This window comes from Tursiops truncatus, chromosome X (genome assembly GCF_011762595.2).
Source record: "Tursiops truncatus isolate mTurTru1 chromosome X, mTurTru1.mat.Y, whole genome shotgun sequence".
Lineage (NCBI taxonomy): Eukaryota > Metazoa > Chordata > Mammalia > Artiodactyla > Delphinidae > Tursiops > Tursiops truncatus.
Window position 1 is genome coordinate 28,395,243 of NC_047055.1, and position 142,361 is coordinate 28,537,603.

General features: G+C 46.9%; 3 protein-coding genes and 2 long non-coding RNA genes across 23 annotated transcripts; 2 read left to right on the forward strand and 3 right to left on the reverse strand.

Annotated features, from left to right (window-relative positions):
* Nucleotides 1–880: 880 nt before the first annotated feature.
* SOWAHD (sosondowah ankyrin repeat domain family member D) lies at nucleotides 881–2,954 on the reverse strand. Its single transcript, XM_019949425.3, has one exon. The coding sequence runs from the start codon at nucleotides 2,702–2,704 to the stop codon at nucleotides 1,541–1,543; it is 1,164 nt and encodes a 387-aa protein (XP_019804984.1). The 5' UTR covers nucleotides 2,705–2,954; the 3' UTR covers nucleotides 881–1,540.
* An 11,282-nt stretch (nucleotides 2,955–14,236) lies between these two features.
* LOC141277601 (uncharacterized) lies at nucleotides 14,237–27,319 on the reverse strand. Its single transcript, XR_012329234.1, has 2 exons — nucleotides 27,019–27,319; nucleotides 14,237–15,680 (listed from the first exon to the last, which is right to left on the reverse strand). It is a non-coding gene; the product is annotated as an uncharacterized lncRNA (long non-coding RNA).
* Nucleotides 27,320–40,437: 13,118 nt separating this feature from the next.
* On the reverse strand, nucleotides 40,438–50,310 carry LOC109552467 (uncharacterized). Its single transcript, XR_002179279.3, has 5 exons — nucleotides 50,069–50,310; nucleotides 49,183–49,247; nucleotides 47,572–47,844; nucleotides 44,611–44,835; nucleotides 40,438–41,296 (listed from the first exon to the last, which is right to left on the reverse strand). It is a non-coding gene; the product is annotated as an uncharacterized lncRNA (long non-coding RNA).
* A 3,482-nt stretch (nucleotides 50,311–53,792) lies between these two features.
* On the forward strand, nucleotides 53,793–119,379 carry SEPTIN6 (septin 6). 19 transcript variants are annotated; one of them, XR_012329277.1, is made up of 12 exons: nucleotides 54,408–54,785; nucleotides 60,251–60,331; nucleotides 68,321–68,435; nucleotides 75,774–75,969; nucleotides 93,727–93,913; nucleotides 96,855–97,016; nucleotides 102,901–102,997; nucleotides 105,708–105,876; nucleotides 106,744–106,876; nucleotides 107,863–108,118; nucleotides 109,098–109,182; nucleotides 109,371–109,507. XR_012329277.1 is itself a non-coding variant. In XM_033849113.2 (12 exons), the coding sequence occupies exons 2-11, from the start codon at nucleotides 60,272–60,274 to the stop codon at nucleotides 111,627–111,629; spliced, it is 1,314 nt and encodes a 437-aa protein (XP_033705004.1). In that variant the 5' UTR covers nucleotides 54,417–54,785; nucleotides 60,251–60,271; the 3' UTR covers nucleotides 111,630–111,670; nucleotides 115,078–119,379. The 19 variants fall into 19 exon arrangements, 15 of the variants coding, with proteins under 15 accessions (XP_073655368.1, XP_073655370.1, XP_073655372.1 ...); XR_012329275.1 differs by having other exon boundaries at nucleotides 107,876–108,118; XM_033849113.2 differs by lacking the exons at nucleotides 107,863–108,118; nucleotides 109,098–109,182 and adding exons at nucleotides 111,626–111,670; nucleotides 115,078–119,379 and having other exon boundaries at nucleotides 54,417–54,785; nucleotides 109,371–109,561.
* Nucleotides 119,380–126,409: 7,030 nt separating this feature from the next.
* NKRF (NFKB repressing factor) lies at nucleotides 126,410–140,322 on the forward strand. Its single transcript, XM_004320307.4, has 3 exons — nucleotides 126,410–127,108; nucleotides 136,142–136,272; nucleotides 137,323–140,322. Exons 1-3 carry the CDS (start codon nucleotides 126,843–126,845, stop codon nucleotides 139,278–139,280), a joined length of 2,355 nt encoding a protein of 784 aa, XP_004320355.2. The 5' UTR covers nucleotides 126,410–126,842; the 3' UTR covers nucleotides 139,281–140,322.
* Nucleotides 140,323–142,361: the final 2,039 nt, after the last annotated feature.

Genomic DNA, 142,361 nt, shown 5'->3' on the forward strand with positions numbered 1-142,361 from the left:
TTCATTTAGAAGAAGAAAAAGGAAATGCTACATTACACTGTAAATATGTTTAAGGTATAGTTCCTAGAGACACGGGACAGGCTGAGAATCAATAGGAAAGATTTGGATCATTTCATGGATGGGAAGAATCTAATGCGTTATTAAGGGCAGGTGGGAACGTTTTGAGCACAGAAGGGGCAAACAGGCCCGCCAGGCAGAGATGGAAACCTGGACAGACGGGCTCAGGGTGGTGTCTCTGGGCTGTGTTTTATTGTGACTCAGTTCCTCCCTGGCCTTAGAGGACTGGGATGGGAGGGCTGGGGACACAGCAGTCCATTGCAAGGGCTACCCAACCCTCCAGGGATACAGTGCTATTTTGAAAATATGCTGTTCTCGAAAGCAGCACGGATTTCCAGCCACCAACTGCTTCTCCCTCCTTTCAGCTCAAATCAACCCACCTGTAAATGTAACTAAAAGAAACCCACAATGCTGATGATTAAAGCCCTATCTTGGAAAAAATGCCAGGGGGTGTGTCTCATTGGAGGGCAGAAGTCAAGGTAAATTACATGACTCACCAGGAAATATTAGAAATACATATTTGGAGGCTTTTTCCTTTTACCTCCCCTCTGCTCCCTGCAGACAACTCCTCTGGGATGAGACTTGTGCAAGAGGCCAGACCTAGATGCTAAAGAGCCCAGGAGACAGGTAAACTGTGTGTCTCTACTCAGAGCCAAGGGGAAAGTAGCTCCTTTGGTGCACACCTTGGCCACTTGCTGTGCAAATGAGATCCAGAGACTGTTCCGGATCACTAGCTCGCAGCCGTGGGTTGGTGACCTCTTCCCTGCAAACACAGGGAAGAGGTGGTTGATGGAAAAAAAAAAAAAGTCATTCAAAGGACAGCTTTGTAATGTGAAAGGAAAACATATGCCACTTTAATATGCTTAAGAAGTCATTCATGATACATTAGAAACCAAACCGTATGGGTAAGGCCTGGTTGTCTCAGGAGCAGGTTGACAGGGGCTGAGCCTGCCCTCACAAAGTGACCCGTTAACAGCCGAGTCAGACCCGTTAACTGCAGTTAGGCGCTTCCTCTGCGTCAGTGGTTTACAATCTTAACTCATTCTTCTAGCAAATGTTTCCTAATAAACCCAGAGCTTCCACCTGCCCAGAAATGTCTACTGGAAGCTAACTTTCCCTCTCCCAAGCAGGACCACGCTTCTGCTCCTAACTCAATCCTGTAGTTTGGGGATTCGGCGCCAGGAAGGCTTGGTCCTTGGTCTCCCTCGGTTAGGCGTGCCCTGGTCCCCGCGTCTCCTGGCCGGTGACTGTACTCCTGAGACAGGTGCCTGAGACGGACCCCGAGGTGATCTGCTCCCTGCAGGACCAGCGCCCACGGCTGCGGCCCGAGCTGCGTCCGAGGCGCCGCCCCTTCGGTGGGATCCGGGACCGCCAGGGACCACCCGGGACCACCCGGGACCGCCAGGGACCGCCAGGGACCACCCGGGACCACGGCCCCGCCGCAGCGTCTTGGTCCCTCCACGCTCTCCAGTCTCCGTCTCCTTCAACGGTCCTGGAAGAAGGGGAACATATGGCGGAGAAGGCCTTGAATTTGCGCCACCCGTCTGCCCACGGAGTCCTTCCCCTTGGCGGGCGCCGCCGCCGCTGTCTCCACGACCGACGCGCCCACTGCGCTGGAGGCGCGTCTCGGCGTACACGCGGCGCCGCCGCCGCTGCTGTTGTTGTTGGCGTTGTTACGCTCGCTGCTGCCCGCCGTCTCCCAGTCCTCGGCCCCCGACAGCTCCCGCAGGCTCCAGGGCGCGTCGGGCCGCAGGTAGTGACAGGCCCGGTGGCCGCTGTGGTCGCGGCGCGTGGGGTCTGCCCCCAAGGCGCCCACCAGCACCTTGACGACCATATCGTGGCCCTGCAGGGCCGCCAGGTGGAGGGGCGTGAGGCCGCCGCTACCCGGGGCGCTCACGTCGAGCCGCAGCCCCCTGCGCTGGGCGAAGTCGTGCACCAGGATGAGTTCCTCGTGGCGCCCGTGCTTGGCCAGCCAGTGCAGCACCGTGTAGCCCGTGATCGGGTCGCCCCGCAGGAGCAGCCCCGGCTCGACCTCCAGCAGCTCCTGCAGCGCCTCAAAGCGGCCCTCAGCGGCCGCCAGTATCCACGCGTGCTCCCGGGGCTCCAGGCATAGCCCGCTACCGCTCGGTGCGTTCGGCCCGCCCGGGGACTGCTCCTCGGGGCGCTCCTCCGACAGCCACCCGGCGGGAGCCGCCCCCTGCAGCCCCAACAGCTCCCGCAGCGCTCCCCGCCGGCGCCCCGAGACTGTTCCCGAGGGCATCACCGAGCGGTGGAAGGCGGTGGTGGCGTTGCCCCGGTACCTGCCCAGGCTGACGGTGTCCACTCTCGAGGGGCGGGGCTGCGGGGCGCTCCGCAGGCTGAGCTCGGTCGGTGCGAAGGAGGCCTTGGGTGCCGGCTTCGCGGCCCCTCGGGGCTCGGCCATGGTCCTGCCGCCGCGGCTGTTCCAGTGTCTAGCGTTTGCTGCCCTTCCCGGGCCCCACCAAGAGAGGAACTGGCGCTGGCGTTGGGGAAGGAAGCGGCTTGAGCAATTGGGCTCGGAGGGAGGGAGCGAAGGAGGGGAGGAGAGGGAGGGAGAGCGCGAGCGAGCCGAGGGAGGGCCCCCGGCACGGGCGGTGGGGGGGCCTGGAGGGGTGGGAGCTCCGGCCATGCCCCCGGGTAGAGCCCCTTTCCTGCACCCCGGGTACCGCCGCCACCTACACTTCCCCGGGTCGCGGGCGGCCCCGCCCCAAACGGCCAGGTGAGCTGGGCGGCCCCGCCTCCCGCACGGCGTGGGCAACTGTGGGGCGGACGCGGGGGCGGGCTGCGCGCTAGCCCCGAGCGCCAACGGGAGCAGCCCAGCTGCCCCAGCAGCCGGGTTCTCAGCATCCCCGCAGTTGCTGGGTGAAGAGGCTCTAGGGAGCCCCCTCCGCGGTGGGCTGAGTTCGGCTTCCAGCCAAGGCCTCCGGCAGCGCGGTCCTTACAGCTCCGGGGCGGTCGCTCTCCGCCCCTTCCTTCGCCCTTCCCTCTTATCTCCTCAGGAGTCTCCCTGCACTTTGTCCCCGAGCCGTCTTTGTCCCGCGCCTCGCATTCACGGAGGCGGCTTGGCTGCCCCATGTGACTCGGGTTCGCTTGCACTGCCCTTTGTGTGGCCTTGACCCTTCCCGCAGCGCCGGAGCTGCCCGGGATTCCTACAGAGAAATTCGAGAAAGTGTCCAGGCGTAAAAGCCCTTCCAGGGAACTGAGAAGGGCTACCCCCTGCTTCCCCGAGGCTCCCTACTCCTCTCTCCGCCCTCTTCTCTTTAACCTTTCCCAGCTTGGCTTGAAGAAGCAGGTACTGGTGAATCTGAGCCATCGGCCACGAACGCCTTACCCTCTTCAGAGATGCATCCCGCTCTCTCCCTGAGGGACCTGCTGATTTCCGCGAATTCCGAGTTTCAAGGCTTTTAAAAGAGGAGGGTATTTTACCTTTTTAGTCCTAACATTAGCATCCTCTTGGCTCTTCTCTCAATAAATGGTAGTTCTTGCCTCCCCCCCCCCCCCGCCCCATGTTAGGGAGTTCAGTCATGAGCAGTGGGGAGCCATAGAAGGTTCTTGAGCCAGAGAGGAATACAGCCATGATTAAGGTGGTCTTTAGGAAGATGATTATGGGAGAGGCAGAGGCAGAAAGCCAGGAGACTATTCCAACAGTCTAGGCCAGAGGGAATGGGGACTCAGGCCAAGCCAGCCCACTCTACTGGGTCCCACAGTGATGGAAGGTATCAGAGGCTTTTCCACCTTTGCCCTCAGATATTTGGGGTCAGCCCTAAAGAGCTGGAGCTTTCCTTCATGACAGCCTATGCATTTGTAATCCATTTTTTAAAATACTTTTTATGTGCCACTTTGCTAAATGCTTTATATATGTTCATTCTATCACCCGCCCAAGGATCTCAAGAGCTAAGTATTGTTACTGTCCTCGCTTTGCAAAGAGATTAGGCCATTTGCCCAAGGTCACACCGAAGGAAGTGGCAGAGCAAGTCTGTGTGACACCGCGGCCTTTGTTCTGGCGCAGAGGATCTGGCCTTCAAACCAAGCTTATCAACAGCAAACCATTCACACAAATCCCAAATTCCAGCCAAACGGATGGACTTGTTCTAACCTGAGCATATCTTGAACTTGCCCTCCTCTACCGAGAATGTCCTCCCTCATAGCTTCTATTTGGTGAAGTTCTCCCCCCTGTCCTTCAAGGTTGGCCTCAGTTGCCACCTTCTCCAGTAAGCCTCCTCCGATTACCCCAGCCCAGAGTGATCCCTCGCTCCCCCAACCATCTGTTTGTATTACTCCTCCGGCACCCAGAACAGACAGCCTTGTGTTGTATTTCTCTCCCTTTACTCTGACATAGGCCAATTAAACTAAACTCTTTGATGACTAGTCATACTACCCTTGTGTACCTAGTAGTGTGTGAGAAATAGGTTACCTCGTTCTGGTCTGGCAGCCTGGGGAAATGTAATCGTGTGTGTACGTGTTGGGGGAGGTGTCTTCGGCCAGAACCTCGATGCCCACTCCCACATCCCTGCCTCAGACTGAATCTGCAGGACACCAAAAGCAGCTCATAGACTTGGTCAATTCGTAAAAGAAAAAGGCAAAAGGTGATCAAGTGGTTGCTTCACTGAGCTGACTAACCAAAGGCAACTCCTGGCTTTTGCCGGCTCCTCGGAGACCAGGCCCAGGCCCAGAGTGGGCCCCAAGCTTTCAGGCTTTCATTTTCAAAATGAACCCTGACTGACAAGCAGCTACTTCCGTTGCTCTGGAAACTCCCCTCCACAACCCCAAATCTGTAAACACTAAACCGCACACATGCACACACACTTCTAGAATATGCAAACAGCTGCAGCAGTATTTCTTTTAATCAAAATGCCAGCATGGAGAATGCAGGATGGGAGAACGCTTGGACTATTAATTTTCCTCGCCACTAAGCAGGCAGTTCCCTTCGCTATCAGCACTAATAATATCTCTGGTTCCGGTTCAAAGACTGCAAGGGCAGTCGCCTGACCAGCATCACAGACCCAGGGCACACGTGCCCTTGCTTAACTGTTGCCAGAGACCAGAGCCAAGGTGCTTCCCTAGCAACTCTTTACTTATTACCAAGTGCTTTGTCTAGGTCACCAATTGCATACATGGTTCCCCGGGACCACAGCACCCATCTCTATTTCGGGAGAGAGGGTCTGTAGACAAAGAGTATCACCTGCCATTCCAGTAAACAAAGAATGCTGCCTGCTAGTCTAGTGAACAATGAAAGTCAACTACCATCAAGCCAGGAGCCCCTGCAGCCACCGTCCCCCACGGCCCCACGGCGTGCCCTGAGGGGAACTCAGGATGGAGAAAAACAGGATACTGGCCCTAGATAGTTAAGATGCTTATCTAAGGAATAATTTCCATGAGCCCAGACTCTTGCATCTTGCCATACAGAGAAAAGGGCTAGGGAATTCCCTGGTGGTCCATTGGTTAGGACTCTATGCTCTCACTGCTGAGGGCTCTGGGTTCAATCCCTGGCCGGGGAACTAAGATCCCACAAGCTGCACGGCATGGCCAAAAAAAAGGGGGGGAGGCTAAAATCACTACTTTGAGATGTCTGTTTTCTGTGATTAGCTGTAGTCTTTGATGTTTGAACACATGTTTTTATTTTTTCTTGCAAAAACTCCCGTATATCGTGGCTCCTCCTTTACTTCTTTGCCACAGTTCCTTAGAGCTCTCGGAGAGGCTGCCTCCCAGGCTAGAGTCCTCAGTAAGTCCGCTGAATAAAACATAACCTGCAACTTTTGGGTTGTGTGTTTTTCTTCAGTCAACAGGTCTCTGGAATCTGACACCTGGGAGTGGGGTGAAGAGAACAGAAAGCAGAAGGGTAGTAAAGATCCTCCTAAACTGAAAATGCCCATCCCCCGAGGCAGCTGCTGCCCCCCAAGAGAGTGGGGCAAAACCCCTCAAGCCCTTGGAAATAACCTCTCCAAAAGCTGGATGTAGGGTGAGGGTTTGCAGTTTGAATGGTGGTACCTGGTGTCTTTTCCAAATGGCAGCCTCTCTAGTGTATTTTTTATAGGTCCTGGACTATTCGAGAATTCTTAATGTTTCCTCGGTCAGGTTCTTCATTTTCCAGATGAGGTTTAACTGTCAGAGAGGATGGCAAGAGGCAGAGAAACTTCAAGCTGAAGTGTTGAAAATCAATCTTGAGGAGGAGAGAGCGCAGCTCAAAAGTCTCATTGGAAGCCGGTGGGGAATCATAACTGACCTGCAAAAATTTAATTTGCCCGCAACTTTTCAGGAACATGCTCCTGGGGTGAAGCCAAAAGCACATGTATCTTTGGCTCGCAGTGGAGTTTGCCAATGGGGCTCATGGATTCAGAAAAATCCATGGCTGCAGAGCAGGCATGAGGGGAATGTGTGGAATATGGGAAGTAAAGTCCCTCAGGCTTTCATAGCGGTACCTGATGGAGGGAGCAGGGAACTTTTTTTTTTTTTTTTTTTTTGCCACGCCGCGTGGCATGTGGGATCTTACTTCCCCGACCAGGGACTGAACCCACGCCCCCTGCCATGGAAGTGTGCAGTCTTAACCACTGGACCACCAGGGAAGTCCCTGCAGGGAACATTCTTGAGGTTCCAGATATAAAATATAAGTTTTCTTTCCTCCAAAGACCTGAGCTGATATCATCACATGATTCTCAGTGAGAGAGAAAGCCACGAGAGAGAAAGCTCCCTGAGCAGAAGAGCGTGTGAGAGTGTGTAAGCATGTGTTCGTGTGCGCGCGCACGCAAGCACGCACTGCCAGACATCACTGTCTCTGATCATCATTTACCCCTTCCCAAGTGTCAGGGCTTTCCATGAGGAGACCCCTGTGAAAGGTTTAACATTCTCGATACCTTTTCCTTAGACTATAGAACAAATCATATATATATATAGTTTTACTATATATAGTAAATATATATATATTTATATATATATATAATATATATATATAGTTTTATATATATAGTAAACACTTAAAACACACTTTTCTATTATTTTGGATTTACTTTCTTCCCTTTTTAGAAAAACATATGATCTTACTTTGGGAGCTGGATAAGCTTGGAATAATAGAAGGTGGTAAGACCAAGTTGACATCTGTGAACGGTGAGACCAGGGTTTTTCAAAATGACTGAGGAGAAAGGTGTGGGCAGGGAGCAGGAAGAAATCTTTAGGCCTGAGCGCAAGCAGGAAACCTGCCTAAGACTCGGGCTGCAATGGCTTAACTGGAGTCCAAGTGTCAAGCATGGGCCATGAAGTGTGACGAGAAAAAAATTTCCATTACACCTTTTACTGAGGCTGCGATGAAAAAGTCACCTCTCAGGAAAGACCTCAGGTATTACCACGTGGAGACACACGAGGGCGCTCTAACCAGCTAGCTATTGAGAAAACCGGAAAGGTCGCACAGATTTCTACCTGGAAATAGAGACATGGCAGGCTTTTTCTTGATGTGAATTCAGGTTTTTACCCAGGATCAGGCTGCTCACCCTTGGCCCTTAAGTAGATGCAAGGAAGGAGGTACTAGCATCAGGGGCTGTGGTGAGAAGGCCAGGGTGTCATGTTGAAGAGAATGTGAACAAGCTGGAGAGAGAGGGAGAATGGTGAGCGGAACAAAGTGCTTCCTTACTCTATTCGAGAGCCGTTAGTTTCTGTAATATGTAAGGTTTGGAATAATAATGCTTTATGGTTTTCAAAGTGCTTTCATTTTTTTTTTTTTTTTTTGCGGTAGCGGGCCTCTCACTGTTGTGGCCTCTCCCGTTGCGGAGCACAGGCTCCGGACGCGCAGGCTCAGCGGCCATGGCTCACGGGCCCAGCCGCTCCGCGGCATGTGGGATCTTCCCGAACCGGGGCACGAACCCGCGTCCCCTGCATCGGCAGGCGGACTCTCAACCACTGCGCCACCAGGGAAGCCCCATATTTTTAACTTAACTCTTTGACCCAGGCAGCAAGCCTGTGAGCTATGTAGACAAGACTAATTATGTCCAACTTACACACAAGGTTGAGAGAGGTTAAGTGACTTGCCCGGCATCACACAGCTCAAAAGTGGTGGAGTGGGTCTGTGCTCATGCCTCTGTGTCACACTGCCTTACTTATTTGGGTGAGGTGGGCAGGGACAGCTCTCGGTGACACTGTGCAGTAAATGAATGCTGTCCTTGGTGACTTTCACCTACCCTTTTTGACATCCAGGCACTCTGGGTCCCAAATCTCCCAATGATAGCACTCCCTAATGATAAGGAGAGCAACCACCTACTGGTATTGAGCACTTAGGTGCCTGGCAGGCCCTGTGCTGAGCATTAAACATGCCTTATCATGCACGAGTATTCATAGCCGCACTATTCACAATAGCCAAAAGGTAGAAACAGCCCCAGTGTCCATCAGCTGATGAGGGGATAAACAAAATGTGGTATATCCATGCAATGGAATATTATCCAGTAATAAAAAGGAATTAAGTAATGATGCTTGCTACATATAACATGGAGGAACCCTGAAAGCACTGTGCTATGTGAAAGAAGCCAGACACAAAAGACCACATATAGTCTGATACCATTTATATGAAATGTCCAGAAGAGGCAAGTCCACAGAGACAGAAAGTAAGTTAGTGGTTGCCTAGGCTAGGTGGGGGGAGTAGGGGAGGGGAAGGGAGCATGGAGAGCGACTGCTAATGGGCACAGGTTTCTTTTTGGGGTAATGAAAGTGTTCTGGATTAGATATTGGCAGTGGTTGTGCAACCTTGTGAACATACTAAAACCCACTGAATGGTACACTTTAAAATGGTGACATTTATGGTATGTGAATTATATTTCAATGAAGCTGTTACCAAAAGAGTGCATTATCTCTCTTAATCTTTATAACAACTCTAAGAGATGGGGACTAATGAGAAATTGAGGCCCAGCGAAGTTTGTTTGTTTTTCTTTTAAAGGAAGTGGGAAGGAGAAAGGATTTTTAAATTAATTAATTTATTTATTTATTTTTGGCTGCATTGGGTCTTCGTTGCTGCACGTGGGCTTTCTCTGGTTGCGGTGCGTGTGTGTCTCATTTTGGTGGCTTCTCTTTTTGCGGAGCACCGGCTCTAGGCGTGCGGGCTTCAGTAGTTGTGGCACGTGGGCTCAGTAGTTGTGGCTCGTGGGTTCTAGAGCACAGGCTTAGTAGTTGTGACGCACGGGCTTAGTTGCTTCAAGGCATGTGGGATCTTCGTGGACCAGGGCACAAACCCGTGTCCCCTGCATTGGCAGGCAGATTCGTAACCACCGCGCTACCAGGGAAATCCTGCGAAGTTCATTGGTCACATTCTCTCAGTTAGTAAGTGGCAGGGGAACGCATCCAACTTTGCCTGACTGCAAGGCTCTTGCTTTTCACCATCATTTCACACTGCCTCTAATGCATCACTCGTATAGAGGATATCATAAGAGCCAAAGAGCCAATACTCACTGAGGACTTAATATGTGCCGAGCACATTGCATTCATGACCTCGTTAATGCCCTAAAACAAGGTAGACACTATTCAAGCAGTGGTCTCCCAACTTTTTTTTAAATTTATTTTTGGCTGAGTTGGGTCTTCGTTGCTGCATGCAGGCTTTCTCTACTTGCAGCGAGCGGGGTCTACTCATCGTTGCAGTGCCCGGGCTTCTCATTGCCGTGGCTTCTCTTGTTGCAGAGCACGGGCTCTAGGTGTGCAGGCTTCAGTAGTTGTGGCATGTGGGCTCAGTAGTTGTGGCTCGCAGCCTCAGGAGTTGTGGCTCGCGAGCTCTAGAACACAGGCTCAGTAGTTGTGGTGCACGGGCTTAGTTGCTCTGCAGCATGTGGGATCTTACCGGACCAGGGATCGAACCCGTGTCCCCTGCATTGGCAGGCGGATTCTTAACCACTGCGCCACCAGGGAAGTCCTCCCAACTTTTTCGATTGCACACCCCTCTACTAAAAATATTTTGAGAAGTATTCTCAATGCTTGAGTGTTTTATAAAATCATGTGCATGTGTTACTCTACTAATACATTATGTATGTTCTAAAGCATACACAAAAAGGACATTTTAAAAGGATGAGACAAGGATGAAATAAACAGTATTTTCAAACAGTTTAAACTTTTTATAATATTTGTAGTACAGAAAACTATTTTGACTCTCACTAAAATGTTATGAGGGCTTCCCTGGTGGCGCAATGGTTAAGAGTCCGCCTGCCAATGCAGGGGACATGGGTTCGAGCCCTGTTCCGGGAGGATCCCGCAGGCTGTGGAGCAGCTAAGCCCCTGAACCACAGCTGCTGAGCCTGCACTCTGGAGCCCGTGAGTCACAACTGCTGAAGCCCGCGCGCCTACAGCCTGAACTCCACAACAGGAGAAGCCGCCGCAATGAGAAGTCTGTGCACTGCAATCAAGAGCAGTTCCCGCTCGCCGCAACTAGGCCCGCGCGCAGCAACGAAGACCCAATGCAGGGCTTCCCTGGTGGTGATGTGGTTGGGAGTCCGCCTGCCGATGCAGGGGGCACGGGTTCGTGCCCCGGTCCGGGAAGATCCCACATGCCGCGGAGCGGCTGGGCCCGTGAGCCATGGCCGCTGAGCCTGCGCGTCCGGAGCCTGTGCTCCGCAACGGGAGAGGCCACAACAGTGAGAGGCCCACGTACCGCAAAAAAAAAAAAGACCCAATGCAAGCCAAAAATAAATAAATAAATAAAATGTTATGAATACATTTTTTTCCTACAGAGAATGTGATCGCATATGCTTCATTAAAAAAATATCTTGGGTTAATATAGTAATACAGTAATACAGCTATAATTATACGCTATAATACAGCTGTGTGAAGGTGTGGTTCTAAGTTTAATTTATTTCAGCACTTGGTTTCAGCAGCTGCCATAGATGAGGAAGATGTCTGAAAAAGATGCACAGCTCTCAATGGAAGACAAATTCCATGGGCTGAGTTTACCACATCGTCATGATTCTCCTTTTCCTATTCCACCCACCAATTATGAAACAGCTTTTGATGAAATTCAGCTGGTAAACCATCACCTTTCCTGATGCCAATCATTTGTTCTTGCCAACCAATCAGCACTTGCTGCACTTTTGTGTTTTATGTTTTTTTTTTTTTTTTCGGCACGCGGGCCTCTCAATGTTGTGGCCTCCTCCCATTGCGGAGCACAGGCTCCGGACGCATAGGCTCAGCGGCCATGGCTCACGGGCCCAGCCGCTCCGCGGCATGTGGGATCTTCCCGGACCGGGGCACGAACCCGTGTCCCCTGCATCGGCAGGCGGACTCTTAACCACTGCACCACCAGGGAAGCCCCGCTTTTGTGCTTTTAACAAATGTGTTCAAAATCCATCAAAACTCTACATTTGAAAGACATTTTCAGGGTAGATATTTTCAGTCCCAGGTTTTAAGTGTGTAGATATGAGAGGTTTTCTAGGTATGCAACTTAATCATTTTTGGCAATAAAATTACATAACAATGAAAACACAAATATCTGTTCTCCAAATGCTCTCTCCATGAACTGAGTTTCCATCCAAAGCAGTAATTTTCTCACTCAGTGTTAAAATATCAACTTAACCTTGAAGAGCTATATTGAGTGTGTTTATTATAATGGTTTTTAAAAAATAGCCACTGGGACTTCCCTGGTGGCGCAGTGGTTGAGAGTCCGCCTGCCGATGCAGGGGACACGGGTTCGTGCCCCGGTCTGGGAAGATCCCACATGCAGCGGAGCGGCTGGGCCCGTGAGCCATGGCCGCTGAGCCTGCGCGTCCAGAGCCTGTGCTCCGCAACGGGAGAGGCCACAACAGTGAGAGGCCCGCGTACAGCAAAAAAAAAAAAAAAAAAAAAATAGCCACTGACTGTTAAAGGACACCACAGAAAAGGTCAGTATATTTGAAACACGTACCTTTGTGTGAAAGGAAGCTATCTTTTAGTTTGAAAACTCTTTTAAGGAGTTTGCCACAAAATAACCAGCTAACCTCTGTGTGGTGGGGAAGTGACAAAGGGAGTGTCACTCCCTACCTTGTTACAAAATAGAGTACTATGAACATATCAAAAGTCTAGTTTCTGTAGGATATTCGTGAATCCTATAGCAGTTTGTACATTCCAGGCTTCAATATCTTTGCTGTGAAAGGTTGCCAACTTTTTCAGTAAACTTACCTTGAAATTCATCCCCACCTTTTGAAAAATATTCCTGTCAAAACAGCACTTCATTAGAGTAAAAAACTGCATTTCCTCTTTTTCTGTAAGGCGTTTAAAAAAGATTAAACCATCTCAGTACTCTGTAATGACCTATACGGAAATAGAATTTAAAAAAGAGTGGATATATGTTTATGTATAACTGATTCACTTTGCTGTACACCTGAAACTAACACAACATTGTAAATCAACTATACTCCAATAAAAATTTAAACAATTAAACCAATCATTTTTTGTACATACTATATCTTGTTCTTTATATCTTTCCTTTAGTAGCCCACAAAAAAGTAGTTCTTTGTGGATTTCATTACTGAGACAGAATCTAGCAAATAGAAAGCTGAAAATGTTAGAAAGATTTTACCCAGCTATACAGCAAACCTCCCAAACTCCATCATTTATTCTAATACTGTTTGTTCAAATCTTCAGCAGTGTTTTCTAGATGCCTTCCAACAGTATTTGCTGACAAAAGACTGGAGTTGAGTTTGTCATCATGTTGTTTCACATGGTTTTATTTTGCCCATTTTTACCATGATGGGAAAAACAAGTGGTTCCCTAAAGGGATCTGTGAACTTTCGTTTTTCTTTATTTAGTATGAAACTTCAAACAAAGCTTCTAAGCATGTATCTTTACGTTTAGTGAGATCTAATAAAGTACTATATTGAAAATCACTTGATGTTAAACATTGATAAAAAAATAGTAGAGGGGCTTCCCTGGTGGCGCAGTGGTTGAGAGTCCGCCTGCCGATGCAGGGGACGCGGGTTCGTGCCCCGGTCCGGGAAGATCCCACATGCCGCGGAGCGGTTGGGCCCGTGGGCCATGGCCACTAAGCCTGCACGTCCGGAGCCTGTGCTCTGCAATGGGAGAGGCCACAGCAGTGAGGGGCCTGCGTGCAGCAAAAAAAAAAAAAAAAAAAAAAAAAAAAAAGTAGAAATTTATTTTTATGTCCTGGATGCCCAGTTTTTTCATGTAAACTTAAAGAAACTATGACATACATATAGAAAAGTGCACAGATCACAAGTGTACAGCTTGACAAATTTTTACAAACTGAACACACTTGTATAACCAGCAGCCAGGTCAAGAAATAGAATATCGGGAATTCCCGGGCGGTTCAGTGGTTAAGACTTGGTCTTTTCACTGCCATGGCCCAGGTTCAATCTCTGGTCGGGGAACTAAGATCCTGCAAGCCCGGCGGCGCAGCCAAAAAAAAAAAAAAAAAAGAATATCATAGCACCCAGGAGTCTCCTTTGTGCCCCCTCCCTTTCATTACCCCTTTAGTTCTTATTGCTGTGTAATGAATCACCCCAAAATGTAGTGAAAATGACCATTTTTTTATGCTCATGGATTCTGTGGGTCAAGAATTCAGACAGGGCACGTGGGGATGGCCTCTGGGGATTTTCTGGGAAGACACGATGGCTGGGGGTGACTGGACACCTGGCGGCTGAAATCTGGAGATGTCTTTCCTCATGTCCATCATTTTATGATGGCTGTTGGCTGGAACTTCAGCTGGAGCTGCTGGCCAGAACACCTATAGATGGCCTCTCTATGTGGTCTACGATCTAGCATCACTTCCACCATACTATGTTGGTCACTCAGATTCAAGTGAAGGAAACACAGACTCCTCCCCTCAAAAGGAGAACTTCCAGACATGTTTCAAAACTGCCACAAAAAGTAATCACCATCTTAATGTCTACCGCCATTGATCAGTTAAATAGATGCTTAGATTTTAAAGATCTTGCTAATCATTATAGCTTCATATCATTATTAGCTAATACATCAAGGCAAAGTACACACTTAAAGTGAGTTTATTAACAAAGTGGACGTGAACCATACTTTAATTAGCTTTCTTTTTTTTCAAGTTGAACTTCTCTTTTTCTTTTCATTCCTTTTTTTTTTTTTTTGGCTGTGCTGCACAGCTTGCAGGATCTCAGTTCCCCGACCAGGGATTGAACCCGGGCCCCAGCAGTGAGAGCGCAGAGTCCTGACCCCTGGACCGCCAGGGACTTCCCTAAGTAGCTTTCTTGATGTTTTCTTTTTCTTTCTTTCTTTCTTTCTTTTTTTTTTTGGCTGATTTCTTATCAGAACCAATTTGTTCATTGTTGTTTTTATTTTGGAATGGGGCTGATGGAAAACTTATACTAGGAATGGGAGATGAATCAGTTCTGCCACTTTCCTGTTGCCCACTTGTCCTTGTATTCTTCATAGTATCTTCATTCAGGCTGTGGTTTATTTGTCGGAATCTTTTCAAGCCAGTTTTCCATTTGGGGAGGACTGGTTTAGTTAAAACCAGATGATATAATCTTCAAATTCACAACCCAACACAGACATTGCAGAACTTTGCAATAGGCTAAAAATAAAACGAAAGAGGGTGGACGCCACCATCAAACCCTTCTGTGTTGTGAAATTCCCATTCCTCCTTCAGGATACCCATCAGCAGCCGTGTTACAAATAGACCAAATGAGGGTGCCAGTGTCACCGCATGTCTTGGGTACATTACAGTTTAATTTCTTTTATCCTTTTGTTACAAAATAACTTTAAATAAAAGTTGTAATATTTTCTTCCCACACCTCAATGAATCACCTTGTACTCCTCACTTTAGAGACAACTGGTTTATTGCGTTTGTCCCATTTTACAAATGAGACAACCGAGATCCCAACAGGTGAAGAAACGAATTCGAGGATACACAGCTAGTACGTGATGGAGCCAGTATTCAAACAGGTCTGTTTGGTTCCAGTGCCCACGCCCCCTCTATTACAACCAAAAGATTCTGGCTGGTTCAGTGACACAAAGTTTCTGGTTTCAGACATCAGAGGGAGGGAAGACTAATGATCTTACTCTTCCAGCTAGGGGCACGTTTCCCTCTGCGTGGTCTATGGCAGAGTAGGGGTCAGGCTTAGAAGGAGGATACTGGCAAAACTGGGATCTAACCACCAGTCATCGGGCACTTACTATGGGCAAGACCCAGAGCCGAGCACTGAATCCTCCTCACGGCCCTGTGAGAGAGCTCCAAGTGGTGCGTCCATTTTTCAGATGACAAAATGGAGTAGGTGGCCCTGCTGGCACTCCAAGCCGAAAATGGAATGACTCCCAAACCTGGGCTCTTAACCAATACACAGTGTAGCCTCTAGTAGACAGTGCCAGGCACTGTGCCAACTGCTTTTCATGTATTATATCTCATTTAACTCTCACAACAGCCTCATGAGAAAGGTACTGTTAGACATTATCTTCATTTTACAGGTGCAGAAACTGAGGCTCAGAGAGGTTAGGTAACTTGTCCAAGGTCACTGGGGGCTGCTAGCAAGTGGCAGATCTTCTAGCAGTCTGGCCTCCCTTCCGTCGTTGCTTTGGTCAGGGAATGGGCAGAATCTCCCAGAGCCAGCCTTTCTTGGGGAGTCCACATCCATCTGCCAGCATCTCCTCATTGAGCACATGGAGTCCAGAGAGGCCGAGAATGGTGTGGTCTGTGGACAGATGCCAGTCCAACGAGATAAGAAAGGACATTGAGAGCTTGGCAACATTTACACAACCTTGATACTGCTGCAGCATCCGAGTGCATGATTCATTTTTTAAAAACTTTTACAATAGTATCTGTTCATGACAGATTGGAAATTTAAAAACCAAATAACCTATCTTTCACCACAGATAGTTTGAGAAGCACAGGTATAGACAAATCCTGTCCACTATCCATGCCCATGATCTGTCCCTGTGAGAGCAAGAGTGGTCAGTTCCGAGCCAGGGGAGGGGGTGAGTTGCCTGCAAATGGTTCCCAAAGGATTGTGGGAAAGACTTGGTTCACCCCAAGTTGAACCTGATGCTGAGGGTTTGTGAAAGACAGTAAAGGCCTGATCTTGTTCCTTTTGGGAAGCCTCCAAGAAGAATGAGGCTGTCGGCTTTAAATGATGATGATGCTGGCTTGGAAGATCCAGACTCATTTTTATTTCAAGGGGTCCCTCAGGAGTTCTCCAATGACTAACCATCAACAAAGGGCATCAGGGGCTTCCCCGGTGGTGCAGTGGTTAAGAGCCCGCCTGCCAATGCAGGGGACACGGGTTCAAGCCCTGGTCCGGGAAGATCCCACATGCCGTGGAGCAACTAAGCCCGTGCGCCACAACTACTGAGCCTGTGCTCTAGAGCCCACGAGCCACAATTACTGAGTGCATGTGCCACAACTACTGAAGCCCGCACGCCCTAGAGCCTGTGCTCCACAACAAGAGAAGCCACCGCAATGAGAAGCCCGCTCACCACAACTAGAGAAAGCCCACACGCAGCAGCGAAGACCCAACACAGCCAAAAATAAATAAATACATTAAAATAATAATAATAAATAAATATGAATTTAAAACAAAAAACAAAGGGCATCACTGTGACATCCTCCGATCCAGAGATGCCACTGCTGTCCTCAGTTTCGGTAGGCATTGCCATCTCTCCAGATATAGGACATGACCCAGTTAAATGCTGTGGGACAGGACAGGCAGTGAGGCACTGGGAACCAGAACAAGATTGTAAAGTGAGCTTTAGGGGCCTAAGCTAAAGGTCTAGGCAGGTGACCAGACTCGTTTTTCCCTTCCACCTTCTGCCAGCACAGATGCTACCTATCACAGCTCTGCTTCCTCCAGGCAGCTCTAATCCTAATCACTTCCCTCTTCACAGCATCCTTGTTGCCTGTCACACCCAACGTTTCATCGTATAGTATCCTGAGTGGTTCTCATATGACTTACATCTCAATTTCTCATCTAGGTTAAAGGTCCCCAAAGCAATCACAGGGGAAAAGGCAAGGATTTAGCAACCAGAACTGAGGCATGATGGGATGTGGGGCTGGGCTTCAGGAGTAAGGGGGCTGCCCAGTTGTCAGAACTGAGGTCTGAAGTCAGGGCTGGTCCAGTAGTAAGGATGACCCCAGGCAGAATCCGAGAATGCTGGGCTGGAACTGCTGACATCCTTCTGAGCTAGAGCCTGGGGCTGGGCTGAGTCTGTAGCTAGAGGGTTGGTTGATCCTCAGAAAGTGGCTCCAGTCATGGAGGGGGAGGAGGAGAGTCTGGGAACCAGGCAGGACCTGAGCCTGCATTGTTCCTTGGCCTCCCATTCAAAGCCCTTTACAATGTGACCCCATCATAATGATAACAGTTAACATCTGGTGAGCACTTCCTATGTGCCAGCCGCTGCTCCAAGTTTACGTGTATTAGCTCATTGAATCCTCAGACTAACCTTGTGAGCAGGTTCCATTATTACCCCCATTTTACAGATGAGGAAACTAAGGCACAGAGAAGTTAAGAGGTTAAGTGACTTGCCCAAGTTTGCACAGCTAGCATGTGGTGGAGCTGGGATTCAAACCCAGGCAGTCTGGCTCAAGGGGCAGATGTTCACCCAAAAGCCTATGCTGAAATATTTGCCTTGTGACAGGGGCTTCAATGCCTTAGCCTGAAGGATTGCTCGAATGGTGGAGATCTCAGACGCGCGGGAGCCTGATAGGGGAGGAAACTCTGATCTTGGAGACTTTAAGTTAGAGGCACACTCAACTCTGCCCTGAACCCTAAGTTTCATGGAGGCTCCTCTGTGAGACCATATCTGATTCTTACATGAGATAGATGAGGAAGAGAATCCCCTGCTTGGGTTTGTGGTATCTTTCTTTTCTTTTCTTTTTATTTTTTTGGCCACGCCACGCTGCGTGCGCGATCGTAGTTTCCCAACCAGGGATCAAACCCGTGCCCCCTGCAGTGGAAACGCGGAGTCCTAACCACTGGGCTGTCAGGGAAGTCCCTGTGGCATCTTTCTAAATGACCCAAGGCCTCCAAGCCATGGCCTTAATGTTTCAATGGCCCTTGTTCGGGCTGAGACTGAGTTCGCCTGAATATTGTTTCCGCTCAGATGGGCAGAGCCTGGTGAGATCTCAACTTGAAGCATTTCTGGTAGTATTTTGTATCGTGCCTCTTTGTCATTCATTCTGTTTCTGGAGTTCAAGAAATAGGGCCTGTGCCTTTACTGGCACCGAGTCTATCATCATCTGTGTATTCTGTGGCTTTGGGGAGACCATACTCTGTTTTCTTTCTTTTATTTATTTTTTATTTTATTTTATTTTTTTGCGATACGTGGGCCTCTCACTGTTGTGGCCTCTCCTGTTGCGGAGCACAGGCTCCGGACGCGCAGGCTCAGCAGCTGTGGCGCACGGGCCTAGCCGCTCCGCGGCATGTGGGATCTTCCTGGACCGGGAAACGAACCCGTGTCCCCTGCATCGGCAGGCGGACTCTCAACCACTGCGCCACCAGGGAAGCCCTCTTTCTTTCTTTCTTTTTTTTTTAATTGAGGTATAGTTGATGTATACTATACCTCAACATGAGTTTCAGGTTTACAACCTAGTGATTCACAGCTTTTAAAGGTTATACTCCAAAGATAGTTACTATAAAAGATATTGGCTATATTCCCTGTGCTGTACAATATATCCTTGTAGCTTAGTTATTTTATACACAGTAGTTTGTACCTATTAATCCACTGCCCCTATCTTGTCCCTCTCCCCTCTCTCTCCTCACTGGTAACCACTAGTTTGTTCTCTATATCTGTGAGTCTGTTTCTTTTTGTTATATTCACTAGTCTGTTGTATTTTTTAGATTCCACATATAAGTGAGATCATACAGTATCTGTCTTTCTCTGTCTGACTTATTTCACTAAGCATGATACCCTCTCTGTCTACTTTCACCTATTGTTAGGGCAGGTATGGGCAGTCCCTCACGACTGGTCTGCTAAGAGCATGATCCCTTTGTTCGGTGTGCTGGGGGTTTGGTCCAGGTTTGTAGAGGGGCAAGGAGGACCTCAAGCTGGGCACGGGCTTTCATGAGAAGACACTGTCCCTGGGTCAGCTCTTCCAGTGGGTGGCTAGGGAAAGGGAGAAGGAGAGAGCATCGCGGCTGGTCGCAGTGCCATTGCTAAAGGATTTGCGTGCCATCTTTGGCAAGCATGTCACAGGTTGCCAATCCCTGGAAGAAAGACAACCCTGCCTGGCCCTGCCAGGACAGTTGAGGGATCAAGGTCAACTGCCTGCTGGGTGCACTAAGACCCTGGAGGCGCCAGTTCAGTAATCCCTATCCCGGGGTGGTTCCCATTCTTTTGGAAGTTTAGCTGCTCCCTGAGGGCACAAGGAAGAACCCGCCCCAGTTTGGCCACCCTTTCTAGTTGGCCAGCTGGCATCATCAGGAGTTCTGTTCCTAGGGTCCCCTGGCAGCCAGTTTGGCAAGAGCGGGCTGGGAAGAATAGTCAGTTGATTTGTTTCCTGTCTGCCAGAAGCTCAGAGCTGCTGGAAATCCAGGCGGATGCAATAACCCGACAGGGTTTCATTCATCAAGATCTAGAGGGAGGACACACTCCTTCCGAAGACAGATCGGGCGCACATGCCTAATCTAGCAAGTCGGGTAGGGTTCACATTTCTCCACGCATTTCAAATTATAATTAAATGTCAGGGCTGCCTCATGCACCTCCTTCTGTGCTCATAGAACACTTGTTTCTCAGGGGTCCTGGGGACAGAAGATTTTGTAAAGGAACAAAAGAGACCAAAAACACATATACAAGTTATTCATATTTATGAGTGAAAAACGAGTAAGACAACAGATCGGTGAGGCTTCTTTGCCAAGGCAGGAATTGGATTCCAGGCTGCGGGAGTGGCAGGACAGCGCCCAGAGCAAAGCGGGTGGGGACACAAGAAGAATATTGTGCTCAGTTTTTGGGACCCATCTACAGGGGTGACCAGCAGTGAAGGGACTTCAGGTGAGAAGTGATTGAAAGTTGGGAATGTTTAGCTGGAAGAGGAGAAGGCTCACAGGGAACATGACAGCTGCCTTTAAAAAACCAGACGGCTGGGCTTCCCTGGTGGCGCAGTGGTTGAGAGTCCGCCTGCCGATGCAGGGGACGTGGGTTCGTGCCCTGGTCTGGGAGGATCCCACATGCCGCGGAGCGGCTGGGCCCGTGAGCCATGGCCGCTGAGCCTGCGCGTCCGGAGCCTGTGCTCCGCAACGGGAGAGGCCACAACAGTGAGAGGCCCGCGTACCGCAAAAAAACAAAAAACAAAACCAGACAGGCTGGCCTGTGGGAGAGAGGAGGGGACTTAAGGCAGAGTGGAGGAATGGAAAGTGTGGGCTATGGGTTCAGGAACCCTCAGTTGAAGTCATTGCTCTGCAATTTACTAGGCCTGCTCTCTTTGGTCATTTAATCTCCTTGAGCCTCAGTTTTTCCATCGGTGCAGTGGTTTGGAAGATAATACCTTCCTCCCTGTGCTGTAAGGATCCAGTGAGAGGGGGTCTACAAAAGAGTGCTTGAAATCTGCAAAATGCTTAGCAATTGATATTACTATCAGTCTCTGTGGTCCTGGAGCACAGAGCCTGGTCCAGTGGGTGAAACTGACAGAGAGGCAGACTGTGGTGCAGTACAGTTATGAAGAGGTACCTAACCACTATAGGGGTCATAAATGAAAATAACTGCTTTGGGTAGTAGTCAGTTCATCATCACTGGAGATGTTCAGGCAAAGGCTGGACCAGCATTTTCTGGGAGGCTGTGTGGGGGAATTACTGCATATGGAAGAAAGTTGGAGTAATCACCTCTAAGGTCTTTTCCATCCCTTAGGGTTGAAGATTCTATACTGAGTTTCTGCCAAGACCCGTTGGCACTCGATGCCATTCCCTCTCACTTACCTCAGGACCTTGCTCCAGCAGTTGCCCTCTCTCTCCTGTGTCATTTTTTCCCTCTCTACTGGATCTTTTCTATCACCACACAAATATGCTGTTTAAGCTCCAATCGAAGAAAAAGAAAAATGGTTTCCTCTAGCTATTGCCCCATCTCTCTCCTTCCCCTTTTCTAACACTTGCAGAATCATGGTCTGCATTTGCTTCCCCCCACTCAGTCTATGTCCTCCAACTCTCTCTTTCACATACTCTCGAAACTGGCTTTTGTCCCCTCCACTCCACCAAAGTTGTTCTTGTTAAGATCACTGTGAGATAATAGAGAATATATATATTGCTCTCTGTCCTGGTTCCTGGCACAGAGCTCCTAAAAACCTCACAATTTCCTAAGTGATAAGAATACTCGGAGCATCTCTTGTTCTAACATCTGTCTTCGACCCCATCCCTGACACAGGGCTCTTAAAACCGTTATAAATTCCTAAGTGACAAGAGCAATGAGGAACATCTTTTGTTCTACTGAGGTGGTTCTGGGTGGGCTCTTGGATGGGGGCTGGTCACCAGAGAGACCAAGCCATGATTAAAATCTTGGGATTTTCAGCTCCTCCCACATTCTCCAGAGAGAGGAGAGGGCCTGGAAATGGAGTTAATCATGGATCATGCCCATAAAATTTATGAAAGCCTTCATAAAATCCCAGTTCAGGGGGTTCAGGGAACTTCCAGATTGGTGAACACATCCATACCGGGAGGATGACACATCCCAGCTCCACAGGGACAGAAGCTCGTGCACTTGGGATCCTCCCAGACCTCAGCCTCTGTATCTCTTCATCTGGCTGTTCTGTAGCCTTTATCATATCCTTTGATAAACTGGTAAATGTGTTTCCCTGAGCTCTGTGACCTGCTCTAGAAAATTAATCAAACCAAAGAAGGGGGGCATTGGAACCTCTGATCTATAGCTGGTTGGTCAGAAGCACAGGTGATAACCTTGGCTTGCGACTGGCATCTGAAGTTGGGTGTGTGTGGCAGTCTTGTGGAACTGAGCCCTTAACCTGTGGAATCTAATGCTATCTCCGGGTAAATAGGGTCAGAATTGAGTTGAATTGGACACCCCACTGGTGTCCGAGAATTGCTTGTTGGTGTGGGGAACACCCCCCGACACACACACATTTGGTGACCAGAAGTGTCAGAAGTGAAATGTTCTCTCTGTAGGTAAAGGAGACGTACAGGGAAGAAACACACAATGGGGAAGAACTGGGTTTTTCCCTACATGTGAAGGAAAAAGACTGAGGTTTTCCCTATATGATCATCAACAACTTACATGCTGTCAAATCCAAGGGTCAGTTTTCTCCACCTTCCTGTGACTGGTCCCATCTGCATAACTGACAAAGTTGACCTTTTCTTCTTCCTCCTCCGGGACACCACACTCTCTGGCTTTTCTCCTACCTCCCCGGTTCTCAGACTCCTTGGCAATTTCCTCCTCATCCCCTGACTTGTAAATCGTGGAGTGGCCCAGGGCTGTGTCTTCAGATCTCTGTTCTTTCCTAGTGTTTCCTAGTGGTCTTATCTAGACCATGGCTTTAAATATGTACTGGATATGGTTCTTGCATCTGTATACTGGACAACTCCCACAGTCATAGTTCCACCAGGGACCTCTATCTTTTTTTTAAAATTATTTTATTGAAGTATAGTTGATTTACAATGTTGTGTTAATTTCTGCTGTACTTCAAAGAGATTCAGTTATACATATATATACATTGTTTTCATATTCTTTTCCATTATGGTTTATCACAGGATATTGAATATAGTTCCCTGTGCTATACAGTAGGGTCTTTTAAAAAAATTATTTTATTTTTATTTATTTTTGGCTGTGTTGGGTCTTCGTTGCTGCACGCAGGCTTCCTCTAGTTGTGGCGAGCGGCGGCTACTCTTCATCGCGCTGTGCGGGCTTCTCATTGTGGTGGCTTCTCTTGTTGCGGAGCACGGGCTCTAGGCACACAGGCTTCAGTAGTTGTGGCACACGGGCTTAGTTGCTCCGCGGCATGTGGGATCTTCCCGGACCAGGGATCAAACCCGTGTCCCCCGTATTGGCAGGCGGATTCTTAACCACTGTGCCACCAGGGAAGCCCTACAGTAGGACCTTGTTGTTTATCCATTCCATATGTAATAGTTTGCTAATCCCGAGCTCCCGATCCATCTCTGTCCCACACTCCTCTCCCTTGGCAACTACAAGTCTGATCTTTATGTCTGCGAGTCTGTTTCTGTTTCGTAGTTAAGTTCATTTGTGAGGGACCTCTGTCTTGAACTCCACACCTGTATAACCAGAGGCCTCCTTGGCATCACCACCCGGATGTCTTGTTGCCGCATCACACTTAGCAGGGTCAGCACCAAATCCTCGATGCCTTCCCCCTAGACCTGCTCCTCCCACAATCCTCTTCATTTCCAAAATGGAGACTCCATGCTTTCAATCACTCAGACCCAAAACCTTGGGGTCATGACGGGGTTCAGGGCAGGCCACCCCCAAATATACCACTTTGGTATATTAATTATTTTGATTTAAAGTTATCTGAGAAACAGCCAGTGCAGAAAGGACCCTATGACCCTCCTCTCTGTCCCCCTGAAAACAGGAAATACACCTCCCAAGGGAAAGGTCCTCTCCCTGCACCAGGAGGTAGAGAGACATCCTTATTGCCAGAGATAGGGAGGTTTCTTCAGTTCTTAGAACAGTGCCTGGCACAGGGTAACAAACTCTGCTTAGTTTTTTCACCGATTAGTACCCAAGTCTAAGTTTCTTTGTCTTGTCAGTTCTTCACACATTTATTGTTTCTTTGTCTAAAAGGTATAAAATCTGCCTGCTTTGGTCATTTCTTTGAGTCTCATATTTCTATGAATTTCTGTAAGTACCAAATTAAAATTTGATTTTCTCCTGTTAATCTGTCGCACTTCAATTTAATGACTAGATCAGCCAGAAGAACCTAGAAGGGTAGAGGAAAGTTTTTTCCTCCCCAACAGTCATTACGCATCCCACAGACAATTCCTCAGCAAATCCCGTCAGCTCTATCTACAACGGGTATCCAGAGCCCGGCCACTTCTCACTTCTCGGTAAAACATAAATGCGATCAGATAACTTCTCTGCTCAGAGCTGCCCAATGGCTACATCTTACTCCAAAGCCAAAGCCAAAGCCAAAGTCCTCATCTCCAACTATTCTCCCCATCACTCACCCTGCTCTGGGAATCAGTTGACCTTTTTGTTATTCATTTAACATGCCAGCCAAGCTCCTGGCCTGGAATGCTCTTTCCCCAGATGTCTGGTTGACCTGCTCACTCACCTCCTGCACATCTTCTCGGTGAGGCCTTTCCTGACCATTCTATTTACAATTGCAGCCCCTCCTGCCATCCCCTCTCTTTTACTTTCCCTTCTCTGCTTCCCTGCTTTACTTTTCTCCTTAGGACTCATCATCACCTAGCATACTATATGTTTTACTCACTTATTTTATTCCCCCCCTTAGAATGTAAGCTCCGTGAGGGCAGGAATTTTTGTGTTGTACACTGAAGTCTCTCCAGCTCTTAGAACAGTGCCTGGCACAGGATAAGTGCTCAATAGATGTTTGTTAATCTCCCAGACGGACTGGTAAGTGACAAACGCAAGTTGCAGAACAAGAAGAATCAGTGTGATCTAATTTATGTAAAAGAATACCCACAAAGCACCACTCTGTACCTGTATATATTCATGCATATGGATGTCAATGCACGGAATAGGCCCTGGAAGGAGCACACCAAAGCACTAACACTGGTTATAACTAGGGCTCTTCTCAATGGGCCCAGGAGTGGGAGAGGGGTGTCCAAGGAGATTTTAGTCATATCTGTAATGTTTTCTCTTTTTTTCCAAGGAAAATGTATCCCTGTATTACTTCTGTGGGATTCAAAAGAAATAAAAATGAGTCAATTAAAAGTTATAATTAAAAGTTATATTTTGCAGTAGTTTCTGGAAAGTGAACAGAAGAGTTTAAAGGACTCAGTAGTGCTAAAAGCCATTCTCAGGGCTGGGGCATCTAGGAGGCACCCCTCCTCCACTCTCTTCCTACCCCCCCACCCCATAAGACACATGATTTTTGTTTGCTTGTTTGTTTCTTTTGGCCACACCGTGCAGCTTGTGGGATCTTAGTTCCCCTACCAGGGATTGAACCCGGGCCTTCACAGAGTCCTAACCACTGGACCACCAGGGAATTCCTTCTTTTAAAAAATTTATTTATATTTTAGTTATTTTATTTTGGCTGTGTTGGATCTTCTTTGCTGCGCGCAGTCTTTCTCTAGCTGCTGCGAGCGGGGGCTACTCTTCGTTGCGGTGCGCAGGCTTCTCATTGCGGTGGCTTCTCTTGTTGCAGAGCACAGGCTCTAGGCGCGCCGGCTTCAGTAGTTGTGGCACGTGGGCTTCAGTAGTTGTGGCTCGCGGGCTCTACAGCGCAGGCTCAGTAGTTGTGGCGCACAGGCTTACTTGCTCCATGGCATGTGGGATCTTCCCGAACCTGCCAATGCAGGGGACACGGGTTCGATCCCCGGTCCGGGGAGATCCCACATGCCATGGAGCAACTAAGCCCGTGCGCCACAATTACTAAGCCCTCTTGCTGCAACTACTGAAGCCCATGCGCCTAGAGCCCGTGCTCCACAGCAAGAGAAGCCACTGCAATGAGAAGCCTGTGCACCACAATGAAGAGTAGTCCCTGCTTGCCACAACTAGAGAAAGCCCGAGTACAGCAACGAAGACCCAACACAGCCAAAAATAAATAAATAAAATAAATAAATTTATATATAGAAAATATATGTATATACCACCCCAGAATACACCTCTTTGGCATATTGATTATCTTTACCTGGTTATTTTTTATTTTATTTTTTTGTGGTATGTGGGCCTCTCACTGTTGTGGCCTCTCCCGTTGCGGAGCACAGGCTCCGGACGCGCAGGCTCAGCGGCCATGGCTCACGGGCCCAGCCGCTCCGCGGCATGTGGGATCTTCCCAGACCGGGGCACGAACCCGTGTCCCCTGCATCGGCAGGCGGACTCTCAACCACTGCGCCACCAGGGAAGCCCTACCTGGTTATTTTTAAGAAACAGCAGACACAGGTGAAGCTCTGAAAACTGAGTGGAAGTTACCCTTTTGTAAGAGACTTTTACATTTGTAGGGGACGTCTCCAAATGTAAGGATGTCTCCCCCTCTGTACACGCTTCTCTAAGCGTGACTCTAAATCTCTCGAAACTTATCAATGCAGAAGGCAATGACTTGAATCTGCATAACACCCTTAATCTGGTTTACTGTTTACTGTGCTTCTCCTGCTAACCTCCCCAAACTGTTTCCCACACCCCCATCTCCCCAATATATTTTGTCTTTAGCTGGAGATGGTATTTAAGATGGCAGCTTGGGCCATTTCAGGGAGTTACTCAGTTTTCCTGGTTATCTCTCACGTGTACAGGAAGCATATATATTATTAAACTTCTGTTTGTTTTTCTCCTGATAATCTCTTTTATTACAGCCTGTCTCAGCCAAGCACCTAGAAGGGTAAAGGGAAAATAATTCTTCCTCCCCTACAGTCTGTAGGGGAAAACCCAGTTCTTCCCCACTGCACGTTTCTTCCCTGTGGGTCTCCTTTACTACTCGTGCCAAACACTTCACTTCTGGTCACAAAATGTGTGGATTGTTTTTTCCTTTTTTATAAATTTATTTATTTATAGTAGTGGCACATGGGCTTAGTTGCTCCGCAGCAACTAAGGGATCTTCCTGGACCAGGGATCGAACCCGTGTCCCCTGCATTGGCAGGCAGATTCTTAACCACTATGCCACCAGGGGAGTCCCAAATGTGTGGGTTTTTTCCCCACATCAAACAATTCTCTGTGACACCAGCTAGGTGTTCTACAATTTAATTCAGTTCTGATATTGTGTACCAGTGATAGCCTCAGACCCCACAGGTTAAGGGCTCAGTCTCACAAGACTGCCCCCCACCACTTCAGCTGACAGTGGCGAGCCCAGGGTATCACTTCCGCTGCTAGCCAACAGGCTAAAGGGCTATAGGTCTGGGAGGTTCCAATGATCCCCTCCTTTGGTTCAATTAATTTGCCAGAGTGGCTCACAAAACTCAGGGAAACACTTACCTCCGTTTACCGGTTTATCAAAGGATACGATAAAGGATACAGATGAACAGCCAGATGAAGAGATAGGCTGAGGTCTGGGAGGGTCCTGAGTGCAGGTGCTTCTGTCTCTGTGGAGCTGGGATGTGTCATCATCCCGGTGTGGATGTGTTCACCGACCGGGAAGCTCCCTGAACCCCCTACTATCGGGATCTTATGGAGGCCTCCTCATGCGGACATGATCCATGATTAACTCCATTTCCAGCCCCTCTCCACTCTCTGCAGGATGGGGGGTGAGGTTAAAAATGCCAAGCTTCTCATCATGACTTGGTCTTTCTGGTGACTGGGCCCCCATCCAGGAGCCCTTGGGCAATTTGCAAAAACTGGGCCCTCTTCCTCATTCTACACAAAGGAGTTTCCGGTTTGTAGAAGGAAGGTGGTAACGACGATAATACCTACTTCTGAGGTTGTGGTGGCAATTAAATGAGTTTTGTACTGCGTGTAAAAGCTCTTAGAACAACGTCTGGCATATAGTAGGTGCTCAGTACAAGGAGGCAGTTATTTTTACTTTGATTGAAATCACCTTTTATTTAATTTACTGGTTATAGGGATTTCCCTGGTGGTCCAGTGGTTAGGACTCCACATTCCCACTGCAGGGGGCGTGTGTTCGATCCCTGGTCGGGGAACTAAGATCCTGAAAACGGCCCCCCCCCAAAAAATTTACTGGTTATACAGCCCTGCAGGAAAGAATGAACAGAGTGGGCTTTGAAGTCAGACAGACCTGGTTTGAATCCCAGCTTGGGGACTTAACTAGGTGACCTTTGTAAGGCACTGCACGGTTCTGTGCCTCGGCCTCCTCCGCTAGATAGGTCATAATAATTACGTCTGCCTTCTAGCAGTGTCCTAAAACTTGAAGTTGCTCCTCCAAAGACAGCAAATGATGCTGGCGTGTGGCAAGCCTTAGTTAATGGGAGCGGGGTTTGGTTTTGGTTTACAATCTCCATTTGGCTGTGAGCTTCCTGTCTGGCCTTGGGCTCGCCGTCCTCTCCCTGGAGCTTGTCTGCTTCAACTGTCATTCAGAGAGTAGTGTCTGGCTCTCCCCTCCTGCAAACCGAGCCACTCAGCCTCGGCACGCCCCTTGGCTCCTGCCTGATGGGCTGTGACGGGCCCTGCAGGAGAGTTGCTGGCCCTGCCCACCCTCTGGCCCCCTTTCCAGCATCTGGGTCACTCAGCTCCTCCGAGGAGGGGACTTCAGCGCTCCTGGTCTTGACTTTGGTGACTAGACATTGAGTGCTAAGTCTATTTGTCACCGAGATGTCGAGATGGCACAAGTGCGGCCACCTGCAGCCCCAGCTCCTAGCTTAGGAGGAGGCGGAAGCAGGGATCACTGTTGTGCCCCCCGCCATTCCCAGGCCTGCAAGTGACATCTCTCTGCTCAGTTCACTGTCACACAGGAGGGTTCATGTGCGGTTTTCTCCAGAGCCTAGACTGCCCTCCCACCCACTCCCGCCACTCAGCTCAGCTTGTCACTTCCATCCCTCAAGCAGCGCCTCACACTGCCATCCCGATACAGCCTCAACGCGACAGCCACTGTCCTGGGCTCACTTCATGTGCCCCTTTGCCCGCGCCTGCTCAGCAGCCGCATAGAGGAGGAGACTTCTCCGGGGCAGAAGCACACAGCCTGAGCTGGTTGGACCCCGGGTCCCTGCAGTGTCCTTCACAGGGCTGTCGGCTCCAAGTGGGTCCTCTTCATGAGCCCCGCTGGCTGCCAACTGGCCCACTCCAGGGAGGCAGTCCTGCCAAGGGCTGCCGCGATCGTTGTTGTGAGAGAAGCAGCTTGTCCCCCATAGACACATTGGCTTCCATACTCACGGATGTGGACATGCCTCAGGAATTTGCTTCCTCCACTCCTCGAGTTTTGAAAACTGGCTAAAATGGGCAGCCGAGGAGAGAGGGAAAGACCTTACTGTGATTGGAGCCCTAGGTCTGGCGGTGACCAGCTGTGTGATCTTGGGCCATCACTTAACCTCTCCGAGCCTCTATTTTTCCATCTGAAAAATGGACATGAAAGGAATGACTTTATTACCTCCCAGGCCTTTTGTGAGACTCGAACGAGATCATGGATGTGAATGCTCTTGGCCAGATTACAGGTGATGAGGGCTGCTGCTGTGTGTGTGGTGTGGGTGCAGCATTTCCACTATGACGCAAAATGCTGATTTTGTGTGTGTGTGTGTGTGTGTGTGTGTATGTGAGAACAAGTAAAATTTGCCATTGATTCTCCTCTGAAGTACTCAAAGACTTTGCTCAAGCAAGTGTCCCCTCCTGTTCTTACATCATCAACTCCCCCCAATGGAGCATTGCCATCCATATTCAAGCATACTGTGCTGTTCCCTCTCTTTAAGAGAACCACAACCTTCTTGAGCCAATATCCCTGTCTACCCACCACTCCATTTCTTTTTTTTTTGAAGTACAGTTGATTTACAGTGTAGTGTTAGTTTCTGCTGTACAGCAAAGTGATTCAGTTTATATATGTACTTTCCCATATTCTCTTCCATTATGGTTTATCACAGGATATTGAATATAGTTCCCTGTGCTATACAGTAGGACCTCATTGTTTATCCATTCTACATATACTAGTTTGCATCTGCTAACCCCAAACTCCCACTCCATCCCTCCCCCACTCCCCTCCCCCTTGGCAACTACAAGTCTGTTCTCTATGTCTGTGAGTCTCTTTCTGTTTTATAGATATGTTCATTTGTATCAGATTTTAGTTTTAGTTTTTCGTTTGTTTGTTTCTTTTGGCCAAGACTTGAGGCTTGTGGGATCCTAGTTCCCTGACCAGGGATTGAACCCAGGCCCCGGCAGTGAAAGCGCCAAGTCCTAACCGCTGGACTGCCAGGGAATTCCCATTTGTGTCGTATTTTAGGTTCGACATATAAGTGATATCATATATTTATCTTTCTCTGTCCAACTTACTTCACTTAGTATGATCATCTCTAGGTCCATCCATGTTGCTGCAAATGACATTATTTCATTCTTTTTTTATGGCTAATATTCCATTGTGTGTGTGTATATATATGTTTGCATATAGTCTTGGCTATTGTAAGTAGTGCTGTTATGAACATAGTGCTGTTATGAACATGTATCTTTTTGAATTAGAGTTTTGTCTGGATATATGTCCATGAGCCCACCACTCCATTTCTGTGCCCTCTTTTGCAGCAGGACTGCCTGGAATTCAAATTGTCTTCTCTGGCAGTCTCTACTTCTTTACCTCCCGTTGTCTCTTGAACACATTCCAATAACGTTCCTACCCTACCAAGCCTCAGAATCCGCACTTGCCGAGGCAGGACCGGCTACACCATTAGCAGGGCCCAAGGCAAAGTGAATACCTGGGGCTCTCTGTTCAAAAGTGTATTTTTTCCCTACAGTTATCATAACAAATTACCACATGCCGTGTGGCTTAAAAGAACAGAAATTGATTCTCTCACAGTTCTGGAAGCCGGGAGTCCAAAATCAAGGTGTCAGCAGGGTAGGTTCCTTCTGGAGGTTCTGAAAGAGAATCCATTCCTTGTGTCTCTTCTAGCTCCCAATGGCCACAGACAGCGCTTGGCGTTCCTTGGCTTATAGATTCATCACTCCAATATCGGCCTCTATCTTCACCTTCTCTGTGTGTCTTTCCCCACTCTCCTCCCATTAGGACATCTGTTGCTAGGTTTAGGGCCCACCCTAATCCAATCTGATCTCACCTCAAGATCTTTACCTTAAGTACATCTGCAAAAACCCTTTCTCCTAATAAGGTCATATCCGGGTGGACATACCTTTTGGGAGAGGGGTCATCATCCAACCCACTGGAAAAAGTTGCTTAAGAGTTTCCAGATGGCGACAGAAGAGCATTAGACTAGCGCAAGACCCTGCTGAGAGCGGACTGTCCAACTGCACAGGTTGCGTGCCCGTGAGGCAGGAGCGTGCCAAGGTCATCCACGGCTTCCCTGCCTGCTGTCAAGTCCAATGGTGAGTTCTGAGTCCTCATCTTACTGGAGCTCTCCGGGCATTTGATGCAGTCCATCATTCTGTCCTCTCTTCGACCCTTGCTTCCCTTGGCTTCTGGGACAGCAAGCTCTCCTGCTTTTCCTTTGATCTCACTAGCCAGTCAGTGAATCCTCAATGCCTTCTGCTGGCTCCTCCTCTCAGCATCCTCTAGCGTCTGGAGATTGCAGAGCCACAGGGCTCTGGCTTTGGACTGCTTCTCTCTGTGCATTCCCTCCTTTGAGGGTCTCATCTGGTGTCAGGTTTTTAAATGTCCCCCCTGCTGCTCTGAACCCTCCTCTGGGTGCTAGACAGACAGATCCAGTTGCCTGCTCGACAGCTCCCCTTCGAGGTCTAATAGGCCTCCCAAACTCAGCGCGTCTAAACTGGAGTCCTCCCCAGCTTTCCCCGAGTCTCCTCCGCGTCACTTAATGGCATCTCCAGCCTTCCAGTTGCTTGGGTGAAGACCTTCGCATCACTGTAATGCCGCACTTTCCTCTCATAACCCAACAAGTAGTCTCAGCAACAGCTCGCCATCCCACTCAGAGGGAGGTCTCCACTTCTTGCTGTGCGTGGCTCACAAGGCCCTCTGTGATCGGGTCTTCCTCTACCTCACCCACCCCATCTCCTGCTAACTTCACCCCGACCTTCACTCCCTCATGCTCTTCTAGCCCTCCCCCACCCCACCTGCTTGTTCCTTGATTATGCCAAGCACACTCCCACCTCAGGGCCTTTGCACCTGCAGTTCCCTCTGCCTGGCGTGATCTTTCTCCATTCATTCAAGATCCTTTTGCTCCCTCACTTCATCCAGTCCTGTTCAAATGTCCCCTGACCACCGTGTCTAAAATGGCACCCTCTGGTCTCTCTCTCGTCCCGTCCCCTGCTTTATTTTTATCCCTTTTGCTCTGTGTCAATCTTTCCAACTAGAATGTGAGCTCCATAGGTTTAGGGACTTGTTTTTTTTCACTGCCATCACCCCCACTACTAGCGCAGTGTGTGACACACACACACACACACACACACACATATTTGGCCACGCTGCACGACATGCAGGATCTTAGCTTCCCAACCAGGGATCGAACCAGTGTCCCCTGCAGTGGAAGCGCAGAGTCCTAACCACTGGACCTCCAGAGCTATTCCCGTGGCACACGTATATTGAGTCAAAGAGTGACTCAATCTGACCATGTTGCCCTCCCAGCTTAAAATCCAACAATGTTCCTTCACACCTAGGTGCCTCTGCGCATGTTGCACTCTTCTCGGAAGGTGCTTCCTGCTCCTAGTCTGCCTGGAAAACTTTTATTCATCCCTTAAGACCCAACCCAGCTGTCACCAGCTTCGTGAAGCTCCCATGTCTCCAGGCAGTTAGCCAGTCGTTCCTCGTGACCCTGCGGCACCCCGCACAGGCCTCAGTTAATGTCTGAGTCTCATGCGATTGGTCTGTCTGTCCTCTCCAGAGCTTCCTGAGGGCAGGCGCTGGGTCTTCTCATCCCTGTATCCCCAGAGTCTAGTCCGGTGCCTGCACAGCTATCAGTAAGTATTTGGAGAAGGTTTGCTGTCTGAATGAATAAATGAACCAACAGATGAGGGAAAAAGGGAATAGAAAGGAGGGAAAGGGGAACTATTTCTATCTCAGTAGGTGCTCTCAGGGTTCCTGGGAGCCCTGTTCTCCAGACTAATCCTGACACGCTCCCCTCATCCAAAGTTTCTAGAAACAGGTGCTAACCTCTCTGCCACAGTGATTTAATTTCCACCACCCCAAATTAGGACCCACGATCTGACAAGTTTAAGCATGGGTTTTAGAGACAGTAAGACTGAATTCTTGAAATCTGTCACCTGCAGGACCTATGGCTATTCAGGTTTATTTTCTGGTGAATGTGACCAAGAATCAGGGCTTGTGGATCTAATATATATTTGCTAGAGATTATTTGAAAATACAGGTACATGCAGGGAAAACCCATCCACAATCCTACATCCTAGATGCTAAACATTGTTACTATTTTGACATAACTTCCTCTGGCATGTATGTAGGCATCAACATATGTGCATGTGTGTATATGAAACATAATATATACCTGTAAGTGCATATGTGAAATACATGAATGGAATCTCCCTGCACCTTCCATTTCATACCAATGGATCATATTGTAGCAGATGCCTGCCCACTCTCTTCATTCCATGAGTAGCTGACAGTTGGGTGTCCACACCAGACACCCCAGGAGACCTGGCTCTGCCTAGACTCCCCATGCTGCCCCCACCTACAAGCAGGACCTCTAGATGTGCCAATGTGCCCAGAGGGCCAGGGCCAGCTGTGGGTAAATAGAGCAACGGGGGGCAGAACCAGGAGTTGGGGTGACCCTCCCACCTATTCCTCAGATCCTTCCTGTGAGGTCCAGGAGCTGAGGCAGGGGATGGAAGGAGAAGACATTTCCACAGAGATGGAAACTGGGACCCTGCTTGGAGAAATCCAGCAGTGGGGGGCTCTGCAGCCTGAACTGTCAGAATGCTGTGTTGCCGTGTTGCTTTTTTCCAGACATTTCTGGCGTATCATGCTGGATGGTGTAAGAGACACTCAGATTTTCTCCTCTATGTTAAAAAACAGGCAAAAAACCAGTAACAACAGTCTCCCTCAATCACTCTTTTTCCTTGCCTCTCCCAAGGTAACACCTTTCCTAGAGGGAAATTATGGGAATAAAAAAGATGGTTAAAGAAGATGTGATACAGGGACTTCCCTGGTGGTGCAGTGGTTGAGAATCCACCTGCCAATGCAGGGGACATGGGTTCAATCCCTGGTACGGGAAGATGCCACATGCCACAGAGCAACTAAGCCTGTGAAGCCACCACAATGAGAAGCCTGGGCACCGCAACAAAGGGTAGCCCCCGCTCTCTGCAGCTAGAGAAAGCCTGCACACAGCAACGAAGACTCAAAGCAGCCAAAAATAAGTAAACAAACAAATTAATTAAAATATGCTGTACATATATACAATTGAATATTTCTCAGCCATGAAAAGGAACGAAATTGGGTCATTTGTAGAGGCATGGATGGACCTAGAGAGTGTCATACAGAGTGAAGTAAGTCAGAAAGAGAAAAACAAATATCGTATATTAACACATATATGTGGAATCTAGAAAAAAGGTACAGATGATCTTATTTGCAAAGCAGAAATAGAGACACAGACGTAGAGAACAAATGTATGGATACCAAGGGGGGAAGAGGGGATAGGAGGAATTGGGAGATTGGGATTGACACATATACACTATTGATACTATGCATAAAATAGACAACTAATAAGAACATACAAAAAAAAAAGAACATACTGTATAGCACAGGGGACTCTACTTAAGACACTGTGGTGACCTAAATGGGAAGGAAATCCAAAAAAGAGGGGATATATGTATATGTATAGATGATTTATTTTGCTGTACAGTAGAAACTAACACAACATTGTTAAGCAACTATACTCCAATAAAAATTAATAATAATAAAAAAAAGATGATTGTTTTTTTTAATAAAGTGGAACCTGGGGGTAAGAACTTGGCTGGACACTAGGGGGCAGCAAAGTGCGCCTATTCTTGGAGGAAGACAAGAAAGCCTTTCACATCCAGCCGGTAAGGGGAATCAATCTTTAGCCATATAGCAATAATGGCTCAGGCACTGAATTTACAAATGACTGGCCATCACCCACTCCAGCGTCAATATTTGGAAAAGAAATAAGAGTTTAAATCTCAGCTGAGCCACTTAGGATATGCCCTTGGGCCAGTCGCAATCTATTTCAAGTTACTCATTCTTTTATTTATTTATTTATTTTTGGCTGCGTTGGGTCTTCGTTGCTGCGCGCGTTGCTGCGCGCGTTAGTTGCGGTGAGCAGGGGCTACTCTTCGTTGTGGTGCACGGACTTCTCATTGCGGTGGCTTCTCGTTGCAGAGCACGGGCTCTAGGCGCGCAGGCTTCAGTAGTTGTGGCGCACAGGCTCAGTAGTTGTGGTGCACGAGCTTAGTTGCTAAGTGGCATGTGGGATCTTCCCGGACCTGGGCTCCAACCCGTGTCCCCTGCATTGGCAGGCGGATTCTTAACCACTGCGTCACCAGGGAAGTCCCAAATTACTCATTCTTAAACTAGGGATACCTGCTTCCCAATATCACACCTTCTTCATATAGTTTTCTTGATAATTAAGTGGATTAACTAAGGTAATAGATAAAATGCTTGGCATAAAGCAAGTGTCCATATGTTAAATATTATTATTACCATATAAAGAACCAAGGGAATAGTTATTTGAATACCTATTATGTGTGAAGCACTTTGAATCCTTAGAGCAATCAAGTGAGGAATGATGACAAATTAAATGAGAGAGTGAATGACAGATTAGAGGTTAAAGAATATGGCCAAGGCCAAGTAGCTAGCAACAGTAATAGCAGCTAATGCGAAGCAGGCACTAATTATGCGCCAGGCACTCACTGTTCTAAGTTGCATGAATTATCTCACTTCTTACAGAAGTCCTCTGGAGTGGGTACTATGATTATGCCCATTTGTCAGAAAGGGAAACTGAGGCACGACAAGTAACTGACCCAAAGTCACTGCTTTCCCTAAGGTTGGCTCTGTCTTCTTGATCTCCAATTCCCAAGTAAACCCTTATAAAATAATCATCAACGGGTATTTATTTTATGCCAACTATTTACAAGACATCATGTTGAGCACAGTGAAGACTTGCACTGTTACTGAGGAACATAAAGGAAGACCTGAATGTTTGGAGGGATGCACCATGTTCAGGAATGGAAAGACTCAATATCATAAAGATGTCAGTTCTGGCATACAGAATTCATAGTTATGAGATAATAAAAAATATAAGTATTGGGCTTTGACCCAGTTGCTGGCACAGAGCTTCTGAAACCCTGTAGTTTCCTAAGTGACGAGAGCAGTAGGAGCATCTTTTGTTCCAATATTTGGTTTTTAACCCTGGTTTCTGACACAGGGCTCCTGAAACCCTTGTAATTACCTGGGTGGTAGGAGTGTCTTTTGTTTTCATGAGGCGACTCTGGGTGGGCTCCTGGATGGCTCCTAGATGGGGGCTGGTCACCAGAAAGACCAAGCCATGATTAGAAGCTTGGGATTTTCAGCCCTTGTCCCCCGTTCTCTTGAAGAGGGAGAAAGGCTGAAAATGGAATTAATGTTCAATCCTGACTATGTGATAGAGCCTCCACGAAATCCCAATAGTATGGGCTTCAGAGAGCAACCACATTGGTGAAGAGCTGGAGATGCCGGGAGAGTAGTGCACCTGAAGAGGGCATGGAAGCTCCACCCCCTTCCCACAGAACTCGCCCTGTGCATCTCTTGCATCTGGGTGTTCATCTGTATCCATATCGTATCCTTTAATAAAACTGGCAAACGTAAGGAAGTGTTTCTCTGAGTTGTATGATGAGCTGTTCTAGCAGATTAATTGAACCTGAGGAGGGGGTCATGGGAACCTCTGATTTATAGCCGATTGGTCAGAAGCATAGGTGACCTGAACTTGCAATTAGCATCTGAAGTCGGGGTGGGGGGCATCTTTTGATACTGAACCCTTAACCTGTGGGATCTGACACGATCAAATTGTATCAGAACTGATGTGAGGGAGTTCCCTGGTGGCCTAGTGGTTAGAATTATCTGGGCTTTCACTGCCATAGCCTGGTCTGGGAACTGAGATCCCACAAGCCACCTGGCACGGCCAAAAAAAAAAAAAAATTGATTTGAATTCTCAGTCACCCTGCTGGTGTCCAAGAATTGCTTGTTGGTGTGGGGAAGCACCACCCCCCACACACATTGGATTTGTGTCCAGAACTGAAATAATAGCTAATGAGGGTTTAAAAAAATGTTGTGCCAGACTGTAAATACTGTTTTGCAATATTTTTTCGTTTAACATTATATCTGAGTTCACTCCCTTTCAGTGCACATATAGATACACATACAGAGTCAGCGCTTTAGAAGGATGTATGTCAAACACTGGTAACCTCTAGGGATGAGATTAGGTTTGGAGATGACTGATGAAAGGGAACTTTTACTTTATTCTTTTGTTTTTGTTTTCTTTTTAAAATAAGAGTGGAGGGGCTTCCCTGGTGGCGCAGTGGTTGAGTCCGCCTGCCGATGCAGGGGACACAGGTTCGTGCCCCGGTCCGGGAAAATCCCACATGCCACGGAGCAACTAAGCCCATGTGCCACAACTACTGAGCCTGCGCTCTAGAGCCCGCAAGCCACAACTACTGAAGCCCGCATGCCTAGAGCCTGTGCTCCGCAACAAGAAAAGCCACCATGATGAGAAGCCTGTGCACCACAACAAAGACCCAGAGCAGCCAAAAAAATAAAAATAAATAGAAGACATTTAAAAAAAAAAAGAATGGATTCATGTAGGATGGACCTAGAGATTATCATACTGAGTGAAGTAAATCAGACAAAGACAAATATCATATGATATCACTTATATGTGGAATCTTTAAAAAAGGCTACAAATGAACCTGTCTACAAAACAGAAACAGAGTCACAGATGTAGAAAGCACACTTATGGTTACCAAGGGGGAAGGGGGAGGAGGGATAAATAGGGAGATTGGGATTGACATATACACACTACTATATATAAAATAGATCACTAATAAGGACCTACTGTATAGCACAGGGAAATCTACTCAATACTCTGTAATGACCTATATGGGAAAAGAATCTAAAAGAGAGTGGATATATGTATATGTATAACTGATTCACTTTGCTGTACAGCAGAAACTAACACAACAGTGTAAATCAACTGTACTCCAATAAAAATTAATTTAAAAGAAAAAAAGAATGGATTCATGTGTTACTTGTGCCATTAATAATAAATTTACATTTATAATATAACGATACAAACTTAGTGAATGGGAATTGGAATCAAAAGGGTTTGCTGTCCTTCTTAGAATGTTCTAAAATGTCAAGGCAGTTGCTTGTGTTTAACTGTGAACAAATAAAAATTTATTGTTTTGTACTAAAAAAAAAAAAGGATGACTCCTATGATTCTGATCTGTGTGACAGGCTAAATGGTGGTACCATGCTCTGAGAGGTGGGACACTGATGAAAATCAGGTTGAGGGTCAAGAGCAGGGAGGAGATGATGTATTTGTTCTTGAATTTGTTGAGTCTGTTTCTTTTGAAATATCTAAGTGGCAATGCCAGACGGGCACCTGCATACATGAGGCTGGAGCTGGACAGTTTGGGCTGGAGGTGCAAATATGTACTATATTGGATACTGTCCTTAACAATATTTTTTAATAGTCAGCAAAAAAGCATTTTACATGACTCTTTATTGTAATGATCAAAAGTGGAAGGTATATGGCCTTCCCTGGTGGCGCAGTTGTTGAGAGTCCGCCTGCCGATGCAGGGGACACGGGTTCGTGCCCCGGTCTGGGAAGATCCCACATGCCATGGAGCGGCTGGGCCCGTGAGCCATGGCCGCTGAGCCTGTGCATCCGGAGCCTGTGCTCCGCAACGGGAGAGGCCACAACAGTGAGAGGCCCGCGTACCGCAAAAAAAAAAAAAACAAAAAAAAGTGGAAGGTATAGCATTAGAAGTAAAACTCAGGGAAAGTGATCCTGCAAAGGTGACCAAATACACAGGTTTCAAGTGCTCTAATTTGACTGAAGAAGAGGACTTAGAGTACCCAGGAGAGTGAATGGACATCCAAGGTGTCTGACACGAAGCTTGCAGACCCAAACATGGCCTGGGAAAGGGGGAGTTGTTGTTTGTGCCTGCCTGAGATTTTTAGCTAAATTAACTAATCTAATTTACTTAATAACTAATACTTAACGGCTTTTATTATATGTCAGTACTGTTCTAAGCATTTTATAAATTTTAACATATTTCATCCTCATAATAACCCCCTAACATAGGTAATCTTATTATCATCACCTGAATTTTACAGGGAAAGAAGAAATTGGGGCACAGAGAGGTTAAGCATTTTGCCTAAGACATATAGCTAGCAAGAGACATACTGAGATTTAAACCTAAAGGGTCTGGCCCCAAGGTCCACGCTTTTTTAAAATTTATTTATTTTGGCTGTGTTGGGTCTTCGTTGCAGCATGCGGACTTCTTAGTTGCAGCACGTGGTATCTAATTCCCCGACCAGGAGTCGAACCCATGCTCCCACTGGACTGGGAGGGAAGTCCCCATGCTTTGTTTTTAAGGCCAACGCACATGAATTAGGAGGTCGCAACCAGCTTTTTTTTTTTTTTTAAGTATTAACTTTTTTTTTTAAATTTTTATTTATTTATTTATTTATGGCTGTGTTGGGTCTTCGTTTCTGTGCGAGGGCTTTCTCTAGTTGCGGCAAGCGGGGGCCACTCTTCATCGCGGTGCGTGGGCCTCTCACTATCGCGGCCTCTCTTGTTGCGGAGCACAGGCTCCAGACACGCAGGCTCAGCAGTTGTGGCTCACGGGCCTAGTTGCTCTGCAGCATGTGGGATCCTCCGAGACCAGGGCTCGAACCCGTGTCCCCTGCATTGGCAGGCAGATTCTCAACCACTGCGCCACCAGGGAAGCCCCTAACCAGCTTTTTTAAAGGACTTTAAAAAGTTCTAAACATGGAAAAATTCACTTGTTATACATGGAGCGCCTGCTTTGAAAGGCAAATAAGATTTAAACAATGTATTCAAGCCAAGAGAAATTTGGGGGCCCAGCTGTCATTGCCTCATACCTCATGCCATGAATTTTGCAAGTCCAGTTTACCACATGGTGGGATGGAGAGAGCAATGAAGATTATGAATTTCCTCTGTGCTCACGCCTTTAATCATGAGCAGTTTAGGAGCTATTTAGAAGAGATTGATCCCAAGTATGGAGATTTACCGAGCTGCCATCTCCAATCAAGGACTTTTTGGAATGAGTCCCCAAGTCCAATTTGTTAGACTTCCAGTGATTCACAAGCTTATATTTTCTTATGGATGTGACAAGACATCTGAGCACATTGAACTTGAAACTGCAGGGGACAAACAAAAGCTCTGTTGATTTGTTCAAGGAAATGCAGACTCCAACTGGACATGTGGATTGGGCAGATGGTGACTGGAAATCCCTCATTTTCCATCGCTGAGCCTTCTTGAGTTCAAGGCATTCATAGATTTTGAAGAGTTCTGCACTATATTGGTGGAAAATAAGTCACCATTGTGCGAAGATCCCTTCCCTGGGTGCAAGGGGAGGGGTGCAGAGGAGAGTTTAGACCACAGGATCCTGAGAACCCAGGACTGGAGGAAGGAGCCTCTTACCTTAGTCCAGATACGCAGAGTCAGGCATCTGTAAGCCAAAACAGCAAGAGCAATAACAGCAGGGTCAGAGGCAGCTTCCAGGCCTGGGCCATGCTTGGCCGGTGCCAGGAATTATTGATTGTCCTGTATTTCGCGTAGCCCGGTAGGATGCAGAGGGCCCAGGGGAGTTTAAGGCACAGTGGTGAGGTGGTCAGAAGAGGCTGATAGGTTTTATTTTTCTCTAGTATAATAGGTTTTTTTCCTGGCCAATGCCACGCAGCATGAGGAATCCCAGTTCCCTGATCAGGGATCAAACCCGTGCCCCCTACAGTGGAAGCACGGAGTCTTAACCACTGGACTGCCAGGGAAGTCCCTCTAGTATAATAGTTTTTGTTTTTTGGTTTTTTTTTTTTTTTTTTTTTGTGGTACGCGGGCCTCTCACTGTTGTGGCCTCTCCCGTTGCGGAGCACAGGCTCCGGACGCGCAGGCTCAGCGGCCATGGCTCACGGGCCCAGCCGTTCCGCGGCATGCGGGATCTTCCCGGACCAGGGCATGAACTCGTGTCCCCTGCATCGGCAGGCGGACTGTCAACCACTGCGCCACCAGGGAAGCCCTAGTGTAATAATTTTAATGAGATATAATTCACACACCACACAATCCATCAGGTTCATAGGTTTTGGTGAGCACACACAATCCTTTAATTTCATAAACAAACAAAATATACTTTATTTTTTACAATTTTATGTATTTATTTATTTATGGCTGCGTTGGGTCTTCGTTGCTGTGCGCGGGCTTTCTCTAGTTGTGGCGAGCGGGGGCTACTCTTTGTTGCGGTGCGCAGGCTTCTCATTGCAGTGGCTTCTCTTGTTGCAGAGCACGGGGTCTAGGCGCACGAGCTTCAGTAGTTGTGGCGCACGGGCTCTAAAGTACAGGCTCAGTAGTTGTGGCGCACGGGCTTAGTTGCTTCGCAGCATGTGGGATCTTCCTTGACCAGGGCTCAAACCCGTGTCCCCTGCATTGGCAGTTGGATTCTTAACCACTGCGCCACCCTGGAAGCCCCAAAATATACTTTAAAAGACAATTTTATGACTGTCTTGGGAGTACAGGCAGTATTAGGTTGTCATTTATTCATTTATACTTTGCTTACAACTAAATTTTCAAACCCACTACTAGTGTGTGTCAACGTTCAGCTCAGTGAACTGGATTCACCCAGAATTTTGCAGGTGAACATTATCCCAACGTCTTAGGTTGGATGGCCAAGCTCTAGACAAGGTTAAGTAAGGTCCTCCTGATGCAGCTTAGAGTGTGTTCTCTTTCTTAAAACTGCCAAAATTGAAGCCCGCATCAGGAGTCTGTCTCTGAAGTCAGCATAAGACAGCCCCAGACTGAATTAGGTCTCACTGTTCCAGGTCATTTTGTTAAGTGTCAGTGTTCTACTCTTATTATTGAATCAATCAAAACTGACCAACGACCAACAGACTTACAAATGTGCGCTTTTGAATGAATACAGTCGGTTAAACTTTTGGGGGATGCTTTTGTATTACTGTCTCTACAGTCCATATAGTTGACCAGCCAACAAGCCATATTTCACTATTACTATCAATGTATGCAGCCTGTACATATCTCCATCTTTTATCATGTGACCTACAATGGAAAAAATGTGGATGCCACAACCCAAGCAAACTTTCCTAAAATTTCAGTTCTCTTATCTAGATTTGTGATCAGAACTACATGGCAGGGGACTTCCCTGGCGGGCCAGTGGTTAAGAATCCACCTTCCAATGCAGAGGATCTGGGTTTGATCCCTGGTTGGGGAACTAAGATCCCACATGCCGAGGGGCAACTAAGCCAGCAAGCCACAACTAGTGAGCCTGCGTGCCACAATGAAGAGCCCATGCATGGCAGCTAAGACCCGACACAGCTAAATAAATAATTAATTAATTAATTTTAAAAGAAGAACTGCATGGCAGGCCATTTAAACCTGTCATCTCTGATAATGGCTTAGCTAGTATTTTCTCTCTGTTGTTTATGGAGGACTGATCCATTTATTTTGGAAACCTATAGAGGAGGTGGTTGGTAGATATTCTGTTACGAAAATTGAGAAGCTCGACCTCTGGTCTCACCTAAATGGAAGGTCATATGCCTTCTGGAGGTGGGCCATGAAGCTACTTATAGTGAAGCCCAGATCTTCCTCAGGAAGCTACTTTGACTATTTGCCAACAGGTCAAAAAACACTGCGTTCTGTCCCTGAGTTCTACAATATGGAGCATGACATTAATCAATAACCTGCCATAATCCTAGCAGAACCTCTGTACTATTCCAGCTCAGCAAAGGTCACATATGTTCCCTCCAAGGAGTGGGAATGGGGCATTCCATATAAAAGCAAGCTTCCAGAAAGGGTGTTTGTCCTTTCTGCTAAGATCTTACCTGCACTTGAGGCATGCTTATTTTTGCCTTGCTTACTTTTTTTTCAAATTTTATTGAAGTATAGCTGATTTACAATGTTGTGTTAATTTCTTCTGTACAGCAGTGACTCAGTTATACATATACATATTCTTTTTCATATTCTTTTCCATTATGGTTTGTCACAGGATACTGAATATAGTTCCCTGTGCTATACAGTAGGACCTTGTTGTTTGCTTACTTTAAAAAGTACTTGCTGGGACTTCCCTGGTGGCACAGTGGTTAAGACTCCGAGCTCCCAATACAGGGGACCTGGGTTTGATCCCTGGTCATTGAACTAGATCCCACATGCATGCCGCAGCTAAAGAGCCCGCGTGCCGCAACTAAGACCCAGTGCAACCAAATAAACAACTAAATTTTTTTTTTTTTTTTTTTGCTGTACGCGGGCCTCTCACTGTTGTGGCCTCTCCCGTTGCGGAGCACAGGCTCCAGACGCGCAGGCTCAGCGGCCATGGCTCACGGGCCTAGCCGCTCCGCGGCACGTGGGATCTTCCCGGACCGGGGCACGAACCCGTGTCCCCTGCATCGGCAGGCGGACTCTCAACCACTGTGCCACCAGGGAAGCCCTAAATATTTTTTTTTAAAGTACTTGCTCTTCAAAGTCCCCACGCCCCATGTCTCTGCAGGAGAATGAAAGGTTCTTAATTCTGGAACCTACTCCCCCACCTGCAATATACACATCCATGCTCACCCTTGTTTTTTTTTTTTAATTAATTAATTTAATTTATTTAGTTTTGGCTGCATTGGGTCTTTGTTGCTGCGTGCGGGCTTTCTCTACTTGTGGTGAGCAGGGGCTACTATTCGTTGTGGTGCGCGGGCTTCTCATTGCAGCGGCTTCCCTTGTTGCGGAGCATGGGCTCTAGGCGTGCAGGCTTCAGTAGTTGTGGCGCACGGGCTTAGTTGCTCCGCGGCATGTGGGATCCTCCCAGACCAGGGCTCAAACCCGTGTCCCCTGCATTGGCAGGCAGATTCTTAACGACTGTACCACCAGGGAAGCCCCACCCTTGGTTTTTGACTCTAGCTCAAGATAATGGACTCACACCACTGGAACCCACCTCTGAACCTTTGCTGACCATCTGGCATTTCTCCACCCATTTCTGGTTACTAGTGTTTTCTTCTTAGACCTCAGCTTGATGAGATGATCATTGCCTTTGTCTTGTTCGCCCAACTCCTACTGCCATTCAGGCCTCAACTTAGTTATCACTACCTCTGGAAAGCCTTACTTAATTACCAGAATTAGGTCCCCATCCCCTGAGGGCCCCGTAGCATCCAGTGGTTCTCTTTATCACGTTGTGTTATAATAGCCTGTATGTCTTTCCCTCCACGCCCACCTAGACTGTAAGTTCCATAATAGCACTTGTTCACTGCTGTATCCCCAGCGTTATGTACAGTGCTCTGTAAACCTTTATTGAATAAACAAATAAGTGAATTCATTCCACTGGCTTCCCAACCCTGGAAACCCTGGCCGTATCCATTTTTTTTTCTTTTCTTGCGGTACGCGGGCCTCTCACTGTTGTGGCCTCTCCCGTTGCGGAGCACAGGCTCCGGACACGCAGGCCCAGCAGCCATGGCTCACGGGCCCAGCCACTCCGCGGAACGTGGGATCTTCCCGGACCGGGGCACGAACCCGTGTCCCCTGCATCGGCAGGCGGACTCTCAACCACTGCACCACCAGGGAAGCCCTGGCCGTATCCTTGACTTGATCCTGCAGCTGGTGATTGACACTATGGGATGTCTGATTTTAAGTAACATGAATTACCCATGAGCGGGCTTGGTTGAATTAGCTGCAAGTCAATATGGCCTGAGGTGAATGAATCTACTTTATCAAGTTATTTAATATTGACCAGTTGAGTATGGAAAATATGTGCTAAAGTCAATGGTTACAATTTTACTTTACTTACTTCTATTAGGAGCAAAATACTAGGTCTGATTATCTCTTGAGGTCCTTCTCGGCAGGTGATGATAGAATCATGTCACTAGCTTACTAAAAGTCCCTGAATGTCTTATTTGCCGTGGTAGGGAGAATATCTGTGCAGGTGATTGAAACGCAGATTCAAATTATTGGAGTAGAAATTTTAAAAGAGAGGGCAGGCTCTTGGCAAGTGCCTTCTGTCTTAGTATGATATCTGAAATAAGGAATTGAAAAGATGAGGTTAGAGGTGTTACCTGGCCACCAGAAGAACTCACAAGATGGTTAGTACCTTGGTGGATTCACTAAGAGCCACAGTCTGTTCATCACCTTTGAGATTTAAAACACCTCAGCCTCAGGAAAGCTAGTTCATGAGAGCCAATTTCACATAAATCAAAGCAGAGGGCCAATTTACTAATTCACAAAGAAGGGCAGAACACCAAGGGAAAAAATCATAAAGGGAAATACTGATAGATTTTGACTGTACAAATATTTTAAACTTCTTTCCACAAAAGTCTGCTATAAATAAATGACAGTGTTAATATCCATATATATAAAGAGCTCATATGAATTAACAAGGAAAAAAGTGTTCCAGTATAAAAGCAGGCAAAGGACACGTACAAGAAATTGACAAAAGAAAAAGGTAACTGATAAATATTTCAATGCTTTCTGCCGTTGGTGGTGTGCTGGAGCCTACTTGCAGGGCTTGAGAACGCACTCACATTGAGAGCTTGAAATCAGTTGTGGTGAGAATATTTACACCACGGAAATAAGCAAATGCTGCATATCAGGGTTGCTTTTTTCTTTTTTTTCCTTCTCAGAGAACCAGCTGTCAAACATTTAGCAGCACATTACTGCACATCTTCTATCACTCTCTCACCTGGATCCTTTCCAACAACATTCAAACCTTCGCAGGTCTTTTCTGCCATCTTTAAAGAAACTCCAACCTCCCACATCCTTCTCTAGCTACCATCTCTGTTTTCCTTCACAGCCAAACTTCCCCAAATAACTGACTATATTTCCTGAATCCATTTAGTCATTTCCCAATCGTTCTTCCACACGCTCAAGCCATTTTTTGCCACCATGTCTCCCCTGAAACAGCTCTTGTTGAGCTCAATGACCTCCATGGACCCTAAAGTCTGTGAACAGTTTTCCCTTACTTCCTTTGACCTCTTGGCAGTATTCAATTCTGTTGACGACCTTCTTGAAATCCTCTTGTCCTTGGGCTTCGGCAGCCCATGATCCTGGTTTACCTCCAACCTCTCTAGTTTCTCCTTTGCAGTTCCCTTCTCAGGTTCTTCTTCTCGAAATGCTGGTGTTTTTCAGGGATCAGTCTTGGGTCCTTTCTTTACTTTCTCCCTAGGTCATTTCATTTATTCCCATGGCTTTACACACTACCTATACACCAATGACTTCTAGATTTATAGCTCTGGTCCTGGCCCCTCTTCTGGGAGCTCCAGTTGCCTACTCGACATCTTCCCCTTCAATGTCTCAAAAGCATCTCAAACTCAAGCTAATCCCAAACTGGAGCCAAAGACTTTCTCTCTCTTCCTCGAACCTGAGGTTCTCCAGTGTTCCCCATTTCAACGAATTGCAGGACCATATAAGTCAGAAACTTAAGAGTCAACTTCGGCATATCTGTCTTCCTCGTCTCCCACATCACCAAATCTGGGTTGTCTTTACCTTCTAAATAGCTCCCCAATAAGTTCTCTTCTCTCCATCTCTACTTCTACTGCCCTAGTACAAGCCTCCATGATCTTTCAGCTGGAAGACTAAAAGAGCCTCCTAACGGTTTTTTCTTTTTTTCTTTCTTTCTTTTTTTGGCCGTGCCGTGCAGCATGTGGGATCTTAATTCCCAGACCAGGGATCGAACCTGTGCCCCTGCAGTGGAAGCTCCGAGTCCTAACCAGGACTGCCAAGGAATTCCCCTAACTGGTTTTCTGCCTCCATTTTCTTCTCTTCAATATGCTCTGCATACTGAAGCCAAGGAACTTTTCAAAACACGAGTCTGATCATGCCACACTCCTGTCACAAACTCCTCAGTGGCTCCCATTGCTTAGGGTAAAAAAGTCCAAACAGCTCTGTACAATGGCCAAGGGCCCTGATTATCTGGCTCTGTGCCTATGTCTGCAGCCTCATTTCATTCCCCTCCAGTCTGTCTGTACTCCAGGAACACCAGCTTCCTTTCCGCTTCTTTTTTTTTTTTTCCTTTCCGCTTCTTGAACAGAGCCTTCGAACATGCTCTTTCCTTTGCCTGGAATGCCCTTCCCACTCCCGTCCTCCCTTCACCTAGCTGACTCTTATTTAATCCGCAGATCTCGATTTAAACATCACTTCCTCCACGAAGCCTCCTACACTGACAAGCTAGACTAAGTCAAATCTGCACCGCCCCCCCAATAAGTATGTCCTTAATTGCTCTTACTGCAGTTTTATTTCTTCATTTTATGTGATTATTTGATGTTTGTCTGTCCTCCCTACTAGATCATAAGCTCCATGAAGGCCAGGACCAAGTTTGTTTTTACTCACCAATGATCTCCAGCACCTAGTCTAAGACTTGGCACACAGTGGGTTATCTATTAATATTTGTGAGATTAATGAATCAGGGATCCCTGTGTACAGAAAATACGTAAAACTAAGCCAGCTAGTATTTCTCCTTTTGTTATATCTTCCAAGAAGCTAAGAATCCTATTTAAAGCTTAATCATGGCAATTATATCAACCCACTAGATTCAGCATATCTGAATTCTCCTTTTTGATACCGATGTTCTATTCCCAGTTTATTGATCCATAAAATCTGTTTTGGAATAAGACGCTGTGCGTGTGTGTGTGTGTGTGTGTGTGTGTGTGTGCACATGTACGCGAGCACACGCCTCCATGTGCACATGTATATGAATGCAAAGCTAAATCAATACCTAAATGCAAAGCATTGACAGATTGATAAAAAAAGACTTCACCTTAACCGATGACTAATGGTGGTGATGGTGAGGCCAGTATCTCACTGAGTGTCGTTACCATCTTGATTCCATCTATGTGGCTCATTTCAATCCTTTCACAGTGCTGGTGGCTCATCTGTGGAAGACTGCAGGGTCACTGGGTAGAGACCTTCTTTCTCTAGATTCTGTACCATGTCTAGGGGCTGTGGGTGAATGTCATTCAACTCACAGAACTTATTGTCTTTTTAAACCTTCTTTTATCTCGTGAAATGTAACACATATCCCAAAGAGTTCCTAAAGCAGAAAGATAAAGCAAAAATCAATATTTATAAAGCAAACACCCATGTGATCACCACTAGGTTAAGAGCTAGAGCCCTGGGGGAATTCCCTGGCAGTCCAGTGGTTAGGACTCGGCGCTTTCACTGTCGTGGCCCAGGTTCGATCCCTGGTCGGGGAACTGAGATCCTGCAAGCCGCACGGCGCAGCAAAAAACAAAACAAAAGAAAAAGAAAACAGAAATAGAGCATTGTATTTATTGTCTATGCTTCATATTGGATACTGCCTTAAGACACATTTGTTATTTACTATTTGACTTTTAGTGCATATATATCTCGTCTCCCCAGTTAGACAGGAACTTCCTTCAGAACAGAAGCCATACCTCATATTTCTCTCTACCTCTCCCCGTGCCTAGTGCAGTGCCCTGGTAGGTACACAACGCATCTGACATGATTACACATCTTAGACTAACTCTGTGATTCTGGGAAGACCACTGAGGACTAATTGTGGTGAACAAGAATTGTTTGAGGGGGACTTCCCTGGTGGTCCAGTGGCTAAGACCTGGCACAGCCAAAAAGAAAAAAAAAGAATTGTTTGAGGAAACACAAGATTGTATCATTTGTCTAAGTCTATGTGTACAAATCAGGGTCTAAGGACAATTAGTATCCCTGATATGGGCAGTGTGCCCAGCCTTCTCTTGAGTTCTGGCTCTTGCCCAACACAGAAAGCCAGCCTAGGACTATGGCAGTAGCCTCCTAACTGGTCTCCCTGTCTTTGGTCTTGCCCTCATTCAATGAGTTCTTCTGTGGTGACTCAAGTGTGCTGTGTAAACATAGATCTCACTGCCATGTCACTGCTCAATAACCTTTACATGGTGGTTCTCCAGCTGCGATGCACCTCACAACCACCTGGAAATCTTCTTACACACCCATACTTCTACCAAACAAAGATTCTGTCTCGGCAGGTCTGCGGTGGGGTCTAGGCCTTGGCCTCTATAAGAAGCAGTAAGGGTGATTCTGATGCAGCTCGGGTACCGTCCACCAAGAAACACTGCTGCAAAGGCTCTTTATTCCCTACAGGGTGAAACCTCAGCATCCTTAGCAGGGCACACAAGGCCCTTAATGGGTGGCCCATTTTAAAGCAGACTCTGTTCCCTCCATGCTACTCCAGTCCCATGTCACTGTCACCATCATTTCTTGCCTGAACTGCTACAACAGTGTTCTGGTTCCTGAGTCCTAATCGCTTCAATTGCTCTCTGCTCCAATCTTCTCCCCAACCTGGAGCCAGAGTGACCTTTCAAAATTGCAAATGTATTCATATCGCCCCCCTGCTCAAAACCCTTCGGTGGTTCCTCACCATCTAATGGACAGTTTCTCCAACTGGTTCAGGTGGCACGGCAGCTGGAAGTCATGATGGTCTTTCTAGAATGCCAGGAAATAATTGATATAGGATATCGCATCAGATGAAATAGAACACTTTTCAAAAGAACACTTCTGCTAGCAGAAAATACGTCTACATTATGTGTGTGCAACACAAAATCATAGCCACAAGCACAGATGTCCATGAAAAAGAAATAACCTGTTGAATTAAGCATAATCAGTCCTGGGATTGTCTTTAATATTCTTTTGCTACATGTTCACTCATTTTGTTGCTTGCTAGCAGATAAGAAGGAGCATCTGTCAAAGACTGAGCAAAACTTTATGGTTAAAAAAATTAAAATAGAGAAGTTTCTACCCATTAACTGATTTGTTTTTCACTGTGAGCATCCGTCTCATTTGCACCGGGCCTGGTTCCAGAACGAGCAGGCGTTGTCCCTGGAGAGCACAGCTCGAGAATCCCTACTCTTGAGCATGAAGGCTAAGCTCTTTGGCATATGACCAACGTGCCCCTTCCAGCTCTGACCCCACCTTCTCTTCCAGCCGCATTTACAACCGCTCTCCTCTCCTCCACCACTCCCTCTGGCCAAGAGTTGGAATTCCTTAAATGTTCTGTCCTTTTCTTCTGTGGTTTTACATATAGTGTTCTTCTACTGTTCCCCCCACCCCTTGATGGCCAGATAAGCTACTACTCTTTCTTCAAGATTCAATCCAAATGGGTCTTTTTTTTTTTTGGCCACACCGCACGGGCATGTGGGCGCTTAGTTCCCCGACCAGGGATCGAACCCACGCCCCGGAAGCGTGGAGCCCCAACCACTGGACCACCACGGAAGTCCCCAAATGGGCCTTGAGGTGCCTTCCCTCACCTCTCTGGGTCTCCACCTCTCCAAGGTCTTGCTCCTGACTGATTATATCACTTATCACGTTACTGGTTGTTTGTGGAACCATCATCTGGCACCTGGCCTGGGCGCTCCCTCAGGTCATGGCAAAGGTGCTTGGCACCCATTTTTCTTGAGTCCTCTGGCACTGAGCACAGTGGCTGATATGCAGCTCATATTTGTGGAATGAAGAGTAAAATTTCAAAGGAAGCAAAGTTTATCTTTAGAAACTTCCAGCTCCCTACAGGGGTCCCCTCTCCATCTTTCTGGTACCTCTTCTCCAACCCTAGGCACTCTGTACTCTCATGCTGCCCACTGGTAGAAATCCACCAGGATCTGCCATTATCGCTACAGCCCAGGCTTCAGAATTTTCCCTCAATATCCTGCCAAACTTTACCCAGTCCTGTGTCCCATCCCTCCATGGCTAGATTTCAGATAAACCAGTGGTTCTCAAACCTTAGCATAAATTAGAATCCCCTGGAGGACTTACTTATTCAAAGGGTCCCAGTCCTCAAGGTTCTGATTCAGTAGGTCTGTCTGGCCTGGGGCCTGAGAATTTGCATTTCTAACTTCCCAGGTGATGCTGAGACTGCTAGACAATGACATATTTTGAGAAGCACTGGAATAAAATAATGTAAAGCCAGGGGCGACAGGTAATGATGCACAAAGGAATCCTTACTTCATCCTGACTCAGCCCTTCACTGAGTTTCTGGTTCTATCAGCACTGTCTGCATTTGGTTAATCTCAGATCATTTTCCCCCTGCTTCACCCTGTCCTCTTCCTCCAGCTTTCTGAACTTACTTTTCAGATGCTTCTCAGAGCGTCTCCACTTTAGACCAACTCTAGTATCCTCTTTCTCCTTTCATAAAGCCACAGTTTCAGGACAAAGCCCTTTGCTGAGCTCTTAGCTCCACTTCACGGCCCTCCTCCCCTGCCCTGTCCCCCTTCCCCCATCCAGTCTGAGCACCCCCGCCCCAGCCGTCAGGGTGACTTTGCTAAAGCTTGACTATAATTAGGCCCCCTCCTATCTAGCAGGGAGGGCCATTTCCCCTCCCCGGGGAGTCCGGTTCCACAAACAACATTAGCAAATTAATGACAGTCACCTGCTGGCCTGGGGAAGTCGCTGCTTGCTCCAGCTTCCTTAAGGACAGTGGAAACACTGAAAACACCACATTTACAGGCTTCCGTTTATTCATTCACTCAACAAACATTGAGCACCTGCCAGATAACTGTGCTGCGCCCAAGGGACCCCACCAGGACACATCGAACATGAAGACATGTTCATGGCAGGGCCTGAGGGTCCACAGTGCCTCTTCAGGAAGGGGATCTTTTGGTCCCACTCATCAACAGGGACAGACATGCAAGAAAGCAACTGACCACTCGTCAGTTGGTCGGAGCAACTGACTCTTGCCTCGGCCTTCCCGTGTCTGCCCCGTGCCTGGGCAAGTGACCCAGCACCAAAGACAAACCCAGCGAATTTCCAAATTTCTTTGTTTTCATTTTATTTTTTCCCCTCCCTCCCTCCAAGCTTCTTTGTTTAAATAAGTATTATAATCCACAGCATTCAGTTACTGGCCTCCTGCATTGAGTCAGGTAAGGTATGTAAAGCCCAGAACGCAGTGAGCTAAAACCTCTCTACACATACGCACACAGCCACTGACACACACATTGACATGCACACACTAACACACACACAATACTGGCACGCACACCTTCTCATACATACCAACACACACCAAAAATTCACACTCACACACACACATCGACACAGACACACTCACTGAAACACACACACTGGCAGGTACACAAGAACAAATACAAACATAGGAGTAAGCACATGCCCGTACACACACACACTGACATGCACTGAAACACACAGACACAGCTGACGCACACTGATACAGACAAATGCACGCCTACTCACACATCAACAGCAAGCCACACCCCACGGAAACCGGGAAGCCCAAGCCCCGGGAGGCACTTGCAGACGCAGGTGACAGGTCTTGCAGGGACCAAGGGGTTGAGGGAGACTTGAGTTACACACTTGGTTCCAGTCTGCGAGGTCTAGCGTTTTGGAGGCGGAGGCCTCCGCGAGGTTCTGAGGGTCCCTAGGGACAGGTGGGCAGAGGGGGGCACACTGGCGGGGCACCAAGGGTTCCCCGCTAAGGTACCCCCAGCGTTGGGCCGAAATGCACGGAGCTTTGGGGAGCGTGGAGCGCTAAGGCGGGAGGGCGGTGCTGCTGGGGGCAAGCAGGATTCCCCGGGAGCCCCGCAGTCAGCCAGCCCAGCTCTGCTGGGCCCTCCGCCGGCTCGCCGAGGCTCCGGGTATCAGCTCTCAGCTCTGCTTTCCAAATGTGCGCCTCTCGTCCCGCAGTCACCCAGATCCCACGTCCGGGTCAGAGCTAATGAGCTCCAGCCCCTCCCCGTCCTCCATGCCCCAGTCTTTGCAGGGAAGACCTGTCTCCCTGCCAGACACCCAGTCTGGAAGCGGCCAGTCCCCTCTGACTCCCCGCCCCCATCCGGTCCCGGCCCAACCTTACAGCGGTTCCTCATATACAGCCCTGCCCCCGCACATGGCTGCCACCCCAATCCAGGGCCTGGCGCCTCGCCCAGGCCCTGCCCCAGCGCCCTGGTGGGCCTTGGAGACAACAGCCGCCCCTCTTCTCTGCCACCACCATCTGCCCTGTGGGCCTGCGCTGTCTGTCTACAGAACTCCCCTGTACTGTCCCAGATTGTGCCAGGCCCTTCTCTTTCGGCGCCTCCTAGGTCTCCAGCACAGTTGGCACCTCCAATACTTGGCTCTTCTGTCCCTACAGTCACCTCTTGATTGTGTCTCTTCTTTCTTCTGTATCCCTCCTCCCAATCCAAGTCCTCTGCCCGCTTGTTCGGGAAATGCTTAATTGGGCGCTTGGTGGATGCCAGGCCCCGAACTAGGCACTGGGGGACGCATTTTGCGGAGTCCTTGTTCTCAAGGTTCACACGCACGTAAAGAGCTCCCTGAGACAGTGTGAGCAGCACTGTCCCGGCAGGTGAACACTGCCAGGGGAGCGCTTCATATGGCCACCCCAATTTCTCTGCCTTCCCCCCTCCCCGCGCGCACGGGCCTCTGGGTTGGGTCCCTTCTCCTTCTCTCTCGTTGGTTCCCGTTTTTCTTCTTTCCTCCCTCCTGCCCCCGCCTCAGCCGCTCCGCCTTGGGCCATTTCCCACGCTGCATCCCAGCCCCCTCGCGGGCCCAGCTTTCTCCCATGGATCTGTCTCCCCCCGCGGTCCCGGGTTCCACTCGAGGGTCTGAGTTCCTCTCCGAGACCAGGGCACCTGTCCTCTTAAGGAGTGGAGTGGAGTGGATTGTCCCGCCCGCTCGGGCCTCGGGCACGCCAAACCTGCCAGGGTTCGCCTGTCACTAGAAGCTAACAAGGGGCCACTCCCAGGAGAGGGGGTGCGGGGCGACAGGCCGGAGACGGGGAGAGGTGCCGAGGGCAAGGGAGGGGACCCGCGGTGGCGGTGGGCCGGGAGGAAAAGGAAAGCAGGCGGGCAGAGCCTCTGCCTTCGGAAGGTCTCCTGCACGCCGCGGCCGCCTAGTCTCGGGCTGACCCAAGGTTAAGGGGAAATCAGGGGGCGGGACAGAGTCACCGGAGGCAGCTCCGCGCTCCTCCCCAATATCCCCTTCAGTTGAGCTGGGAGCCTTCAGCCCCAAGCCCCTCCTCTGAGACTCCCCGGCGGTCCAGGCACTACGAGGGAGTGAGTCGTCTGAGCCTCCGTTCACACGCTGAGCGTCTAGGGCTCGGTGGGGAGAGGAGGCGTGGGGTCCGTTTGTATGAAGTACCCAACGGTGGTGAGCTCGGAAATGACAGCCCACAGCACCCGCCGCGTGGAAACCCCAGGGCAGAAGGGACGTCTCGTCTCAGACCGCTGGCCTCGGACTCCGCAGGTCACAGCTCAGCTGCTGGGCCCGCAGTGCGGCTCCCCCCAACCGCCTCCTTTCTAAGCTCCACCGTGGGGCGGCAGGTGCCGCAACTCGCCCCCGCCCCAGCAGCACTCCCGGGCCGGGATGGGGGAGGTGAGGGGAGGTGTGGTGGAGCAGCGAGACTCCAGCGGCGGGCGCTCCCCTCCAAGCACCCAGAGATCTCGGTGAGGAGGAGGAGGGGGTCCAGGGGGCGGGGATGAGGGAGAGGATGACCGCAGGGCTCAGCCGCCGAGTTGTGCGCGGCGGGGGCGAAGGGCGGGGGCTCCCTTCCAGCCTCCGGGGTCTGGGGACTCAGGGATGTAAGGCGAGAGCAGGGGGGTGTGTGACAATTCAGCAGAGGTCGGGACGTACCACGGAGCCCAGTGGCGAGGGGGGGGGCAGAGGACGTGGTCACCGAGGGGAGCCCCCGCCCCCCTTCGCAAAGGCCTACAACTGAGGCTGCAGGGAGAGCCGGAACTAGGCTCGCGGGAGAGGGAAGCGGCGCGTTAAATCCGCCCCCTTCCCGCACCCCACTTCCGAGGGGGTGGGCGATAGAGGAGAGGTTGGAGCCGCGGTGAGGGGGCCCCTCCCTTGCACCTCCCCCCACCGGACTTGGTCGCGCCCGAAGTGTAACACTTTCTCTTTGTCGGAGGAGCTCAACGGTTTCCTGTAGCTCGTGCTGAAGCTCCCGTTGCGGAGGCGCCGGTGGCAGCCCTGGCGGAGGCAGGAGCGATGGCAGCGACCGATATAGCTCGCCAGGCGGTGAGTGCGGGGCGTGGGTGCCAGCGCCGGGGCCGGGGGCCTCGGAAGGGCCGAGGGGACCTGGCCGCCGCCACCTCCACCGCGAGGAGGGCAGTGGGCAGCGTCCAGGAGCCAAGGCGCGGGGTCAGCGACTCAGTCCCCTAGCCTCCCGTCCCCCAGAACCGTGGTGGCTGGCGTGCGGGTGGGGGGCCTGGTCCGGGTTGCGGGCCAGCGACTGAACTTGCATTGCCCAAGAGCTGCAGTCGGCGCCGCCGCCTCCCTGGCTGCAGCTGCGGCCCCGCCGCTGGGGCGTTGCCGAATGAATGGCCGCACTGGCCGCCAAGCCCTCCGGGTCCCGGCACGCTGGCCTCGCTCCCTCCGGCTGCCGGGCCGCGCCCCTGCGCCCCGCAGCCCGCCGGGACCCGGGCCTCCTCAGCCAGAGGGGCTCGGGGCTGGGGTGAGCCTGGGGCAGGAGGCGGCGAGTGGTGAGGGGGGCGGGGAGGTGACTGGCTGGGGTAGGGTTTCTCCATATGCATTACATATGTGACTGCGTCTGTGTGTGTATCACTGTGTGCGTATGAGTGCACGCGCGCGCGCTCCTGCCTCCCCGGGCGGGCGGCGGTGCCCGGCTTGTCTGTGACCCTAGATGAGTCCGCCAGTTTCTTGGAGTGTGCTCGCCTCTCTGGTGCTTGTCCCTGTGTCCGGACGCTTCTCTCGCCGTCTGCTTGTGCTGTGTGCCTCTGGGTCCCATTTGTGCGTTTTGTGGGGTGCAGTCCGCTGGCCTGTAGGTGGTTGGCTGCGTACTTTGGCGTGTTTCTGAGCACCTGACCAGGGTTTTGCGGGCCTCTGGGCAGGGGGATCTGTCTCCGGTGCGTCTTCAGTGTAACTGGCTTGTGTGCCAAAACCTGTGGAGCTGGCTTCTTGTTATGGGGACTAAGGAAAATCAGTGCGACGCTTGCAAAAGCGGTGCCCTCTCTCTCTTTTTGTTGGCAGCCGACTCTGGAAAAAAAAAATCTTCATTTAACGAACTGAAGTTTTCCAGACTGGGATGTGCAGAGAAATTATACTGAAGTGACCCGGGGCTCCATGTTTGTTTTTTTAGACCAGAAGTTTTGTTGCCAAGGGAGGGGATGATTCCATTTGAGGGAACAACCTAGCCTTTCTATTCATCCATGGGTATCTGGGATTTTAAGAAGCCCACAATTACCAGCACCCTGAGGTGAGGAAGGAGAGTGAAGTAGAGGAAGGTCAGATCCCATGACACTACACACACACACACACACACACACACACACACACCCTAAACCTTGTGGCTTACTTATTTAAGGAAATACTCCATGCAATGCAATTTCAGTGCAAAAAATATACATAGCCTCTAGGTATTTGGTGTAATTGAAACTGATTTGTTTTCAAAATCTGAATCCAGAATCTGATAGCATTTCCTCTCCAGGAAATGGATACATTTATTCCATCCTCTTGTTCTTGTTTGGAAGGGCAAGGTGATTTCTTTGGAACCTCCCCCACCCCCCTGAAAGACCCCAGCATGGAGCTCCTTATGCAGTCATGATATGGAAGGACCAGCAGAAGATGGGAGGCAGTGCTCTGTGATAATGGAATTTGAGAGAATTCTCTTCTCCCCAAGATTGGCACTGTAATATGTATTGCTTTAGTGTTTTGAGGGTTCCCAGAGTACCTTTCTGCTCCTCCATTATCTGCATTTTAGAGATGGCATGCCTTAAGTAGAGGACTTAGTCTCCTGGATTACACTTGCTCCATCCTTAGTGACCAAGAAGGACACTAGTGATTTTTCTTGTCAGCTAATTAATTTGCATCGACCTGCCCATACTCTCTCACCAGTCCCCCTAACCTGAATTAAGATTGCAGGGCCGATGTAGCAAAGGGGAACATTCCAGAAGGTTGTGTTTCACCTCCGGCAACCCAGAGATCCCCTTTGTTCTGCAAATGGAGGTGGGGGCGATTTAGGGCCACTTGGTTTGCTTTGGTTGTTTCCAGTTTGCTCTGGCGGGCCTTGCCCTACTGTATGATGAAGAACATAATTGTATGCCAGATTCTGAAGCTGAAAGAGCAGCCCGAGCACTTGAGACCTTGTTATGGTGATAAATGGGTTTCTGGGAAAACTGACGTCACTCTCCATGCCCCCCTCCCCCAGCCAGTGAAGCCCTTGTTTATGTGTCATTTGTCTCTCTGCCTGCCTTTGTGTCTGCAAGAAGTTGTAATTCACCGGGGGAAGATGGAATTAACTCGGGAGGCCTTTGGACGTCTGGCTGCTGATTGTTTCTTCCTGGGAACGAGTATCCAGGATTTGGGAAAAGAAGACTGGAGACTAAACCTAAGTGTGCCTGGCTTAGGAGTTCTTTTTAATGAGCTCTGAGACATGGTGCCCTGCAAATAGTGCTCTGGTGTGTGTGTGAGGGATGGGCTGTCCTTTCCAGAGTCAGTTGAGGGTCACTGGCTTGTAAGGTAACATTATTAGTGACAAAAACAGACCTTAGAGTTGCTGGATAGGATCCTTATTTGGGCATGCATGCAACTTGGAAGTTCAGCTTTTGTGTACATAATACAATCCCATCCCATCTGAATGAACACCACAAAGATTCTGTAGGACAAAACTGTTTCTTCATCATGTCCACAAGTGTTTATTTGATTAACTGCTAAGTGTCCAGCACTATGGCTGGCTCCGGTCAACTATACCAGAAAAAAGTAGTAGATACAGTTCTTGGCTTTTACGCTTATTGCAGTCTAGTTGGCGAGGCAAATTGTGGACACGGTGAAATAATTAGAGAACTATAGAAGATTCTTGGGATGTTTCCATCCCCAACCCCTGCCTGTGAGGTGGCTTGGGCTGCTGTTAATATATACTCTGAGAGGTTCCATGACTTGTCCAAGGTAACTTGGCAAGGCACGGTGCAGCCAGGTAATGGTCTTTCTCCCTAAAGAAAGAGCTTGCAGGGCCTAACGCTGCCCTAGCTGTGCTGGTCCTGGGGCAACTGTCCCGGGGCAGCTATCCCAAGGCAACCGCCTATAGGTGGCTGCACTCTGGTCTTGCTATCAAATGACACTTAACCTTGATTCCCATTGAAGTGCCCTGCCTCAGCCATCTCCCCACCTCGCACTAAAAGTCATATGGTGCCCCAAGCAGGGAGAGGAAAACCCCAATATCCACACATACCTCTACTGTGAATACAGCACTGAAGAAAATTTGCATGGCCCCAAATATTAAAAATTCTTGAATCTAGGTCGTGGGTATATGAATGATCATTGTACTATTTTCCAACTTTTCTGTGTGTTTGAGACTTTTCAAAATTAAAAGTTGGAGGGAAATTACAATGTCTGCCCTCCTCCCCACAAATGCACATGGCCCCTGCCCTCAGGGAGTTTACAGTCTAGTAGTGGAGGCAGACACAAATAATTATAATTATCTTTGTGATGTGCTGCAGAGGAGTGCTACTGCCCGCTAGGATAATTCATTACAAGGGGACCTGATCCAGCAGCGGACAGGGGCGGTGGGTGACAGGAAAGGCTTGCTGAGGGTTTTAACTAGGAAAAGGGTAGGTGTGAAGATGGGTGAGATCTCACTTCTGCTCCCAGGCTGGGTACATTTCATTTGTTAATTCACACACTTTTATTTTCATTCATTCCTTCAACATGTGTTTATTGGGCACCGACTCTGCCAGGCCCTGTGCCAGGTGCTGGGGATATAGTAGTGGCCACGGCACACACGACAGCCCTCTCAGAGCTTCCCCGTGAGAGGCCGGTATAAGCCCCATTTCCTCTTCATATCCTAAAACCTGGAAATGTGAGTGTTCGCGGCATTCTTATTACAAAACTGCATTACAGCCGAGCGATTTGTCTGTATAGTATAATGAGATTTTGATCTGCAGTCATGTGCACAGCATTTACTTTGTAGAGTCTCTGCTGTAAATTTTCTATTAATTGCTGGCTTTGTTACCTAGTATGGCCCCTCCCTTTTTGTGCTGTAAGGGAGCGAACCCGTTGCATTAGCCTTAGCAAAACTAATTAGAAAGATAAGTCCCCTGGATAAAGGTATTCCAGAACTAAATAGGACTGATTTCTGGACTTGCATGGGTTTCTGGATTATCAGAGCCTTGGTTTTGTATTATCGTGCGCAATTGAGGAGCGCTTTCAGTTGCATTTATGTTAAAACCACATTCCAGAAAGAAAGAGACAGAGAAAAGAAAAGAAAGAAAAAGAATACCGTAGATAAGTGTAACATGTCTCTTTCAACGATCTCAAAACGCTTCCATCTGTATGATTTCATTTTCCCCAGCAGCTTCCTGGATGAGTATTACTGTTCTTTTCATTTTATGGGTTCAGGAAGACCAAATGACTTAGTCCGAAGTGTTACTGCTGGTCAGTGGATGAAGCAATGAAACACCTTCCAGATGACACAGATTCGTTGTTTTTTTTTTTTCAGATTCGTTTTTATATTAAAAAAACTCTGGCCTTTTCATCATGTTTCCAAGAAATAAAAATCCTGCCATGTCCCCTCTTCCCCCTCTTTTCACTGCGACCCCCCCACCCCCACCTCGGTATACTCATGGAGGTTGAGAAGAGTATACTTGGGTGCTTTGAAGACTCTGATGTTAAAAAAGATTCTCAGCTTAAACCCCAGATAGCACAGTCATGGCTATGTGGGCTTTCTTCCTTCCTTCCTCCCCTCCCTCCCCTCCCCTCCCTCCCCTCCCTCCCTCCCTTCCTTCCCCTTCCTTCCCTCCCCTCCCTCCCTCCCTTCCTTGCCCTCCCTTCCCTCCCCTCCCTCCTCCTCCCTCCCTTCCTTCCTTTCCTTCCTTCCTTCCTTCCTTCCCCTCCTCTCCCTCTCCTCCCCTCCCTCCCTCCCTCCCTTCCTTTCCTTCCTTCCTTCCTTCCTTCCTTCCTTCGTCCCTCCCCTCCTCTCCCTCTCCTCCCCTCCCCTCCCTCCCTCCCTCCCTTCCTTTCTTCCTTCCTTTCTTTCTTTCTTTCCCATACTTTAAATAAAAATCTTGGAGCCACCAGCCACGTAATGATGGATTATTTTAAGTAACAACTGGAGGAGGCGCGCAGAATAAATTTGAAACACAGACCCTTCCTCCTCGGTGTGGCAGGAGGAGGCTTCTGCTGCCTGCACAGGGGAAGGACCACATGCTCGGGAGGGGGAGATAACGTTCCCGCTTCTGCAGTGTCTTCTCATTAGAGGCAGCCATCTGCTGAATTATGCAGCACGCTCTCCGCTGGCCCTGCAGTGGGGTCATCCCTTCCACTCACTTAAAGGTGACTGGGCGAAAGATTCACGGGCCTTCTCGGGGACAGGACCCAGGGCTCAGGTTTCTCCTGCCAGGGCCCTCTCGGGAGCAGAGCTCTGCGCTTTCACGGCCCTGATGAGGTGTGAGGTCGTGTTCAGTTTCCTTTCGCAGCAGAGGCCCCCAGCTCTGAGCACTGGCGCTGAGGCAGGAACTGGGTTTTTTCAGATCCCCTTTAAATGAGACCAGATGGAGGCAGAGGCAAATTCAGGCTCCCCAGAGGACAGCTGGGCGTTCATCCAGAGGCCTGTGAGTAAACCTTTTTTTTTTTTTTCTCTTTTTAACAGATTGGAGATAACAATGACCAGAACACCTAGGAAACTCTAAATGGCCTGATTTGAAGGGAATCTGTCAGGCCTTTGTGGGAAAGTTGACCCACCCTGGGCAAGGGTCACCCCTGGCTGAGGTGGAGCTATTTCACCTAGAATCTGGCTGGCTGGGTTCGGTAGCCCTGGGGCTCTTGAGCAGAGGCCAGGCTGAGGCTCAGGCTTGAGTCAGCAGTGAAGGAAATAGGAGCTAGAGGTGGGAGAGAAGATGCAGAAGAGGGGCACCAGCGTCTCCTGGCTTCCACCGCCTCAGTTGCCTTGTGTGGGCCAGAGGCGCCTTGGTGAGCCCACGGGCTTCTGGGTCATTTTCCATGACCCTTCTCCTCCCGACTGGCATCAGCCACAAGCCCAATGTCCCAGAATTCTAGCAGCAGAAAGAAATCTATGCGCCACTTGAGTCAGCTTTTCCATTTGAGAGCGGCGGTCTGCTTGACAGGGCCCTGGGTCCCAGCACCACTCTCTGCCACTAAATCACTCTGTGACTCGGGACAAGTCACTTCCTGCCTCTGAGTCTCTGTTTCCCTTTTTGTCAAATGCGCGGGTTGGATTAGGTGATCCGTAAGGGTGTTTCCAGCTCTGACATGGTACACTTCTTGTGTTTCCTCCAGCCTGATTTCTTTTAGGTCCTTGCCTGCTTCTGCTTCTGCTTCCAAACGAGGTGGCGGAATTTAACTCCACCCCTTCCCTGCTTTGACTCCTTGAGCTGGGTGGGGAGACGGCTGTAGAGAAAGCAAGTCTGTGCTTTTAGCTCAGCAGGGTCTCTGGAACTGGAATAGAAACAAACAACCCTTCGCATATTGTCTGTCCGGTCGTGTAGGTGTATATAGCTATTGACTTCCTATAAAGGTACGTGACAGCTGAATTTTTGTCTGTTGAATCCCCTTTTACATGCACTAGGAGAGCTGGCTATCTAATAGAATCCTGCTGTGAATCCTATAGAATGAAAAGCCACTCTGGAATTGATCCGGTGTATTAAAATCCAGAGTTCCATCTATTGGATTTGCCAAAACTGGGCCTTCTCCCTGTATGGTGAGGATGGTTTCCTTTGTGCTTCGTCAGGATCCCCTAAGCTGCTCCCCCACTGAAAGGTACTGGGGCCCCTAAGGGGTGCTGCTAGCTTTGCCAGGTTTTATTTCTCCTCCGAAAGGCCCCCAGATTTCTCTCTCCCAGTTCAGGGCATCGCTACTACTGTCAGTTTCCTCTCAGCTCAGCTTAATTGGAGCCAGGGAAATCGTGACGTTTGATGTGTTAGGCATACTGGAGTTGTTGTTGTTTTAACCTCTGGGAACTTAGCAGTGCTCTTGTGGTTCTTATGGCTGATAATATGGGATAATAAGTGGCATTCACTCCCTTGGTAACACCGGAGGTAACAGATAGGGCTATCATCCACCTGATTGTTTCAGCAAGACTTTTTGCTGCATGTTTCAGGGTATGTGATTTGACTTTGACTTCTGGTTCACATGAATCTTTATAAGAATAAGGCATACTGTATAATAATGTTATATTGCATATAAATATGTTATAATAAGAAGAATAATAAGGTTTTATTGTGTTATTGGGAAAATAAATGTTTTATATACAATAAAACTGCCAGAAAGCTGAATACTTCACCAAATTTTCTGGTTATCTGTACATAAAGCAACTTTTTGGCTGTAACTAAAGATTTTGCTAAAATATCTGAGGCCACTTTCCTGCCTAGGAAAGTATCATCATAGAATCTTAAAAAAAAATATTTTAATTCTGATTATAAAAGTAAAATATGGGGCTTCCCTGGTGGCGCAGTGGTTGAGAGTCCGCCTGCCGATGCAGGGGACACGGGTTCGTGCCCCGGTCCGGGAAGATCCCACATGCCGCGGAGCGGCTGGGCCCGTGAGCCATGGCCGCTAAGCCTGCGCGTCCGGAGCCTGTGCTCCGCAATGGGAGAGGCCACAATAGTGAGAGGCCCGCGTACCAAAAAAAAAAAAAAAAAAAAAAAGGTAAAATACGCCTACTGTAGAAAATTTGGAACAGAAAAGCAGCAGCTCCTACAGCCCCTCCAAGCCAAAAGCAACCATTCTCACCATTTTGGTATATATTCTTCCAAGTTTTTAAAAATGCATGCATACTTTTTTTCCTCATGATTGGGATGATCTTGTATACACAGTTTTTTATCTAACAGTATTTGGTGATCATTTTCCTATGCCATTAAATATTCTTAGAATATGTTTTTATCAGCTGTTTAATATTCCATCATGCATCATTGAACTATTCATTGAGTTTGAGCGTCCTGAAGATTTGCAGGGTCTCTCAGAGATTGATAGTCAGAGCTGGGGAGGGAAATAGAGGAAGGGAAGGTGTGAGAGATCGGGCCCACCAGTAAGTGACACATGGGGCTGCCGGAGATAATCCTATTTCAGTGTTTCTGTCCTTTCCTAGCATCTTTGTGCCAAGGCCAGAGGAGAAAGTTAAGGACAAGCCTGGTCTTTGGCCATGAGTTCCAAACTTTTTGTTTTGATCTTGTCCTTCAGAATGACAGCTACTAACTTGGCCACCCCGGTTTTAAACGGAGGCCAGAAATTCTCCGTCGACACAGATGCGCCCTCGGTTTCCGGAGGCTTCCTACATGGCTTGCGTCCTGTGCCACAAAGGTTGGAAGGGGGGAGGGGGGCAGGGGTTGCCCACTTGGGTGCTTATGGGACCCTTTATTTTCAGAATCACAGCAAGGGGAAAACGATGCACAGCTGGAACTGCCCTCACTCGTACTTCATAACACGAACCTCCGACTATTCAATTAAAACGCGCAATCGGTGTGTCCTCGGGGGAGGAGGCGGAAGAGAAAGCGTTGTTTCTGCCTGTGATATGAAATGTGGTATATAACGTATTTCAAGACCGCAGGTGACTGCAGATGAGGAGAAAACAGGAAACGTAATTGGGGAGGGGAGTGGGGCCTCTCCCAGTTCTCAGGAGCACGCTTTCATTTTTGCCTGCCTTTTAGCTCCTCTCAGACGCTGCAGCCTAATTACCCCTGCTGCAAAGCTGAACCAGAACTCGCTTTTCGTGTATTAAAAATGGTTTTTAAATTACACAGGTAATGTGTGAATACATTCATGCTGTAAAAGAATCAAACAATGCAGAAGCACACTGACTACCCCCCGAGGAAGCCCCTAGTTCCAGTCCCCTCCCCTGAGGTACCCTGAGTTCTAGGTGTGGTGGGTGCCTTTTTAGTCCCCTTTCTCTCACATACATTTAAGTGCAAATACACGCAGAGGGTTTTTTTGCATATATGGCCTCATACTGTGCTTATTGTTCTGCAGTTTCTTTTTTTCTATATTATAATATGTCTTGGAGATATTCCGATCAGTACTGCATTCTTTTTTTAAATTATTAGACCTACTGCATTCTTTTTTTAAATTATTATTGGAGTATAGTTGATTTATAATGTTGCGTTAGATTCAGGTGTACAGCGAATGAATCAGTTATACATACACTTATATCCACTCTCTTTTAGATTCTTTTCCTATATAGGCCATTACAGAGTATTGAGTAGAGTTCCCTGTGCTATACAGCAGGGCTTTATTAGTTAACTATTTTATATATAGTAGTGTGTATATGTCCATCCCAGTCTCCCAATATATCCCTCCCCGCCCTTACCCCCTGGTAACCATTAGTTTGTTTTCTACCTCTGTGACTCTGTTTCTAGATCTACTGCATTCTTCTTGATGGCTGAGGAATATTCCAGAATATGCACGTACCATAATTTAGTTAACTGGTTTTTCTGTCACAACATATGAAACACCCGAACGAACTTTTTGGCCAACCTAATATTTTTTCCCATTGTCGGACATTTAGGGTTTTTTTTCTAGGTTTTCAGTATTATAAATAATTCTGTAATGAGTTTCCTTGTACTGTACGTGGACCTTTGTACAGGCATGTGAGTCTCTGTAGAGCAGATCCCGAGGGGAGGTTGCAGGTCACGGGAGGTGGGCCATTTAACATTTTGGTGGCTGTGACCTTTCTAGCCTCTCAGTTCAAAGCGTCAAACGTGGCACCACCTGCTACTCAAGATGATAACTTAAGGTTTTAGTGTCAGACGTCCTGGGCCAAGTTGCCAGTTCCATCTCCTTTTGTGCACTTTGTAATCCAGGGAACATTCAATTGACTGCAATCAAAGCAGTCAGGACCTCAATTAATCAGGCCACGTTAAGGAGAAAGAGGAAAGAGATAAGCTATCGGAGGTTTAGAGAGGGAAGAGGGAAGAAATTTCCAGGGGCTGTCCAGGGGTCAGTGTCCATTCAGCCCAGTGTCCTGTCGTTTTCACCATTACGTATTTACCTCTGAACAATGAGGACTGATGTTCATAACGGTGACCTTGACATCTTCTAAGATTCATCAAAGCAGAAGTGAATGGTGCTCGCTAGGCAGGATTTCCTAAAGCAGGAACTGCATATACAAATTCATTTTCGAAGCTTTCTCAACTACAAGGATTGAGACATACAGTTTGCTGCTTAAATCTTGATTAGCAAGAAAGACGCATTACCCAGATTCCATGTTCCCTAGTCCCCAAACCTTCCAGTTAACTTAGGTGTATTGGACACCGGGTAAAAAGATACAGAAGAAAAAAGGATTCTAAAAGTTACCAGTGGACTTTACCAAATCCAGACCAATGGTCGTTTCTCTGTAATTCTTCCTGACTTCAATCTTGGCCTCTGGTGATAGAAAACTATTGGGTCATCTCTTACTTTTCTGATCATCCCCCCACCCCTTGGAAGAATTCTCTTCATCTTCCCATTCCTTACTTGTGGGCATTGCTTATATTCAGTCCTTAATTCTTTTCTCCCTGTACTGTCTCTTGAAGAACACATCCAGTTTCATACCTCTCACTGCTAAATTTATATCTCAGTCCTGAATTCTCCCTGAGCCTACAATCCCATATTGCTAAGTACTTAGTGGGTAGATGTGTCACCATAAAATCAAAACTATCTTGTTTTCTTTAGTATAGAAAATGCTTTTACAAATCCAGAAGAGAAAGACAAGCACCCATTTTAAGAAAATGGACAAAGACGTGAATAGTTAACTCGCATATACATAGACACAACACACATATGTAGTTGAACAATAAAAAAAGTTCACTCTCACCAATAAAATGCAAATGAAATTACATGATGCCATTTTGCAGTGATTCAATTCACAATGGTTAAAAAGCCTCAAACTCAGTGCTGGTCTAAGTATGTGTAAACAGACACTCTCGCATACTGGCGTTAGAAATAGACATTTGTAATATTCTCTGTTGAACGATTTCTCGGTGTGTACCAAAGTCTTTCCAATGTGTGTGGCCTTGCACCCAGCAGGCTTTAATTCTAGGAATTTAGCTTAAGGAAATAATCAGAGACTATGCAAACCTGTAAGAACAAGAATTATTACTTATAATGTTGAAAACTTGGAAACACGCTAAATGTCTAGTAGTGGAAGACATTTCACTGGTTGAGAAAATGTGGTAAATTCCCACAATGGAATTCTATGTGGCCAAAAAAGTAATGTTTTAGAAGTATACTTAATTACTCAAGAGAACATCCATACTATATTAAGTGTCCGGTTATTAAGCCAGGTGATGAAAAGGAATATACAGGATTATCCCTATTTTGTAAACAAAAAAAAAAAAAGAAAAAAAGTATTATATATAGACTGTAGGGAAATACATGTAAATACTAATAGTGACTGTCTCTGGAGAGTGATATTATGGGTGATTTTTATTTTCTTCTTTATAATTTTCCATATGTTTTAAAATTTCTACAGCGGACATGGATTACTCTTATAAAAAACCTGATAAGTGTAATTTTAAAATAATGGCTATTTAAAACTAGAATCTTCGACTTTTCCGCTAATGCACCCTCTCCTGGCTTCCCTCTTTCTGCCCTTGGTGCCATCGATCCAAGCTCCCAGGCGCAGGACCTTGCAGCCTTACAGCTTTGATTGCTCCCGCACTCTCTGCCCAGTCATTCACCGAGTCTCATCCTTTCTTTAGGACGGCTCTCAAATTTGTTCCTCCCTCCTGAGTCCCAAGTCAGATCAGTTCACTTCAAGCAGCATTTATCGTCACAGTGCCTGGCTGTCACTCTGCCAGTTCAGCGTTATTGGAGTCCTCTCCTAATATGTCTTCCTGCCCCTTCTCCCGCTCTCCTCCCATCCATCAAGCGCCCTGCAGCTGGAATGATCTTTTGAAAAGACTACTTGTGTCATGGCCCTTCCTGCTCAAAACACTCAAAATGCCCCTTTTAAACCCCATTGCCTAGGGAATAAAGGCCATACTCTTCTTCTGCTATTTAGGGCTCTCACAGCACTGGGCTAGGTGGGAGATAACTGTGGGCACGTGGGAGGTGCTTGGGTGAGACTTGACAATGAAATAAATCTTTAAGAATAAGATGTGGAGTTCTCCCCGCTGCCCTTCACTGTCTTCAGTTTGAAAATTCCCTTTCCTCATCTTTTGGCACTTGGACCAGACGCCCTGGAGCACTTGAAGTTTCATGGTGCTGAATTTGGACACAGGAAGAGGCAGCCGGGGGTGATGATATATGGCTCAGGAAACCTCAACTCTGAGTCCCTCCCAATTTCCGATGCCTGCTGAGTAGGAGACTCCATCGAGAAAGCATATTGGCTCTTAGGTTTCTGTCTCCCCTACAGTCTTGAGGACCAAGAATGAACAGTGGGAAACTTACATCTTTTTTTTAAAAAAAATAATTAGTTAATTAATTTTTGGCTGTGTTGGGTCTTTGTTGCTGCGCGCGGGCTTTCTCTAGTTGCGGTGAGCGGGGGCTACTCTTCCTTGCGGTGCGCGGGCTTCTCATTGCGGTGGCTTCTCGTTGCGGAGCATGGGCTCTAGGTGCGCGGGCTTCAGTAGTTGTGGCATGCAGGCTCAATAGTTGTGGCTCGCAGGCTCTAGAGTGCAGGCTCAGTAGTTGTGGCACACGGGCTTAGCTGCTCCGTGGCATGTGGGATCTTCCCAGACCAGGGATCGAACCCGTGTCCCCTGCATTGGCAGGCGGATTCTTAACCACTGCGCCACCAGGGAAGCCCCTTACATCTTTTTTTGATTGCTTTGATAAAAAGATGGCGAAAAGGGTGAGGGAAAGCAAGAGGGGGTGAATGTAGCCCTGAGTGATGCAGGCCACTCATAAAACCCAGCTGTCTTCGGGTACCCCTCTGGGGCCCAGAATATACCACCCAGGACTGAATGATGGCATATGGTTGTCTGTTGAGACTACTCCACTGGAGGGTGTGGGGTGAGATATGTGAGGGTAGCAGTCTTGCCAGATGGCAGTCACGGGCATGAGGGATCTTTAGTTGTGGCATGTGTGTGGGATCTAGTTCCCTGACAAGGGATCAAACCTGGGCCCCCTGCATTGGGAGCGAGGAGTCTTACCCACTGGACCACCAGGGAAGTCCCAAGAAGAGAAATTGCTTTTTGAAGTCCCTTTGTCGTATTTACTGAACACTTATACATATTCCAGGCATTGTACTAAGCTCGTTACATGTGTTGGCATATTTGAGTCTCCCAATCATCTGTAAGGTAATATTATGTCATTTGACAGATGTGAAAGGAAACTGAGTCTCTGTGAGGAGAATTAACCCAAGGCTGGGAACCTTCTCATCCCCCGACCTCCCCCCCCGCCCTCCCACCCCTTACAAGCCGCCTCTGTAGTTTGCTGTGTCTGGAACTATGTGACGTTCATTATGGAGCCTCAAGGATGACTGTACCCAAGAATCCATGATTTCTAAGCGAATGGGTCATTTTGCTTTGGATCAGGGACTAGCTAAGGGGAGATGGGCCCCAGTGGGTGTTAATTCCTAGCACAGAGAGCATTTGGATGGGGAAGTGAGACCCAGGTTGCTTTTAAGCACATTTTCATTTTCTCCCCTCCCTCCCCTTCCAAATTAGGGTGAAGGTTGCCGAACTGTCCCCCTGGCTGGACATGTGGGGTTTGACAGCTTGCCCGACCAGCTGGTGAATCAGTCAGTCAGCCAGGGCTTCTGCTTCAACATCCTGTGCGTGGGTGAGTATTTCCATAGCAGGAAATTCTATTACAGAATATGGATCCTTAATGGCTGGGTGTGGCTCTGCAGGTCATTAGGTTCAATAGTGTGTCATTCTGATCTATTTGCAGGAATTTTTCTGCCCCTCTTCTTCTTTTGTCCCTCTGCTTGTTTCGGTGAGCAGCTGGCTGTAGTTACATTTTTCCCTGCCCAGACCAGAATGCGGGGCCATACCTTGGGGGGAGCTGAGCTGCGTGACACCCAGTGGAAATTCTGTAAGGGAGCTGGCTGGCTCAGCTACTCTTATCAGGTTTGTTCTGACTGCAGAAAATAGGAGCCAGGGCAGAATTGGGAGGGAGGTAATGGCTGTGGAAAGATGCCTGCTTACCAGCTGTGGGCAGTGGGTTGGGTCTGTCTGTTTCCTCTGCAGCCCTGCTGTGCTTGGTACAGTTTGAGCTCTGTGCAGGCACCACACAGCTGTGTGCCAAGTTCTTTTTATTCCCTTTAAGTGTATCTGTGCCTGGACCTTTAGTCTCAAGTGTGGGAACCATGTCTTAGTCACCTCTACTGTGCTAATTACAGCACAAAGAGAGTTCAATAATGTATGTGAAATGAACGCATGAATTATCCCCGCAGGAACCACTCACTACATTTCTCAAACACTTTCCCATGTTAACAGTTTGGGTCCTTACTAGGACTCTGGGAAGTGAACAGACTTCATATCCTCATGGAACAGACGGAGACCAAGAAACTCGGGCGGGGGTATAAGGGACTTAGCTGAGGCAACACAGAATAAGTGGCAGAGCCATGACAGGGACCCAGGTCTGCCTGACCTTTTGTCCCTCCCACTGCTTTGGTAACCGCTGCCAGAGACATCTCTTGAGAACGCAGAGGCACTTTGGAAACTGTCAAGCACTAGTCAAGCAAGTCTCAGGAACAGCGGTTCCTTGACATTCTTTGAGAATCTCTCCTTAGACCTTAAATAATCCCAAATTTGCAAACACGATCACAGTGTAAAATTTTCACTATACAGTGCAGTAAGGCGTACCTGCATATTTTTAGTGACATACCTCCAAACCTTAATGATTCTATAAATACCATAATAATGGCAGTTTTCATGCCCGGTCGGAACACTCAAAACACTTTTGCTAATTGCCTTTTCCTGTTTTTGTACAGAGCATACGGGGAATTCATTCATACTGAGGGTGTGAACCACTACTGAATTGGATATTCTACTCTCTAATGTAGTCTAAAGTTCTGTTTTGTAACTAAGGCCATTCATTTTCTTGGACTCTGTTTTTTCTTCTCCCTCCCTGGCACTCCTCAGATCATTTTCTGTCGGAGAATTAGCTACACACTCGAGGACAAGTAGAGAAAACAAAGCCACTTCTAAGTATGGTTGACAGGCAGTCAGCTAGGCTCACTCACTAGTGAAATGACTCACTCTCACGCACCAGCTTTGGAACCTATGAGATGAAAATATGTGCTTCACGGATTTACATATCGTGGGCCTGAGAGTCCAGATCTAGGCTGTTAATTCTTCAGATGCCAAAAGTCTACCCATGGTTACGATGAGGTGCTATTAGGAGAGGGATACAAAATAAACAGCAGTCATGGTGATCGACATCAAGATCAAATACCATCACGTCCAGTATTAGCACTGCCAGATCTCTCCCATCTTTGGCTGATGGCCAACTTATTTCACATAACATTTGATTACTGAAAAACTTCCACACAAACATATTGGAGTCCCTTGGCATTCCTCCCAGAGCTCCGGGTGACCTGCATTGAAGCTGAGGGGATGAGAAGTGAAGTGACAGGCCCACCCCCATCAGCCTCTCAAACCAAGTGCAAATTGGGTGGGCTAGTAAAGCTTTAGGAGGGAGGCCGCATAGGTCAGGATGGCTCTCTGAGGGCGGCAGCGTAGGGTAGTTGGACATGTGGTCCACAGGCTCCCCTAGGGCCCGGAGGAAGAGGCAGCCAAGCTCAAGGCAAAGTGAGTGGGAGAAATATTTCTTTATTTCTTTATTATTTATTTTTATTTTTGGCTGCGTTGAGTCTCCGTTGCTGCGCGCGGACTTTCTCTAGTTGCCGCGAGTGGGAGCTACTCTTCATCGCGGTGTGCAGGCTTCTCGTTGCGGTGGCGTCTCTTGTTGTGGAGCACGGGCTCTAGGCGTGCAGGCTTCAGTAGTTGCGGCTCGCAGGCTCAGTAGCTGTGGCTCGCAGGCTCAGTAGCTGTGGTGCACGGGCTTAGTTGCTCTGCGGCATGTGGGATCTTCCCGGACCAGGGGTGGAACCCGTGTCCCCTGCATTGGCAGGCGGATTCTTAACCACCGCACCACCAGGGAAGTCCCAAGTGGGAGAAATAGTAAACCCCTACCCACCCAGGCATCGTACATATGCAGCTGCTTCACTGTGCACCTGCGGGCATGGAGTCGCTCAACTGCCCAGGACAGACCCTCCAAGAGGGGAAGGGTAGAAAGGAGACCCTCACACCCAAGGAGTCACCTCCTCTTTCTCTCTCTACTTATGAAGTTTCAGGAAACGGCTGCTCTAATAGCTCCCCTCTTAGCCGTGCAGGTGCACCCCTTGGATGTACCCGCCCAGGCTGGTTAACTGCACTCCCCATCCCTGATCCAGAAAAGCCTGCAACTCATGCATCCCCCGCTCTGGCTGGGCTCAGAAGCCTGTCATTGCTCTGAACCCACAATTTGGGCCAAAGTCACAGGTGGCTTACGGTGGCTCTAAGGCTGCAATCTCAGCCCAGCCGTGGGACTGGGTAGCGTCACCGACGTGGCGAAGGATCCATAGCTTGGCTGCTGAAGGTGGTCGTTTCTCTCGCAGGACCTTCAGCGACCATACTTTCATGCCTACTGCCTGTGCATAACCGTCAGCTTTACTCCCTTAATGACGATTATAAAGCGGTTCTGTTTGGGCATAGAATATGTTTCCCCAAAGGATTTTCTTTTCTTTTCCGATAGGGCATTTTAAGTGTAAAATTATGGTAACACTGGCTTTGGTTATTAACAGAGATCTAGAATATTTTTATCACCGTATTGTTTATTGTGGTGCATAAGTGCGCATGTGCATGCTGGCATGGAGAGGGAGAATTTTTATGAATCAAGAGCGTAATTTATACATAAGGGCACTGATGATGACACCTACGATCATTATTTTTAGAGGGCCAGGCACATGGGTGTGAGCACATTATGGCTCCTCTCCAACAGACGCTATGGTTGACAGTAATTACCGAGCGGGCTGAGGTCCCCCTCCTGTTCTAAACAGTCTACTAGCCCACTCCCAGTCTACTAGCTTAGCTTTGGAAATCACTCGGATCCCAGGATTCTAGATATAGCACAGGAGGCGTTGGAGGAACGACTAGAGTCAGCAGTGCAAACGTTCTGCTGGGAAAGAGCCCCAAAGAGACTCAGCCCTCGGAACGTGCCAGCAACAGAGAATGCCTGACGAGCGCGAAGGGTCATAAGGCTAATATTTACTTTGAAACTGCTCAGGATTCCAGGCTCAACTAGGCTCTGTTGAACTTGGAAAAACAAAACATACAAGAGAAGCAGGATTGAGGCTCAGTGCAGGAGGAGGGGAAGGGCAGCTAGCATTCTCTCAGGGTTAGGGAGCGATGGTTTCTTCTCTCCATCTCTGGGAGAGGCAGCCGTCCACCTGTCTGAGACAGGCTGCCAGCGGTGGTGTGCTGGTCAGCGTCAAACCACCCACTCTCAGGAGAAAAGTTGCTGTGGTTTGTAGCATTTACCAATTTTTGTGCTGTCATTATTCCCACCATAGCTGGTTTTAAGCTGCCAACATGACATCACTGCACATGGGCTTGGGAAGAACTGCAGGAAGCCGGGCGAGCCGGCTCCAGCACACCCCTGTTTGCTAGGTCTCTGCAAGATCAGGAAGAAGTAGAGGGCAAGGTCACAGAGCCAGGCAGGACCTCGTCCCCATCCATAGGCTCCCTTGGCCAACAGGAGTTCCTGGAGAGTTCCCTTTTGGACACCTTCCGGTTGAACTCAGAGACGTTTCTCTTGGTTTATTCCAACATTCGGAGCCGGAAGAGACTAGCTCCTGATCATTGCTGTATCCCCGGCTCCTAAACCTGTGCCTGGCTCCTGTTAAAGGTTCTAAATATTTGTCGAATGACTGAATGAAACAACAAATCACACCTATGGGACACACTAGAACATGCATGGGCTCCAGTGTCAGACTGCCTGCGGTCAAATGCTGGCATTGCCACATACTACTTTTGTGACCCTGGGCCAGTTTCTTCCTCCACATTTTATAGATGAGGAACGTGACGTGCAGAGAGACTGAAGAGCAGGGGCACATTCACACAGCTAGGAAGTGGCTCGGTTAATCCACCTGTAAATTAAGGACAAATAGTAGTATTATCTAATACACAGTCTTACTTTAGGGAATAAATAAGGGAATATATGTAAGGTATTTACAGTGGTGCCCACGTAGTAAGTGCTCCAGGAGCAATAGCTGTTACTATTACTACTCAAACCTGCTCATTTTATGGAAAAAGAGACTGGAGTCCAGAGAAGGGGAAGGGCTAGGCTTAGGTCAACCTGCCTGGGACTCTGCATTTCATCACTTGCAAGGACTTAATTGCACAAGGTACCAGAGGATGCAAATGTTAACAGCAGATGAGGAAAAGGGCTTAAGCTTTTCTTTGTCACAGTGGTTTTGAACTCCCGGTAGAGAGGTCAACATCAGACTAGCCCAGGGAGTATAGCTTGAAAAAGCAGATTTCATATTGCATGTTTTAAATTGAATTCTTTTTTAAAAAGCTGGTGTTTCCGGGATCCTATCTACATTAAGTCAAGTGAGAGGAAATCCTCTGGGCTGGTGGAGATGACTTAAAAAGGGTTAAGAAACCCCGCTGTACACTCTGAGGAGGGAGGAGGAGAGAGAAATTGACCCCTCGGGACTGTTCAGGTTTCCTGCTGGAATCTAATTGCCAAGTCCCTACCTTCCTGCAGGGGTGTGGAATCTGCTGACCTGATCTGAGTTGAGCCGAGAGTGGCTCCCCTCCCCCGCTCAGTACCGGGCCCAGGACAACATCCCAGGCTCAGGCTGGGTCTGTGGCAGCCATCCAGAGAGAGAGAACTCCCACCCCTCCCCGCCCCCAGGCTCCACATTGATGGAAAACTGGAACGGGACAAGCACACTTGATTTTCTGCCCTCTTCTCATGCTGCATTTATCACAATTCCCTAGACACCCGCCGGGTCTTTTCTTCCAGACACTCATCATTGAGCATCTAATTTCCACAGCCCTTTTGCACTGGCAGGCGTCCGGGTGGTCATTTTCTCCGTTGCCCTGCCCTGCCCGGCCCACCCGGCCTGCCTTTCTACAGCTGCGCAAACAGGGCGGGCCCTTGCCTCTGTGGTACTGCTCCTGAGGCCTCTGTGTGAGCCTCTTGCTAGGCGCTCCGGGGAGTACCAGAAGTTGCCCATCCCCTGCTCTCTGGGAAGTCTTAGGATCAGGGAGTCAGGGAGCCAGCTCTGGGTGCTGGGGAGTCAGGGCCCGCCACGATCTAGGAGCTGCGGGGCGTTCAGCAAAGAGCTCACAGAACGGGAGAGAGGGTCTGAAAGTGGGGATGTACATGGACACTGTATTAGGCACGGACAAAGACCGGCGAAAATGTAGCTTAAGCTTCAACGCCCAGAGGGAAGGCGAGTTAGGGAGAGGCAGCCACCCTGTGTTCCCGTTTCAGAGGTGCCGGCCCCTTTCCAGTGGAGCGGCACCCGCACCTTGGGCGGGGAGGGGGGCGATTTCTTCCGTTGCTTAGCCAAGTCTGCCACTTCCCATGGCAGCCAAGTCTGCCACTTCCCACCTCACCAAGTTTTTCTGGGGACCCAAATACTTCCTGTCCCTTTAGGGAGGGAGAAAAGGGCCTCTTCTGGGAGAGTCTTTGCTGCTAGTAGGTATAACAGACCCTGGCTGGAAGCAGGATCTGTGTGAGGAACCATTTCCCTGCATCCTGGCAATCAACCACATTAGTCAGACCTGGCTATGAAATCGGGCTGGGGAGCCGGGTAGCCAGGCTGAGTTGAATGTTCTCCTTGTTTTCTCTCTCTCTCACACTGATCCCTCCACATACAGAAAGCTCTCAGCATAGACACATATTTTTAAAAGCACCTCCTGCATTCATAGCTCATTATTCCGGATAAAAGAGGTTTGCAAGATGCAAAGCTAGACACACCCAGAGGTGGGAGGGGAGATGGACCATTTACGGTTATGGGTTGTGCAGCTCGAACCCTAGCCCTGGACTGCCCTGCAGATATGTGCTGTCGGTCACAAGAGGGGACCTTCCAGGCCAGGATTGGCCCAGGGCAAACCCACTCCCCCCATTCCCAACTGGGAAGGTGTGTCAATTCCCACATCTCAAGGGTTGTGAGCAGGGAAAGGGAGAAGAGGGGTGATGATAGCGCAACAGCAGGGTAGCCCGGGTCTTCAAAGCGCAGCCCTTGGTTCCTGGCAGTGACTTGACATCCTTTGCGTCTCTCAGGAATAACCTCCACAAACCTTCACCAGTCCCCGCAGCCCTTCCCCGACTCGTTGCCCTGGTGCGAAAGCCAGTGGTTTTGAAATTCCAGGGGTTTAATGTATTAGTATCCAGCAGCCTGTTAGTTAAACAAACAACTGACTGGCTTGTTTGAAATTTAAAGGGAAGAATAACTTGTGGCCTGCTAAATTCCCTCTCCATTAGCTAAAAATGGTCTCCCCACTGGGATGCGTCTGCGGGTGCTGTCTGGGCCTGGCTGGGAGAGATGGGGACTGAGAGGAGAGGATACTTATTTGATGAGGGACTGCTGTCCCTTTCTTGTAAACTTGAAAATAGCCCTTAAATTTTTATTATGAAAGCTATACACGTTCCTTGTAGAAAACTTGGAAAATAGAGAAAAGCATAAAGAAAGAAGTGAAAAGCGCACATAACCCCACCACCCAGACATGACCGTTGGTAAGAGTACATTGTACGCCCTTCCAGTGTTTTTCTAGGCGTAACTCTACCTCGCCATCACTGCCTTTAACACCGTTTCTTTTTCTGACTATAAAAACAATGCATACTCAATTTTCAAATAACACAAAAATATGAAGACTAAAAGAAAAATGACCCCAGTTCCACTGTCCTGAGATGACTGCTGCTGATATGTTGGTGCCGTTCCTTATACTCTTTTCCACTTAACTGAGATCAAATAGTCCATGTAGTTCTACGTGCTCCTCACTTAGTGTCTTACCGTGTACATTTTCCCATGTCAGTGAATATGCATCCAAAACATGTGTAATGGCTGCGTGGTCATTGTGTGAATGCATCATAATTCATTCTTTTGTTTTTCAGGAGAGACAGGTTTGGGCAAGTCCACCCTCATGGACACCCTGTTCAACACCAAGTTCGAGGGGGAGCCAGCCACCCACACACAGCCGGGTGTCCAGCTCCAGTCCAATACATATGACCTTCAAGAAAGCAACGTGGGGCTAAAGCTCACAATTGTTAGCACAGTGGGCTTCGGGGACCAGATCAACAAGGAGGACAGGTAAGGGAGGCGGTGGGGTGGGGAGGCTACTGGGAGGCCACGGGGAGGAGCTCACCACTGGGGTCCCGCTGGACCTCTCAGATGACGCAGGCAGGCAGCAGAGAGCTCCCTAGCGCCGCCTCCGCCCAGGGTCCCCGTCTATTTCAGTGTTCTACTCCACACGCTTTGCCAAAAGCAGGCTGTTTTTCTATTCCATTCGACAGACATTTATTGAGCCAGGTACTGCCGTCCTCCAACAGTCTAAACAGGAATGACCTTGTCTCTGCCCTTGAGGCAAAGACTCACGGGAAACCTGGTCTTAAACAAACAAGTTCCTTTGAGTGTGACCTGCTCTGTAAAGGACAGGGTACACAGAGGTAAAGGACAAGCTACAATGAGAACATGAAGGAGAGAACAGTCAGCTCCATGCAGGGAGGTCAGGGAGGCCTGCACAGAGGAGGTGCCCCTGAGCTGGCCTTTGAAGGGTGAACGATTTTGCTGGACAGACAAGGGAAGGTTGGGAACCCCATCCCGGGCAGGGACAGCTGCTTGTACAGAGGCAGAGGGATGTGGAAGACTGTGGCATGTTCTAGGGGACTGAGCTTGCTCTGTTTGGCTAGACCAGGGGTAGAGTTACTGTGAAGCTAGTGAAGCTTGTTTCAGGGCCCTCAGTTGCTCACGCACCTCCAAAGCCCTGGAACTAATTTCTAGTCATTGTGTTGTTTGATCTTTCTTGGAGGGCCCTTCAAATCGTGTAAACCTAGGGCCCCGCAATGCCTGCTGTGCCCCTGGGCCGGTGCTTGGCGTGAGCTGGGGGAAAAGTGAGGGGAGATGAGCCTGAAGAGGTAAGCAGCGACCAGATCATGGAGGGGTTTGTAGAATGTGTGGATAAGGAGCCACTGAAAAGCTTTATGAAGTAGAACGATGTAGTCGAATTGGCCTTTGAAGAGGGGGCTTTGGGATAGTATGGGATGGGCTGGAGAGCAGGAAGACCAATTAGGAGACTGTTGGACCAATTTGATCGAGGCCAGCGATGACACAGGTGCTGAGACAGGGAAGAGGAGACAGATTTGATAACTACTGAGTAGGTAGACTCAACAGGACTTGGGGGTTGGGAGGGCAAAAGAAGAACCTAGAATGAGGCTTGGATTTCTGGCTTTGGAGGGTGGACAGATGGTTGGCAGCATTCAGTAAGAGTTGCCATAAGAACCAGGTTTAAGAAGAATCAGCTCTGTTTAGCAAGTGTTGAGTTTGAGCTGCCTGCGGACCATAGAGGATAGGCAGCTGAATATGCAGGGTTAGAGGTCAGGAGAGGGTCTGCGCTGTAAACAGACTTGGGTTATCAAGGTATAGGTGATATGTTCCAGCCACAGACACACGTAAGATCATCCAAGGATTGGAGCCGAGTGAGATGAACGCTGGGCTAAAGATAAAAACCTGAGGATGTTAAGTCAGCAGATGGAGGAAAAGACATCCTGGAAAGAGACCGAGCTGGAATAAGCAGAGAGGTAGGAGGAGAGACTGTGGGTGGTTGAGAATGGTGTGCCAGTGAGGGCTGGAGTGAGGCTCAGATGAGGACGAGATGAGGGCTGGGTTGAGGGAGGGGGAGGGCGTCAGGCACCGTCTGCATTTAACTAAAAGTCACATGGTTATCACAGGTGCTCTTCACAGAAAAAGTCATTCATCATTTTGAGCAGTGCTCATCCTTTGAGGATTCCCTTGCTTCTCAGATGAACTGTATCCCAAATTCTTCTATTTCTCCCTTAAAATAACAACAGCCATACTCATTTCCTTATAATGAGTAAATATATTTAGCTCCTTAATAATTGAACTGAATTCTGTTTTCCATTTGAAATTCTAGACGAAGGACACCTCTGCTTTGTATAGGCCTGCTTATTGTGCTAATCTTGTTTGGTGGAGAATAAATTAAACCCTGGGGAAAGGGGATATTTGGGTCACAATATGAGTGATTAATCTCAGCTGCAGATGGCTCAGCATCTCGTCCATTAAATTTTTCACAGTTCTCAGTAACATATAGTCGACATATCTAACATTGGAAAACGCCTGCATAATGATGGCTTGGGAGGGCCAAACTGATAGAGCCCCTTAGAGGCTAATCTACTTCTCTTGCCCCTTAGAGGCTAACCTACTTCTCTTATATTTTTAATATCCTTACTGTTTTTCCCGATTATAAATGTGATACGTGCTTATATCAAATAATACAAACTCGCATAAGTAAAAATGAGAAGCCTCCGGGAAATGGACTGGGGAACAGAAGTGGAGTAAGCTCCAGGGATTTGTAATAAAAAGCTGTGTTTTCTCCATTCTGACAGGGCCATGAGGACATAGATAGGTCAGTGCAGCTGCACTGAAAGAGAGCATCAGAAGGCCCTGCTTTACCCAGGGTGCAGGGGCAAACTGAGAAGAGCAGTGACGAAGGCCATATCGTGAAGGGCACCATTTGAAAGCTGCTGAAGCAAAAGGAACTCAAGAGGGAGACAGAGGACAGGCTGGAAAGGGGTGTGCTTAGGAACTCAGGCTTTGGTCTCAGACAGACCTGGGTTCAAATCCCATCCTGCTACTTATTAGCTCAGGGATCTTGGACAAGCGTTTTGTGCTGGTCTCGGCCTATCCATAACCAATGTTGCGGCTGGACCGGCCCTTGTGGTTCTTATTATGATTGCAAGACGCCCTCAGTAATAACCGTCAGGAAACTTGGAGGGGAAAAAAGGGTTTATTACTCACAGCTTCTGGAAAGGACAAGGCACACCCGGGGCTACACAGCGAGGTCGAGGGTAGAGAAAGAGAGAGAGAGCACCTGGGCTTGGGGTTCTGCTTTCATAGGGATCGAGGGTAGGCGGCCTGTGGTTTTGCGGGCTTACTCTTTATTGGTGAATGTAAAACATAAGAGCGGGAATTTAACACGTGGGGAGAGAAAAAAAACAAGTGGCCTAAATGGTCAGTTATAGAAATCCACCAATATCTTTAAAACAAGGACGCCTGGGGTGGGGGGGTGGACGGGGCTGGTTCCTTATCTTTCTGTGGCTGGCAGTGTGTTTATTCGTGATAGCTGTCCTTGAAGTAGGTGCCTTTTTGCAGTGGATGCCTCCGAAATCAAAGCTTCAATCAGACACTTGGGTTACAAAAATGCAAGTTACAACTGTCAGGGCTTACACTACAACTAGGCACTTAAATTCTTTATGCCTCAGTTTCCTGTGAAGTGGGGATGGTGATAATACTGATATCTACCCAGAGGGTCATGGGTGAGGCATACTCCACGTGTATGGCATAGGAAACGCTTAAACAGTGCCTGGCACGGGGTAACTAACGAATAGAAGATACTGTTATGATCGTGACTTTTATTGGTAGAAGAATCAAGGGAGAGTTGTATTATGTAGCATATGTGAGGGAATGATAAATAGTGTCCGGAGAGATAAAAACTGAAAAATATCCATTGGGTTTGGCAACATGAAGGTCATTAATACACTTAGGAATAATAATTCCAGGGAAATCGTGGGTAGAAACTAGATTGCCATGAGTGAATGGGAGGTAAGGAAGTAAAGGCATCAGAATAGCAAAAGGAGGGACTTCCCTGGTGGCACAGTGGTTAAGAATCCACCTGCCAGTGTGGGGGACAGGGATTCGAGCTCTGGTCCGGGAAGATACCGCATGGCGTGGAGCAACTAAGCCTGTGTGCCACAACTACTGGGCCTGCGCTCTAGAGCCGGAGAGCCACAACTACTGAGCCCTCGTGCCACAACGATTGAAGCCTGTGCACCTAGAGCCCGTGCTCCACAACAAGAGAAGCCACCATGATAAGAAGCCCGTGCACCACAACGAATAGTAGCCCCCGCTCGCCACAACTGGAGAAAGCCTGTGCACAGCAACGAAGACCCAATGCAGCCAAAAATAAATAAATAAATTTATTTATTTATTAAAAAAAAAGAATAGCAAACGGAACAGTTGAACAGAAAAATGAGTCCAAGATCAAATTCATGTTTCTATGGGCATTTAGCATTTGTAAGTTAGCAAGGAAAGAATGGACTATTCAAGAAAATGTGGGCTTCCCTGGTGGCGCAGTGGTTGAGAGTCTGCCTTCCGATGCAGGGGTCACGGGTTCGTGCCCCGGTCCGGGAAGATCCCACATGCGGCGGAGCGGCTGTGCCCGTGAGCCATGGCCGCTGAGCCTGCGCGTCCGGAGCCTGTGCTCCGCAACGGGAGAGGCTACAACAGTGAGATGCCCGCGTAACACAAAAAAAACAAAACAAAACAAAAAGAAAATGTGCTGGGAAAATAGGCCATCCGTTAGGAAAACATAAGATGAGACCCTCCCACACAAACACCATTCACAAAAATAGATTCCAGTTGGATTAAAAACAACTTCTAAAAATATGAAGAAAAAATATAAGAGAATATTTTTATAACTTTGGGGGTAGAGAAGGCTTTTTTTAAAACATCTTTATTGGAGTGTAATTGCTTTACAATGGTGTGTTAGTTTCTGCTTTATAACCAAGTGAATCAGTTATACATATACATATGTTCCCATATTTCTTCCCTCTTGCATCTCCCTCCCTCTCACCCTCCCTATCCCACCTCTCTAGGTGGTCACAAAGCACCGAGCTGATCTCCCTGTGCTATGCGGCTGCTTCCCACTAGCTAGCTATTGTTTTTTTGTTTGTTTGTTTGTTTTGCTGTACACGGGCCTCTCACTGTTGTGGCCTCTCACATTGCGGAGCACAGGCTCCGGGCGCACAGGCTCAGCGGCCATGGCTCACGAGCCTAGCCACTCCGTGGCATGTGGGATCTTCCTGGACCTGGGCACGAACCCATGTCCCCTGCATTGGCGGGCGGACTCTCAACCACTGCGCCACCAGGGAAGCCCACTAGCTATCTATTTTACGTTTGGTAGTGTATATATGTCCATGCCACTCTCTCACTTTGTCACAGCTTACCCTTCCCTCTCCCCCTATCCTCAAGTCCATTCTCTAGTAGGTCTGTGTCTTTATTCCCATCTTGCCCCTAGGTTCTTCATGACCTTCTTTCTTTTCTTAGATTCCATATATACGTGTTAGCATACAGTATTTGTTTTTCTCTTTCTGACTTACTTCACTCTGTATGACAGACTCTAGGTCCATCCACCTCACTACAAATAACTCAATTTCGTTTCTTTTTATGGCTGAGTAATATTCCATTGAATATATGTGCCACATCTTTTTTTTTAACATATTTATTGGGGTATAATTGCTTTACAATGGTGTGTTAGTTTCTGCTTTATAACAAAGTGAATCAGTTATACATATGTTCCCATATCTCTTCCCTCTTGCATCTCCCTCCCTCCCACCCTCCCTATTCCACACCTCCACGCGGTCACAAAGCACTGAGCTGATCTCCCTGTGCTATGCGGCTGCTTCCCACTAGCTATCTGTTTTACGTTTGGTAGTGTATATATGTCCATGCCTCTCTCTCGCCCTGTCACAGCTCACCCTTCCCCCTCCCCATATCCTCAAGTCCGTTCTCTAGTAGGTCTATGTCTTTATTCCTGTCTTACCCCTAGGTTCTTCATGACATTTGTTTTTTTTCTTAAATTCCATATATATGTGTTAGCATATGGTATTTGTCTTTCTCTTTCTGACTTACTTCACTCTGTATGACAGACTCTAGGTCTATCTACCTCATTACAAATAGCTGAATTTCGTTTCTTTTTATGGCTGAGTAATATTCCATTGTATATATGTGCCACATCTTCTTTATCCATTCATCTGTTGATGGACACTTAGGTTGCTTCCATGTCCTAGCTATTGTAAATAGAGCTGCAGTGAACATTTTGATACATGACTCTTTTTGAATTATGATTTTCTCAGGGTATATGCCCAGTAGTGGGATTGCTGGGTCATATGGTAGTTCTATTTGTAGTTTTTTAAGGAACCTCCATACTGTTCTCCATAGTGGCTGTATCAATTTACATTCCCACCAACAGTGCAAGAGGGTTCCCTTTTCTCCACACCCTCTCCAGCATTTATTGTTTGTAGATTTCTTGATGATGGCCATTCCGACTGGTGTGAGATGATACCTCACTGTAATTTTGATTTGCATTCCTCTAATGATTAGTGATGTTGAGCATTCTTTCATGTGTTTGTTGGCAATCTGTATATCTTCTTTGGAGGAATGTCTATTTAGGTCTTCTGCCCATTTTTGGATTGGGTTGTTTGTGTTTTTGATATTGAGCTGCATGAGCTGCTTGTAAATTTTGGAGATTAATCCTTTGACAGTTGCTTCATTTGCAAATATTTTCTCCCATTCTGAGGGTTGTCTTTTCGTCTTGTTTATGGTTTCCTTTGCTGTGCAAAAGCTTTTAAGTTTCATTAGGTCCCATTTGTTTATTTTTGTTTTTATTTCCATTTCTCTAGGAGGTGGGTCAAAAAGGATCTTGCTGTGATTTATGTCATAGAGTGTTCTGCCTATGTTTTCCTCTAAGAGTTTGATAGTGTCTGGCCTTACATTTAGGTCTTTAATCCATTTTGAGTTTATTTTTATGTATGGTGTTAGGGAGTGTTCTAATTTCCTACTTTTACATGTAGCTGTCCAGTTTTCCCAGCACCACTTATTGAAGAGGCTGTCTTTTCTCCACTGTATATTCTTGCCTCCTTTATCAAAGATAAGGTGACGGTATGTGCGTGGGTTTATCTCTGGGCTTTCTATCCTGTTCCATTGATCTATCTTTCTGTTTTTGTGCCAGTACCATACTTTCTTGATTACTGTAGCTTTGTAGTATAGTCTGACGTCAGGGAGCTTGATTTCTCCAGCTCCGTTTTTCTTTCTCAAGATTGCTTTGGCTATTCGGTGTCTTTTGCATTTCCATACAAATTGTGAAATTTTTTGTTCTAGTTCTGTGAAAAATGCCAGCGGTAGTTAGATAGGGATTGCATTGAATCTGTAGATTGCTTTGGGTAGTAGAGTCATTCTCGCAGTGTTGATTCTTCCAATCCAAGAACATGGTATATCTCTCCATCTATTAGTATCATCTTCAATTTCTTTCATCAGTGTCTTATAATTTTCTGTATACAAGTCTTTTGTCTCCTTAGGTAGGTTTTTTTTTTTCCTTAGGTAGGTTTATTCCTAGATATTTTATTCTTTTTGTTGCAATGGTAAATGGGAGTGTTTTCTTAATTTCACTTTCAGATTTTTCATCATTAGTGTATAGGAATGCTAGAGATTTCTGTGCATTAATTCTGTATCCTGCTACTTTACCAAATTCATTGATTAGCTCTAGTAGTTTTCTGGTAGCATCTTTAAGATTCTCTGTGTATAGTATCACATCATCTGCAAACAGTGACAGCTTTACCTCTTCTTTTCCGATTTGGATTCCTTTTATTTCTTTTTCTTCTCTGATTGCTGTAAACCTTCCAAAACTGTGTTGAATAATAGTGGTGAGAGTGAGCAACCTTGTCTTGTTCCTGATCTTAGTGGAAATGGTTTCAGTTTTTCACCATTGAGGATGATGTTGGCTGTGGGTTTTTCATATATGGCCTTTATTATAATGAGGAACGTTCCCGCTATACTACTTTCTGCAGGGTTTTTATCATAAATGGGTGTTGAATTTTGTCAAAAGCTTTCTCTGTATCTATTGAGATGATCATATGGTTTTTCTCCTTCAGTTAATATGGTGTATCACATTGATTGATTTGCGTATGTTGAAGAATCCTTGCATTCCTGGGATAAACCCCACTTGATCATGGTGTATGATCCTTTTAATGTGCTGTTGGACTCTGTTTGCTAGTATTTTGTTGAGGATTTTTGCGTCTATGTTCATCAGTGATATTGGCCTGTAGTTTTCTTTCTTTGTGACATCTTTGTCTGGTTTTTGTATCAGGGTGATGGTGGCCTCATAGAATGAGTTTGGGAGTGTTCCTCCCTCTGCTATATTTTGGAAAAATTTGAGAAGGATAGGTGTTAGCTCTTCTGTAAACGTTTGATAGAATTTGCCTGTGAAGCCATCTGGTCCTGGACTTCTGCTTGTTGGAAGATTTTTTTTTATTATTTATTTTTGGCTGCGTTGGGTCTTCATTGCTGCACACGGGCTTTCTCTAGTTGTGGTGAGCGGGGACTACTCTTTGTTGTGGTGTGTGGGGGCTACTCTTCGTTGCAGTACGTGGACCTCAGTAGTTGTGGCTCGCAGGCTCTAAAGAGCAGGCTCAGTAGTTGTGGCACACGGGCTTAGTTGCTCGGCGGCACGTGGGATCTTCCCAGACCAGGGCTCGAACCTGTGTCCCCTGCATTGGCAGGTGAATTCTTAACCACTGTGCCACCAGGGAAGTCCTGTTGGAAGATTTTTAATCACCGTTTCAATTTCAGTGCTTGTGATTGGTCTGTTCATATTTTCTATTTCTGCCTGATTCAGTCTCAGAAGGTTGTGCATTTCTAAGAATTTGTCCATTTCCTCCAGGTTGTCCATTTTATTGGCATAGAGTTGCTTGTAGTAATCTCTCATGATCTTTTGTATTTCTGCAGTGTCAGTTGTTACTTCTCCTTTTTCATTTCTAATTCTATTGATTTGAGTCTTCTCCCTTTTTTTCTTGATGAGTCTGGCTAATGGTTTATCAATTTTTTAAATCTTCTCAAAGAACCAGAATTTAGTGTTATTGATCTTTGCTTTCATTTCTTTTTGATTTATTTCTGTTCTGATTTTTATGATTTCCTTCCTTCTGCTAACTTTGGGGTTATTTTGTTCTTCTTTCTCTAATTGCTTTAGGTGTAAGGTTAGGTGTTTATTTGAGATGTTACTTGTTTCTTAAGGTAGGATTGTATTGCTATAAACTTCCCTCTTAGAACTGCTTTTGCTCCAACACATAGGTTTTGGGCCGTCGTGTTTTCATTGTCATTTGTTTCTAGGTATTTTTTGATTTCCTCTTTGATTTCTTCAGTGATCTCTTGGTTATTAAGTAGTGTATTGTTTAGCCTCCATGTGTTTGTATTTTTTACAGATATTTTCCTGTAACTGATATCTAGTCTTATAGCATTGTGGTTGTAAAAGATACTTGATATGATTTCAATCTTCTTAAATATACCAAGGCTTGATTTGTGACCCAGGATATGATCTATCCTGGAGAATGTTCCATGAGCACTTGACAAGAATGTGTATTCTGTTCTTTTTGGATGGAATATCCTGTAAATATCAATAAAGTCCATCTTGTTTAATGTATCATTTAAAGCTTGTGTTTCCTTATTTATTTTCATTTTGGATGATCTGTCAACTGGTGAAAGTGGGGTGTTAACGTCCCCTACTATGATTGTGTTACTGTCGATTTCCCCTTTTATGGCTGTTAGCCTTTGCCTTATGTATTGAGGTGCTCCTATGTTTGGTACATAAATATTTACAATTGTTATATCTTCTTCTTGGATCGATCCCTTGATCATTATGTAGTATCCTTCTTTGTCTCCTGTAATAGTCTTTATTTTAAAGTCTATTTTGTCTGATATGAGAATTGCTACTCCAGGTTTCTTTTGATTTCCGTTTGCATGGAATATCTTTTTTCCATCCCCTCACTTTCAGTCTGTATGTGTCCTAGGTCTGAAGTGGGTCTCTTGTAGACATCATATATGTGGGTCTTGTTTTTGTACCCATTCAGCCTGTCTGTGTCTTTTGGTTGGAGCATTTAATCCATTTACATTTAAGGTAATTATCGATATGTATGTTCCTATTACCATTTTCTTAATTGTTTTGGGTTCGTTATTGTAGGTCTTTTCCTTCTCTTGTGTTTCGTGCCTAGAGAAGTTCCTTTAGCATTTGTTGTAAAGCTGGTTTGGTGGTGCTGAATTCTCTTCCCTTTTTCTTGTCTGTAAAGGTTTTAATTTCTCCATCAAATCTGAATGAGATCCTTGCTGGGTAGAGTAATCTTGGTTGCAGGTTTTTCTCCTTCATCACTTTAAATATGTCCTGCCACTCCCTTCTGGCTTGCAGAGTTTCTGCTGAAAGATCAGCTGTTAACCTTATGGGGATTCCCTTGTGTGTTATTTTTCCTTTGCTGCTTTCAGTAATTTTTCTTTTTCTTTAATTTTTTATAGTTTGATTAATATGTGTCTTGGTGTGTTTCTCCTTGGATTTATCCTGTATGGGACCCTCTGTGCTTCCTGGACTTGGTTAACTATTTCCTTTCCCATATTTGGGATGTTTTCAAGTATAATCTCTTCAAATATTTTCTCAGTCCCTTTCTTTTTCTCTTCTTCTTCTGGGACCCCTATAATTCAAATGTTGGTGAGTTTAGTGTTGTCCCAGAGGTCCCTGAGACTGTCCTCAGTTCTTTTCATTCTTTTTTCTTTATTCTGCTCTGCAGTAGTTATTTCCACTATTTTATCTTCCAGGTCACTTATCCGTTCTTCTGCCTTAGTTATTCTGCTATTGATCCCTTAGAGAAGGCTTTTCTAATCATGACACAAGATCCAAAAGTCATAGAAGACTGACAGATTTAAATTTGTTAAAATTAAAAGCAAAACAGAAACAAAAACCTTTTTCTTGTGGGTGAAAAGTGTCGCCTGCTTTTTCAGTAAACAAAGGATATTGAGGCCATCAAGCCAGCAGCCACTGAGGCCACCTGCAACAGTGCACCCTGCGGGGACTCAGAATGGATGGAGAAAAGCAGGATACTGGCCCTAGATAGTTAAGATGCCTGTCAAAGGCATGATTTCAGTGAGCCCAGCCAGACTCTTGTCTCTTCCCATACATAGAAAAGTGCTACATTCATTAACGTGAGATGTCTGGTTTTCTTTAATTAACAGTAATCTTTTGATGTTCTGACTACCTGGTTTTTGTTGCAAAAACCCCTGTATATCCTGGCTCCTCCTTTACCTCTTTGGAGCAGTCCCTCAGAACTCTCTGAGAAGCTGTCTTCTGGGCTTAAGGCCTCAGTTTTGTCCACCAAATAAAACATAATTCTCTACTTTTAGGTTGTGCATTTTTTCAGTCAATAGTCTATTGAAACATACTATAAACAAAAGTAAAAACAAACTACAGATGGGGAGAAAATATTTGCAACCTGTATAGCAAAGGACTTTTCTAAAATGTAAAAAGAGCTTCTACAATTCAATGAGAAATAAACAAGTAATTGACAGAAGGGGAAATGTAAATGGCCCATCAACATATGAAATGATTGTCATTCAACTTCATCAGTGAGTAGGGAAATGCAAAATGAAACAATGAAGTATTTTTTTCATCTATCAGATTTGCAAAAATAAAACATAAAAATATAATATCCATTAATACCAGGTAATTTTATTCATGTTGCTGGGAGTATAAATTGACACAGATTTTGTAAAGGTCAAATTTGATGGTATCTGTTAAAATTTTAAATGTGAATATCTTATGATCCAGCAGGTCCACCTTTAGGAATATAGCCTAGAGAAACAACTGTACATGTTCATAAAAAGCATAGAAAAACGATGTTCACTGCAGCATTGGTTATGGAACGAAAAAAAATTTTTAAACAGTCTAGATTTCCACCAATAGGGCAACTAAATGATCTATAGTACAACCATACCATGGAACCGTATTTGGCAGTGTAAAAGAATGAGTTAGATCTATATATACTTACATAAACATGTTGTTAAGTGAAAAAAAGAAGTTGAAGAATGATACACAGATCATGACGCCATTTGTATAAATCTGCCCCTTCCCAGTAAAACAAACATTTCTCTCTCTGTTTATAGAAGCAGAGAAAAAAGTCTGCAAGAATAATCAACAAACTAAAAATGGTAACTACTATTAGTAGTTACCTCTGAGGAGGGTAGATTAAGTACATGTATTCTTTGCATAATTAAAAATAAATTTTGGGGACTTCCCTGGTGGCGCAATGGTTAAGAATCTGCCTGCCAATGTAAGGGACACGGGTTCGAGCCCTGGTCTGGGAAGATCACATATGCCGTGGAGCGACTAAGCCCGTGTGCCACAGCTACTAAGCCTGCGCTCTAGAGCCCACATGCCACAACTACTGAAGTCCGCGTGCCTAGAGCCTGTGCTCCGCAACAAGAGAAGCCACCACAATGAGGAGCCCGCTCACCGCAACGAAGAGTAGACCCTGCTCGCTGCAACTAGAGAAAGCCTGTGTGCGGCAATGAAGACCCAATGCAGACCCAATTAATTAATTTAAAAACTAAAAAGAGTTGAAAAAATTTAAAAAGAAGCAGATAAAGTGGATATACATTGCTCCTTTAAAAAGCTTTTCTGAGCTGGGAAAAAGATAAAGCAGTGTATGGAGGGAAGCAAGAAGGTCACAGGTGAGTTTTATGAGGATGGGAGAGATGACAAGGGCTTGAACAGGAGCAGAAGCTTCCAGGATGGAGAGGAGGGGGCAGATGTGAGAGATAGAAAATAGTAACCAATTGATGCGGGAGATCTAGTTCAGTTTATAAAATACTAAATGCCTACTGTGTGCCAGGTACAGTGTGAGGTGCCAGGGCTACTGAGAAATAAGACACAGTCTCTAGTTAAGGAGCTTGTAGTTGAGTAGAGGGGGCAAATATGTATACAAACTCTACATAATGTGGAAAGTACAGTAACAGAGGTATGTGGAGGGGGCCTGTGCGCACAGGAAGAGCAGCAGTCAAGCCTGGTGGCGGGAGTATAGGGTGCAGGTTGGTGAAAGGGGAGAGGAGGTGATCAGGAATGACTGGGCTAAGTCTTGAAATCTTGCAGGATGAGTACAAGCTAGTGAACTGGCTTAGAGTGGGTATTCAGTACACATTTGTTGAATGAATGAATGATATATACATTGATGGGAAAAAGAAAATAAACACCTCTAACTTTTCATCATTTAAAACCCAAAGTATCCAACCCACAGACATAGAAAACAAACTTATGGTTACCAAAGGGGGAAGCGGGGGAGGGCTAAATTAGGAGGTTGGGATTAACAGATACACACTACTATAGACAAAATAAACAACAAGGACCTACTGTATAGCACAGGGAACTATGTTCAATATCTTGTAATAACCTATTATGGAAAAGAATCTGAAAAAGAAGATATACAGTATAACTGAATCACTTTGCTGTACACCTGAAATTAACACAACATTGTAGATCAACTATACTTCAAACAACAACAACAAAAAAAACCCCAAAGTATCCATTGAAGGTTTCAACTAGGATGCTGGTGAGGGTGGAAAACAGTCTACAGTGCGTTGAGGAATGAACGAGAAGTAAAAATAAATAAATGAGTAGATTATTCTTTCATCTACTCCATCCATGCATTAAATATTTATTGGGCACCTGTTACATGCCAGACCCTGTGGTAGGTGCAGAAAAGAAACTTGACTGCTAAGGGGAGAAAAGACACAGGGCAGTAGTTGGGGAGAAATGTGTGGTTGAGGAGGACTGGGCTGTGGAAAGATCTTTCTTTTTGGTCGTTGTTGTTGTTGTTGTTTTGCGGTACGCGGGCCTCTCACTGTTGTGGCCTCTCCCGTTGCGGAGCACAGGCTCCAGACACGCAGGCTCAGCGACCATGGCTCACAGGCCCAGCCACTCCGCGGCATGTGGGATCTTCCCGGACCGGGGCACGAACCCGTGTCCCCTGCATCGGCAGGCGGACTCTCAACCACTGTGCCACCAGGGAAGCCCAGATCTTTTTTTTTTTTTTGAGATGAGGGGAGACTTAAGCCTGTTTATAGGTTGCGGGGAGGGAGTAGTCAGTAGTAGGTGAGGAGCTGATAGATGAAGCCAGGTTCTCAAAGAGCCTGAAAGAAATAAGATCAAGTACACAAGGGATGGTGGACCTTGAACAGGATGAGGGACCCTTCATCCTCAGAGACCAGAGGGGAACAGGGAAGGGGAGGGAGTGAGGTGGGTTGGGGCAGTGTGAGCCTGGTGACCTTGATTTTGTTGATAAAGTAGAAGATAATACCCTCTTGTGAGAGGGAAGGGGTCGTGAATAAGTTCTGAAGCTTGAGGAAAGTGTTGAAAGTTTGGCATGGTCAATGAAAGCAGTAGGAATGGAGCCAATCAAGGCCGGGCAAAAGGATTGTCGTGCTGTTTTAAAGGCCTATAATGAGGTTGGAGGCCAGGAATTTGGGTACCAAGACCCAAAGGTTTTTGTTTGTTTGTTTGTTTAATATTTATTTATTTATTTATTTTGGCAGCGTTGGGTTTCAGTTGTGGCATGCACGTGGGATCTAGTTCCCTGACCAGGGATCGAACCCGGGCCCCCTGCATTGGGAGCGCAGAGCCTTACCCACTGGACCACCGGGGAAGTCCCCAGGACCCAAAGTTTTGTGATTGCTTCGAGTCAACTTCAGCAGCAGTGGTGTAGGAGCAGAAAGCAGATCCTGAAATTTATTCCGCCCAGCAGGTTTGCTAGGCAGGGAGGGTAGAAAGCAGGGGTGTGGTGGGAGATGAGCTGATAAAAGAGCGTTTTGGACAATCAGTTATGGGGGTCAGCCTGGGCCGAGAAGGAGATGAGGCCAGGAGGGGGTTGGTATCCTGTGAGATAACGGAGAGGTCAAGGTACCAGAGGATTCTATGAGGTGAAAGATCAGGTTTAGGCAGACTGAAAGCATAGGAGAGCTGGGAAGTTGTGCAGTGGTGGTCAGATAGTGGGGCGTTAGAAGCTGTCTTGGGTGAAGCTGGCCTGGCAAATGCTTTGATGTGTAGGTGGCTGAAGTAGAGGGAGCTGGAGGTTGGTGAAGTTGAGGCGATCAAGGAATAAAGAGGCTGAAGGTTGATGGCCTGTCCTCAAGCACATTGCAGTCACCAGAACAGGGAGAAGGACGGGGTCAGGCACCACCAGAAGAGGATGGAACAGGCCTCAAAACGGAGACAGTTTTTTACACTGAGGTAGAGGAGTAACGCCCTAGAAGTGGCGCTGAGGGGCTACCTGAATGCCCACACACTGAGCCCAATGTACACAGGTTGTGGGAGAATAAGAAGCCTACACAGGGGGCTTCCCTGGTGGCGCAGTGGTTAAGAATCCGCCTGCCAATGCAAGGGATACGGGTTCGATCCCTGGTCCGGGAAGGTCCCACATGCTGCGGAGCAACTAAGCCCGTGCACCACAACTACTGAGCCTGTGCTCTAGAGCCTGTGAGCCACAACTACTGAGCCTGCACGCCACAACTACTGAAGCCCGCGCGCCTAGACCCCGTGCTCCACAACAAGAGAAACCACTGCAATGAGAAGCCCGCGCACTGCAGCGAAGAGTAGCCCCCGTTCGCCACAACTAGAGAAAGCCCGCACGCAGCAACGAAGACCCAGCACAGCCAAAAAAAAAGAAGCCTGCATAGGAGGGGGCTGCCAGGCAATGGGGTCCTCAGGGTTGCGGGATCCTCAGGGTTGCAGGGTCCTCAGGGGAGAATTGGGTTACCAGTAGTGTGAAGAGGTAAGGCAAGTTCTGTGAAGAGAAAGATGATATAGGCCAGCACTTCTCAAACTTTAAAGTTGCATACAAGCCACTGAGGCTCTTACTAAGATGTAGATTCTGATCCTGTAGGTCTGGGTTGGGGACTGGAGAGTCTTGATTTCTAACAAGCTTTCAGGTGACCACAGTGCTGCCTATTCAGGGACCACACTCTGAGTGGCAAAGAGGTAGGCAGTTTTGTTTACCATGGTTCAGGGGTTTCAGAGCGCACAGTGGACACATTTTTGAGGGGTGATGAGTCCATGAGGAGAGAGTGGAATAGCAGTGAGCATAGAGGGAAGAGGTGGCTGGGAGGGTGGAGTAGATTAGGTGGTGTCACTCTGGGCACTGTTCCGGTAGACCTGACCTTATGGTATCTTGGCTTTGATGGCTGAGATGGTGCTGTTCAAGTATAATGTCTGTGACCAGGCCTTCTGGGTTTCTAGCAGGGGAGCTTCTGACAGCTGCGTTTGCACTGAGGACTGGCACGTGGGAGAAGGAGACTGGGATGACTTCCGGGTGTCTAGGAAGCAGATAGGAGACAGTGATAACTGAGGCCATGGGAGTGACCAGGACCACGCAGGGCTAACGGGCATGTGATGTGTAGAATGACAACAAAAGATGGTCCAGGGGCTTCCCTGGTGGCGCAGTGGTTGGGAGTCCGCCTGCCGATGCAGGGGACGCGCGCGGGTTTGTGCCCCGGTCCGGGAAGATCCCACATGCGGCGGAGCGGCTGGGCCCATGAGCCATGGCCGCCGAGCCTGCGCGTCCGGAGCCTGTGCTCCGCAACGGGAGAGGCCACAACAGTGAGAGGCCCGCGTACCGCAAAAAAGAAAAAAAAAATGAAGTAAAAAAGTTATGTAATGGAGGGAAAAAATGTAGCAGTGCCATAATTAGATCACTCAAGTAAGCCTGTCACCTGAAAATTAATTGGATAAACCTAAGGGATGTATCCCCCCGCCCCCACTCCTGATTCTTCAGGAACCTTCTAAGGATCTCTGCAACCAACAGATTCTTTGATGCTCTTACCCTTCAGAACAATTGTTTGACTCATGGGGTCAAAGGAAAAAGAAAGGACTATATTTTTAGATTTTTCTCTGAGGCTCCAGAGGTACCCAGCATCTGGCGCTCTCTGTATGTAGCTCTCAGAATCTAGAATTCTGTGATTCTTTTTAAAAAGGCTCTTTTGCCTTCTCTACTAGGGGGATCTTTCAAAAAGGCTCACGGTGGGAGCTACTGCTCCTCCTTCAATCGTGTTCCCTTCCCACAGTGGTCTCTGCAGACTCCCTGTCCCGGGCCGGATGCTAAACCTCTTCCAGCCTGAAGGGAGAAGCCCTGGAGGGAGGGGCAGCTGACAGACAGGGAGATGAGAACAGAGGCAGGGCGGAGGCTAAGATGACCTAGCTAGAGCAGGAAGAGGCTGCAGGGGTGGCAGGAATGGCCTGGGAGAGAACAGAGAAGCTTCCCAGGACAGATAGGAGACTCCCAGCAAGACTTGGAGCCACACGGGAGCGCCGTGCCTGGAGACTCAGTGAGCTGGGGGGTGGGGCGTGTGGGGGGTGTGTGTGTGTGTGTGTGTGCGCGCGCGCGTGCACATGTGTTAAGGTTGTGCAGGCGGGACTATCTTTACCAAATTTTGTCCGAATACGTAGATTTTAAAGTCATGACCTTAGAGGAAATGAGAACTGGAAAAATATCTGGACCTTAGGGGAGCCAAGTGGGGAGCGCCTCGAACCCAGGAAGATTGAGCAGAACCCACTGTGTTCTGGAAGATTCCCCAGCAATGGGTCAAGGAGAGGTCCTGACCACCACTGGGTACCAGCTTGAGTATTAGGCACTGCGGGGGAGACGCAGGAAGTGGAGACATGAGCCCAGCCTGGTGTGCAGTCAGCCCATCCACAGATACTGCCAGTGGGCTCCACACTGCATCGGGGCCCCATGGGGGCAGAGGAGGGCCCTTCACTGTCCCTGCCCTTCACAAGGACACAGTCTATTTGAGGGAACACTAATCCTTGTGAAGCAACAGTAAGCGATCCAATAGCATAATTCTTTTTCACACTCCTGGGTCACAGAAGGGATTTCTGGCATAACTGGGGAATTGTGGAGGAGATGGGCATTCATCCGAGCCCTGAGGCCTGGGAGGGCAGGATTGGGATGAGAAGAGAGAAATGCGTATTCTAGAGAGAAAGCGCGCTGACGGGCATATGGTTGGCTCACGTGGGGACCAAAGAGGTGGCCAGTCTGACGGAGTTGGAGGCCCCACTGAGAGGAGATGGAGAAATCCAGCTGGATGGGGAGAGTCGGATTACCAAGGACATTTGCAACTTCTAAAAGAGTTTCGAAGCCTATCAAAATGCAGGTTTTTGAAGTGGTCTGGCCATTCCCCTACTCTCTCCTTTAGCTACAGGCCCATTGTGGAATTCATCGACGCCCAATTTGAGGCCTACCTGCAGGAGGAGCTGAAGATTCGCAGGTTACTGCACAACTACCATGATTCCCGCATCCACGCCTGCTTGTACTTCATTGCCCCCACGGGTCATTCCTTGAAGTCTCTGGACCTAGTGACGATGAAGAAGCTGGACAGTAAGGTACCGAGGCCTGGGAGGCAGGGACCAGGGCAGGCGGGAGGCAGGGCAAGCTGGGCTCCCTCCTGCTGGTCTCTTGTGCAATGCAGATGCCAGAGCTCAGGAGAGGTTTTGTGGCATCTTCATCCTTCCCTTCATTCCCTGTCCCTCCATAAAGATGGTGTTGATTGACCCAGCACCTGAGTTGTATGCTTTGCGATGTTTTCCCAGCACTGGGCATGAGTCTCCCCTGAGCTGTCTTTCTGCCCTGATCCCTCTTGGGAATAAAGGTGGATGCAAGCAAGACGGCTGTCTGGGTCTAGGGCCTTAGGCTTTGGCGATGCAAAGGTGTTTTTCCTTTGTCCTGATGTTAACTGACCTTTACTCGAATCAAACATGCAAACTTGACTTCAAAAGTTACTATTCTTATTATCAATAATAATTTTATCATAGCAGCTAACATTTTTTAAACCCTTATTATATGTCACCACTGTAAAAGTACCTCATGGAGTATCTCATTGAATCCTCACAACAACTCGGTAAGGCAAACACTATCATTACCTCCCATTTTATAGAAGAGAAAACTGAGGCTCTAAGAGGTTAAGTGACATGCCCATTGTCATATAGCCAGCTCCTGGCAGAGCCTAGATTTGAACTCAGATCTGTGGCACCAGGTTATATTGCCTCCATACCCAAGGAAGATGGCTGTGGGAATCAGGCACATCCTGCTTTAAGATAAACTGAAAAATGCAAGTCCCACATCCGATATAAATTAGACAGTGATTCTTCACGTTAAAGAATTATTGGCTGTGCAGAAGAGTCGACCACAGGATTCTTTTTTTTTCTTTTTTCTTTTTTTTTTTGCGGTACGTGGGCCTCTCACTGTTGTGGCCTCTCCCGTTACGGAGCACAGGCTCCGGATGCGTAGGCTCAGCGGCCATGGCTCACGGGCCCAGCCGCTCCGCGGCATGTGGGATCTTCCCGGACCGGGGCACGAACCCGTGTCCCCTGCGTCGGCAGGCAGACTCTCAACCACTGTGCCACCAGGGAAGCCTGACCACAGGATTCTTTAAAAAGCCTAATTACTAGTACGTTTCCTCCCCTAACATTTCATATGTGTCTGGCACTGTGATGAGTACTTTATAGGCATTGTTTTTATTTCCTCCTTCCAATAATCCAGTGTGGTGGGTACTATTATTATCCCCATTTTACACAGGAGGAAACTGAGGCACAGTCAAGTAGCTTGCTCCAGGTCAGACAACTTGTAATGGGTCTGGGATTCAGACCGAGCTCTCTCTGACTCCAGGGAATTTATTTTACAAAAAAAAATCTACTTTATATGCAGTTGTTTAGTAGCACATTCACTATAAAAACGGAGTTTCAGCTAGCATCGAAATAGGAGCAGTTTTTCGTTTTTCACAGCAGTGAGTTCACTGCCCACGAGTAACGGGCCGCTTGGGAAGTGTCGCCACATCCTGCATGTCTTGAAGAGGGTAGCAGAGTGATGCGGCTGGCGGCCTGGCGGAAGAGCTGAGTTAGGTAGGCCTGTGTTTACAACGTGCCAGTGGGGGACGTGGCGAAAAGTGTTGCCACCTTGCCAAGGGCTTCGGTCCCCACACCCCAAGGCTTTAAGGGAGGTACCTCCAAGGTGCAGTCTTTCTTTGACCAGCACCTGAAGCTGCAGTGTCAGCCTTGAGAGGCGCTCCTGAGGCAAAGAGCAAAGGAGGTGGGATTTGTCTTAAGTCTAGAGCTCTTTTCAGGGCCCAAGTACCATCCATGCCAGCCCATTGGAGTCTGCTGGCAGGACCAACTGTGCTTTCTGTGTGAACTTGAGCTTAGCTGTGCTGTGTCTCACTCAGGCATGTAGGTTTCTTTACCCTCCAGCAGTAAAAGCCTTGTCACTTCTTGGAGGTATTTCAAGGATTGAGGTTCAGGTGGATTGAACTTTGGGTAGCATTAGTCCTTTCTCCTGCTGTCCAAAATTGGGCATTTGTACCTACTTTCTTTTTTTTTTTTTTTGCGGTACGCGGGCCCCTCACTGCCGTGGCCTCTCCCGTTGCGGAGCACAGGCTCCAGACGCGCAGGCTCAGCGGCCACAGCTCACGGGCCCAGCCGCTCCGCGGCATGCGGGATCCTCCCGGACCGGGGCACGAACCCGCGTCCCCTGCATCGGCAGGCGGACTCCCAACCACTGCGCCACCAGGGAAGCCCTGTACCTGCTTTCTTTATGCAGAAATTAATCATGAGACTCTGGCAGTATAACTCTTTTTGGCTAAGTCTCAGATCAAATTGGTAACACAGGGTCATCATCACGTAAGTGGGTAGGTTCATCAGTGTTTGCTGCCAGAAAGAGGGCCAGGTGTGCATCTTCACAGAGCCCTGCCCTTCTTCCCTTCGCATGTGGTTCCTTTCATACTGGCTGGGGCTAGCCTGCGCCGATGGGCTGGGACAATTTACTGTTAGCAAGGAGTTGCCACCTCTCCCCTTGTCCACTGTCGATTCCCAACTCTCATCTTTGTGCTTCAAATCACCCAAGCAGTTCCCTTGATATTAAGATATCACATAGCTCATCAGTTTGGATCTGAGCTGGCAGGTTAAGACTGTGGACTTAGGAATAAGGCTAAACTTGGATGTGGATCCCAGTTCTGTTACTTACCTGCTCTGTGGCCTTGGACAAGCTCCTTAGCCTCTCTGTGCCTCAGTTTCTCATTGTGGTACTAATACCTCCTGGGAGGGTTTTTTGTCAGGGTTAATTGTGTTAATTCTTGTAAAGCACTTAGTTCAGTGCCCAGCAAACAGTAAGCACTCATTGTCGTATATTATATTGCTGTCTGGCCATGGAGGTGGCCAGTCCTGGACTACTGTGTTGAGCTGCTCCCTCTGGTAGCTGGTAGAAGTCCTAGGTCGTGCCGCTATCAGCTGCAGATTACCAACAATGACGCCGCTTTGCTCCTCCCTTCTCTAGGTAAACGTCATCCCCATCATTGCCAAATCAGATGCCATTTCTAAGAGCGAGCTAACAAAGTTCAAAATCAAAATCACCAGCGAGCTTGTCAGCAATGGAGTCCAGATCTACCAGTTTCCTACAGACGATGAGGCGGTGGCAGAGATCAACGGAACCATGAACGTGAGTGGGAGTACAGGGCTTCAACTTTCTGGCCATTTGCTCTTTATTATTATTTTACCAAATAGCAGTCAGACGTCACCATCCATCTTAATGTAGTCAACTTTCATTATCCGAGTCTCAGGGATTCAGACTTCTCCTTCCACCCTCCTCTCTGATGCCACACTGGTCTAGGCCAGGCAGCCCCCATGGGACTGCCGGCAAGGCAAACGGTCCTTGTCTCTGACCAATTGATGCGGCGAAAGAAGGCAAGGCTGAAAAAGCTGGCTGGCTTTGGAGACTCGAGGCTAATCTGTACTCAGATAATCAAGCCCTTTGCCCCTGGGACATGTAGCCTCCAATTTTTCTGGTGACTAGAGAAATGTTATTTTTAAATTTCAGGGTTACGCTCTGCTTTATGAAGTGTGAATGAATTGAAGAAAAAAACCACAACCAACCGCTTGCCATCTTTCCTCTCACTCCCGCATTCCCCCTTCTTTACAATGTGTCGACGCTGTTGCCGCGAAATCGTCAATGTTGTGATTTCAAGGAGACAGATAATAGCTTGCAGAAGGCCTCTGCTTTGGGAACAGATTTCTTTTTCTCTGTTGAGAGGCATCAGTTTTTCCTAATGACATAATGCCTGGGTATAGCCAAACTCAGGAATGCCTTATAATAAAAGCCATTTTTAGAAAACTTTCCTGCTGCCGCCACCCCCGAAGTTATCATTAGAGCGTCAGCTGCCACCTCCTATGAATCGGCCAACAAATTAGCATAGCGGGGCAGCAAGTCACTGTCTCGCCTGACTTCCTGCCCATCAATACACCCGAGATATGTCTGTGATGAGAGGTCCCTCATCATCTTTGACAGAAATCTGGCCCAAGGGTAGAGCTGTGTGGATTGTGGGAGGTGGAGTTGTAGCCTCTCTGACCCGTCATGAGCATTAAAAAAAAAAGATTAGTGTTTATCCTCTCCAGCAGTCAGGGCGTTTTGATGGAAACTAGCTTCTGTCATGATGAGAAAACCTGAAAGGGTGCCTAGTCTGCAAGAAAATTGGAGCCTAGAGAGAAGCGTCATCAGGCACTGATGTCTGGAAGCGCCTAGTCACCTCAGAACAGCAGGCCCCATAGATACCTTCTGAACGTGGATTCCATAAGTCACTAGGCAGCTTTCAGGCTTGTGGCTTGCTTTGCTAAGGACAGATAGGGGCGAAGAGTCCTCAGCAATCTCAGGGCATCACACAAAACGACCTCTGGCTGCATTGTGGGTCGGGAGTGGCAATCCCGTTGGGCTCTGCTCTCGACTTAGCTCTGGGCCCTTGCTTGGAGCTCGGGCAGCCTTGGCCTCAAGGTCAGAAACTTCCCGTGCTACGAAGCAGCAGTCCTCAACCATGCTGTTTTGGCTGTGAAGGGGTTCTGGGTCCTTTCTTACATTAGTCCAGTGTTTCACTTTGAAAAACTAAATTTGAGTGGGTTCCGGGTTAGCCCTATAACGGCATCACTCAGCACTCATCCCCTTGCGTTCCCCCAGGCTTTTTTGAGTGGGAAAGACGGGTGGCTCACAGCTAGCGTGCCTGAACTGGGCATGTGCACGGGAGGGGGCGTGCATGTGAACGCTGTGTGTTACATGTGTCGTGATGGGGGAAGGGTGGGGAGTTGCTGCTATAAAATATATACACAGGTTTGCTGAGCCTGCCTGCCACTGGAGCAACTGTGTCAAACTGGGTCTTCGGACAAGCCGTGCATATGAAGCTGCATCATCAGAGAGCCGGGCTTGGCTGGTAGGAGGAATGGGTGCTGGCCTTTCAATTCTGAATTTGACTCTAGCCTCACAGCCTCGGCCACCCCAGCCAATTGTCATGGGAACTGGATTGGAAGAGGGGAAGAAGCCTCTTGCCCAAGTGCAGAAGAGCCCCCAGTCATCCTGCAGCTCCCCACTAGGGACTTTCTGGCAGGAAATGAGAGTCGTGAGGTCTAGCCTTCCCCTGGGCTTCTGGGTGGCTCTGAAAACCCTTATTTCAGCTTGAGGGGCAAGAGAAGGGAGGGAAAGGTCTTGTTGCGTGCTCCTTTCCACCTATGCTCTGAGAGCTCTCAAGGTTGTAGATTTTAATGCTTAAAATTGCTGTGTGGTTCAGATTGAATGTTGTTCTTTGAATGCTTCAAATCATGGCCAGGGACCAGGGACTAGGCCCAGTTACTCGACTCGGCTCAGTCAGTTGGCTGCCTATGAGGTCTTGGGTTTGGCCCCCGCAAAGGCATTTGGGCCCAGTGAGAGCGCATGGGTGACCGGGAGGGTCACAGGGAGACCCATAGGCACAAGCCTGTCTCCTCCTGAGGCAGCAGTGCCATTTCCATTGTTGGCACATACTTTTGTGGGCATCACCACCAAGGGTTGACTTGAGAGAATCAGACAATTCTCGGTCACTGGTAGGAGCCTAGAATGGAGGCCAGCATAACTGGCAGAACGACTGGGAAATACTGTCCGCCTGGGAGGAAACCACACCCATTCGGGATATTACCAGATGAGGGATAAACGGTGGTCCTGACACTCTATTTCACGCGGCTTAGGGGGATGGTCATCTAACCTCCCTAGCAGAATGGGTGTCGTGGAACCAGAATACAATAATCATGCCAGTTGGATCATCAAACACTTTAAAATGTACCGAGAGGAATTTAAGGTACATATGAGGCTGCAAGGGTAGTGAGTCTGGGAACAGACTCCCGGGAGGAGGCTGAGACTGGGGCATCCGAGGTCTCTTGGGCGAGAGAGGGTAACACGGAGTCCCCTTAGGAACTTGTCCAGGTTTCAGCAGCTGCGCCGTCTTGCATCTCCCCTCTCCTCCCTGGGCCCACACATACAGAGTGTCAGCCCTGGGGGTGGGGTTGGTTGGAGGGTTTACCTTTTCCCTGCTCTGCTCGACTCTATTCTGGTTTTCAGAGCCATCAGTGTCTCAAGAGCAGCATGGTTAAAGCTGAGCTGACTTCCAGCCCTGGGTGGTTGGGAGAGGCTGGCGGCTACAGCGCGGTGTCCTCACTGCTCCCTGGGAAGATCTGGGCACGGGACTTAGGGACCTGGGCAACTCGGTTAACTTTTCTCTGCACCAGTTTTCCAAATCACGAATGGGGTTTATACTAACCGCCCTGTAAGCCTGTTGTAGAATCGAATGAAATCTGCCTGGGAGCACTTGGAAATGATATCCTTGCATGTACTTATCAGGACAGACTTTGACGCCAGTTGCAAAGGAGTGTGTGTGAGGCCTCAGGAGCGCTCTGGAGCTGCCGTGGCAGGGGCTGTGTGTCTTAGAGCAGGGAGGGATAAAATGACAGCAGTTTAAGGAGGAGGGAAAGTAAGTGACCCTGGCATTCTAACTAACAATGTTTTCTGGAGAGAAAAATAACAGTCCCAAGGGAATACTGACATATTTTTTTTTTTTTAATTCCTTTATTCTCGTCTTGGATTTTGTTTTCTTTTTTTTGCTCTTAAGCCCAGAGAAGTACTTCCCACTTCACATGCCCTCCTCCTCCATCACTTTCAGCCGAGAGCCCAGGATGCGTGAGAATGATGCAACATCTCCTCCCTCGGTCTCGCCCTCTGCTATGGCTGCCCCTTCGTGTGACTGAAGCTTTGGGCTGTCTGCAGGAGGGGCAGCCTTTTCCTTGAGAGTGTTTGGGGGTGGATTTGAGGCTCCCGATGTGTCTTGGGTCTCTGAGGGGGAATGAGTTGTGTCCAGATGACCCCCCCCCCCCCCGCAAAGCCAGCTGGCAGAGGTCACAGACGCTCTGGCACTTAGGCAGAGTTTTCAGGATTTCATTGCCCCCCATCCCATGCTCTATATGTCGCACGCCCAGTGATCGTCGTGATCGGTCCCCTACTAGGACTGATGAAACATTTCCCACCTCCACCCATCACCCACCTTCCATATCCATAACCTCATCTTTCGCTCTGTCCTCTGTCCGCACTTCGGGGACAGTCATTGAAGTGGGAACACCTGAGAGGATCATTGGAGAGCAGCTGAGAGGGGGTGAAGGGGGAGCTGCTTCAGCTGGATAGCCAAGCACCTCGGGGGGTTAGCAGGTGTCCTGGGGCTGAGCTCCTGACTAACGCCTGTGTTCCTCCACTCTGAAGAACATTCTTGGGGTGCAGAGTTAGAGGAGAATGGAAAGGAAGGATTGGCTGTGAGATCAGATTTCAACTGCCTCTTACAATCTGGCCTTGCATGGCCAGTTCACCCCCAGGGTTTAGAGTGTTCCCCTCATCTGCTGCTCGAACCCCGCAAAAGGGAGTGGTAGACCAGCAGGGGTGGGCTTTGAAGTCAGAGAGACCTGGATTCCGCCCCTAGCTCTGCCTCTTACTGCGGTGTGGCTGCTGGCAAGTCATTTAGCCCTTCCGGACTTCAGTTTCCTCTTCTATAAAATGGGGATAATAAGAATACCTACATCCTAGTGTTGTAAAGATTCAGTGAGATAATACAACGTAGAGCACCTGGTATGTGGGAAACAGAGCTGCTGCTAATATCAGGTCCATAGCTCCCAATCCCGTTAGTACGATTGCTACTACCTACTCTGTGAAGCCTGCTTTGACTTCCCACGGAATTAGCTTCTCCTTCCTCTGAGTTCCTCCAGCCCTCAAGCCTCTGTTCATAGTCTGGACCTTGACTGTATTATCACTGTTGGTGCGTCTTTCCCCTACCACACTGTGCACTCGCCAGGGGGAGGCTCTGAGCTTTTTCGGCGTTGTATTCTTCTTAATGCCTGGCACATAGTAGGAGCTCAGTAAATATTTGTAGACTGGATGAGTGAGCAAGTGGGTCAGAATATCTGAGATTGAAGCCTGTTTCTCCAAGCAGGCTAAGAAAGCTTGTTCCAGTGGACTTTTTCCTTCTCTGTGTAAAGCCCTTTTGGCTAAAACTCCACCCAGGATCACCTGGTTTGTAAACAGTATTTATTCAGTGCTTCCATTTGGCCGGTGGTGACTCAGACTTATAACCTGGCCGGCTCCCTGTGGAATGGGGTGCAGTGCCGGTGTCCCAGGTCCCACGCTACCAGATGGGGGTGGCTGCCTCTCCAGACCTCGCTCCTTGTTACCCCCCTCCCCTGCAAGCATTTGTACTTTTCTTTCCTCTGCTATTCCTGTGGTCGTGCCACTGCCATTCAAGGAGTATTTATTAAGCACCTACTGTGTGCAGGGCACCAGACCATACACTTGAGCCCTTGGGCATATTCTGTCTTATGTGATTTGGGGTATGTAATTCAGTCTTCCCCAACCAGAGTGTAAGCTCCCCGAGGGCGAGAGAGTGTGTCTTCTACTCCTTTTGCTTCCCTTACAGCCCCTGACACAGAACCCCGCACAGGGATGGGCATGTGGGTAAACGCTTGGGGACTTGACTTCTAGGCTCAAGAGCTCAATGCGAGCTCTTGCTCTGGGGAAGGAGTGTCCATGTCAGTCAGCAGTGTGGTCTCTGTATGTGCCTATTCTCGGCGCTGTCACACGCCGGGAAGGGGGGGCAGTGATCCCAGCCCCTTGGTTCTCCTTTAGTCTCTCTCCACACATAGCCCCCCTCATCCCACTCACCTGCGCTCCAAAGGCTCTTCCCCTCGGCAACTGTGAAGACTGACCAGCTGGCTGATCTGTGTATCTGCTTATTATCCTGCTTACTTACTGTCTCTGTTCCCTACGCACTTGGCCGTGTCCTCGTTACCTTCGATTGTGAATTTCTGAACAGCAGGAGCTTGGACTAGGCCTGTTCTCCCTACACAGCTCGGGAGCTTAAGAAAGGTCTCTTGATAATGGCGACAGCGAGGGACACTGCAGCTGGAGCGCCGAGGCCCCGGCGATGACCAGCAGCTGAACTGGGGGTCGCTCAGTGCCTTTCCCGGAGTTCAGAGCTTTTGTCTGCCTCCCGTTCCAGGCCCACCTGCCGTTTGCTGTCATTGGCAGCACAGAAGAACTGAAGATAGGGAACAAGATGGTGAAGGCGCGGCAGTATCCCTGGGGCACGGTGCAGGGTGAGTGAATCTCCAGGAGGGGGGCTGCGCTCAGGGATCCCCTTCTGTCTGTCTCTTTGCTTGTCCTCAGCCCCTGTGTGACCAGTCCCTAGCTTGTCCCCAGTCTCTACTCATTCAGCTTGGGCCTCAAACATCCGTAGGTGTTGCCAGCAGGCAAACTCTGGCTCCATACCTGGATTCTCTGCGGTGAGCAGGCTCTCTTTGTCTGTAATGGAGAAAGCATTCTTAAAACAAAAATAAATGTACTTGGAGTAAGGTAGCAAGGAGTGTGTGAGAAAGCATGTGTACTCGCCTGAGTGTACCAGGAGACCGACAACAGTGTCCACAGCAGCATTGTTCATAATAGCAAATAATTAGAAACGAGCCAGATAGCCATTAAAAATAGATTGGGAGAATTGTGGAATGTTCAAATAATGCAATATTATTCAGCAACGAAAATGGATGGACTTTAGTTACATCTACAGCAATGCATCTCAGAAACATAATGTTGAGCTGAGTAAATCATAGAAGAAGACAGGCCGTATGATTCCATTTATACGGATTCCAAAAGTAGATAAAACCAGACTTTAGGAATTCATGCATATGTGGTAAAACTATAAAGAAAAACAAAGGAAGGATAAATCCCTAACTCAGGCTAGTGGTTAAGTCTTGTTGCAGGGAAGGAGAGGCATGAGATCAGGGACTCAAAGGGACTTCTAGGGCCCTGGTAACGTTTCACCTGGGCCATGGATACATCGGTGTTCTTTTTTTTTTTTTTTTAAACCTTTAAATTGTATATTTCAAGCACTTTTTTGTATGTATGATTATTTTGCAAATTAAAAACAGACGTATTGCCTACGGGCTCAGGAAATTTCCTTTTGTGGTCTGCCTGACACACATTATGTGGTACTAGTCAGTTCAGTGGATAAGGCCCAGGACATCGCCATGGGTGTATGAGGTGTCTGGTCCTCCGAGTCTCCAGCCATACGCTGGGTGGCAGATGGCAGGGGCACCGTGTGAGAGGGTGGCTGGTTTACTGTAAACTCATTCCGGCCACTGAGCAAACAACCAGAAGCTGATGGGAAGTTGTCCACATCACATCAAAGGCTGGCAGGCTCTGGGGCACGCCAGACACCCTCCGGCGATAGCTGGCTTTTCTGCAGGTAAGGACAACGCTGGTCATCAGAACCATGCTAGGTTTTGGTCTTCTCTACCATTTGGGTCTGGGGATGCTCCTCCCAGAACATTTGCAAATGCTTTCTGGACCAACAGTCCCACCCTGGGAGTGAATTTTGGAGTCTGAGAGACAGGAACCTGAGGTGAAATGAGGAGAAGCTAGCAGACGTGGTCCCAGTGACATACTCCGATTTAGACCACCCCACACCCAACCAACAAAGGGGGTTTTCCAAGTGTTTCTTGTAAGTCGGAGTTCGTGGTTCTGTTTGAGTGAGAGAAGCCATGCATTGTCTGGGCCTTGCAGGGCCTTAGAGTCACTCCTTGTGACTGGCCATCAGGGACCACTCTCCAGGGATGGAGGAGGAGATTGTCCTGAGGAGTTGCCTGACTTAACGCTGATATGTTCTGTGACAGCGAGGGGCTTTCTCCCATAGGCAGTGTGTCTTAGGCAAAGGGGTTATGTGAGCTGATTTGGGCTTTGGAAAGATTGCTCTGATGACCGCAATGCAATCTGCTGCAACCCTGCCCCACCCTGTCATCCTCGTGTCCCTCCCTGTCCCCACGACCTTCTCCCAGACCCGTGAGACAGAATCTGGGGTGACTGTGCCTGTTCATCATCTCAGATGCTACTCTTTTGAGGAGGGGGCTTGTTCACTCAGGCTGGAAAGTGGGGCCCACTCTGTCCTGGTCATCATTGCTGCCATCAGGCCATTATCCACCCTCTGAAAACACCTCCTTTGAAGCTTCTGCCATACAGATGGGCCACACCTGTGGTCCACATCCCTCCTTGTCACTGTCATCTATTGATGTCCTAGTTCTTCTCCCTTATCCTTTGGACTTTGGCACCTGGTCATAGCCTTTGTCTCTCCTTTAGAGGACCTGGATTGCAATCCTAACCCTGCGACTTCTAGTTGTGTAACCTTGCCTGACCTCATTGAGATCTTGCAAGGATGAGTCCCTTATCTGCCTGATTAATTCCTAGCCTTCCTTCAAGAGTCATCTTAGGGGTCGGTCATCTCTTTGTTGAAGCCTTTACTCTCCCTGGAGTTCTCAGGCCCCCGGGCTTTTCTGGGCTTTTGTTGCACCTTGGCTACATACCTCCATGTTGGTAATTTTTGCATTGTATTATGTTCTTCCACTAAACTGGAAGCTCCTACGGGCCAGACTCCATGTTTTTGAATTTCCAGTGCCTCACATGATCCTGGGAACAGAAATTTTGCAAGTATTTATCAGATGGATGGTTGAATGTGCATTTGCCATCATCCTAAAAGTGGTGCAGAGCAAACATTTCTGTGAATGTCTGGTGGGTGAATTTGGGTTGAGGTGCTAATGAATGTCTTCTTAGATATTTTTATGGTATTGCAGTTTTCCATTAGTGTCATTCTTGTAACTTTTCATTTGCCTTTTTAGTAGAAAAGCCAATTAGGAGGCAAAATTGCGAGCTCTATATACACAGATTGAAAGGCGATGTCACTGTTAGACATTTCCCGTCTCATTTTGTCCATTTCTGCTTCTTGTGACCTTCCTTTCCAATACCCCAACTGCTGCTATGCAGTTGAAAATGAAGCCCACTGCGACTTTGTGAAGCTGCGGGAGATGCTGATCCGGGTCAACATGGAGGACCTCCGGGAGCAGACCCACAGCCGGCACTATGAGCTGTACCGCCGCTGCAAGCTGGAGGAGATGGGCTTTAAGGACACCGACCCCGACAGCAAACCCTTCAGGTACCTCTCCCACCAGCCCGGCCCAGCTCAGCTCAGCGCACACGATGCGGGGCGGGGCGGGGGTGCGGTGGGGAAGCCTCGCCCTGGAGAATTCACAGGGGAGGTGAGACACGGGTGCCCAGACCTGGAGCCACAGGGCTAAGTCGCTCGCCACTTCCACTTGCCCGTCCCTTCTCTGCCTCGGCACACCTGCCAGGGGGAGCTGTGGCAGGACGGGCTCGGTAAGCATTGCTGTCCTGCTTATAAGGGTGGGGGCAGGGAGGAGGCCAGGGGATGGGCGAGGCCGATTGTCTCGCCGCCACAAGCATTCACACGGCAGCTGCGAGCCCTGAACCCGGGCCTTGTTCCGCCACGTGGCAGTTTGTGTCTGGCCACTGCCCTACTTTCTACATCAGGCTCCTTCTGCTCTGTTGGGTTTCCAGTCTGTTCTTCGTTCATCAATGTGATCAGTTTCAGAGCCAGGACCTGGCAGCATAGTGCAGGTGGAAGGACCTAGATTATGAGACGAAACCCAGCTTCCGGTCTCAGCTCTCCCTCTAACTAGCTGTGTGATCTTGAGCGAGTCACCTCACTTCTCTGGGCCTCTCTCTTTATCTGTAAATCAGGGAATAGAAGCAGATGTTCTAAGTCACTCCCAGTTCCAGATATCTCTCGGGTTCACCGGGGTGGCCCCATAACCCCGCAGCACCCTGTGACCCTGCTGTCACGTGCCAGTCCAGGTGCCCACAGCTCTGTGCTTCTGCTTTTGCACGTCCCACAGAATTGAGGAAGAGAGGGTGGGAGAACCCAGGGAGGATCACTGGGGCCAGTTTTCAGTGAGCAGGAGCCATTCCAAAGGCAGGGGAATTAACCTGACCATGTTCGCAGCTTACAGGAGACGTATGAGGCCAAAAGGAATGAGTTCCTAGGGGAGCTCCAGAAAAAAGAAGAGGAGATGAGACAGATGTTCGTCCAGAGAGTCAAAGAGAAAGAAGCTGAACTTAAAGAGGCAGAAAAAGAGGTAAATGTGAGCCTGCGTGCCAGGTGGGAAGGAAAAGGAGGCTGAACTTGGGCAAGACAGGGGTTCCTGCCCCAAGAGAGCAGCTGGGGGAGTCTTGCAGCCTCCGGGCAGGAATGGGGCGCAGCATCTGTCGCCGTGCCTTGGCTGGCACAGAGGAGGCTGTGAGATCTGTGTCTTCTCCATCCCTCATTCCCCAAGGCCGGGATGTTTTCTCGTTCTCTGTTACTTAGTTCACTAGAGCCGCACTGTCCCATAAGGTAGCTGCTAGCCCATGTAGCTATTTAAATTTAAATGAATTGAAATTAAGTACAGTTTAAAACTCAGTTCATAAGTTGCATTAGCCACATTTCAAATGCTCAACCCTCATGCCACAGAAAGTTCTATTGGGCAGCGCCACTCAAGAGTCAAGACCTGACCTAGCCCCTCGAGGTCAGGGGCGGGCTGATATTCCCCCCCCTTTCTGGGAGTTCGGAGCCCAGTAGGGACAGTTGATCACTTTCTTCGCAGTCCTGCTCCATCCTGCTTGCCCTGAGGGCCATGGGGAAAGATGGTCCCAGGGAGTCCTAGGTACCTTGCTGAATCCTAAACCAGTGACAGCTGCTGCATTTCCCCATCCACTTGAATATTCTATTCCATTTCATGCTAGCATTAAAGAAACATTGGTGCGGCTCTAGCAAGTTTTTAAACTAAGGCTTGATGGTCTGTCTGGAGTTTTCATTACTTAAGCCGTGACTAATAGAGTAGAGTGCATTTAGCCCTCTAACCATTGCCTTGCCTCCGAGGTCCCACTACCGATTCCCCTACTGCTGCCAGATTAATTGGCCTCAGGCACAGTTTTGGTCACGTCAGCAACTGCTTCAGCTCTCTGGGCCTCGAAACCCATAAAGAAAGGAAGCACTTAATTACTTCCCAAGCCTCTTCCTCTTTTAATCTGCTGTCCGGTGTTATTGCCAAAGCCCATGGCAAGAGAATTGACTTCATTTCAGTTTCACTTTTCAGAAGAATAATATCACCCAGTACTTTTAGGAAGACAGGTGAGGGGATCTCAACGATAAAGAAAATGAGTGAAAGGCCAGTGAACAAAAGCCAGACGAAAGCAACTGATCAGCAGAGCTTCCACCACCAGCCTGCCCCAAGTGACTAGCAAAAGCTGGTTTACACAGCAGGTCTGTCATCCACCACCCCTTACTCAGTGACAGTCCCAGATACCTGTAGGACACGTGACCTCCTTCACAATGTACTGTGAGTACTGCAGAACCCTCCATTCCCTCCTGAATCCTCAAAAGAAAGTGAAATGATGCTTGGGCTGCTCTTACTATTCAGGGTAGTTTATCACATTCTAGTTTGTTACCACCTACACCCCTAGCGCTCTGATCCACTTATCACAGTGGCATGCCAGAATATTCTTGCTCTTCTCCTTTGGGTCTCTGGCTCTATTCAGGGCTAGTTAAGCCTCCCCTTGATCAAAGCTGAGGTTTCCGCAATCATCCCATTTTCTAAAATTCTTTTATCTCCTTCCATGTCCAAGAACAAGTCTTGTCTTTGACCAGCTTCGGCACTGCTGAAATTTTCTCTGCAACTCCCCATGATCTCCCTGATTGGAGGGAATAAGAAAAGGCAGGGGCCCCTTTCATATTGAGAGAGATGTCATTATATAATCATCTAAAGAATGAGTTGAAGGACTTCCCTGGTGGCGCAGTGGTTAAGAGTCCGCCTGCCGATGCAGGGCAGGGGACACGGGTTCCATCCTTGGTCCGGGAAGATCCCACATGCCACAGAGTAACTAAGCCCGTGTGCCACAACTACTGAGCCTGCGCTCTACAGCCCACGAGCCACAACTACTGAGCCCACGCACCTAGAGCCCGTGCTCTGCAACAAGAGAAGCCACCGCAATGAGAAGCCCACGTACTGCAGGGAAGAATAGCCTGCGCTCGCTGCAACTAGAGAAAGCCTGCACGCAGCAAGGAAGACCCAGTGCAGCCAAAAATAAATAAATAAATAAATAAAAAGAATGAGTTGACCTTGGGCAAATTCCTTAACTTCTCATACCTTCTATTTCCTTATAAAATTCAGACAATAACAGAATCTACCTCATAGGGTTGTTGTGATGATTAAATGAGTTAATACATATAAAGTGCTTATAAAAGTCAGTGCCTGGCCTATAATAAGCACTCAGTAAATGTTCTATATTATCACTGATATTATTTTTATCCACATGTAGTAACTCTCGGGACTCTTTTAAATAAAATGCTTGATTAAGCAGAATGCACGGTTCCCTGACCATATTCCGCAGCAGAAACACAGAGGTAAGATGGCAGAAGGGAACTATCCAGAACATGGTGCCCTTTGGCGCTATCATAGCCGTCCCTGGCAGAAATGGCTCGTCAGGTCCCAGGGTCCTGAGGGTCGCAAGCCTGCCCATCCCCCCCCCCCCGGGCTCAGCTGGGATCTGCTCACAGGGGGTCTCCCCAAACTCCCTGTGCTTCCCTGCCAGCTGCATGAGAAGTTTGACCGTCTGAAGAAACTACACCAGGACGAGAAGAAGAAGCTGGAGGATAAGAAGAAATCCCTGGATGATGAAGTGAACGCTTTCAAACAGAGAAAGACGGCAGCCGAGCTGCTCCAGTCCCAGGGCTCCCAGGCTGGAGGCTCACAGACTCTGAAAAGAGACAAAGAGAAGAAGAAGTAAGTAGTGGGCTGCTCTGGGGCGAGGGCCTCTCTCCCCTCCTGCTCATCCCCTCAGGGCGGTGACCGAGGCCAGCTGTGGGCTGATCTCGGTGTCCCCACCGGACCTTCGGATTCCCTGAGTTTGGGGAGCTGAGAGTAGGGGAGGGCGGTGTGTGGCCCCAGAGGCCCAGCCCCTCTGCTCGGCCCGCTTGGGAAAACCCTGCAAACTCAAGGTAGGAGGAGAGGGAGGGAAAGGGGGAGGAAAAGCAAAAGGAATGTGAGACAGGAGAAAGAAGAAGGGAGGAAACAACGAGAAGCTGCAAAGTTACAGGAAAGAGAACAGGAAGAAGCGCAGAGAGAGGGTAGCAGGAGCCTCCGGGCACCCTCTTTCCCCCGGGAGGCTGGAGCCGATCCAGCTCACAGACCTCTGCTCGCTTGTCCTAGGTCTAAGGTGGTTCACCTCTCCATGCCTGGAGACCCCCCCTCGCCCCCCCGCTCAGTTCTCACGGCTGCGGCCAACAGGGTTCAAGTGCTGCCGCTGAAGGCTGCAACCTGGTCCTGATTTCTCACCCCTTCCCGTCCCTCCCTCTTGGCTGCTTTGTTGTTCCCAGCCTGGGGTACCGGGGACTTGGTGGGGAACCCTCAGATGCTAGTATCCTCCGCGGGCACCATCCTCCACGCCGGGGATGACTGTACAATCCATCTGTCTCCCCTGGCATTTGGTGAGGCAGGATAGCATGAGCTCTTGGTTACCATGTGGGTCAGTATCCCTGACCCAAGCCCAGGCCTTGCTTGCTGAAGTTATCCATCCCTTATCCCAGAACCAGAGAAGAGAAAAGCATTTCCGACAGGACCTGTACAACACCAGGAAAACATCCGGTGGTCCCTTGCGCTCTAGTTGTTTGTGCAGTGTGACTGGAGGAGCCCTCATTTGCAGTGTCAAGCAGTGTCCTTACTAAAGCGGCCCGAGGATCTGAAACATGTCCCTGGTCATTGCCTTCTGTTCTTAGCCACTTGTTGCTGGACTCAACTATTGGATATTTGCCAGAAGGCGGAAGCATCCTTTCTTCTGTGCCTGACTTATCACTTAAGGATAAAACAGTATAACATTTCACCAACAATAAAATACAACAGTAAAATAGCTTATATTTAAAGGCACTCAGTTTTGCCATCTGAATATTCTTTTTTCAAAAGTGTAATTTGGGTATTTTCACCAATTAGTCCAGAGATTTTTTGTTACTGAATCTCACACTCTATGTCAAAGTCACAGACTAACTCTTTGTGGTATTACCTGATAGATAAAGTTCAGGTAGCCCGAAAAAAACCTCTTTGGGCGCACTGTATATTAACTGACTTGTGTTAGTTGCGCCGGCAGGAATGGATTCCTATTTTTAAGATCAGAAAAGTCTAAATTTGTCTTCCGGCCTTCCGTAGTCCTGTGGTGTTTGTTAACTCAGTCCCTGGGGCAGTTTCATGGCCTGCTGGCAGGAATTAGGAGATTCATTTGTTGGGACCCCACTGACACTCAACTATAAATAGTCCCTATTGAGCTGTTCAGTGGAAGTTCCTCCCAGACCAGGCTTTCTCCTCGTTGCCCTCAATTAACTGACTGCCACCCCACCCCCAGGCAGAGGACCCCAATAAGGGGTCCTCTTCTGTATTTCCAGATATATAAGTGGCCCCAGGTGTGGGCTTCTTATGTAATTCCCTGAACAGTTGGCTAACCTCTGGAAGACCCATCATTAGACCTGTGTCACCCTTGTTCCGTGGTGATGATGGGGGGGCGGGGGTTGAGGGCGGAAGTAGGGGTAGAAGCATTTCTTCTTGAGAGATGGTGATCGGATCTAGTAGAGTCACATACTGAGAACTTCCTTTGGCTGCCCTTAAAGAGGTTAAGAAAGAGTACCGGTGTTTCAGGGGTCCCTACCAGCACACCCTCCCTTCTTCCCCTCCCCACTCCTCCTAATCTCCTCTGACCTCTAACTCTTCATTGTTCGTGTCAGCATAATATTATGTTTGATTCATAATATTTGATTTCTCCCCAAGCTCACTCCACCTTCATCAGCTTTTACTGTTTTACAGTTAACTCTGCTGTTTGCTGCATGCTGCATGAGACCCAGGGTCCCGGTAAGCTTCATTAACTCTAAATAGAACTGCCAGTGGCTTCTAGAACACGTCTCCCCGAATCCCACCCCCTGCCCAACACACGTATCTAATATCAAAGAAGCTGCTTCATTGTTCTAGCTGGTATTCTCTTGTGACTTATATTATGAAAAAATAGGCTGGTGTGATCTCAGGTATACATGTGGGAATGTTTGCCTTCCTGATTACAAGTGGGGTGTTTTCAGACTTTTGCTGCTAGAACAGCTAGGTAGCATAGGTAGATCCTGTGATCAATATTTGAAGTTTCAATTTTGGCCATTTTTGTTCTAAAGGCGCCTTCATCATTACTTTCAAAATTAACTAAACTGCTGTGACGAGGGGAACTGTTGAGTTCACAAGCCCTGTTCTGCAACGTCACGGTCAGCCTTGGCGCCCAGGTTTGGGAATGTTTTGAGCCAACGGAAACTTGCTTCTCTGTTTCCCTCTGGTGGCTGTTTCTTACCTGAGGGGTTCAAGTTCTCTAATTTCGTTTGGCCCCCAAAACTATAATAAAAGTGGAAGAAAATGAAGGTTCTCAGATATTATAGAATATTTAATTCTACAAGTACCAGCTTCATGAACACCTTTGATAAGTAGGTAAGCAGGTAACCGTTGGTAAGATGGATTCCTCAGGGCTAGGTGTTGTGTCTGCAGGAGTGAATAAAGCAGCCCCTGGCATCACATAGTTTATACGTTGGTTATAGCGATGATTAAGTTGCCTCTATCTTTTTAACTAGACTCAGGTAGTGAGTGGGGAGGAACATAAATATTTTAAATCTAACATAATTAGGCTTATTACCATTGTTAAACTTTACCATAGAAACTTTCAAGCAGGAACGAAAGAAGAGAGAGGACAGTACAATGCAGCCCCATGTACCCACAACACAGCCCCCAAACAACTGTCAGCATACGCCAATCCTGTCTTATCTATTGCTCCAAACCGGCTGGATTACTGCAAAGCGAAACCCATATCATTTCATTTGTAAATACTTCAGCATGCATCTCTAAGAGCTCATGACTCTTAAAAAAAAAAAAAAATAACGACAACGCCACCATTATCACACCCCCAAAATGAACAATTCGTTCACATAAAATTTCTAGTCAGTGTTCAGAATACCCCGGCTGTCTCATAAATGCCTTTTACGTTTGCTTTGTTTGGGTCAGGGACTATAAAATATTGAGAAGACTTCTCCCCACTCACCCATGGAACTTATGATTTAAATGGAGAGCCTGCTGTTAGTCAGCGAACTAATCGCTGCAGCTACTGCCCTGGGGACTTTGGGCAGCTGGCAAAACATCCTACTTTCAGGCAAATCCCGAAGAGGAAGTCCATAGAGGCTTCTGAAACATAAGACCCGTGAAATTGGGCCAAAGGAAACAACCCGAAAAGAACAATGAAATGATTTATTGTCTGGCTTAAAAGCAAGTCTCGGCGCCCTGGTAGTTGACTTGAATGAAACAGCAGGTTTCCACCTAGGAAGACTCACAACTCCGAGAGTGTCTGTCCATGGCTGCAGTCCCAGTGCCCAGCACAGAGGCCGGCACTCAGTTCATGTGTATTTTCTTTGCCCCCCCCCCCCATTTTCAATGAGGACAACAGGAAAGTTGCATCCTGTTCAGTTAGATTTCAGTTAATGAAACCCAAATTAACGCTCTTTGACACACTTTGGTTCAGCCTTCCCAGAGTAAATCATTGGTAATGGCCATTACTAAAATGAGTCCTGGCAAAACTATAATTAAAGCCATACTTTCCAAGTGAGAGGCAATTGGCAAACAGTGGGAACAGCCAACCCCGACCCTGAGTAGGTTGGCTTTTTCTGGCATGCTCCTCGCCAGCACACCACAAAAGCCGTTCCAAACCAAATAGGGGAAGGAGGCCTTGGCTCCCTGGGGTCTGAAAGCAGCAAAGGCAACCCGTCCATCCCCCAAAGCCCTCATTTCAGGGGTGGATCACAAAGGCCACCCCTCATTAACTAGAGTGCAGGCAGAGTGAGGCTTACTGTTCCTTGCTGGTTTTGAAATGGCCTGAGGCACTGCTGGCAGCTGTCTGCAGTTGCAAGAGAAATCCTTCCTCTGTGACCCGCACACAGTTGCAGGTGCTATGTCTCAGTGGTTGCTGGCCCCTTGACCCTTGGTTGGGGGTGCCCAGTGCATGGACGGTACACACATATCAAAATATTTCAGCCTTCCCGTGCAGCCCAGGACGTAGGCTGTTGCAGTGTTCTATAGGTTTCTCTTGCCCTAGGAAGTAGACAAAGAAGAAAAATAGAGCTGAGCAGTTGTATTACATTTTCACACTCTTCAAAGTGTTTTTCCGTATGGTACCTCATTTCCACATTACAACAGTCCCGTGAGGTAGAGGAGAAAGGGCTGACCTTCAGTTGACAAGATGAACAAATGGAGGAGTGGGGAATTTAAGAGACTTGCCAATGCTCACATAGCGAGGAACAAGAATGCAAAACGCCTAGTTCCTGGTATACACTGCCACTCACGTGAGTGTGTGTGTGTGGGTGTGTAGGCGTGGATGTATTCACTCCGAGGAAGTGACTGTACAAACATACTCAGCATATGCTTTTAACTGTCCCTCCCCAGTATCTTTATTTAATGAGATAAATGTGTTCAGGTAAAAAATAACCAGGGGCTTAGATCCACAGGCAAGGAGTTCTCAGGGACACTGTGGCGTGAAGGAAAGAGTCTTGATCAAACAGCCAAGGGATTCAGGTGCTGCGCCTCTTGGTTGTGACTTTCTCTGTGACCTCAGGCAAGTCCGTTGGCCTCACCGTGTTTCTCAGCCTCCTCATATGTCAAACTTGCGTCACAAGGATGAAGTTTAAATGGGAGAAAGTTCAAAGTGCAGTGTGAACACAAACCAATAATGGATTTCCGTAGTTCAGGTTTTTAGGTGACTGTGGTCGGACCCTAGTGCAGAGCCCAGTTACTGCCCCCAGACACGTCTCGAACAGATCTTGCCCCAGGGGTACCAGGTAGTGGACTGGGACTCTCCGAAGGTGAAACCTCTACCTCCTCTGCTTTCCCTATGGGGCGAGGCACTCAGTGGCTGAGACCTGGAGATTTGCTAAAGGTATTCCTCTACAAGGTGTCTGGGTGGGGGGCACTAGTGAGGACCTAGGAATTAAGAAGAGAGAAGTATTCTTGTGGCTGTTGATAATTGTTTTGCTAGCTAATGCCACTGTGGTCGCCACTCAGAGGTGTGTGGGTGAATGAGAGAGAAAGCATGTTCCCAGAAGCCAGTGCAATAAGGACTTAAGACCATCTAACACAGCTATATTCTAATTTATCCATTAGTCATCAAGACATTTTCTTCTAACCTTTTTTTTTTTTTTGACATTAATCCATCCATTCATTAACCCAACTTCTGTTTTCATTTTCAGTTTGGGCTTCCTGTAGACGCCCTTTTCCTGTGCAACAGAGCTGGGCTTCCCTGTCTCTAATTCCCCCTTAACACATCTGTGGGCACAGAACCCGTGCCCTCCCCTTTCTTCCTGCCAAGGTTTATAGAAGCCGGAGAGTCTGAGGACGGCGTCTGGCCTCTGGTCAAGAAGCCATCAGTCACGTGGTTCAAAGATGCATCCTGCATTCCAGTGCCCCTCCCAGCACCCCCAGCCGGCCACTCCCCACTCCATCTTTGCTGGACTGTAACATGTTCAGGGGTCCCACCTGCTCTTCTATACCACCAGCTTCCCTGGTCCAACTCTGGCTGCTGCTTGTTCCCCTGAGGTATTTGCATCCACCATGGCTGGGTGAGCACCAGTCGGCACGGCTTTCCCCATGAGTCCGCAGTCACTTGGCTTCCCCAACCATCCCTCAGCCCCCAACAGAAGAGCCGCAGCCTCTTCTCAGAGGGTTCCAGAAGGAGAATCCTTTGGTGCCTTCTCCTCCTGGCCTGTCAGCCCAGCCCTCTCCAGTTTTGATTCACTCAAAATAATTGCACTCAAGCTGTGTTAAAAACCTGGAACGAGTTTACTTACAGCCAGCCCTTCCCAGACAACACGACTGCTGAAGAAAGTAGCATGAATTTCCCCTCTCTGTTATTCTGAGTACCCCACAGATGCAGAAGGCAGAATAAACCTGAATATTAGTACCAACCTAGTGTCTTAGGGAATTGTTACGAGGTGTCTCAGCATCTCCTCTGTAATTTCCCTTAGGACGCCACACCATCCCAATAAGGCAGGGCCAGTAGCAGGTATAACCATCCCCTGTCACAAACTGCTAAACTGAGTGGTCAAAGAATCAGTGTTTTCAGTTTTGCTCTGATGAATCTTCCAGTCTGTTTGGTGAATGTGATGATGAGTTTCAATCTGTATTTTGCGCGTGCCCCACAATAAGAAGAGGTGAGACTATCAGTTGGAGAGGAGAAAAGAGGTGTGCCTTGGAAGGTCCCTAACTTTGTCTCCAGTCTAAGGATTTGGTATTTTAAAAATCTTCCAGCCCTGATTTGTATGATGGGGCCCATCCGATAGTGGCTTTGGGAGCCCCTTTGAAGTTGAGAGCCCTCCATTGTCAGGGCCATGAGGCACAGTGGCCTTTGGTGTTTGGCCAGTGAGAGAGTGAGAGCTGGAGTGACCTGGCAACGATCTGTGGCTAACACGCCGTTTCTCTGCCCTTCCTTTGCAGTAATCCATGGCTGTGTACTGAATAGTATTCCCCGCTACAGCTGGACTGGACTCCATTTAGCCTTTTAAGCCAAGGTTCCTATTGTAACTGACAGCTTTCCTTTGGAGCGCCAGGCAGCTGGGTCCCCTGCCCCTGCCATGTACTTCCACTTCAAGCCCCACCTCTTCTTTTGATTTCTGCCTCACAGTCCCACTGGCACTGACCATGACCTTCTTTTTTATTTTTGAGGGTTTTTTTTTTTTTTGGTCACTTTCTTTCAAAACACACAAACAAGGCTATGTGAAATTTTCAGGCCTTTTTGAAGTATTGAGAATGGGAAGGGGAGTTCTCTCTTCAATAATAGATAATGACAGGAAGCAAAAAGCAGAAAAAAACGAAAAGCAAACAAATGCACACACTTTATCTTTTCTTGTTGGCAAAGCAAGAGTGCAGTTTTGACATGTATTGTTTGGTGAGTCACTGATTGGTGAGTGGCCAGAAGCAAGTATGAAGGTGGTGCTGCGAAAGCATAAGCTAGTTTCTTGAGAAAATCCAAGTCACACCGTGGAGCATTTTCGGAGACCCTGTGCTCGGAGATTTAAAAAACAAAAAAGCTTGGGCACTCAGCCAGTAGCTCAGGGAGATGCTAAGCTAGGGCTGTCAGGTCTTGGGAAAGGCTGCTTATTTGTAGCTTTGATGTTTCTGTGACCAGTTTCACGGCTGCTTCCCAAGAATCCCAAACATAAACAACGAATCGGTCTCCATCCGCTGTAATTATTTGCATTACAAATCGGAGGCTCCCTCATTTGCATTTGTTTACAGATTAACTGCTTGAGGCGTGAGGAGCTCTGAAAACTTCAAAAGGTATTAGAGCCACCCAGCCTTTGAGAGACCTTCAGAGACTAGGCAGGAATTTCGTATGAGGGGAGACATTTTGGTCCAGAAGACAGATAGGACCCACTTTCTTGTAAGAGGAAATTGAGGCCCCGAGAAATGAAGGGACTTGCCAGACGCCCCAGTCCTGTTTCATGGCAGAAGCCAGGCTAAATGCAGTGTGTCCTGAGTCCCGAGCCATTTTATAGATGGACTCAATGTGTTCATGCATGTTCCTAGAGACAAGTCTTTTGATGTTCCAGAGAAAATGAATAGTTAGTATTAGAGGGCCTTTGAGGTTTTTATCCCATAAGAAAATATTCGAGGATGGGGTGGGTAGGGACACGCAAAGCAGAGGGCTCTAGGCCAGCACTGAGCACTTCCGCTGACGATAAGAGTCACAGGCACCTGTTAGCTGCTCAGCTTTCCTGGGAGTCTGGAATGGGGCGTGCGGACGGATGTTTAACAGGTGCCCTAGATGATCCTTGTCATCAAGGAAGTTTGGTAAACAAAAATCTACCCTGTGAGTGAACACGAGACCTTTAGGAAGTCAACCAAGGCTATTAAAAGAATTAAAATGCTTATTTTATTGGGTAGCTTGTCTCACTGTAGACAGAAAGGTTTTCTTCCTTCTTCAGTGAAAAGACTTTTTAAGTGGTACAGTTATTACTATTTTAAAAAATACCCTAAGTACTCTGTTTACTTCTGGTGAAACAAAACCAGTCGTTAGAAATGGTCTGTGTCTGGCTCCACGCCCACCCCAGCCGAGACTGGGATAGAACGGTTTTCTTGAAAAATCCCCATGTGTACACACACACACCCCTCATGTCTCTTAAGCCAGAAGCTTGCTTTTCCTAGCTGCAGTACAGATCACTTTTTTGTTGTTTATGTTTTTTGTTTTAATTATTTGGCATTCACATGTGGCTGTTAATATGTGCTCTCTCTCTCTCTTTTTGTTTTAATTAAAACAAGAAGCTTTTAACTGGTGTGTGGTGTTCTTAAAACCTCAGCACATTTCCCTGTGGTGATGGCCCATCAGCGACCCCATTTCTCACCTGTCTTCTCCAAGTATGCTCTGTGCTACCTCACACTGCCTACTTCCCTCACCCTGTCTTATTCTGAATATCCTTTTTCTTTAGCTAATTTCATGTTTTCTTTCTTTCTCTCTCCCTCTCCAGCTTTTTTTAATCTTGTCTTCAGCAGCTGCACTAAGTCTAAAGGAGAAGACTGCCATTGTAGAAGAGTTAGGGTTCCATATTGTCTCAAATCAGAAACCAACCAATTCCCTCTCCCTCCAAAGTGCGTGCGCATACACACACACACACACACACACACACACACCACACAGCAAGTGTTCATTGTGTCCCTGTGTCCAGGCAAGACGCTCTCTCCCGACTTACGTGGTATTTTAAATGGAAGTGTCTTGTCCTAACCTAACAAGGCATGCAAAGAACCATCCGAGCTGGAGAATGGACCAAATGTAGCCTCAGAGAGACAACTGCAGGACGACTCACCCAAGTGTAAGTGACTGAGGCAGGAGACCTCAGCTGTGGGTGTGGAAGTACTGTTCACAAGTTTTCGTTTGAGTTTTCTGTTTTTCTTTTTAAACACCAATTCTCTGGTTCAATGGGTTGACTGTCTACAGCCACTATTAAACATTTCTGAATATGGATGAGAAAGTCGAGCAACATTCATGCCTTCTTCAGCATTCACAGACCTTCTGCAGACCCCCCAGCAAGTGGGGGAAGTGGATCTACTAACTCTCAGGTGGAGAAGGGAGAGTCGGGGGAGTTTAAGCTTAGTGAGAGCAAAATGACTCCGTTCAACCTTCCAAGGCCAGTTGGGGTTTTGAGAGAAGTTTCTGCTCAACTTGGGATCTGGAGGGAGAGCTTTGATGTTGATAAATCTGCCTTGAATTCATTGGTTTAACTTGCATCAAAATACCATGTGAGTGTGCTCATTCCCATATATCCCTACAACCATTGCCATTCCACTGTTCTGTGTCTCTTGAGAGAGCCTCTTTGCATGTTTTCCAGAGTCTGTTTTTCCTTTCTTCTCCTTTGTTCTTTTTGCTCAGAGATGTGACCAGTCATTGGCCCTCTGGGGCTTTCATTCGCCAGGAGAAACATCCCGAAACCAGCATTGTTTAGCTTGATACCTTTCTAATGTCCATGTCAATTTTCAATAAAATTCAAAGAAATGCTCAACGGCTGTGTGATCATTAGGTGATGGGCCCACCGCGGTTTGCCTTAGGAGGAGTGGGTGGCTTCCTTTCAAAGGGGGTGACCGAGGAGCTCAGGGAGGCACCATCAGCCAGTTTGCAACCTTCCTGGGTAGGCTGCTGGGCCTACTCCCCCCACCTGGGCTTGAAATTTCCATGGGGTGAGGTGGAGATGAGCAGGAAGTCCTTTACTTTTCCTTCATTAGCATGGACTTAACTGATGCGTTGAGCTCATTATCTTCCAGGATAATAAATAGATGGAGAAAGTGGAGTTGCCAAACCCTACAGAATAAGATTCGGGTGAGTTTTAATTCCAGAAGGAAAAGAACTCTGCGCTGCATGTCTTATTTAATACTGTGATGTGAGCATCCCTAAAATTCATGGATATGACTTGAAAAGCCTTCTATGGATAGGGTCTCCTAGGGAGGGAATCCTCCTTTTGTCCCTGCCAGCATTAAAGCGGGCAAGAGGGAGAGTGGTCAGTTTTCATAGCTCTGGTCGCCGTCGAGGTGCGGTTTCCTTTCCTCAGCTTCATTTCCCGAATGGCCAGATGCTGGAGACCGGAGGGTGGTGGATACCCTCTTCGAACCGAGGCCTGGAGGCGTCTGAGCGGGTACCGGGGGAAACGACACTGGCCTGCGTCTGCGCAGCTCGCACACTAGGGGGCAGCCGAGCGGGAACAACACTTGCCTGTGACGTCACCGAGCCCCGGCAGGCACTGAGGTGTGGAAAAATACCGGCTGTGGAGCCAGACAGACTTGCCAGCTGTGTATGCTCTGGGGCAAGTTGTGGTCAAAACTTCCCTGTAAAAGAAGAATATCAGTAACTCCCTTGCAGGGTGATTGCGAAGGTTCCATGAGCTAATGTAAATTAAAGATCTGGGTGTTCACTAAACGGAATCCCTGTTAAGGATGGAGTTTCCCCTTTACTAGAAGTATCTTAGGTTCTTCCAATCCACGGTTTCTCAACCTCAGCACTATAGTCTTTTGATGCCGGATAATTCTTTGCTGTGGAGGCTGTCCTGTGCACTGTAGCATCCCTACCCACTAGATGTCAGTAGCACACTATACCATCCCATCCCCAGCTGTGACAACCGAAACTGTCTCCAGATAATGCTAAATGTCCCCTGGAGGGCAAAATCGTCCCAAACTGAGAACCACTGCTCTAGGGCAGGGGCCAACAAACTTTTTCTGGAAAGGGCCAGCTGGTAACTATCTTAGGCTTTGCAGGCCACGTGGTCTCTGCAACTGTTCAACTGTTAGCTATAGAACAAAACCAGCCATTGATAATATGTAAAAGGATGAACGTGACTGTGTGCCAATAAAAGTTCATTTGCGGACACTGAAATTTGAATTTCACGTGTGGGTTTCATTTTCACATGTTCTGAATTATTATTATTTTGATTTTTTCCAACCATTTAAAACGTAAAGACCACTCTGAGCATGAGGGTCATAGAAATGCAGGCAGATGGACGGGATTTGGCCTGTGGGCCACGGTTTGCTGACCCCACCTCTAATGCATTTTGGTGCTTGTTGATATCGAGCCTAAAGGTGTTAGAAGTGACTGGCTGGGGACTTCCCTGGTGGCGCAGTGGTTAAGACTCCACCTGCCAATGCAGGGGACGCGGGTTGGAGCCCTGGTCTGGGAAGATCCCACATGCCGTGGAGCAACTAAGCCCGTGTGCCACAACTACTGAGCCTGTGCTTTAGAGCCCGTGCTCTAGAGCCCGCGAGCCACAACTACTGAGCCCTCATGCCACAACTATTGAAGCCCACGTGCCTAGAGCCCGTGCTCTGCGACAAGAGAAGCCACTGCAGTAAGAAGCCCAAGCACCGCAATGAAGAGTAGCCCCCCCCCACCCCCACCCCCCCACCCCCGCTCGCTGCAACTAGAGAAAGCCCGCGCACAGCAATGAAAACCCAACGCAGCCAAAAATAAATAAAATAAATTTATTTAAAAAAAAGTGACAGGCTGGTCAAAAGAAATCAGAAATGAAGACAAATGGCTGATGTTTTAATGCAAGTTAGTGGGGAAATGGGTTTGATTAACTAAAATTTGCATATAGTTTCGCTAGAGCATAGATGGGGGCAAGGGTCTGCTGGGGCTCTGAGAGCCAGTCGCTGGGGCCCTGCTGAGCAGTGAGAAGGCCAACTACTTCTAGGGACAGAACCAGGCCGCTAATACCCTCAAAAAGGCTGAGCAAACTGGGCTCCAGTTGTAAGCACTGAGGTTAAGCAGTGTCCTTTTGTGTTCAAAATGCCCCGGCTCGGGGAGATTCATCCCTTTGCTAAAAGGACAGATTTCTTGCAAGGCCATTCTTTTAAAATGACGGCGCCTCTTGAAAGACTTCTGCATTAGAACAGTTAATACCTCACGTTGGCTTTGCCACCTGGACCTACTACCTTCCGTCAATGTCCAGCCAGGTCCTGTACTATCTCTTAGCTTGTTTGGCTTGGACTTTAGAAAGTCCCTGCCCTCAGCTCAATACCTATAAAAATTATATATATATTTGTTATGTATAGGATTGGGGTCAAACTTCTTATCTTGGTTTTAGGCTCAATGAAATTATTTTTTCTTAATCAAGTGATAAGGGTGTATTGGACACCACCCGTGAATTTGGTCCAGTGCCCTCTGCTGTGGGGGATACTTTGCATGAGATCAGTTAGGCACTGCTCTTGAGGAACTTACAGACTGGCCCTATCTTATTTACCCAACCATACTTTCCAATAATTCCTAATAGCCGTTTCCATTCCAGTCCATTCAGTCTCTGCACAGGCCTCTCCCTGAATTATGCAAACTATTTGTTGACATTATCTGAAATATCCTCTACTGATTTAAATCCTGCCTTTGAGGCTCAGGCCTACCTTCTCCTTGAAGCCCTTCTTGACCCCATTCACCTATCTTGATCTCTTCTTCCTTTTCTAACCTCCTGGCTGAAATTTTCTAACCTTCTCTGCTTCTCGTTTGAGGGACTTCATTCCTAAAGAGAGGTTAAACTTCCTAAGGGTAGGAACATCATTTCATAGCCCCCCAGAGGGCCAGGAGAGTGCTGGACACACAATAAGAAGTGATTAAGAGGCAGCTAGATTGAGATTCTTAACCAATGTAGGGAACTATTGCACTTCTGAAACATTTAAATTTGAAATTAAGCTACAAGAATAATACCAAGTATACCCACATCCTCTTGACCCAGATGCACCAACTGATAATATTTTGCCCCATTTGCTTTATCATTTATACTCAGGCTCTCTCTGTATCTAGATAGATAGAGATACATAATATTTTTTTATGAACCATTTGAAGGTAATTTACATGTATCATGGCCCTTTACCCCTAAATATTCCAGTGTGTACTTCCTAAAAATAAGGATATTCTCTTACATAGCCACAGTCACCAACTTCAGTAAATTTAATATTGTTACACTGCTTTAATCTATTGAATAGTATACTTTACAGCAATTTTTCTTGTCATATAAGATTGGCTCTAGGATCACCCATTGTGTCCTGTTTCTTTAGTCTCCTTTAATCTGAAACAGCCTTTCTTCGTCTTTCCATGACATTGATATTTTTGAAGTCCCATTTAAAAAATAGACTGTTCTCATTTTGGGTCAAGGTGTTGCCCAGTGTCTGCACTATATAATCACTGTTTTTTCCCCTTCTTTGCTACTAGTAAACAATCTGTGAGGAGAAAGTATAAGTCCATGCAAATATCCTACTCCTCACCAAACATTTCCCCCTAGATTTAGCATCTATTGGTAATTCTTGCCTGAACCAATCTACAAAATGATGATTTTCCAACTCCAGCATTCCCTTCATATTTACCAGTCAGCACATGGTATTCTGTTGTAAGCAAAGGCCCTCCCTTCTCTCTCATTATTTCTTTATCTACTTGGTATCACTGTGGACTTATGACTTCCTATTTTTTCAGTGGCTCATAACTGTCCTTAATAATTTTTATTTTATTTATTTATTTATTTATTTATTTATTTTTTTTGCGGTACGCGGGCCTCTCACTGTTGTGGTCTCTCCCGTTGCAGAGCACAGGCTCCGGACGCGCAGGCTCAGCAGCCATGGCTCACGGGCCCAGCCGCTCCGCGGCATGTGGGATCTTCCCAGACCAGGGCACGAACCCGTGTTCGCTGCATCAGCAGGCGGACTCCCAGCCATTGCGCCACCAGGGAAGCCCTTTTCCTTAATAATTTTGGTGCTCAAATTACCGGGATTTGGCCAGCTCCTAGCTATTGCTTTTAATCCATTTAGTAGCCATTCCTCAAGAGGCTATTGTAGTGCAGAATACTCTGGTCAAGAACTTTTGGTGATCTAATTTCTGGGATAGTTTATGAGGGTGGTGCTTAGCCAGGTTCCCCTCCTCTCATCACGCACTGGCTTCCCCACGGGAAAGGGCAGGGAAGGAAGCTCAGAGCTGTCAGACTCTGTGTGTGTGTTTCATGTAAAAACAGTGGCAGGAGCCTGTGTTAGAACAGAGAAGGATGATGGAGGGGAGGAGGACAGGTGATTACAGGAGATTTCTGGATTGTTTTAGGATGGCAATGGCTGCTGTTATCAGAGCCCCCTCCTACACCTCTCTTCAACCATTATTCCGATAATCTACTTCTGCTTAGGGGTTTCGATTCCTGCTCACTGAGAAAACATCTGTGGCTTGTGAGAAGGGAATAGGCTGAGATAGGTTGGCTGAAGGCTTTTTTTGATCAGAAGGATTACCAGGGAAAGATCATGGAGAATCATGGGAATTTTTGTTTTGTTTCCTAGAGATGAAACTGCTTATTCCATAGCAGGATTTACAAATGGACTCCAGCTATGGCTGTTCCAGAGCAAATGGCCTCTAACATCAATTTCATTGCCTTTCACTCTGTAATCCAAATTCACAAGTCAGATTGGAATTATTTGTTCCTGTATGATGGAAGAATTTTCATCCAAGGTGAGAGGAAGGCATTTTTATTTTCTCAACTCTTTTTCTAAGAAACCTGTGTATTTTTTTAACACTATGGTCTTTTGGTATAATTATCTGTACTTCTTTTTAAAATTTATTTATTTATTATTTATTTATTTTTGGCTGTGTTGGGTCTTTGTTGCTGCACATGGGGTTTCTCTAGTCGTGGCGAGTGGGGACTATTCTGTTGCGGTGCGCGGGCTTCTCATTGCGGTGGCTTCTCTTGTTGCAGAGCACGGGCTCTAGGCACGCAGGCTTCAGTAGTTGTGGCTCTCGGGCTCAGTAGTTGTGGCTTGTGGGCTCTAGAGCGCAGGCTCAGTAGTTGTGACTCAGTTGCTCCGTGGCATGTGGGATCTTCCCGGACCAGGGCTCGAACCCGTGTCCCCTGCATTGGCAGGCAGATTCTTAACCACTGCGCCATCAGGGAAGTCCCGAAAGCTGTGTATTGATTGCAATGTTGATTTTGATGAAAGTTGGCATCTTAGGCTGAAATTAATCTAACTGTAAAATTACAAATCAGCTTAAAATGTAGGCCCCAAGAAAATGAATTTCACAAGTTTGGGACAACAGAAAGAGCCTTCATTCATTCAATCATTCATTTAATTCAACAAATACCTGTGGAGTTCCTACAGGAGCCAGGTATAGGTGCTAAAAGCAAGACAGATGAGTTCCTTGTTCTCATGGGGCTGTCACGGGGGGTGGGGAGGAGTCAAATTTTTTTAAAGTTCAGAAGGTGGTACACACTGCAAAGAAAGAAAACACAGAGCAATGCAATGGCAAGTGACTGGGGGAGCACTGGATGATGAGTCAGGTGACCTAGATTCTGATCTCAGCTTTGCCGGGAATGGTCTCTACAGTCTTCAGCTATCATTACACCTCTCTGCCCTTATTTTTCTCACTCATGCAATGATGATTTGAGTTTATGGTCTCTACGCTTCCTTTCTAGTATCATGTTCTTTGATTTGATGGTTCAAAGACTGTCATTATTTCAATAAACATGAATGCCTATCAGAGTCAAAGACAGCACTCCCTGTGTAATGGGAGAGACAGGCATGGAAATAGATCATTATGAAACAGTGTGAACAATGCTGTAATTTGCTCTTCTCAGTCCAACACATCCCTACACATAAATGTGTCACATAATGAGAAATACATCGTTAAACAAAAGGGGACAGTGGGTCAAAGCTACCTCATCCAACGGTCCTGCTGCCGTGGGACATTGAGTTCTGTGCAGGACTATTTCTCCCCACTAACACTATAATCAGTTCCAGGACAACAGAGAAAACCCAGTTTCTTTTTCCTTTGTATTGACTATACTGAGCACACAGTAGGTGCTGTGTAAATTCCCGCTGACAGACACTCATTAACTACTTTCATAGCACAGATTGGCAGACAGGGATTGAGGGATTGGGCTGGAGCAGAACCGCGCGTCTAGTAATAACGTTTGCCTACAGAGTGATTGAGCCATTTGCTGCTGTGCAGCTTTTAACCCTCTTTTGGGGGCTTCTTTTGCATTTTGTAATATTCTGCACGTTTTAAATTGATACAGTTAATACAGAATTATTTGAAATCGTGATCACTACTGTGTAAACACGATGCTTGTCAACAATTGGGACGCAGTATGGATGATAAAAGTGGTTGACTAGAGAAGTGGCGCTGTGGATGATTTTCTAAGTATTTCGTTTTTAGTACTACTTCACAGTAAAACACAAAGCTAATCCTCTGAAGAAAAGGCGCCTCGGAGAGCTGACATTTAAAAAATAAAAAGGGTAAAATACATTTCAAACCCAAGTCCCTCCCAAAGTACACGGTCCCACTGTCAGAAACCCAGGGAAAAGCATCAGGCGAGCTACTGCTGCCAAGAATCACCTGTAAGAGCCTTCCAGGGACTTAAGGGAAAAAGGTTCCCAAGCCTCAGAGAACCTTCCAAAAATCCCCTTCCTGGAGCCCCGCCCCCCGCTTGTTATCACAGTGCGTCAAAGGCCCGTAGTCGTCAGGAAAGGGAAAAAAACGTACGTCGCGCGAGACTCAGCGACGGGATTTCGAAGTTAGGGAACAGCCGCGGCGCAAGCGCACTGGCTTCACAACCTCGGGGCTGCACGCGGGTAGGTAGACTAGAGGAAGGGGAGCAAAGCGTGCTGGTGTCTTTTTTTTTTTTCCTTCCCAGTGCAGTGCGTGAGTCTGCGGGTAGCCGGAGGTGCGGAGCGCGGGGCCTGGCTCGGCCTCCCCGGCGCGCGTGTGATTGCGGCGGGTGCCCTCCTCCTGCTCCTCCACGAGTTGGAGGAGTGCAACGGGCGTGCTCCCCGGTTGCCGGGACGCGAGCTTGTGCTCGCCTTTTCAGCGACTGCCCGTCACGCACACACTCCAGTCCCCTGAGAGTTGGTCTTCGCGCCTCGGCGCGCCCCTCCTCACCCAGCCCCTCCCACCGACCCCCGTTCCCGCTCTCTCCTGGTAGCGAGTCGGCTTCATCCCTGGGGTCCCTGCTTGGGGGCGGAGAAGATGGCTGGCGGACGTCTGCTGTTGGGGGGCGACTTCCTGTCGCCGCCGCCGCTGCCCCCCCTCCCGCCCCCGCCGCTGCCGCCCCTCCCGCCGCCCCCGCCCGAGCCAGTGCTGGAGCAGTGGCGCTATAGCCACGAAAGTGACTGGCAGTGGGCTCTGCGGCGCAGCTTCATCTGTCGGCACCTGCACAGCTATCCCGGGGCTGCCCTAGACCAGCTCCTCGCGCTCTCCGCTGCCTGGACCAACCACGTTTTCCTGGGCTGCAGGTGAGGAAGGTGTGAGGGTCGAGTTAGGGACCCGGGTTGGGGGGGAATCGGCGATGAGGGTTGGCATAGGGACGGGGGGGGCGGGTATGGATGAGGGCTTAGAGACTGGAGATTTGGAGGTGCTGGAGGACTCCAGAGGGCTCACTGTTGGCCTGGGGGGATTGGCCGAGCTAGGTGGCAGGGGATGACATAACAGCTAGAAGGGTGCGGGGATCGCGGGAGCGGCCCCTCCAGGACCAAGGATGGAGATAAAGAAGCGCCTGGGAGAGGATTATTGAGAGGTGGTCATTGTGATGGTGTTTTTGGACGGCGTGGGAAATGACGAATAGCAGAACCTCGGACCTGCGTAGGACCTTCCAGGGATGCGGTATCCGCAAAGAATATTCAACAGTCGGGGCTTTGAGGGTCTGTGAGGGGAGGGGAGGGGGACTCTTTGGTTCTAATTCTAGTCTCCTCCTGACTGGCCTCCCTTTCCATCCCCGTTAAATTAAACAACACCAGCCCCTCAGCTGGGTTGTACTGTCTTCTCCTGGGGAGGCGGTTTGTATGAGGTCTCTCAGCCGCAGGGCCCGCCTTCCTGTAGATTTGCGCATAATGTGTATGGATGCAAACAAAGAAATGGATATATCTGCTGTAAAAAAGGATTGCCCTCATTTCCCCTTCATTGTGATCAGAAGGATTAACATTTGGCCTCTGGGTGAGGTTTTAGGTATGAGTCCTCTACCCGCCTTTCCTAGAACCTGGTCTGTGTTCTGAACAGGCCTCTTTGAAAGCTCTTTGCGTTCAATGGAGACTGCGGTATGGTTCCAACGCATTTTTTTTTTCTCAACAGACTACTTGGACCACTGTCATACAGAACCCTCAAACAGGCCCTATACTAGACTAATCATTCCTTTGATAGACTAAGAGGCTTCTTTTTTTGACACTCTTGCCTCACGGTGAATTTTTTATTAGGAAGGATGAGAAATTCTGGAAAATGATCAGATCAATTTCAGCCAGTTCAGTTCCAGGAATGACTGTAACAGATATAGATAAATAGGATTGTCTACTGTTAGTGCTTAATTGTTGAACATAGCATCCAGCGTGATACTTTGTTTTGCTTTCATAACACAAATGTGTTTTTTTCTACTCTAGGTTAGTGTAATTTCTGCCTCCAGAGATAATGATTATTTCACTGGAGGAACTGGTTGCAACTGGGGAAGCCTCAGTAATTAATCAAGTCAGATAAATCTAATTGACCTTCACTTAACAATATTATTCTGGCAGTAGAAAAGGTACCTTTATCCTGTAATCATAGATCTCCTTAATATCACAGAAGGCCATGGGGAATCTGAATCCTTAAAGAAAAAAAGTTATAGGTGAGGAGAATAACCATCCTTTGTGTTAATGATAAATCTTACCTTCCCATAAGAATGTGAGCTCCTTTGGGGAAAGGGTTTTTGCTTTCTTGTTCACACCTTTATCCTCAGTGCCTAGAAGAGTGCCTTCTTCATAATAGCTGCTCAGTAAATATGTGTGGCATGAACAGATGAATACAGCTTTGTAATGTACAAAATACTTAAAACATTTATGTATCTCATTTAATACAACAACCTTAGAAATTGAGTGGTATCTCGTTTTTACAGCTAAATCAACGGAAGCCAAGAAGTTAAGTGACTTTTCCAAGGTCCCATAGTTGGGGCTGGGACCCAAGTCTTCCGATGTTCTTTGCACTGAGACACAGCTGCTATAGGGAAGGATGGACCAGGAGTGAAAGCAAGTAACGGACATAAGTCATTATTATTTCTCAGGATTTCATCCCAAGAACAACAGCAGCCTTGAGCATAACTAGGGCATTAAAAACATAAACTGGGCCAGTGATAGTGTTAAAAGCTCAGGCATCCAGAGCATTTGTGTGTATGCACTCACCCAGGCACATTTGTGTATAGTATGTATCAACACATGTATTGTCATCATGTTGCATTGTAGTTAAGTCAATTCAATCAATACAAGAATTGCTATAACATTATCCAGTAGCTTAACTGAAGAGTAATGTTTGCACTGTACCTGATAACTTAGATATAGGAGAAATGGAAGAGGCAATAAAGAATCTTGGAAGCTAGGGACCAAGTGCAGTCTTCCACTTTAGGCAGGCTTTATATTAGCTGTCATCTTCAGGTGGGTAAAATCTGTATTCCAGTACTTGTTAATGTCGATGTTGGCAGAGCTCTTGTTTTCTGGTCTATTCTTCTGTGACGGAAGACTCTTCTTTTCTCCCAAGGGAACTGTGGAGTACATGGTGACACAGCCCATTCTACTCTAAAATTGTTAATTTGTTGTTCGAGGCTCATCCCTTGACTTACAGAACAGATTATAAACAGTAGCAAGAAGGGAACTCTTTGCCTTTTGTTTCCCACTCGCAGGACTTTCTGTGTTCTGATTTAGCTGGGGCTGAAAGAACTCCTAGGTTAAGGACATCTTTGAAAACTCCTTGATCATAAGACCAAGCCAGGAGGAGGAGCTCAAATGTGCAGGGAAGCAAACCACGTTTCATTCTTTTTGGTTATAGTGGCGATTGTCAGAGAACAAGTTTGAATATCTTCTTGACTATCTGTAACATGTTTCTCAGACTTAAGCAAGCATCAGAATCACCTGTTAGGCTTGTTAAAACACATTGCTGGGCTCCACTCCCAGAGTTTCTGATTCAGTAGGTGTGAGGTGGGACCCCAGAATTTGCATTTCTAACTAATTCCCAGATAATACTGTTGATCAGAAAATTCTCATCCAGGGACTACACTATAAGAACCGTTGCCTTATAGGATAAAATAAAGCAATGTTTTCCAGTCTGCTTTTTGATCATTTTTTCCCTCATAGTCTAGGCAATGAGGAAGCCCAAATAGCTGAAATTATTTCTCTTCACTTTTTCTTGTCTGCTTCATAAAAGTAAACAACCTGTCAAGATTGTTTTCTGTAGGCAATTTCTAAGATTGTCTTGTGGTTAATGAAAAGTTAGTGCAGTCTTCTAATCAACTACATCTACAGCACTGACATAATTGTTCATATGAATGCCTAGGGACCTCTGCAGTTTTTACTTAAAATTGTCAATAGTGTATGTATATTTAATAAAGCAGAATGTTTGGTTAACTGGAGCATTCAGTTTTCCAATCATTCTTCATCAGTAGTATTAGAAACAGAATCCTGGCCTAATTACCTTTGATGAGATATTAATTAATAGAGAAAATATACCCTAAAATGAAATCAACTTTGCCACCTTGATTATTTGTCTCTTCCTTGTTGATTGAGATTGGTGTTTGGAAGGTAGATGCTAGCTGGGCTCATGTTGTGAAACTAACCTCGCACATAGTAGGTAGAGTGCATCAGTCACCAGCTAATGAAGTATGAGTGGGAGCTTTCAAAAGATGTATCAATAATCTTGGTTTTATGTTATTCACTGACTATGTTAGGAGTCTTAAGAATAGTTTTGCATAAATAATTTTATACTTGGAAATCCTAATCTTTGCTTAGTTTTCAAACCTCAACTTTTTAATTTGGACCTAGTAGAGCAGTTTAATAAATTAAAAAAATTGAAAGCATCTATTACTGAATATTCATTAAATTTCAGGTGCCATTGTATATCATAAGTATACACCTATATGCACGTGTCTTTTTTCAAGAATGTAAGATTCATGAAGTCAGATGTCTTTGTCCATTAGACATCATCTTTTTGTATGCTAGGTATGGTGGGACAGTTGTGATTTCCTAAAGCTTGGAACATAATAAACTATCTTTGGAAACCTTAAAGACTTGCTGGGGCTTTTTGGTTTTCTTTTTTAAGCATTTACAACCAAATGGGTGAATTAACAGACTTAACTACATAATATGCATGCATCTTAAAATTACTCTATTAGACTTGCCTTACTGACACTTTACATCATGGTCCCACCGTAAGATAGAATACTATATAGCCATTAAAACTCATGTGGTAATGACATGGAGAGAAAGTTTATGACATAGTAAATTAAGAAAAACAACACCCGCCCCCAGCAGATTACAAATCAACATAGATGATCTGATAGTGGTTTTTTTGGGGGTGGTGGGGGGACGTGGTATGGGAAGCATAGAAAAAGGAATAAAAAGTAAACCCCAAAATGTTAGTGAAGTTATCAGTGGTTGGGTTTGTAGGTGCTTTTCTTGGTGGATTCTCTAAAATTTCTGGAGTGAAGGTGTTCCTTTTAAATCCACTACAACAACAACAAAAAATACACTACGGAAAACTGAGTAATGAAAGCTTTACTGCCTTGGCTTATTTCAAATTTGTGGAACCACTTCTTTATCCCCGGGTAGCTACTCTCTGGAGACAGAAATCCTAGTGGTCTTCATAGTAAAGATTAATGCAAAGATTAATATTTGCATTGTTCTTTGAATAGTCAAGTGTTAGGCACTATACGGTCTGTTCCATTATTTTTTCAGCTGGTTGGGCTTCTTCAGTATTATGACTTCCTAATAAAGGGCTGAGAAGACGACTGTGTTGGCAACTAACACAGAGGTTTATTTTTATAGCCTATGGGTGATGTTGAATTTTGTGGTAGATGTAATGAATAGAGAACAGTAAGTAGGTATAATCATTACTAACGCTGGAAGAAACCTGAGAGAAAAAGTGAATGAATGGAGTAGGCCCCAAATGTATCATTCATGAACACTGTATGGCATACATGCCATTTACAGTTGTATACCGTATTTGGAATCAGACTATAATTTAAGGTCTGGCGAATTTTGACTGGAATTCAAGGTGAGTGGGTTGGTTGTGGTACCAATTTTGGTAGCAAGAGTGGCAATACCAGTTTAAGATTTGTAGACTTCATCTCACTTTCATAGTCTTTTGTTTTCATCACCTTGGAAATTGGACTCCCAAATCTTAATGAAAGTGATATATACAATGTATGACGTTTTAGGCGATGTCTTTTGATATTTAGATAAGAGTAAATAAAAATAAAATTACTCTTGGCGTTTAAACACTGGTGCTAGCAGCAGCAGTTATCAGTGGGAAGTGCGGGTTACAACTGGGCTGGCTTCCAGGTAATCTGTCAGTGAAGGCCACCATGTCACTTCTCTGCTTTGCAAGGAAAGACATCTGAAGGGTGTGGAACCTATTGTGTTGAAAATGGAAAATGTTATCCTCCTTCAAGTTCAGAACCTATTCATGTAGAGGTGTGCTAGTCACTCATTTTCAGAACTTGCTTGGGGAATTCCCTGGCCGTCCAGTGGTCCCTGGTAGGCTGGGAAAGGCTCTGAAGGTAGGAAGGGTGAGTAGATCCCCATGATAACCAAAACTTCCCATGAGCCCATAGTTTTGTTTCTCTGCAGGAAATTGATATTCTGTCAAGCTCCAATCTACTTCATAAAGGAGTCCTTTTAAAAATTGTATGTTTTAAAGCTTTTTATTATGGAAAAATCAAACACACAAAAATAGTTTAGTGGACACCCATGTGCCCATTACTCAACTTCAGCAATTATCAAGTCTGTCATGCTACCCTTCTCATTTCATCTTGCCCCCAGTTTTTTTGTGGGAGACAGTCTAGAGTATATTAAAGAAAATCTTGACATCATTTCTCCTGCAAATACTTTAGTATATATCTGTACCAGGTAATTTTTCATAATACCATTATTCATACTCAACAAAGTTAACAATAATTTCTTAAAATCATCCAATGCCTAGTCCATGTTTAGTTTTCTGCATTTGTCTCAGGATACCTTTTTACAGTTGGTTTGATTCACAATCCAAACAAGGTCCACGCATATCTGGTTGATCTGTCTCCTTTAACCTATAACCATTCCCTCTCCTTTTATTTCATGCTGTTTATTTGATGAAGAAATGGGCTGTCACATAGTGTTTCCTTCATTATGGATTTGGCTGGCTATTTTTTTTTAATATTTATTTATTTTGGCTGCACCAGCTCTTAGTTGCGGCATGCGGGATCTTCATTGCGGCATGTGGGATCTTTAGTTGTGGCATGCGGGCTCTAGTTCCCCGACTAGGGCCCCCTGCATTGGGAGCATGGAGTCTTACCCACTGGACCACCAGGGAAGTCCCTGGCTGGCTGTATGCTTGTGATGGTGTTTAACATGTTTCTAGGAGTTAGGGGCTTGATGAGGTTTGAGTTCAGTTATTTGGTGGGCAAGAACACTTTTTAGATCTTTGTCCTGTCATATCACATCAGGGACACAGGTCTGGTTGTCCAATTTTTAGTGATATTAAGATTATAAAGTTCTCCACCAGCTTTTTTTAATTGAAATTTTTATTGAAATAATTATAGATTCACGTGTAATTGTAGGGAAATAACACAAAGCAGTGCCCTGTACTCTTTACCCAGTTCCCCCCAGTGACAACATTTTGCTAAGTTATTGTATCATATCATAACCAGGATAATGACCTTGTTACAATCACTGATTCTACACAGATTCCCCCAGTTTTACTAGTACTGGTGTGTGTGTGTGTGTGTGTGTGTGTGTGTGTGTGTGTGTGTGTGTGTGGTGTGTTTAATTCAATACAGTTTGTCACATGTAGGTTTGCATATCCACTACCACAGTCAAGATATTGAACTGTTCCAGTACCACAAGGATCCCTCATGTTGCGCTTTTATAACCACATCCATCTCCCTCCCACTCATACACAATATTGTGTGTATCAATAGTTTTTTCCTTTTTATTGCTGAGTAGTGTTCCGTGGTATGTGGTACCAGAGTTTAACCACCTGTTGAAAGACATCTGGGCTGATTGCAGTTTTGGGTTGTTACAAATAAAGCTGTTTTGAACATTTGTGTACAGTTTTTTGTGTAAACATAAGCTTTTATTTCTCTGAGATAAATGCCCAAAAGTACGGTTGCAAGATTGTGAGGTAATTGCATGTTTAATTTTATAAGAAACTTCCAAGTTGTTTTCCAGAGTGTCCATACCATTTTACATTCCCACTAGCAGTGTACGGGTGATCCAGTTTTTCTGCATCCTTGTCAGCATTTAGTATTGTCACTATTTTTCACTTTAGCCACTCGGATAGGTATGGAGTGATATCTCATTGTGGTTTTAAATTGCATTTCTTTGGTGGCTAATGATGTTGAACATCTTTTTGTGTGCTTCTTTGCAATCTGTATATCCTCTTTGGTGAAATGTTCTGTTTATATCTTTTGTTCATTTATATGTATGTGTACACATATATATGTGTATATACACATATATGCCCATTATATATATGTATATATCTTACTGTTGCATTTTGAGAGGTCTTTATACTAGATACTAATCTTTTGTCAAGTGTGTGGTTTGCAAATGTTTTCTTGCAGTCTGTAGCTTGTCTTTTCATCCTCTTCATGGGGTCTTTTGAGAACAAAAGTTTTTAATTTTGGTGAGGTCCATTTTATTAACTTTTTCTTTCTTTTTTTTTTTTTTGCGATACGCGGGCCTCTCACTGCTGTGGCCTCTCCAGCTGCGGAGCACAGGCTCCGGACGCGCAGGCTCAGCGGCCATGGCTCACGGGCCCAGCCGCTCCACGGCATGTGGGATCTTCCCGGACTGGGGCACGAACCCGTGTGCCCTGCATAAGCAGGCGGACTCTCAACTACTGCGCCACCAGGGAAGCCCTATTAACTTTTTCTTAATGGATCATGCTTTTGGTGTCAAATGTAAGAACTCTTTGCCTAGCCCTAGATCTTGAAGATTTTGTCCTGTGTTTTTTGTAAAAGCTTTTTAGTTTCACATTTTACATTTCAGTCTGTGATGCGTTTCGAGTTAATTTTTGTGTAAGGTATGAGGTTTAGGTTGAGGTTGTTTGTTTGGCTTAAGGATACCCACTTGGTCCAGCACCATTTGATGAAAAGGCTGTCCTTCCACCATTGGATTGCTTTTGCAGCTTTGTCAACAGTTGAGCACATTCGTATGGGTCTGTTTCTAGGTTCTTCTCCATCAACTTTTCATCTGATAAGCTTAGCAGCCATTGATGATCACTTATTGTTGCATTATGGGTCGCAAAATGGTAGTAATCTATCATTCCTTCATTTATTAGCTGGAATGCTTCTGTAAAAGAGATTTTCCTCATCAACTCTCTAGATTCTCTGAGGTACAGTCTGTACAGGAAAATGCCAGATAAATGCTTGCTTTCATTACCTGTTTTTGGAATAATGTTTTGATTCCCTACAAAGGTGACCAATAATGAGTTTGTAAGTATTATGAACTAATGGATTTTTTAAATATTTGATGTGTTTCAGTCCACTGTGATTATTCTTACTGATACTCAAGTTGGCTCACTTCTGAGTCCATTTGACACAACCCCTGAGGTCTTTGACAGCTTCCTTGTTTCCAGGCACAAAAATATCTCCCAGGTTCACCTTATACATTTCTTGCCCCAGACTTGGATCCGATGCAACCATTTCTCTCGGGACTCTTGATTCCTTTTGGTGGGAAGTGATAGAAACCACAATCTGGATGTTAACAACCCATCCCTTATTATTTATTTATTTATTTGGTTGCACCAGGTCTTAGTTTCAGCAGGCAGACTCCTTAGTTGCAGCACGTGGGCTCCTTAGTTTTGGACTCCTTAGTTGTGGCATGCACGTGGGATCTAGTTCCCTGAGCAGGGATCGAACCCAGGCCCCCTGCATTGGGAGCGCAGAGTCTTTATCCACTGCGCCACCAGGGAAGTCCCACAACCCATCTCTTATTAACACTCTTAGTACTTCTGTAAATATATTAATGTAATTATTTACACATAATATACATATATGATAGAGAAAAATTATGAGTTTATATGGATACTTTTAGTTCAAATTAAAGATAAGGTCTTCACCTAAATTTCTTGATTTTTATGTTTGTATGTCTCCTAATGATAGTAACATAGTTACTCATTTGATACATAACTATTTTATGGCAGATTCTTCAGTTTTATAGCCAAGACACTCTGTTGGTAAAGTCCTGTGGGAGCAATTATAAGACGGGTCATCTAGAAACTTTTTCAAAAACTGCATTCTTATCTGTTTTAACTGTAGATTATATTAATTTAAATAGGTACAGCCCACGCTTGATGGAAAAAATTCTCCAAATGGCTGAAGGTATTGATATTGGGGAGATGCCTTCATATGATCTGATGCTGTCCAAACCTTCCAAAGGTCAAAAACGTCACCTCTCAACATGTGATGGTGAGTATACTTATTTCTGGAAGGTGGGATTTGAAGAAACAGTGTGGCTTTTTTTTAATGATATGAGTGTGGTATATGATTTTAAATAACATTGGTAACTTTGGATCTTACACAAATGTAAAATTTTAACTTTCAGTTTATACATTTTTTTTTAGGATGCTAAATAGAACTGAAAACTAAGAATACTGAACTCACCCTATAATGCTGTCCTTGAAGTCCGTGCCATGGAACCTCCCTTTAAATAGAACAACCTTATACTCTAGATCATTTGAGCATCTAAGTAACTAAATCCTCTTGGATGGGTCCAGCGTGGACCAATTTTCTACTAAACAGTGTTATAGGGAGAAAGCTCTAGTGTCTGGTATAGCCTCAACAGAGTTCTTCCATAGCTTTAAATTTGATATCCTCCATAAATCATTAGTTTCCAGCTGTTCTAGAAATAAAATATAGCAAACACCTTTTTGTGCAGAATAGGTCAGAACTAAGATTTTGAAGTTGAAAACCTTTGGGATCTTTTGACAATTTTTTTAATTTGATTTTTCAGTCACAACCATGTAAAGCACCATCACAGAGTCAGTCACTTCTGGTACAAAAGAGAGGCTTTGTAAATGCCTCTGCTCATCATCTCTGTTGCATTAGAGCCATCTGTTCCGTTTGCAATCCTTAAGAAGGGAGCTTTTCAGCACAGGTGGTATGAGATCGTAGTGGAACAACCTCTCACTCGGTACACTTCACCTGTGCTTTAACGCATTAGATGTAGAAGCATCTAGCAGTCATGCATGGTGGTGACCTGCATACTCGAGTCAATGGCATATTTTCTATCAGGTCTCTTCCCTTACACATGGAAAGACAGGGAGCATCCCTCCTTATGCTGGAATCTTACATTGACATTTGAGCACCTTCACCTAAATGACCTGAAGTTTTTGTGATGGGAAGTATCTTGTACCAACAATATAGTTTGCGGAAATAATATGGTTGGTACTATTTTCCTGCTTGGTTCTTTTGAAATATTCCTTTTTTAATGAATTGTAAATTTCACTCATTCTATAGGTCAAAATCCTCCTAAAAAGCAAGCCGGTTCCAAATTCCATGTGAGACCTCGTTTTGAGCCTGTGCATTTTGTAGCTAGTAGTTCAAAAGATGAAAGACAGGAAGATCCTTATGGCCCTCAAACAAAAGAGGTAAATGAACAAACACATTTTGCCAGCATGCCAAGAGACATCTACCAAGATTATACTCAAGACTCTTTCAGTATACAAGATGGAAATTCTCAGTACTGTGATTCATCAGGATTTATTTTCACAAAAGACCAGCCTGTAACAGCCAACATGTATATTGACAGTGGGAACCCTGCCCCCAGCAGCACATCACAGCAGGCAAACTGCCAGTCAGCTCCTGAGCCTTCACCATCACAGACGTTTCCTGAGTCAGTGGTAGCCGAGAAGCAGTATTTCATTGAAAAATTAACAGCAACTATCTGGAAGAACCTTTCTAATCCAGAGATGACCTCTGGATCTGATAAAATTAATTACACATATATGTTAACTCGTTGTATTCAGGCATGTAAGACAAATCCTGAATATATATACGCTCCTTTAAAAGAAATCCCTCCTGCTGACATCCCCAAAAATAAAAAACTTCTAACAGATGGTTATGCTTGTGAAGTTAGATGCCAAAATATCTACTTAACTACAGGTTATGCTGGCAGCAAGAATGGTTCCAGGGATCGAGCTACTGAGCTAGCTGTAAAACTCTTGCAGAAACGTATTGAAGTTAGGGTTGTCCGACGGAAATTCAAGCACACGATTGGAGAGGACCTTGTGGTGTGTCAGATTGGCATGCCTTCATATGAATTCCCTCCAGCTCTGAAACCACCAGAAGAGCTGGTGGTGCTGGCTAAAGATGCTTCCGGGCAGCCGATTTTTAATGCTTCTGCCAAACACTGGACCAATTTTATCCTTACAGAAAATGCAAATGATGCGATTGGTATCCTTAACAATTCTGCCTCATACAACAAAATGTCTGTTGAATACAAATATGAGATGATGCCAAATCGTACGTGGCGTTGTCGAGTGTTTTTGCAAGATCACTGCTTAGCTGAAGGTTATGGAACCAAAAAAACAAGTAAACATGCAGCTGCTGATGAGGCTTTGAAAATCCTTCAAAAAACACAACCCACTTACCCATCTGTCAAAAGTTCACAGTGCCAAACAGGCTCTTCACCCAGGGGATCTGGGAAGAAGAAAGATATAAAGGATCTCGTAGTTTATGAGAATTCTTCAAATCCTGTGTGCACGCTGAACGACACAGCTCAGTTTAATCGAATGACAGTTGAATATGTCTATGAAAGAATGACAGGACTCCGATGGAAATGCAAGGTGATTCTAGAGAGTGAAGTAATTGCAGAAGCAGTTGGAGTGAAGAAAACTGTCAAATATGAAGCTGCTGGGGAAGCTGTGAAAACCCTCAAAAAGACCCAGCCGACTGTCATTAACAACTTGAAGAAAGGAGCTATTGAAGATGTGATTTCAAGAAATGAAATTCAGGGTCGCTCAGCAGAGGAGGCTTACAAACAACAAATCAAAGAAGATAACATTGGAAATCAGCTGCTGAGAAAGATGGGTTGGACGGGTGGTGGTTTAGGTAAATCTGGTGAGGGCATTCGGGAGCCAATCTCTGTCAAAGAGCAGCATAAGCGGGAAGGGCTTGGTCTTGATGTAGAGAGGGTAAATAAAATTGCCAAGAGAGATATTGAACAGATCATCAGAAACTATGCCCGCTCGGAGAGCCACACGGATTTAACCTTCTCTACAGAGCTGACTAATGATGAGCGGAAGCAAATACATCAGATTGCCCAGAAGTATGGTCTTAAGAGTAAGTCTCATGGGGTGGGCCACGATAGGTACCTGGTGGTAGGTAGAAAAAGACGGAAGGAGGATTTACTAGACCAGCTCAAACAGGAAGGCCAAGTGGGGCATTACGAGCTTGTGATGCCTCAAGCAAATTGAGATCTTACTAATTTATTTTGTAAATGCCTAATGAGGCAGAGTTATGACTTAAAGAAATGCTACATGTTCTGGTTGCAGCGTATATTCATTCTTAAGATGTTTCACCTTGTTCATTTCATATAGTGCTTTATTAGATATTGGAACTTGAAGAATTCTGTCCACTTGTATTAGCTTAATCCAGCAGATAATATTGTGCAGTTACTGTTTGTGTCTTTGATATTGCTGTGTCCCTCAGATTTTAGTAGTTTGTACAAAGCAAGAACACATATCCAAATGGAATTTCACCCCGAGAAAGAAATTCCCATTTTAAAGGGCATAGCACAGCAATTTGCAACAATATGTAAAGTTGATATTGACTACAATAAAACTACAGTCTTAATTCCAGACTTCACTGAAAATGTCAGGTCATTTTGTATTATCTATTTTCATCTTTATGTGAAGCCAGTTATAGAATGTTTAATAGTAAATTGTGCTGTACGTGTAAATGTCCTTACCAACTAAATGATGTAAAACTTTCTTAAAGTAATTTTAGTGTTCATTTATTTATAACTTCTACCATGTGGTTTCCAGAATATTGGAAGTGATATACTGTATCTTGTGATGTATGAGTGTTAACAAATTCTAGTCTTCACGCTGAGAGAGCACTACTTAAGAGAGCAATTGAAAAGTTCCCAAAACTTTGATTCAGTCTGAAGAAAGGAAGCTGGAACTGTCTGTTCTTGGTGCCTTGCAGAGAGACTCGCAGCAACTCTCCGTTATAGCTTTCACATGATTTGGGTGTATAGCACATCCAAGGTGGCCACAGCTGTGGTGGAGCTTGGTAAAAGACTGAAGATACATTGGTGCTTTGATGAAAAGGTTAGTTGGCTGGTCCCTCTCTCAAAAAGCTTATTTAGCCCCCAAAGCCAACTTTGTAACATATTTAAAACTGCTATTTTCGCTTATTTCTGGAATGTACAAAAAACTGTATAAAAAGGATTAGTGTATGCTTCCTGAATAAAAAGGAGCCAAAGTTGATCAAAATGGTGGTGTGCTTGTTTCTGGGAAGCAGCCTGGTAGCGACACTTTGGGTCTTTGGAGAAAGGAAGTGGCGTTTGCACAAAATATTTCAACACTTAGAGCACATGTGGATGAACATAATGACTTAGCAGATACGAACAGCCAGTCAGCCACCCATCACGTTTTCTCTGGGGACCAACCTGCTGGCTGCAACCAAATCTCAGGCTGTTTACTTTTACGTGATTTTGTTTTTGTATCTCAGATAAATCAAGTGTTAATATTCAGAGATAAATACTGATACTGATAAACACTTCCAATGACTTCATATTTAGAACAATTAGGTTGTTTACAGTGTCTTAAAACATTTAGCACCAAAGTTGACATGTAATTGGCCCACAATGAACAATTTCCTTTCCCCTCTTATTTATATGTTACATTAAGCAGCTGTCCATTGTAGTTAAATCAGTATTTTAAAAATATAAAGGGATTAACTTTTATGCCTGGACCTCTGTGACTTTTAGTCACCTACAGTGATTAACACAGTAAGTGATGTTTGCTTTCCACTAACTCTTGTCCGGCAGTATATGGCCTTTCCTAATGTTGGTAGGAAGGGAAATGAGGTGTGCATTTTATTTTGGCACTTAATGTTTTAACAGTGGCAAAGGGAACTAAGCTAAAATGTTTACAGATTTTATAGGATTTTTTTTTTTACCTACAAGTCTCATGCCAACTCTGAGAAGCTGTGGTTCAATTAGTGTTAGAAAAGCCAGGCTTCAACTCTCTTGGGTTAAGAGTGGCTTTGGGGATTAAGGAGTGTGAAAACTCATTTCTCTACATTTCTTTTCTCTTCCCAAAATGATTTGGGGGCTGGAGGAGTAGGGTAGTGTTACACAAATCTGGTTTATCTATATAAGTTCAATAGAACAGAATATTAATATAGTTAAGCTCTGAAATAATGGGGCCAAGTGTGTATTTGGTTCTCGATTGGAGAGTCCAGATTTCCTAACTTCTTAGATCTGCTTTGGTATAGATGTGGAATTAGGGTGAAGTCATTTAACTCTTGCTTGAGAATAAAGAATGTTGAGAAATGGGTTTGGCAAAAATGAGCTGCTCACAACCCTGCTGTTCTGTTTTGTCCCCTTTTTGTTGGTTCTTGTATTTTCCCTTTCTTTGAGATGGCAGTCGTTTTAACCCAGTAACCTTGCTATAAAACCTGCGCAGGTACATGAGCAGTTTTAAGTTTTATTTGAATCACTTAAATATATTATACTGAGGAACTAACTCTGCTTTCAGTTATATTTATAGCTTTGAGGCTCAAAGACCTATTGTTTAGATTTTTCCCCTCCCCTTTGATTAGAAAATGAATAGAAATTTCCTGCATTCTGTTGGGATTCTTTTTAAAATAGTATAGGTGCATTCACTGTGCTATGAGTAACTCCTGAAGCTGAAGATCGGTCCTAAAGAAAGGACTTTAATTACAGCTTTGGTTCTTCATCATACCCTCTTTGCCACACCAGCAGGTGCAGAATTGAAGGTTCAAGTTCAATTCTGCCATTTAAAAGGGGACCTCACAAATCTGGTTTATTGTTGTTATAAATTATTGTATGCAGGCAGCCTGTGGCATTTGTTTAAAAAAACTGTAAAGAAAAAAGCCAAATCAGCATTAAACTTTGAAATGAATGATTTGTGGTGCCTTTGACCATGGATATGATGCTTTGGGAGGTCAGCTTGTTGACGCCGTTGTAAGATTTTAAAAGGATTATCCCATGAAAGCAATTGGGAATAGTGTTTCTCAGGAGGTGTACAAAAAAAAAAATTAAACTTGCACATTCCCAATCTCACCTTAATTTTTTCAAGTATAAGTAACAGTGTCAATATTTAAGATACCCAGCCACAGGACTTCCCTGGAGGTCCAGTGGTTAAGACTCAGTGCTTTCACTGCCGTGGACCCGGGTTCAGTCCCTGGTCGGGGAACTAAGATCCCACAAGCTGCACAGTGTGGCAGAAAAACAAACAAACAAAAAAAACAGAACAAAAAAAAAGATACCCAGCCACAGTAGGATGAAGAAATTTATGTAAAAC

What these genes read in the sequence shown, in the direction of transcription:
- NKRF (XM_004320307.4), top strand. Translation starts at nt 126,843, where the DNA reads ATGGCTGGCGGACGTCTGCTGTTGGGGGGCGACTTCCTGTCGCCGCCG. An exon ending in CACGTTTTCCTGGGCTGCAG is followed by an intron (nt 127,109 to 136,141) that starts GTGAGGAAGGTG and finishes TAATTTAAATAG; the next exon opens with GTACAGCCCACGCTTGATGG. An exon ending in TCACCTCTCAACATGTGATG is followed by an intron (nt 136,273 to 137,322) that starts GTGAGTATACTT and finishes CTCATTCTATAG; the next exon opens with GTCAAAATCCTCCTAAAAAG.
- SOWAHD (XM_019949425.3), bottom strand. Translation starts at nt 2,704, where the DNA reads ATGGCCGGAGCTCCCACCCCTCCAGGCCCCCCCACCGCCCGTGCCGGG.
- SEPTIN6 (XM_033849107.2), top strand. Translation starts at nt 60,272, where the DNA reads ATGGAGGCAGAGGCAAATTCAGGCTCCCCAGAGGACAGCTGGGCGTTC. An exon ending in GGGCGTTCATCCAGAGGCCT is followed by an intron (nt 60,332 to 68,320) that starts GTGAGTAAACCT and finishes CTTCCAAATTAG; the next exon opens with GGTGAAGGTTGCCGAACTGT. An exon ending in CCCGACAGCAAACCCTTCAG is followed by an intron (nt 105,877 to 106,743) that starts GTACCTCTCCCA and finishes CCATGTTCGCAG; the next exon opens with CTTACAGGAGACGTATGAGG.